The 141,091-nt window shown below is 44.1% G+C and overlaps 20 protein-coding genes across 20 annotated transcripts in view; 9 read left to right on the top strand and 11 right to left on the bottom strand.

The window, feature by feature from the left end:
• Window positions 1-44,190: 44,190 nt before the first annotated feature.
• On the bottom strand, window positions 44,191-48,498 carry MYCFIDRAFT_179935 (uncharacterized protein; the record flags this gene model as incomplete). Its single annotated transcript, XM_007933928.1, has 22 exons — window positions 44,191-44,263; window positions 44,297-44,375; window positions 44,407-44,559; window positions 44,588-45,548; window positions 45,577-45,673; window positions 45,708-45,884; window positions 45,939-45,986; window positions 46,041-46,096; window positions 46,130-46,196; window positions 46,243-46,272; window positions 46,302-46,403; window positions 46,438-46,451; window positions 46,494-47,524; window positions 47,585-47,674; window positions 47,704-47,753; window positions 47,788-47,807; window positions 47,845-47,862; window positions 47,899-48,017; window positions 48,050-48,303; window positions 48,333-48,381; window positions 48,409-48,448; window positions 48,478-48,498. The coding sequence occupies 22 exons, from the start codon at window positions 48,496-48,498 to the stop codon at window positions 44,191-44,193; spliced, it is 3,549 nt and encodes a 1,182-aa protein (XP_007932119.1).
• A 54-nt stretch (window positions 48,499-48,552) lies between these two features.
• MYCFIDRAFT_217057 (uncharacterized protein) lies at window positions 48,553-52,290 on the top strand (the record flags this gene model as incomplete). Its single annotated transcript, XM_007933927.1, has 5 exons — window positions 48,553-49,249; window positions 49,307-49,462; window positions 49,514-49,576; window positions 50,160-52,059; window positions 52,116-52,290. The coding sequence occupies 5 exons, from the start codon at window positions 48,553-48,555 to the stop codon at window positions 52,288-52,290; spliced, it is 2,991 nt and encodes a 996-aa protein (XP_007932118.1).
• Window positions 52,291-53,572: 1,282 nt separating this feature from the next.
• Window positions 53,573-55,212, top strand: MYCFIDRAFT_42408 (uncharacterized protein; the record flags this gene model as incomplete). Its single annotated transcript, XM_007933793.1, has 5 exons — window positions 53,573-53,728; window positions 53,793-54,054; window positions 54,110-54,301; window positions 54,352-54,856; window positions 54,909-55,212. 5 exons carry the CDS (start codon window positions 53,573-53,575, stop codon window positions 55,210-55,212), a joined length of 1,419 nt encoding a protein of 472 aa, XP_007931984.1.
• Window positions 55,213-55,552: 340 nt separating this feature from the next.
• On the bottom strand, window positions 55,553-56,519 carry MYCFIDRAFT_88718 (uncharacterized protein; the record flags this gene model as incomplete). Its single annotated transcript, XM_007933926.1, has 3 exons — window positions 55,553-55,634; window positions 55,817-55,950; window positions 56,007-56,519. The coding sequence occupies 3 exons, from the start codon at window positions 56,517-56,519 to the stop codon at window positions 55,553-55,555; spliced, it is 729 nt and encodes a 242-aa protein (XP_007932117.1).
• Window positions 56,520-57,252: 733 nt separating this feature from the next.
• On the bottom strand, window positions 57,253-59,580 carry MYCFIDRAFT_191492 (uncharacterized protein; the record flags this gene model as incomplete). The annotated part of the gene is made up of 4 exons (XM_007933925.1): window positions 57,253-57,346; window positions 57,602-57,849; window positions 58,257-58,418; window positions 58,474-59,580. 4 exons carry the CDS (start codon window positions 59,578-59,580, stop codon window positions 57,253-57,255), a joined length of 1,611 nt encoding a protein of 536 aa, XP_007932116.1.
• Window positions 59,581-60,383: 803 nt separating this feature from the next.
• Window positions 60,384-61,652, bottom strand: MYCFIDRAFT_146451 (uncharacterized protein; the record flags this gene model as incomplete). Its single annotated transcript, XM_007933924.1, has 4 exons — window positions 60,384-60,881; window positions 60,955-61,326; window positions 61,379-61,527; window positions 61,592-61,652. Coding segments are annotated over 4 exons (1,080 nt in total), but the record flags the coding sequence as incomplete, so codon positions are not given.
• Window positions 61,653-63,236: 1,584 nt separating this feature from the next.
• Window positions 63,237-64,832, top strand: MYCFIDRAFT_146513 (uncharacterized protein; the record flags this gene model as incomplete). The annotated part of the gene is made up of 3 exons (XM_007933923.1): window positions 63,237-63,378; window positions 63,443-63,825; window positions 63,888-64,832. The coding sequence occupies 3 exons, from the start codon at window positions 63,237-63,239 to the stop codon at window positions 64,830-64,832; spliced, it is 1,470 nt and encodes a 489-aa protein (XP_007932114.1).
• A 10,146-nt stretch (window positions 64,833-74,978) lies between these two features.
• MYCFIDRAFT_60138 (uncharacterized protein) lies at window positions 74,979-77,736 on the top strand. The gene has a single exon (XM_007933816.1). The coding sequence runs from the start codon at window positions 75,592-75,594 to the stop codon at window positions 77,224-77,226; it is 1,635 nt and encodes a 544-aa protein (XP_007932007.1). The 5' UTR covers window positions 74,979-75,591; the 3' UTR covers window positions 77,227-77,736.
• A 985-nt stretch (window positions 77,737-78,721) lies between these two features.
• Window positions 78,722-79,380, top strand: MYCFIDRAFT_212690 (uncharacterized protein). Its single transcript, XM_007933922.1, has one exon. The coding sequence runs from the start codon at window positions 78,795-78,797 to the stop codon at window positions 79,305-79,307; it is 513 nt and encodes a 170-aa protein (XP_007932113.1). The 5' UTR covers window positions 78,722-78,794; the 3' UTR covers window positions 79,308-79,380.
• Window positions 79,381-79,426: 46 nt separating this feature from the next.
• MYCFIDRAFT_217053 (uncharacterized protein) lies at window positions 79,427-81,534 on the bottom strand (the record flags this gene model as incomplete). Its single annotated transcript, XM_007933921.1, has 3 exons — window positions 81,075-81,534; window positions 79,513-80,972; window positions 79,427-79,446 (listed from the first exon to the last, which is right to left on the bottom strand). Exons 1-3 carry the CDS (start codon window positions 81,224-81,226, stop codon window positions 79,427-79,429), a joined length of 1,632 nt encoding a protein of 543 aa, XP_007932112.1. The 5' UTR covers window positions 81,227-81,534.
• Window positions 81,234-81,776, top strand: MYCFIDRAFT_179925 (uncharacterized protein; the record flags this gene model as incomplete). The annotated part of the gene is made up of 2 exons (XM_007933920.1): window positions 81,234-81,730; window positions 81,767-81,776. The coding sequence occupies 2 exons, from the start codon at window positions 81,234-81,236 to the stop codon at window positions 81,774-81,776; spliced, it is 507 nt and encodes a 168-aa protein (XP_007932111.1).
• A 31-nt stretch (window positions 81,777-81,807) lies between these two features.
• On the top strand, window positions 81,808-82,134 carry MYCFIDRAFT_179924 (uncharacterized protein; the record flags this gene model as incomplete). The annotated part of the gene is made up of 4 exons (XM_007933919.1): window positions 81,808-81,862; window positions 81,886-81,989; window positions 82,019-82,089; window positions 82,113-82,134. The coding sequence occupies 4 exons, from the start codon at window positions 81,808-81,810 to the stop codon at window positions 82,132-82,134; spliced, it is 252 nt and encodes an 83-aa protein (XP_007932110.1).
• A 5,496-nt stretch (window positions 82,135-87,630) lies between these two features.
• On the top strand, window positions 87,631-89,926 carry MYCFIDRAFT_179923 (uncharacterized protein; the record flags this gene model as incomplete). The annotated part of the gene is made up of 21 exons (XM_007933918.1): window positions 87,631-87,637; window positions 87,700-87,708; window positions 87,743-87,801; window positions 87,837-87,905; window positions 87,940-88,017; window positions 88,057-88,162; window positions 88,191-88,210; window positions 88,239-88,356; window positions 88,397-88,889; window positions 88,915-88,935; window positions 88,967-89,036; window positions 89,067-89,126; window positions 89,161-89,187; window positions 89,212-89,275; window positions 89,312-89,352; window positions 89,379-89,399; window positions 89,431-89,529; window positions 89,561-89,639; window positions 89,664-89,686; window positions 89,714-89,808; window positions 89,839-89,926. 21 exons carry the CDS (start codon window positions 87,631-87,633, stop codon window positions 89,924-89,926), a joined length of 1,647 nt encoding a protein of 548 aa, XP_007932109.1.
• Window positions 89,925-90,644, bottom strand: MYCFIDRAFT_205471 (uncharacterized protein; the record flags this gene model as incomplete). Its single annotated transcript, XM_007933917.1, has 1 exon — window positions 89,925-90,644. A coding segment is annotated over exon 1 (516 nt), but the record flags the coding sequence as incomplete, so codon positions are not given.
• Window positions 90,645-91,781: 1,137 nt separating this feature from the next.
• On the bottom strand, window positions 91,782-93,015 carry MYCFIDRAFT_42207 (uncharacterized protein; the record flags this gene model as incomplete). Its single annotated transcript, XM_007933780.1, has 3 exons — window positions 91,782-92,239; window positions 92,322-92,558; window positions 92,700-93,015. 3 exons carry the CDS (start codon window positions 93,013-93,015, stop codon window positions 91,782-91,784), a joined length of 1,011 nt encoding a protein of 336 aa, XP_007931971.1.
• An 849-nt stretch (window positions 93,016-93,864) lies between these two features.
• On the bottom strand, window positions 93,865-95,382 carry MYCFIDRAFT_42490 (uncharacterized protein; the record flags this gene model as incomplete). The annotated part of the gene is given in 2 exon segments (XM_007933799.1): window positions 93,865-94,731; window positions 94,750-95,382. The coding sequence occupies 2 exon segments, from the start codon at window positions 95,380-95,382 to the stop codon at window positions 93,865-93,867; spliced, it is 1,500 nt and encodes a 499-aa protein (XP_007931990.1).
• Window positions 95,383-95,879: 497 nt separating this feature from the next.
• Window positions 95,880-97,172, bottom strand: MYCFIDRAFT_83283 (uncharacterized protein; the record flags this gene model as incomplete). Its single annotated transcript, XM_007933916.1, has 1 exon — window positions 95,880-97,172. The coding sequence occupies one exon, from the start codon at window positions 97,170-97,172 to the stop codon at window positions 95,880-95,882; it is 1,293 nt and encodes a 430-aa protein (XP_007932107.1).
• Window positions 97,173-104,367: 7,195 nt separating this feature from the next.
• MYCFIDRAFT_179920 (uncharacterized protein) lies at window positions 104,368-106,104 on the top strand (the record flags this gene model as incomplete). Its single annotated transcript, XM_007933915.1, has 9 exons — window positions 104,368-104,373; window positions 104,400-104,592; window positions 104,621-104,639; window positions 104,666-104,697; window positions 104,718-104,724; window positions 104,765-104,819; window positions 104,860-105,025; window positions 105,058-105,199; window positions 105,231-106,104. The coding sequence occupies 9 exons, from the start codon at window positions 104,368-104,370 to the stop codon at window positions 106,102-106,104; spliced, it is 1,494 nt and encodes a 497-aa protein (XP_007932106.1).
• Window positions 106,105-106,136: 32 nt separating this feature from the next.
• Window positions 106,137-110,817, bottom strand: MYCFIDRAFT_179919 (uncharacterized protein; the record flags this gene model as incomplete). Its single annotated transcript, XM_007933914.1, has 7 exons — window positions 106,137-106,275; window positions 106,317-106,345; window positions 106,377-106,454; window positions 106,481-106,531; window positions 106,569-106,997; window positions 107,030-107,050; window positions 110,782-110,817. The coding sequence occupies 7 exons, from the start codon at window positions 110,815-110,817 to the stop codon at window positions 106,137-106,139; spliced, it is 783 nt and encodes a 260-aa protein (XP_007932105.1).
• Window positions 110,818-131,514: 20,697 nt separating this feature from the next.
• MYCFIDRAFT_179917 (uncharacterized protein) overlaps window positions 131,515-141,091 on the bottom strand; it is a gene marked incomplete at both ends in the record, with an annotated part of 13,301 nt that continues 3,724 nt past the window's right edge. The window contains 19 exons of the mRNA XM_007933913.1: window positions 131,515-131,826; window positions 131,850-131,912; window positions 131,946-133,286; window positions 133,342-133,404; window positions 133,431-133,475; window positions 133,521-133,680; window positions 133,704-133,711; window positions 133,738-134,259; window positions 134,293-134,301; window positions 134,328-134,341; window positions 134,376-134,980; window positions 135,016-135,068; window positions 135,096-135,197; window positions 135,220-135,292; window positions 135,357-135,408; window positions 135,444-137,001; window positions 137,033-137,354; window positions 137,405-137,603; window positions 137,633-137,668. Coding sequence (XP_007932104.1) covers window positions 131,515-131,826; window positions 131,850-131,912; window positions 131,946-133,286; window positions 133,342-133,404; window positions 133,431-133,475; window positions 133,521-133,680; window positions 133,704-133,711; window positions 133,738-134,259; window positions 134,293-134,301; window positions 134,328-134,341; window positions 134,376-134,980; window positions 135,016-135,068; window positions 135,096-135,197; window positions 135,220-135,292; window positions 135,357-135,408; window positions 135,444-137,001; window positions 137,033-137,354; window positions 137,405-137,603; window positions 137,633-137,668 — 5,537 coding nt within the window. The remainder of the gene's footprint in view (window positions 131,827-131,849; window positions 131,913-131,945; window positions 133,287-133,341; window positions 133,405-133,430; window positions 133,476-133,520; window positions 133,681-133,703; window positions 133,712-133,737; window positions 134,260-134,292; window positions 134,302-134,327; window positions 134,342-134,375; window positions 134,981-135,015; window positions 135,069-135,095; window positions 135,198-135,219; window positions 135,293-135,356; window positions 135,409-135,443; window positions 137,002-137,032; window positions 137,355-137,404; window positions 137,604-137,632; window positions 137,669-141,091) is intronic.

Raw genomic sequence — 141,091 nt, 5'->3', positions numbered from 1 at the left:
AATAGGCAAAGCCGTTACCTCCTCGTCGTTATACTTACGACTAGAGGTTAGACTTTTCCCGCCTTAGTGTTCGCTAGAAGCTCTACGCTCGTTATAGCTACCGTAGCTGCCTTATTGCGACGAGCGGATTTGCGGTATTAATCGAGTAGGCACTCGCGAGCTATACGCTTATAACCCTTCTGCTTATAAGTATAGCAAATCTGCTAGTCTATTAGCAGATCCTATTCCGCTTACGTAACCTCCCGGAAACTATATCTATTAACGGGCTAGTTATAGTCTTCTTAGAGGATACGATTTATATCTTTACGAGTACGTGCTAGCTTAGGCTTCTACGCGTCGCCTAAGGCGGACGGGTTCTAATTGTTAGCGGCCTAGGTACGGTTGCTACGACCGCCTCTACCGCTGCTACTAGCTTAAGGTTAAACCGACTTGTTATACTTCTCGCTAGCTATATTGTTGTTAATAGTGCGGAGCGCATCCTTTATCGCGCTAAGCTTAGTAAATTTAGTAGAGAGGATAGCCTTCTTATACGGGTCGGATAACTTTATTTAGAGTTCGTCGACTAAGTCGTTATCTTCTTCCTTAAGGTATAGCTTATAATAAATAAACTTAGGCTAGAAGTAATCGAAAGTCTCGTTAGTACCCTAGCGTAGATCGCGAAACTCCTATCGCTTCTGCTTCTTTAGGTGTCGATTGCCCTAGCGGTCTTCTATATACTCGAGTACCCCTCCCTAAGTCTAGAAGGTTTCGACGATTAGGAAGAGATCGGAATACGCGTTCGCTATCGTATTGTTAATATATATTAGCATCTTGTCCTTATCGGGAGTGTAGCGGTCTATCTTTATATATATAGTTATCTTTTGCTTCTACTCCGCGAACGGCATATCGTTCTTCTCGAACTTAGCGGAGAATTCTAGTAGTAGTTTCGGGCCCTTAGTCTTAGCTTTGCGGCTAGCCTTCGTAATAGCTACCCTATCGTCCGACGATAAGTCTTCTTATAGTTACATAGGAATAATCTATCGGCGGCTGCGACTTATTAATCGATTTCTCGTACTAGTCCGTAAGAATAACGGAGTGTTGTTGCTTGTCTTCGTAGGGACTGTCCTAGTAGTTAAGTCGAACCGAGTACCCGGCTGTTGCCTAGTAGAGTAGTACTGTATAACTTCGAGATTATCTTCGGCGTCTTCGTTATTAGTACGCTAGTTGAGTAGCTACTAAAGCTTATTATAAAGGTCTTTCGGTACCGGCTTTGTTCGCTTCGGCATCCTAGGCGTGCGATTCGTAGCCGTATGCTAAGCAACATTCAAATCTGCTTCCAACTCCGCTATACGAACTTTAAGAGCGGTATTAGTCTTCTTAAGGTCGGCAATCTTTTTCTCAAGTTCGGCAACCTTCTACTTCTAGGTCTTGCGCTCTTGCTTGCCCTAGGCAATTCCTTGTAGAGCTTGCTATAGTAAAGCCTCGTACTTGCGTAACTAGGCCTGCACATCCTATAGTTTATAAGTAGTACCTAGCTCTGCCTAATACTGTGCTTCCTTTGCTTTATATAGCTAGGTGTCTAAATCTTCTACCTTTCCTTCGAGCTTATCTACCTTATCTATATAATATTAGGCGCGAAGAACTTCTTCTTAGAACTTCTACGTTGCGCAATCGAGGGTGTCTAGAAACTTGGCTAGTACAAGGTTGACTCGCCTACGTAGGTCTTCCTCGTCCGTAATGCCTATAAAATGCATCTTCTTATAACAGTAAACTAGTCGGCCGTTTACGCGTGTGTCCTACGGAATTGCCTACTCGAGTAATAGCTTATTTCCCTTACGAGCACTAGTACTAGCCTTCTAGTTATAGACGACTCGATCTGACCCGTTACCCCTAGCAATAACTCCTGTGTCCTCTATATTAAGAGCAGAACGTGCGGGGGAAGCTAGCTATAGTCGCTAAGTGTTACTAGTAGTTAGCGGTATCGGTATACGCTAACGGCCGCGCTCTAGATCTAGGTCTAGTAGTAGGAGCTTCGAGAAGAGGCTACCTAGGCTAGGTAATCCGAATGAGGGCTTCGTCGGCGCGCCGTTCGGAGCGGAGAGGAAGTTGCTGCCGTTCGGTATAGATAGCTTCCTAGTTGTAGGCGGTAGATCCTCTAGCTTAATAAAACCCGCGAAGTCTAACGACTCGCGCTCTCGCTACTCTCTATTGGCTTCGTTACTGTCCGTTTCTTTACTGTTATTATTACTAATTTCTGTAACCTTCTTCTTCGAGGCGGCCTTCGAGCTCGGCTCCGTGCTCTTACCTTCGGCCTGTTGCTATTAAAGCTCGGCTATGCGCTTTCGCATACGCTCGCGCTTCTAATCTTGTAACTCTTCGGCGAACGTCTAACTCTAAGACGCCGTCGCTTGAGTCTCTGGCTATTATAGGCGTAGAGACTCGGGCTCTAGCTGTACTAGGGGAATCTGTAACATTTCCGGGCGGTCTAATGCCATGTCGTCGGGGTCGGGGCGCCTACCTTCGCGATTACGCGCGCGCTAATCTACAAATGTATCGTCGAGTGCTAATAAGTCTATTTGCTTGTTTACCGGTGCTTTCCTAAAGCAGTGCTTTCTTAAAGCAACCTAAACCTCTATAGCAAGGGCAGGCGCTATACTTCTTATATAGCGCGACTGTCTGCGTTTCGCGGGACAGTCTAATTTCAGGTAGTAGACGTAATGACACGGGGACGGCGAGTGTGTAAGTAACTCTCGTATTAAGCACGTCTACGTAGGAGCGAAGAGAGAGGTACGCGAAGCCGAAGCTAAGAAGCCGCGTCGCGCCAAGCCTTAATGTCTTAGGCATTAATCACATACAAGTTAGAGTCTACCTGTAACAATTTGTTTAACTTCGTTCTAAATAACGTAACTTAACTAAAGAATTCTACTGACTAGGGTATCGGAAATGCAACTAAGGCCTTTAACTAAGATAGCCGTAGGGAAGGCGAATAGTACGAAGATATTCGAACCTAGAAGAGCAGTTAGATTATAGTACGCCTTAGTAACCTTAGAGACGGTTAGGTTATCGTAGCCTTTAATCTTAGTACCGTCGATAACGCGAGAGTAGCCTAGGTCGATTAATATACGGTCGCTCTTAGCCTTTAGATTACTATATAGAAGGTATAGTATCTAAATAGAGACTTCGTATTCCTTTAGAGAGTTAAGGATCTACTAGGCTGCCTCGCCTTCGTTAGGCTAACTATTAAATATATAATCGAGGTCGTCGTTAGTAAGGTGCTTGTTAGTAAGCTTACTAACCTTGCTTAGTAGAACTAGGTTACGGCCTATAAGTTTCTTAACCTAGTTATCGAAGACCTCTAGTTCGTATATACCCTCGATAATAGTTAAATAGGCGGTCTTATCTTTAGATATAAGAGAAACCTTAATACGTAGATAGCTAGTACTCTTACTAGCTGCGAGCTTAACTATATCTTGTCCGAGACGAGAAGTCTCCTTAGTAGGGCAGTTCTTATAACCGCCTTTACCTACCTTAAAGTACTTAGTAGGCTTAGGGACAGAGATAAGCTCGTATATATAATTAGGTCGAAGGGTAACGGCTAAGAGCTATAAGGCGGGATACTAACGGACGATTTAGTTGCTTACTCTATAGGTTTAAAGGGCATTGCGGCCTTCCTACTTAGACTTAGGCAGTTTACGTATATACTAAAAGAATATATAAAACTCCTCCTATATTAGGTCGACGATAAGAGGAAGGTACGCTCTACGAGGCGACTATATCTAACCGAAGACTCGAGGGAAGATAGCATTACTAGTCTAATAAAAGCGGTCGAAGGAGGTGCCTTAGCCGAGAATGCTAGTAATTAACTTATACCGACGCTTAGTTAGCGTAAGATCGCGAGTAATAGTACTAGTAGGGTTAAATACGTAGAGTCCTAGGGAGGTCGGGGCGGCAGTAGGACGTCTAGGAAACTAGTTAGTATAACTAGTCTTAAGGGCAGTAAAGGCATCCTAATTAGTAACCTCGCGACTAATCTTTAATAGGCGACTAATAAGGACACTCGCCTTAGCACTAGTATAGAGACTACAGACCTTAGTAGCCTTCTTAATATAGTTAGCATATATAGTAAACCGCTCTTTACCTAGCTTACTAAGGTCGTCGAGCTATTAATAGATAGATAGAGCGGTAGGAGCTTTGCCTATAGAGGCCTTAGGAACTATATCGATTTCGGTAATAAGATACGTAATAGAGTCGCCTTTATAGGAACTATAGATGTTCTTAGTTAATAGGATCGGCGAGAGGCCTCTATCTCTACGCTCGCTAAAGGAGCCTTCGGAGGAGATATCTTCTAGTAGTATATCTAGTATATTAATATCCGAGTTACTATAGTTAGTACTATAGTTAGTACTATAGTCGGTACTAGAAGGAGTGCTATACTTCTTAGTAGCCTTACGGAGGGCCTAGCGAGTATACAATGCCTTCTTACGCGCTACTTCGGCCTTAGCGCGCTCGTCTTAAACTTCTTAAGGGACCTTACGGTTATAAGTCGAGCGACGATCTTTAGCCTACATTTCTATAGCGAGCGTAAGACTAGTAGCCGTATCGGCCTCGGTTTCTAGGCAAAGAGCCTTACGTTTAAGGATATTAACGATAGGAGCCTCTTAACCTTTAATAATAAAGCCTATACTATTAATGCGATAGCCCTTCTCTTTTAGTAGATCTTTAGTTATCTATATACTAAGATCTACCTAGACGATTATATCGTAGTGCTTCTTCTAGTAGGCTATCGTAAAGTCGTTAAGTACAAAGGATAAGTTAAGTAACTGCTTGCCTACCTTCTTACTAGCGGTAGATACGCGATAGATTATAGTATAGGAAAGGTACTCGGCGCCTTAACGACGGACCTTGTACTTATTAACGAACGAAGAGACCTGCTTAGTACGCTCTTATCTACCGTAGGCGAAGTTAATAAGGCTCTTAGGAAGACTGCTTAGTCCTCCCTAATATTCGAAGGCCTAGTCGAGGGTCTTAAAGCGCAAACGAATCTAGGTACCGGCTATCTCGAGGCTATAGACGATAGGAAAGGCTTATTCGATATCTATATCGTTAAGAACCTCGCGCTTAAAGATACGCTTACCGATAGACTAACGCAAGTTGTTTATACCGTACGTAACTAAGATAGTAGCCTTCTTAATATTCCTATTAATAACGTATAGTAGGGTACGAGCGTTCTAAATCTTCTCTTAAGAGTCTTTAAGGGCGGTAACGATCTAGAAGCAGTGCTCGAGGCTAGTTATAGTAGCTAAGGCGCTATCGGATTCGGGGCGCTAGAAGACACAGCCGACCGAAGCGGGAGTAGGTTACAAACGAATTTGTAAGTATATTCGTTACTTAACAATAATAATTAAAGGGTTTAGATAGAAGGGGGGGGTAGTTAGGCGGCGGCGAGTTAGTTAGTAATCGAGTAGAAGAAGGAGCTTAGGAAGCTCGCTTTAAATATAGTACGAAGGTAACGTAGTCCGTATGTTCCGCGCTAGTAAAGCAAACGGATAACGGCTATATATAAAAGTAAAGCTATATACGAGACTTCTTTATTATTAGGGTAGGCTAAAGTTTAATAATCGATCTAGCTAATTGCTAGTAGCGACTACGCGCCTTTTATTAAACTTTAGCTATCGTAAACTCTCGCGTACTCGAAATGTAACTAGTTAGTTCGAGTCCCTAGCAGAAATCTATAGTAGTAAGGCTAGCGGGACTAATAATACCCCCGGGGTAGTATTAGCTTTTCTCTAGAGATGCTCGGTAACAAGGAGCAAGTCGCCTAGGCCTAGTATAGCTAATTCGTCGATATATTAGCCTATAGTACTACCGTTATAGGCGTAGCATTACCTTTTATATTAGTAAGTATATAAAGGTAGTCCGTACGTTTACCTTCTTTCTTCTTCTAAATACTAAGCTTAATAGCCTAAGGTCCCTATTCTTAGAGGCTATAGGCCTAGGTTGCTATATCTATCTAAGTAGTAGGAAGGGAGAGGGATAAGGGAACCTCCCTTTCTTAGTTGTCCTACGTAACTAGTACTAATTAGGGCAGGAACAGTCTCTAGCAGAGTATCTTATTATAGTTAATATCTAAGGGTAGTCGCTAGAGTCTAGGAAGCTAGAGGGAAGTAGTTCTAGAGGGTAGAGGGTTAGGTTCGGCTATCTTTCTAACACTACCCTCGGGGTATTATTAGGAAAACACGCCTCGTATAGTTCTATCTAAGGAAAAACAAGAGTAAAGGAATAAAGTTATAGCAACATTAATCGAAGGCAAAGGCAAAAGCTAAAAGGCAATAATAAGATAAGCTAAAAGTAACAAATAAGAGTATAAGCATCCGTAGGTATAGATAATAGGCAGTAAGGACTAAAGATATAGGGCAGCGCTATATCGATAGCGCGGAGAACGATTAATAAAAGTAAGGAAAAGCAACGTAGTAGAGCAGGGGCAAGGAAGAGCAAGCAATTATTTAGTCTCGGGGTCGTTTAACACCTATAATTCTAGGCGGTCTTCGTCGCTAGACTAGTCGAGTTCCTCCTCGGAGTTAGAGTTAGATAGCTAGAAGTCTAGCTTACTATTAGAATTAATATCGGAAATGCTCTACGCGTAGTTTATACGTATATAACCCTCCCTTTGTTTATAAGTTATTCCTAATAGCTTACTAAGACGTATCTAGGGATACGTATAGTTTTTAGGCAGAATAGGATCTATAATCGCGGTAGGATCCTCCTCTCGGTAGGCATCTAAGGTCGGTAGAGGGTCTATAGAGGCACTAACCTCCTCCTCGGTTAGAGGAGGACGGGTAGGCTCTCTTAATTTAACGATCTTCTTTAGGTTAGCCCGGGGGTACGAGTGCTTTAAGGTAGCACTATTAAGTTCCTAAAGACGGTACGTAGAACTATCGTAAAGGACCTCCTATACTCTATAAGGCCCTTTCTATTTAAAGGCTAACTTGTAGGAGTAACTATATTCTAGCTCCGACCGGTATAGGAGAACTATATCGCTAACCTTTAGAGGCTCCTAGTTAATAGCATTATAGTCGTCGAAATACTACTTAGCCTCCTTATAAAGGCGACGTTGTCGAGCAAGTCCCTCCTAAGAAGTAGTAGTTATATCCTTAAGAGCCTTAGCGCGTAGGGTAAGGAGATCTACTCTAGTACGAACAGACCCCTAGTCGTAAACGCTATACGTACGGTAGGACAACTTAATCGGAAGAACAGCGTCTCTTCTAATTATAAGCTCCGCTAGTATTAGGCTAGTAGTATCGATAACGGTCGTTCGGTCTGCCTAGAGAAGGGCTAGGACGTAGGTAGAGATCGCGACTAATCTATTACCTCTATTAGTTAGCTTAGACAAGGCATTAATTAAAGACCGATAGCCGCGCTTAACGATAGCATTAGATTAGGGATAGTATAGGGAGATGCGAACGTTCTTCGCCCTATATAAAGTAAGTAGCGCTTAAACTTCTTTAGCTATATTAGTCGTCGCGTTGTCTAAGATAATGTTATAGGGCGTACCCTATCGGCAGAATAGGTCCTTAAATAGGAAGGTAGCTATATTATAGGCGTTAATAGCACTATAGCCCTTACGGAAATAATAGGCTTTAGGCTATCGAGAAAGACCTTCCCGAATAATATAGAGGCTATTATTCCGGCTTAGATAAACCCTATTACCGTACTATCGCTTACTAACTAATTAGGTAGCGGGGATACGTAGCTCGCCTAGCCGACGGCAGCCATTCCTAAAATTGCACTTAGGACAGCTCTTATAGTAGCGAGAGATATTAGCCTATACGCTATCCTACTAGTACTACCGACGAAGGACATCGAAGGTACCCTCCGCTATCCGATAGCTAAGCTCGTCGTAAACTGCGTAAAGGATTTCTTATCTCGCTATAGGGTTATTAATAATACGCTAGAGGGGTATATTAACTATTGCCTATCGCTAAAGGATACGATCCTTAACTAGGAATCGTCGAGAATAGCGAATAACCCGACGGTACTAACTCTTTAATAGACTAGGTACTTTCTTTATATAGGTTAGGAAGTAGGCGATATAATAGGAGTCGTCGGAGTAGACCCTATTAAGGATATTATCCCTATCTAATTCATCCGCCTTAGCTTTAGCCTAGTTATTACCGTTAGTAGTAGGGTTTTTAGGCTGCTCGTTAGTTTTATTAGGTTAGTTACTAGGCTAGTTATCGGGCTAGTTATCGGGCTAGTCGTCGGTAGTAGACCTAGTAATCGCTAGTATAGCGTTAATATAGAAGGCAGTAAAGAAGGTGCGGTTAATAACTGCGTCGATATCTTCTTCTTCTATTATTTCGGCAATATCCTCTTCTATAGTAGGCCTCCTAGAAAGGCTATCCGGTCTAGTATGCTTCTTCCTAGGAACGTAGAAGACGTCGAAGTTAAACAAATAGATCTAGGCAACCTACCGAGCTATCGCAGAGTTTAGCAGGTCGGACGCTATATAGTTAAGCTAATAGACTAGCGTCTAAGCATCGATTTCTAGACGAAAGAATATACTAAAGAGCTATAGCCGGAACTTCTTTAGAGCCTTATAGACTCTAAGGCATTCTCGCTTGCTAGTATCGTATCGGGCCTCGATCGGTTTCTATAGTCTAGAGTCGTACCTAATAGGATAACGTAAGGATAGCTCCTTACGGTTATACTATATTAGTATCTCGCTATAGCCTTCCCCGCTCGAGTCGATAGTAACAATTATCAAACCCGTACCCTCTAAGTAGTTAATAGACGTAAGTATAGGTACGCTAACGAGTACCTTAGTTACCTTGTCCTTAGCCGCTTAGTATACGAGGGTCTATTCGAACTTAGTATCCTTCTTAAGCAAGGCGTATAAAGGCTTATATACTAATACAAAGTTCTCGACCTAGATATAGAAGTAGGAGACTACTCTAAGCTAGGTTCGGACATCCTTTTAATAGGTAGGATCCGGCTAGGACACTATCTTTAGGACCCGTATATTATTAGGATAGCGGCCGTTTTTATCGGTTACAAACCCGATAATATTTATTCGTTTATATAGGAGCTAGGGCTTCTCCCTATATACCGTTAGATTAGCTCGCTCTAGGTCGTAGAGGACGCTATCGAGGTTCTAGATATATTCGAGAAAGAACCTATAGATGCTAGGCTCTACTTCTTTATTGTCGTACCTGGTTTTAGGGCCTTTAATACCGATATCGTCGAGGAAAGGCATCGCTATATAGGAGATATAGGCCGCGAGGACTTAGTTTATAATACGAACGAACTAGGCTACGGAGTTAGTTGCCCCTTAGGGAAGGGTAGTTTGTCTATATAGCCTAAGAGGTATCTCGAAACTAGTAAGGTCGCGGCTATTAGGATAGAGAGGGATCTAGTCGTAGCCCGAGAAAACATTAACTAGTAAGGCTATAATACAGTTAGCAAAAGCTTCCGAGAACCTATTAGTCTCCGGAGGGAGGTTAGCATCTCTAATCGACGTAATCGTAACTACGTTAAACTTTTATATAGCGTTAATTAGACAGTACTTCTTTAGTTCCCTAGGAGCTGTTTTCTTTTAAACTAGGAAGTATAGATTACGATACGAGGTATAGGAAGGCTTAAGTATGCCGGCCTTTACGCGCTGCCGTATTATATCCTCGACTATACCTCGTAGGCTTAGGTTTAGTTTAAAACCTAGGTAGGCCTAAGGCTTATATTCGATCGTTCGGATCTTCTACGGAGGGGCAACCTCTAGGTTAATTCTACCTAGGTAAGTAAAGTTATATACTAATATAGCTTCGCGATTGTATAGAAGCTTATATAGTAGGTTAAGTTCAAGATCCGAAAGCTCTATACTAGGTTTAATCTTCGTAAGCCTTTCCGGTATTAGCCTTAAACCCCTAGGAATAGTAGAGAACTTTTTAGTAATATATCTTCAGTCGTACGGACTATCCCTAGGTAGTAACGTTGCTTCCTAATTAAGACACTTTTGTCGCTAGTTAGGATTCCCGCTAGGATTAGACCTATCGGTTATATATACGCTACCTTTTACGGGCTTAATCTTATTAGCTACCCTCTTATATAGGGTGTATACGCTAATCGATTATAGAACCCGAGCTCTCTCTCTTTGTCGCTAGGCCTAGAGATTAGCGCAACAAAACAGCGCGTAAACCTCTTTAGAAGTTTCCTTAAGTCGATAGGTATATAACTAGTAGTCCTAATTTATAACGCCGGCGAAAACGTTAGATTCGTAATAATACCCCCGGGGTAGTATTAGACTCGCGCTCTAATTAGTTAGTTTAGGTAGACCCGCCTCCGGTAATAATGCCTCTAGCGAGGTATAAGATAGTATTATTATCTTAACTCGTATAGTAGGTAGTCGTTGTATTATACTCGCTATCGCTTCGAGTATTCGTCTTCTTAGTATAGAACCTAGAAACTTACCTTAACGTACGGAGCGGCGCACTTCTAGATATAACCTATTTAAGCTATACTAACTTATAGCGTAGATTGCCGGTCTTATAACCGCGCCGTAGCGTTTCCCGAAGATCGTTTAGAAGCAGTAAGGATATCCTCGTAGGACTTGTAGCTAGTGTTTCCGATATAACTAGTAAATACGACTCGGTTACCCTTCTAGTTAGCGATAGTTCCCTCCTAGGAGCTATCGTTACAGTTGCGCTAGATACTACGGGTTATACGAGACTATAGTCGACCTAGAATAATTAGCGTATTTAGGTCGGCGGCAATCTAGAAGGTAAAGGAAAAGTATATGCCGAAAGCGTCTACTATAATATTATAGTAGGTACCTACTAGCGCAACCTCCCTATTTACTCCCTATATACTAAGGGAAATATCTCTGTTTATTAGCAGTCTAAGCTGTTTGGCCTAGCGCTTACTTATAATAAGTAACTCCGAGCTATTATTAAGCATTACTAGCATCTACTAACTATAGCTCCCGATAGTAACTTAAATATAGATAGCGGGAACGATAGCGAAGGAACGGGTAACTACGGAAAGGTCTATATTATTAAGGATAGAGTAAAGTTCCTTAGGTCGAGGAGGTCCTACTCGACCGATTTATTAGCTAGTAAACCGGATAGCCTTAATAGAAACTAAAACCGAAACAGGGTCGGCATTATTACTATCCCCTCGGCCTATCTCCTTAACCCCCTCTTCGTTAGCATTATCGATAGTCTCCTAGCTCTCGTAGGTTACTAATTCGCCTTCTGCTAACTCTTAGGCACCTAAAGAAAATTTAGGAAGGAACTATAGGGAAGAGACGTCGATATAGTCTTCTCGCCCCTACTTTCTTCGAAGGGTAGCGAGGTCTTTTATAAAGGTAGCATCGTTAGGGATTCGGCTCTAGAACAGGTTAGTAGGTAAACCGTACGCTAGCAGCTCTCCTATAGACATATTAGACTTAAGGTCTAGGAACTATAAAGCCTAGAAGAGAGCGTTTGCCTTTGTATCCGACGAGTTAGCTAGGCTAGCACTATACTTGTTTATGTATTTATTAAAGCGAAAGCTCTTTAAATCGGATAACTTTCGCTTATAGGCAGGTAGGTTAGCCGGCCCTAGGGTACTACTAATATCGGTAGCAACATCTTCTATAGCAACCTCTAGAGTCTCTAGGACGACTAGGCTCTCTAGGACGACTAGGCTTTCTATAGGTATAGTACTAGCTCGGGCAGCGCGGTCTGCAGCTATCTAGAGAGTCTTAGTCTTAGCGGTTAACTCCCGCTATTACTTAGCCTTGTCGGCCGCCTTATTCTTTAGTACTCTAGTAGGGGCTGCCGTACTAGGGCGAGTAGGATTCTACGGGCTCTTACCCTTGTTTTAGAACTAGGTTTAGGACCTTGTAGTAGCGTAGACATCTATACTGTTCTTAGTAACCGCGTAAACATTAGTAACTACGTCCGGGTCCTAAGAAACAAAGTTAACCTTAACAGGCTTAGTAGTACTATTACTACTCCGCTCCTTAACCTGTTTTGCCCTAACCTTCTAAGTTTCTCGTTTAGTAATAGCGGCGAGGGTACTATTCCTAGTATCTTTAAACTCGATCTTGTTACTATACTTCTTCTCTAGAAGACTCCTAAGTTAAGGCAGCTTCGGGGCTCTACGGTCCTACTCGAAGTCAATCTTGTCGCCTATATCGGTATAGTAGAACCGACTATTAACTTATATAATAAGCTTTCTTTTAAGAAGCTCTTACTAGATAGGGCAGTCCGATTAGACATATTTGAAACCGCCGTATATCTAGCACTTGCTATCTAAGTTAGAATAGATCTTCCGTATAGCGTAGACGTTAACTAAAGGGGCCTTAGGGTAGTTAGGATCGGAAACCTAGTAGACTAGTAGCACATCCTTTAGTATACTAGTATTAATAACCTCCCTAACTCGCTATAATACTTTCGCGTTTAGGTTAAGCTAGGCTAGGGATTTAGCTAAGTCCGCGACGTCCTAAGAGTGTTTAGTAATAGTAGGAGTTACGGTACTAGGACCGCTTTACGATTTAGGAAGGAACCTAGGTCCTCTAGTTCCCGAGGCTTTATTCCTAACTAGAGCTAGGTTATTCCGGTCTTCGCTATAGATAAACTTCTTCGTATCGGTAGAGCTATTAATATCTTCCTTAATAGCCTCTAGGACCTCTTTATACTTCCTAAAGGTCTTAGGATTGGCTTCGCTAAGCTTATAGCGATAGAAGATACGCTTAGCCGTAGACTACGGCAACCCTTTAAGGAGTAGCCTCGTTCTTTAAGAATTCTCGAGGTCCTACTAGTCGATGCCGTCCGCTAACTTAACAAATTCGCGGACGTACCCCTTTAGGTCGTTATCCTCGGTACGCCTCTCTATATAGAGGTTCCTAAGCTACGCACGACCGCCTCTAACGCGACGGCTATCGCGCTCCCGATATTCCCTTAAAAAGGCCTGCTTAAAGGTCTCCTAGTTAGTATTAGACTTATCGTCCTTTTCTAGGTAGCTAACTAGGGTTCTAAGGGTTCGGTAAAGCTTAGTAATAGTAGTCCTCGTAAGGGACCGGACCTTGTACTAGTCTAACTCCTTCTCGAGCTCGTACTCGGCTAAGTAGTCCTTAAAGCGTTCTATATACCCTATAGCGTTCTACCCTTCGAATAAAGGGTTCCTACCGCTTCCTAGCTCTAGTAGGCGACGCCTATTCTAACAGAGAAGGTTAGTTTGCCCTTAAATTATCTTTATAACGACATTATAGAGAGCCTCGGGCGTAGAAGGCCTAATAGCCCCTAGGTTAACGGCACTTATAATAACTAGTCGTCGCCTAATTTCCTCGTTAATAGGGTCTAGTGCGTTTTCAGATTCCGAAGATTCTGCTAATTCGTAATACTCGCTTCCGTTAGAGCCTATTCGATTGTTATAAAATAGTTAAAATAAAATGCTATAGGAAAGTGTTTTTAGTATATTTTCGTAGGTTTGTTTATTTCGATGTTGCTATATAAGAGAGAGGTGTGCTAGGCTGTTTTTTTTTTCTTCTAATATTACCCCTAGGGTAGTATTAGGATTTAGCCCCCTAGGGGTCGCCTAGATACTACTAGGAGCTTTAATTTAGTAAACTTAGGTAAAAGCCGCTCGGAGGGAGAGACTACAATCTCTGTTTATACCTAGATCCTAGAAACTAGCTCTCGTATCTCCTTTAGCTAGGCGGGGGGCAGTAGCCTTCTTTTTCTAGTAGAAGGCTAAGTATTGTCTAAGCGAGGCTACGAATCTAGGAAAGCCCTACCCGATTAATAGGGGACTCCCCGGCTATCCGACCTACAATCTAGAAATTGCTATCTATCGATAGTCTTAGTAAACTAAGTAAGGCCGATAGGTAATTAATCTATCTCCTCCTTAGGCGAGCGGTAGCTTATCTCGAGCAAGCGGTACTAAATAGGTCTTCGACCTAGAGCCGAGTCCTTAGAAGCTAGCTATAGTTATAGACTAGGCCCTAAGCTATAACAGTCCTAAGGGTTTGTAGCTTTTCGGGGTTAAAGCGATGCCCTTATTAAGAGGTTTCTCTGCTTGTCGTAATAGCCCTATAAGATACTTCGGTATCGTCCGTATCGTAGGCTCTTATCGTGCCCTCGCTTCGGTTATAGCTATTCGTACCTAGAGACTACCTTTAATATACCCGAACCTGTTAGATATAAAGAGATAGCCCTACCTTCGGCTCTAATAAAGGACGGAAACTAACACTACTACTACTACTAGTAGCAATAGTATAGGCAACCGAGGGTAATATAACCTATAGCAATATAGGTAGCTATATTTAGCATAATAGTATAACGAGACTGTCGCTTAGACTAGTAACTAGAGCCCTACAATATAGGCATTATAGAAGTGTGATATAAACAATGTACTATACGAGGTTAATAATCTGTCTACTATGCCGAAGGAGGCCTCTTATATAGGCTCTAAACTAGCCTATAGGTATAGGGCCGGTTACTAGCTAATACTATTAAGCGGCTATAGAAGAGAGAGTTTACTTAAATCGGTTCGAAAGTAAAGTACCGAGCTCTCTACGAATAGCCGCTTCGTGTATAGCGAACTATACTAGATTCTTAAGAATAGAAATTAGTAGTATAGCCTAAATAATATTACGGAAGGAAGGCGCTCTTCGAGTAAAGGGATCGAGCTCTTAATTAATAGTCGCTTCCTATACTAGTACTAGATTCTTAAGACTAGAAATAAGTAGTATAGGCTAAAGGATATAGCGGAATAAAGGCCCTCTTTGAGTAAAGGGACCGAACTCTCTACGAATAGCCGCTTCGTATAATATAAGGACTATTAAAATCGGTGAGAATCAAAGTTAGTAGTGTAACCTAAAGTATAGAGCGTATTAGGGCTAAAGAGGCTATACGTAATCAGTATATAACTAGGCCGAGTGAAGCTAGGGTCTCGATGCCTTAGGTAGGGCTTAGCGCTTAGTATTAGGCTAACTCTCCTACCTTCCTCCCTCTTCTCCTAGATCCTTATCGAATACTACTTATACCTACTACTACCCTATCTACCTACTAATATAACCCCTTCTTATATAGTATTCGATCTACCCTTTAAGGGTAGTAGCTAGATAGTCCTTGTTTTAAGCTTTTAGCGGTATAGCTGCGAAAACTATCGATTTAACTATATTACGCCCGAAGAACGGGACCTATACGTACTATTCTACTAAAACAACCGTACCAATTATTAAGCAAGGCCTTCTATACGGCCTATTATACTAAGTCAATCGTACTAGGCCGATACCTGCTAATTCCGCTATATCCGTACTATAAGGGGCTATAATATATTATCGGTGCTACCCCTTATTATAATAGCCGGCTTATTACGAAATAACAACAACCGCGGCGCCGCTAGCAGCGCTAGCAATAACAATACTAGTAGTATAGTGCCTACCGAAGTGCCTACTAAAGAGCCTACTAGAGGGCCTACTAAAGAGCCTACTAGAGGGCCTACTAAAGAACCTATAGTTCTAGGTAATAATCTAGAATTGCCTATTAACGATATTCTTAATAACATTGTTAATCGACGATATAGCTAACTAGCCTTTAGCCCCTAACTAGTAGGGAGACTTTAAGAAGCTACTTAAAATAGGCTTACTGCCCTACGTTAAGAATAGTAGCTAAAGGATAACCTCCTCGAGCTCCGCCGCCTTTAGGAAGCCCCGATAGCTACTACTAAACTAATAGCAGGACCTTCCTTACTATTAGTCTAGAAGAAGGATGCTAAGCTTAAGGATTGCACCGTATTTAATAGCTCTAGTCGCAAGCAGTATAATAATTATATACGCGATTATAAGCTTAACTAACGAAATGCACCGAAGGCTCTTCTAGACGACTATTTATTAGTTGTCTACGCTATATAGTATATTAATAGCGACCTAAAACGCACCTAGGATAACTATTTTAATTCCCTCGATAATTAGACCGCTATTTAGTAGCAAACCTATAAAACTATTATGCTAAACACCCTTAGAAACCCTATACTAAGGCAATAATATACTTAGGACTAGTATCTTCGAGCTAAATAAAAGACTAATTAATCGGCTCGCTTATTCGAGGCCTATTTAAAGACCCTTAAAGACGACCTTCCGGCTAAGACTAATTCTATATAGATCTCCGAGATACGCCTAAAACTTAGGTAGGAGCTTATCCTCGAATTAGACCGTCGCCGTATGTTTAAATAGGCTAACCTAATACGTATTTAATTTATAGTCGAGGTAGAAACTGTTAGGGCCAAAGAGGCTATACGTGATTGGTATGTAATTAGGCCGAGTGAAGCTAGGGTCTTAGTGCCTTAGGTAGGGCTTGGCGCTTAGCGTTAGGCTAACTAGCCTACCTTCCTCCCTCTCCTTTTAGATCTCTATCGAATACTATACTAATTCACTACTACCCTATCTACCTACTAATATAACCCTTCTTATATAGTATTCGATCTACCCTTTAAGGGCAGCAGCTAGATAGTCCTTATTTTAAGCTTTTAGCGGTATAGCTACGAAAACTATCGATTTGACTATATTGCGCCCGAAGGACGGGACCTACACGCACTATTCTATTAAAACAACCGTACCAATTATTAAGTAAGGCCTTCTATACGGCCTATTATACTAAGTCAAGTATATTAGACCGATACTCGCTAATTCCGCTATATCCGCATCTTAGGGGCTAACAATACATTATTAGTGTCGCCCCTTATAATAGCCGGTTTATTACGAAACAATAACCGTGCTGCCGCTAGTAGCGCTAGCAACGACAATGCTAGTAGCACAGTGCCTACTAAAGTGCCTACTAAAGTACCTACTAGAGCACCTGCTAAAGTGCCTCCTACTAAAGGGCCTGCTACTAAGCCTGCTAAAGAAGAACCTATAATTCTAGGTAACGATCTAGAATTGCCTATTAACGACATTCTTAACAACATTGTCAATCGACGATATAGCTAGCTAGCCTTTAGCCCCTAGCTAGTAGCGAGACTTTAAGAAGCCACTTAAAACAGGCTTACTGCCCTACGTTAAGAACAATAGCTAAAGGATAATCTCCTCGAGATTCGCCGCCTATAGGAAGCCCTAATAACCAATGCTAAGCTAACGATAACAAGTCCTTCTCTACCCGTCCCTACTTAAAAGAAGGATACTAAACTCAAGGACTGTACCGTGTTTAACGGCTCTAGTCGAAAGCAATACAACGATTATATACGTAATTGTAAGCTTAACTAGCGAAACGCACTAAGGGCCCTTCTAGATGACTACTTATTAGTCGTCTATACTATGCAATACATTAATAGAGACCCAAAACGCACCTAGGATAACTATTTCGACTCCCTTACTAATCAGACCGCTGTTTAGTAGCAAACCTATAAGACTATTATACTAGACACCCTTAGAAACCCTATACTAAGGCAACAATATACTTAGGACTAGTACCTTCGAGCTAAACAAAAGACTAATCAATCGGCTCGTTTATTTAAGGCCTATTTAAAGACCCTCGAGGACGATCTCCCGGCTAAGACTAATTCTATATAGATCTCTAAGATACGCCTAAAACTTAGGTAGGAGCTTATCCTTAAACTAGACCGCCGTCGTGTGTTCGAATAGGCTAATCTAACGCGCATTCAATTTATAGTCGAAGTAGAAATAGCCGAACGGGCTATTTAGCTCTAATAGCGACTAGAATCGAGGATCCGACTAGCTAGTACTAATCGCGGCAACCGTAGTGCCCGCGGAGGCAATAGCTAAGGGTCCTACTAAAACAATAGTGCTAATAATAGGAATAGTAACGACCGCGGAAGAGGTCGTAGCCGACGGCTATATAGAGGAGGCCGTAATAGGGGCCGTAGAAGGGGCTCGTATCCCTATAATGCTAACCGCTCGACTAACAATAGCAGTAACAACAGCTACGGCAGTCTACTAACCGGGTTGAAGTGCTTCAACTGTAATAGTACTAGCTATCTACTAGGCTAATGCGACAAACCTAAGGATTAGGCCCGAATCGACCGTACTACCGCTAAGCACCGTAAGCACCTTTTAGCCGCTAATACTACCCCTGTCGGTCCTTCGAAAAAAGAGTAAGCGCCGCACTAACTGTTAGCCTTATGCGGCGTAAGACTATCGACATTATACTAGCTATTATACGTACCTGTCTTATATCTAGGCCCGATACTAACTATAAGGTAAAGGTTATGCTAGACTCCGGAAATTTAGTTAGCGCCCTTATTAGCTATCGCCTAGCTAAGCAACTAGACCTTCGACAATTGCCTAGGACTAACCTGCCAACCCTTGCTTGGTTTAATAACGCTCGGCACTTGACCTACGGAGCCTACTATATCTATATAGCTCTAAAGGACGACCTCGGAAATGAACGCCTACTAAACTTTACTACCTACGCGGTAGATATAGACAGCCTCCTATCCGACATTGTTATTAGCAACCCTATTCTTAAGTACTATGCTATAGTTATAGACTTGGGCAGTTAACAATAGCGATTTAGAATCGCTAGGAAAGAAGATATTAAACATATCGACATTAGCGAGTGTCCTAATAATATTAGGGTCCTGTTTATTAGCAACCTGACTCCCGCCTTAGCTAATCCAACTACCGACCTGCTCGGTAGTAATAACGATAAACTAGTGCCCCCTAATAGCATAGATCCTAAATAGCTTGAGCGCATACTAGAACCTATTCGAGAGACCTATATTAATATATTCAAACACTACTTAGCATCGACATTGCCTATGTTTAAAGAGACGGATTATAAGATTGATATTATAGAGGGCAAAGAGGTCCCTTTTGGACCCCTCTACAACCTTAGTAAACGAGAGCTTGCTATATTGCGTAAGTACCTAGAGGAAAACCTAGCTAATAGCCGGATACGGTATAGTAACAGCCCTGCTAGTGCCCCTATCTTGTTCGTACTAAAGAAGGATAGTAGCCTACGCCTCTATGTCGATTATCGTAGGCTTAATGCTATTACTATCAAAGATCGTTGTCTACTTCCTCTTATTAATAAGACCCTTAATCGCCTTTCTAGTGCCTACTACTATACTACATTAGACATTAAGGACGCCTATTACCGCATCCGTATTCGCAAGGGCGATAAATAGAAGACAGCCTTTCGCACTCGCTATAGCTATTTCGAGTACTTAGTTATACTATTTAGGCTAGCTAATACCCCTACTACATTCTAGTCCTACATTAATCGGGCCCTATTAGGCCTATTAGATTACCTCTGTATAGTTTACCTAGATAACATCCTGGTTTATATATACTCTCCTAACATTGCGGAATACTAGGCTGCAGTCCGTAAGGTACTCGATCGCCTAAGGGCCTATAGCTTGTATTGTAAGCCTTCTAAATGTACCTTTGCTACTAAAGAGGTGTTATTCCTCGGCTTCCTCGTATTAACTGAGGGTATTAAGGCTAATCCTAATCGAATCAAGACTATTACTAAATAGCTAACACCTACTAGTATTAAAGAGCTTCAATTATTCCTAGGTTTTACTAACTTCTACCGTCGATTTATCGAAGGTTACTCGCGGCACGTAATGCTACTAACTAAGCTCACTAAAACTAAGGCCAACCCGACTAGAGAGTTCAAATAGACTAATAGAGCACAAGCCGCTTTTAACGGTCTAAAGCGACGCTTTACTAAAGTCCCCTTATTACACTATTTCGTGCTAAATAAGCAGATCCGAATTGAGACTAACGCTTTACAGTTCGCTATATCGGCTATTATATCCTAGCAATTAGATAATGACTATTACTAGCACCCGATTGCCTTCTTCTCGAGGAAGATAATCGATACTAAGCGTCGCTATAAGACCTACGAGCAAGAGCTCTTAGCTATTGTCGAGGCCTTTAAGCATTAGAGGCATTACCTCGATAGGGCCTAATATACGATATAGGTCTATACAGACTATAACAACCTCCGTAGCATTACTAAGGTTACTAGAGTTATAGGTCGACAGGCTAGATAGGCCGTCTACCTCGCTAGGTTTGATTTTGATATATTATATCGGCTAGGCGTAAGCAACCCTGCTAATAGCCTATCGAGGCGACCTAATTACGATAGCGGGACTTAGCAATCTATTAATTCATTGTTTCCAACCCTGCAGTATAAGATTGCTATAGCCTGTATTGTTAATAAGTACGCGTAGGATAAGCGGCTTACCGGACTCCGCGACGGCTTAAAGCATATTAATACTCTTGCTATATTAATAGTGCGTATTAAGGCAAGAGCTAAGGATACAGATAGGAGAAGTTATAATAACTCCCTAGTCGATATCGCTATATATAGTAACAGCGATTAAAGCACTAATGTAGTTGATCCGGCTACTAGTACTATTAGATATATACAATACGTACCTCGTTTAATAGCGAGAGTGCTATTAAATGACCTTGTAAATAGGGATAGTCAATCGTTTATAGATAAGCTGTTACGGGCTTAGTAGAGGGACGCCTTTGCTGCTAAACGTATAGATAAGCTTGTAAGTAGGCGAAAGACTCGATCTAGTAAGAGTAATTAGTCGATCGACGACAAAGGTTATTTGAAGTTTAAGGGCAGATGCTGTATCCCCGCTAGACATTCGATCCGACAAGAGCTTCTTAAGCGACACTGTAGTAGTAAGCTTGCCGGTTACTGTAGTATAGAGAGGTCGTACGAGCTACTATCGCGTATATGCTACTAGCTAAATAGTAAGCGGGACATAAAGGACTACGTAAATACGTATGCCGTATATCAACGAGTTAGGGCACTAGAGCACTTACTATTTAGCGAGTTGTCTTTACTCCCTATTCTAAAGAAGCTATTTGTAGAGCTTATAATAGACTTTATTATAGGCCTTCTACCTGCTAAACGCAGGGGGAGTAAGGACATCTTCGATGCTATCCTTATTATAGTAGATCGGTTTACTAAAGGCGCTCGATACATCCCGGCACGGAAGGATTAGACTGCTATTAACATAGTAGAGGCTCTATAGAGCAACATCTTCTATACCTATTAGGGGACCCCTAAGGGGATAGTCTCTAACCGGGGCACGACATTTACATCCTATTATTAGAGCGAAATATGCCTATAGCTGAGACTAAAGCATCGGCTATTAATAGCCTTCTATCTATAGACTAACGGTTAAACAGAGAGGCAGAATGCCACCCTGCAGTAGTACCTGCGCAGCTACATCAATAAGAACCCTAATAACTAGGTTAATCTCCTACAACTAGCCGAATTTGTATACAACAATAGTGTCTACTTATCTACTAAGGTGTTACCTTATTTCGCTATAATAGGAAGCAACCCTACGCTGCTATAAGACCTATTTACCTCGCTCGAGGCCGAGCGTAAGGAAAGGGAAGCGTATTAAGTACTAACACCTAAGACACTAGCGGCTATTAAGAGAGTTCAAAAGATGCGAGAGATTCACGCTAAGATAGCTAACAAACTAGCAAAAGCCTAGGCCTACTAGAAGGCCTATTACGATAAACACTATACACCGATAACCTTTAAGTAAGGCGACATAGTTATACTAAGCACTAAGAACCTCCGTATCCGCAAGCACCTATTACCTAACGGTAAAACAAGGCCTAAGCTCGCACTAAGATATATTAGTCTATTCCGCATTCGAGAAGTTAAGGGCTCCTCCGTATAGGCCTATTAGTTGTAGCTTCCTCCTTATTACACTATCTATAACACCTTCTATGTATCCCTCCTTAAGCTATATTACCTACGCGAGGGGGATGAAGCCCCTGCTAAACACGAAGACATACTAGCGGATAGTAAAGAGCTGTAGTCTATAGAACGTATCCTAAACCATCGGACTAGGTAAGGCAAGAAGGAGTACCTACTAAGATAGCAAGGCTATTTACTAGAATAGGACTTATAGGAAGCTAAAGACTCCTTTAAGGATATAACCGAGCTGTTAGATAAGTATTGGACTAGCGTAAAGAATAAGAAGAAGGCTAAAAGCTTATAATGTTACTATTAAGGCCTAGGATTAATGCTACCCCCGGGGTGCTATTAGCTAACTAATTAGAAGCAAGCAATTGTTAGCAACAAAGGACAATAAGACTACACTACTATAGTAAACGCGTACCGAGTGTTAACAAGCGCGCTACGACGCATTAACTAATTGCCTGCTCTTTTAAGGGCTCTACCTCTTTACTAACGCGCCCTATAGGTCCCCCTCTTATTCCCTTATTCTATCGAGGCCTCGAGGCCTAAGCGATCGGCGAAGGCGCGCGCGTAGCAGATAGTGCCGGCGGTGTATTAGAAGAAACGGCACACGCCTATATTAGTAACGGTATTGCGGAGTGTGTTGCTATTTGAGAAAGGAAGGATACAGCTATGTTAGTAACGGTATTACCGAGTTGTTATAGGTTAGAGAAGGAAATTAGAAGAAGGTAAAGTTAGCGCTAAGACGACTAGCGCCGCTATTATTAACATTACCTAGTCGCTACTATTATCAACCTTACCTGCATTAAAACTTTAAGGCCGAGTTAAAACTTTAAGCCGCTTAAAAGATTGAGTAGCTTAATAGACTAACTAACTAAGGGCAAAACTATAGAGCTAAGCTAGCCGGGGTCGATCTTGCGGACAATAGGTTACTCCTCGATCTATCTAACCCTTTAAGCGAGGCGAACCTCTACTACTATACTTATAATAGCCTTTACCTATAGAAACTAGACGAGCTATGTTTTTTGAAAAGATATAATTAGTTGACACTTAAAGGCTGCCAAACCTAACTAATTAGGGCTAGTAAAACTACGATAGTAAATAATAGCCCTCGTAACAATAAGAACAATCCCTCGGAACGGACAACCCTCGGAAGCGGACATTTCTAGGTCTTTTAGAGTAGACGTAAAGAACTCGGAACGACATTACTTAGAGCGGAGGTAGGGCTGCAATACCTCGTACGTCTACCTATTATAGTAGGGAAGACGCGCTCGTATTGTAATTAGTCGAAGGCCCTCAATTCTTGTAGCTTTATATCCCTTTACTTTATTATATACAAGGATAGCGTAGTCGGAGTTGAACATTGTATTATATTAGAAGTGAGGTTTAATATAGTTATATAATTAGGTAGTTAAGTATTCAATTTAGCGCGGACTAAGCGGCTTATTAGACCTGCTAAGTTAGTAGCAATAGAGGTCGAGATTGGAATATAGACAGGCTACGAGGGCGCGGCCTTTAGAAGGGAAGCGTATATTAGGGCCAAAGAGGCTACACGTAATTGGCATGTAATTAGGCCGAGTGAAGCTAGGGTCTCAGTGCCTTAGGCAGGGCTTAGCGCTTAGCGTTAGGCTAACTAGCCTGCCTTCCTCCCTCTCCTTTTAGATCTCTATCGAATACTACACTAATTCACTACCACCCTATCTACCTGCTAACATAACCCTTCTTACAGAAACAGCTAAACGAGCTGTCTAGCTCTAGTAACGACTAGAATCGAGGATCCGACTAGCTAGTACTAACCGTAGCAAGTTACTAGTAACCGTAGCCGCGGAGGAAATTAAGGTTCCTATTAGAATAATAATGCTAATAATAGGAACAGTAATAACGACCGTAGAAGAGGCCGTAGCCGGCGGCTATATAGAGGAGGCCGCGATAGGGGCCGTAGAAGGGGCTCGTATCCCTATAATACTAACCGCTCGACTAATAATAGTAGTAATAGCTATAGCAACCCCCTAACTAGATTAAAGTGCTTTAACTATAACAGCACTAGCTATCTACTAGGCTAATGCGATAAACCTAAGGATTAGGCCCGAATTAACCGTACTTCCGCTAAGTATAGGAAACACCTTTTAGCCGCTAATACTACCCCTATCGGCTCTTTTAATTAGTCGAAAAAAGAATAAGCGCCGTACTAACTATTAGCCTTATACGGCGTAAGACTATCGACATTATACTAGCTATTATACGCACCTGTCTCGTATAGGACACGTATAGCACTAATTATAAAACTAAGGTTATACTAGATCTAGGAAATTCAGTTAGCGCCCTTATTAGCTATCGCCTAGCTAAGCAATTAGACCTCCGATAATTAAATAGGGCTAACCTGCTAACCCTTGCTTAGTTTAATAACGCTCGGCACTTAACCTATAGAGCCTACTATATTCCTATAGTTCTAAAAGACGACCTCGGCAATAAGCGTTTGTTAGACTTTACTGCCTATATAGTAGATATAGATAGCCTTCTATCCGATATTGTTATTAGCAACCCTATTCTTAAGTACTACGCTATAGCTATAGACTTAGGACTCTAATAATAGCGATTTAGGATCGCTAGGAAAGAGGACATTAAATATATTAATATTAGCGAGTGCCCTAACGATATTAGGGTCCTATTTATTAGCAACCTAATACTAGCCTCCGCCCTAGCTAACCCGACTACCGATCTGCTTAGTAGTAATAACGATAAACCTATGCCCCCTAATAGTATAGACCCTAATTAGCTTGCTCGTATACTATAGCCTATTCGAGAAACCTATATTAATATATTTAAACACTACCTAGCATCGACATTGCCTATATTTAAAGAGACAGATTATAAGATTAATATTATAGAGGGCAAAGAGGTCCCCTTTAGGCCCCTCTATAACCTTAGTAAACGAGAGCTCGCTATATTACGTAAATATCTAGATAAGAACCTAGCTAATAGTCGAATTTAGTATAGTAACAGCCCTACTAGTATACTAATCCTATTTGTCCCTAAGAAGGATAGTAGCCTACGTTTATATATTAATTACTAAGGGCTTAATACTGTTACTATTAAGGACCGCTATCTACTTCCGCTTATTAATAAAACCCTCGATCGCCTATCTAGCGCCTATTTCTATACTATATTAGACATTAAGGATGCGTACTATCGTATCTATATTCGTAAGGGCGATAAATAGAAAACAGCCTTCTATTAGGGCTAAAGAGGCTATACGTAATTGGCATGTAACTAGGCTAAGTAAAGCTAGGGTCTTAGTACCTTAGGCAGGGCTTAGCGCTTAGTAATAGGCTAACTCTCATACCTTCCTCCCTCTCCTCCTAGATCCTTATCGAATACTACCTATACCTACTACTACCCTATCTACCTGCTAATATAACCCTTCTTATATAGTATTCGATCTACCCTTTAAGGGCAGTAGCTAGATAGTCCTTATTTCAAGCCTTTAGCGGTATAGCTACTAAAACTATCGATTTAACTATATTACGCCCGAAGAACGGGACCTATACGTACTATTCTATTAAAACAACCGTACTAATTATTAAGCAAGGCCTTCTATACGGCCTATTATACTAAGTTAACCGTACTAAGCCGATACCTACTAATTCCGCTACGTCCGTACTATAGGGGCCTATAATATATTATTAGTGTTACCCCTTATTATAATAACCGGCTTATTACGAAGCAATAATAACAACCGCGGCGCCGCTAGCAGCGCTAGCAACGACAACATTAGTAGCATAGTACCTGTTAAAGAGCCTACTAGAGGGCCTACTAAAGAACCTATAGTCGAAGAGGATAACCCCTCGTTGCCTATCGACGACATTCTTAACAATATTGTTAACCGTCGATATAGCTAACTAGCCTTTAGCCCTTAACTAGTAGGGAGACTTTAAGAAGCTACTTAGAATAGGCTTACTACCTTACGTTAAGAACAATAGCTAAAGGATAATCTCCTCGAAATTCGCCGCCTATAGGAAGCCCTAACAACTAATACTAAGCCGATAGTAGGGCCTTCCTTACTATCCGTCCTAGTTTAGAAGAAGGATGCTAAGCTTAAGGACTGTACTATATTTAATAGCTCTAGTCGAAAGCAATATAACGACTATATTCGTAACTATAAGCTTAACTAGCGCAATATACTAAGGGCTCTTCTAGATAACTACTTATTAGTCGTCTATACTATATAATATATTAATAGCGACCCGAAGCGTACCTAGGATAACTATTTTGACTCCCTTAATAACTAAACTACTATTTAGTAGCAAACCTATAAGACAATTATACTAGACACCCTCGGAAACCCGATACTAAGACAATAGCATACTTAGGACTAGTACCTTCGAGCTAAGCAAAAGACTAATTAAACGGCCCGCTTATTCGAGGCCTACTTAAAGACCCTCGAAGATAATCTTCTAGCTAAGACCGATTCTATATAGATCTCGGAAATACGCCCTAAATTAAGATAGGAATTAGTCCTTAAATTAGACCGCTGCCGTATATTCGAACAGGCTAATCTAATACGCATTTAATTTATAGTCGAAGTAGAAACAGCTAAACGAGCTGTTTAGCTTTAGTAACGGCTCGAGTCGAGGATCCGACTAACTAGTACTAACCGTAGCAACCGTAGTACCTACGGAGGAAACTAGGGTTCCTACTAAAACAACAATGCTAACAATTATAGGAATAGTAATAATAACCGTAGAAGAGGCCGTAGCCGGCGACTATATAGAGGAGGCCGCGATAGGGGCCGTAGAAGGGGCTCGTATCCTTATAACGCTAACCGCTTAACTAATAATAGTAGTAGCTATAGCAACCTCCCGACCGGATTAAAATGCTTCAATTATAATAGTACTAGCTATCTACTAGGCTAATGCGACAAACCTAAAGACTAGGCCCGAATCGACCGTACTACCGCTAAACACCGAAAGTACCTCTTAGCGGCTAACGCTACCTCTATAGGACAATCTTCGAAAAAAGAGTAAGCGCCGTACTAACTATTAGCCTCGTACGGCGTAAGACTATCGACATTGTGCTAGCTATTATACGCGCCTACCTTATATAGGACACGTATAGCACTAACTATAAAACTAAGGTTATACTAGATCTAGGAAATTCGGTTGGTGCCCTTGTTAGCTATCGCCTAGCTAAGTAACTAGACCTTCGACAATTAAATAGGGCTAACCTACTAACCCTTACTTAGTTTAATAACGCTCGGCACTTAACCTATAGAGCCTACTATATTCCTATAGTTCTAAAAGACGACCTTAGCAATAAGCGCCTGTTAGATTTTACTACCTATATAGTAGATATAGACAACCTTCTATCCGATATTGTCCTCGGAAACCCTATTCTTAAGCACTACGCCGTAGCTATAGACCTAGGCAGCTAATAGTAGCGATTTAGAATCGCTAGAAAGGAGGACATTAAACATATTAATACTAGCGAGTGCCCTAACGATATTAGGGTCCTATTTATTAGCAACCTAACTCTAGCTAATCCGACTACCGACCTACTCGGTAGTAATAACGACAAACCTGTGCCCCCTAATAGTATAGACCCTAATTAGCTTGCTCGTATACTATAGCCTATTCGAGAGACCTATATTAATATATTTAAACACCGCTTAGTATCGACGTTGCCTATATTTAAAGAGACGGACTATAAGATCGATATTATATAGGGCAAGGAGGTCCCTTTTAGCCTACTCTATAACCTTAGTAAAAGAGAGCTTGCTATATTACGTAAGTACCTAGATAAGAACCTAGCTAATAGTCGAATTTAGTATAGCAACAGCCCTGCTAGTACACTAATCCTGTTTGTCCCTAAGAAGGATAGTAGCCTACGTTTATATATTAATTACCGTAGACTTAATGCTATTACTATTAAAGACCGCTGTCTACTTCCGCTTATTAATAAGACCCTCGATTGCCTTTCTAGTGCCTACTACTATACTATATTAGACATTAAAGACGCCTATTACCGCATCTGTATTCGCAAGGGCGATAAATAGAAGACAGCCTTTCGTACTCGTTATAGCTATTTCGAATACTTAGTTATACTATTCGGCTTAGCTAATGCCCCTACTATATTCTAGTCCTATATTAATCGGGCTTTGTCCGGCCTATTAGACTACCTCTATATAGTTTACCTAGATAATATCCTAGTTTATACCTATTCGCCTAATATTGCGGAGCACTAGGCTATAGTCCGTAAGGTACTCGACCGCCTACGGGCCTATAGACTGTATTATAAGCCTTCTAAATATACCTTTGCTACTAAGGAGGTAGCCTTCCTTAGCTTCCTCGTATTAACTAAGGGTATTAAGGCTAATCCTAATCGGGTTAAGACTGTTGCTGGGTGGCTAATATCTACTAGTATTAAAGAGCTTTAATTATTCCTAGGTTTTACTAACTTCTACCGTCGATTTATCGAGGGTTATTCGCGGCATATAATGCTACTAACTAAGCTTACTAAAACTAAGGCTAACCTATTTAGAGAGTTTAAATAGACTAACAGAGCACAAGCCGCTTTTAACGGTTTGAAGCAACGCTTTACTAAAGTCCCCTTATTGCACTATTTCGTACTAAGCAAACAGATCCGGATTGAGACTAACGCTTTACAGTTCGCTATATTAGCTATTATATTATAATAGGCTAATAATACCTGCTAGTACCTAATTGCCTTCTTCTTACGAAAGATAATCGATACGGAACGTCGTTACGAGACCTGCGAGCAAGAGCTCTTAGTAATTATAGAAGCCTTTAAGCATTAGAGGCGCTACCTCGATAGGGCTTAATATACAATACAGGCCTATATAGACTATAACAACCTCCGTAGCATTACTAAGGTTACTAGGGTTATAGGTCGATAGGCTAGATAGGCCGTCTACCTCGCTAGGTTTGATTTTAATATATTATATCGGCTAGGCGTAAGTAACCCTACTAATAGCCTATCGAGGCGACCTAATTACGACAGCGAGACCTAACACATTAATTCTTTGTTTCTAACCCTATAGCATAAGATTGCTATAGCCCGTATTGTTAATAAGCAAGCGTAGGATAAGCGGCTTACCGGACTCCGCGACGGCTTAAAGTGTGTTAATGCTCTTACTATATTAACAGTACGTATTAAGGATACAGATAGGAGAAGTTATAATAACTCCCTAGTCGATATCGCTATATATAGTAATAGCGATTAAAGCACTACTATAGTTAATCCGGCTGCTAGTGCTATTAGATACACATAATACGTACCTCGTTTAATAGCGAGGGTACTACTAAATAACCTTGCAAATAGGGATAGTTAATCGTTTATAGATAAGCTATTACGTGCTTAGCAGAGGGACGCCTTTGCTGTCGAGCGTATTAATAGGCTTATAAGTAGACGGGCGACTCGATCTAGCAAGAGTAATAACAATTAGTCGATCGACGATAAAGGTTACTTAAAGTTCAAGGGCAGATACTGTATCCCCGCTAAACAATCGATTAGACAAGAGCTTTTAAAGAGGCACTATAATAGTAAGCTCGCTAGTTACTATAGAATAGAGAGGTCGTACGAGCTACTATCGCGTATATACTACTAGCCGAATAGTAAACGGTATATAAAAGAATACGTATAGACCTACGTAGTATACTAGCGTATTAAAGCACTAAAGCACTTGCTATTCGGCGAGTTGTCTTTACTTCCTATTCTAAAGAAGCTATTTATAGAGCTAATAATAGACTTTATTATAGGCCTGCCGCCTACTAAGCGTAGGGGCAGTAAGGACATCTTCGACGCTATCCTAGTCGTTATAGATCGATTTACTAAGGGCGCTCGATACATCCCGGCGCGGAAGGATTAGACTGCTATTAATATAGCTAAGGCGCTATAGAGCAATATCTTCTATAGCTATTAGGGAACCCCTAAGGGGATTGTTTCCGACCGGGGCTCGACATTTATATCTTACTATTAGAGTAAGATATGCCTATAGCTAAGACTTAAGCATCGGCTGTCTATAGCCTTCTATCTACAAATAGATAGCTAGACCGAGAGGCAGAATGCTACGCTATAGTAGTACCTACGCAGCTATATTAATAAGAACTCTAACGACTAGGTTAACCTCCTATAACTAGCCGAATTCGTATATAACAACAGTGTCTACTTATCTACTAAGGTGTTACCTTATTTCGCTATAATAGGCAGTAACTATGTATTGCTATAAGACCCCCTATCGCTCGAGGCCGAGCGTAAGGAAAGGGAAGCGGGTTAACCTAAGATACTAGCGGCTATTAAGAGGGTTTAAAAGATACGAGAAATTTACGCTAAGATAGCTAACAAACTAGCAAAGGCCTAGGCCTATTAGAAGGCCTATTATAACAAACACTATACGCTAATAACCTTCAAGCAAGGCGATATAGTTATACTTAGTACGAAGAACCTCCGTATCTATAAACACCTATCCCCTAATAGCAAAACAAGGCCTAAGCTCGCACTAAGATATATTAGCCTATTCCGCATTCGAGAGGCTAAGGGTATATAGGCCTACTAGTTGTAGCTTCCTCCTTATTATACTATCTATAATACCTTCTACGTATCCCTTTTTAAACTATATTACTAGCGCGAAGGCGATAAAGCGCCTACTAAGTTAGAAGAAGTCTTAGCCGATAGTAAAGAGCTGTAGTCTATAGAACGTATTCTAAAGTATCGAATTAGGCAAGGCAAGAAGGAGTACCTCCTAAGATAGTAAGGCTATTTACCTAAATAGGACTCGTAGGAGGCTAAAGACTCCTTTAAGGATATAGCTAAGTTGTTAGACGAGTATTAGACTAGTATAAAGAACAAGAAGAAGGCTAAGGGCCTATAATATTACTAGAAAGGCCTAGGATTAATGCTACCCCCGGGGTGCTATTAGCTAACTAATTAGAGGCCGGCAAACTAGGACAATAAGACTATACCGCTATAGGGAACGCCGAGTACTAACAAACGCGCTATAACGCGTTAACTAATCGCCTACCCCTTCGAGGAATCTATATCTTTACTAGCGTACCCTATAAGACCCTTCTCTTAGCGCCCCTTTTATTCCTTTATTCTATCGAGGCCTCGAGGCCTAGGCGGTCGGCGGGGATAGCGCGCGCGTACGAATAACGGTAATAAAGGTAATAGTGTCGCGCTACGAGCTAGTAGTATACCGGCGGCCGGCGCGGCTATATTAGTAACAGTGTTACAAGGTATATTGCTAGTTAAGAAAGGAAACGAGGAAGGAATAAGGTAAAGTTAGTACTAAGACGACTAGCGCCGCTATTATTAACATTACCTGCTATTATCGCTGCGCCTATAGATACAACCTTACCTATACTACGAGCCGGAGCGCGCTATACCGGTTAAGTTAAAAGAATAGCTATATTAAAGGGCTGATTAAAACTTTAAGGCTAAGTTAAAACACTAAGAGCCGCTTAAAAGATTAAGCGACTAATAGACTAACTAAGGGCAAAAACTATAGAGCTAAGCTAGCCGGGGTCGATCTTATAGATAATAGGTTACTCCTCGATCTTTCCGACCCTTTAAGCGAAGCGAACCTTAACTATTGTACTTATAATAGCCTTTATCTATAGAAACTGGACGAACTGTGTTTTTTAAAAAGATAAGATAAGATTGATAATTAAAGGCTACTAAACCTAACTAATTAGGGCTAGCGAAACTACGATAGTAAATAATAGCCCTCGTAATAATAAGAACAACCCTCGGAAGCGGACATTTCTAGGTCTTTTAAGAGTAGACGTAAAGAACTCGGTACGACATTACTTAGAACGGAGGCAGTGCTATAATACCTCGTACGCCTACCTATTATAGTAGGGAAGACGCGCTCGTATTATAATTAGTTAATAGTCCTCAATTCTCGTAGATATATATTACTTTATTATATATAAGGATAGCGCAGTTAGAGTTAGATATAGTATTAGAAGGTAAGGTTTAACAATAGTTACATAATTAGGTAGTTAAGTGTTTAATTTAGCCCGGCTAAGTAGCTTATTAGACTTACTAAGTTAGTAGTAATAGAGGTCGAGGTTAGAATATAGATAGGCTACGAGGGCGCGGCCTTTAGAAGGGAAGCGTATATTAGGGCTAAAGAGGCTATACGTAATTGGCATATAACTAGGCTAAGTAAAGCTAGGGTCTTAGTGCCTTAGGCAGGGCTTAGCGCTTAGCAATAGGCTAACTCTCCTACCTTCCTCCCTCTCCTCCTAGATCCTTATCGAATACTACCTATACCTACTACTACCCTATCTACCTGCTAATATAACCCTTCTTACACCTTCCGCACTCGCTATAGCTATTTCGAGTACTTAGTTATACTATTTAGGCTAGCTAATGCCCCTACTATATTCTAGTCCTATATTAATCGGGCCCTATTAGGCCTATTAGACTACCTCTATATAGTTTACCTAGACGATATCCTAGTTTCTATATACTTACCTAACATTACGGAGCACTAGGCTATAGTCTATAAGGTACTTAACCGCCTACGGGCCTATAGCTTATATTACAAGCCTTCTAAATATACCTTTGCTACTAAGGAGGTATCCTTCCTCGGCTTCCTCGTATCGACTAATACTATTAAGGCCGACCCTAATCAGGTTAAAACTATTACTAAATAGCTAACCCCTACTAGCGTTAAGGAACTCTAATTATTCCTAGGTTTTACTAACTTTTACCGTCGATTTATTAAGGGCTATTCGAGGTATGTAATGCTATTAACTAAGCTTACTAAGACTAAGGCCAACCCTTCTAGAGAGTTCAAATAGACTAACAAAACACAAGCCGCTTTTAACGGTCTAAAGTAACGCTTTACTAACGTTCCTCTATTATACTATTTCGTACTAAGTAAATAGATCCGAATTGAAACTAACGCTTTATAGTTCGCTATATTAGCTATTATGTTATAGCAGGCTAATAATACCTACTAGTACCCGATTGCCTTCTTCTTACGAAAGATAATCGATATAGAGCGTCGTTACGAGACCTATAAGTAAGAGCTCTTAGCAATCGTAGAAGCCTTTAAGTACTAGCGCTACTATCTCGATAGTGCTTAGTACCCTATTTAGGTCTATACAGACTATAACAACCTGCGTAGCATTACTAAGGTTATAAGGGTTATAGGTCGATAGGCTAGATAGGCTATCTACCTCGCTAGGTTCGATTTTGATATATTGTACCGGCTAGGCGTAAGTAACCCTACCGATAGCCTATCGAGGCGACCTAATTACAATAGCGAGACTTAGTATATTAATTCATTGTTTCTAACCCTATAGTATAAGATTGCTATAGCCCTTATTATTAATAAGCAAGCGTAGGACAAGCGGACTTCCGGACCCCGCGGTAGTAATAAGTACTATAGCGGAGTTATCGTTCTTCTAGTATACGTTAGAAAGGACGTAGATCGCTCGAGCTATAACGACTCGATTAAAGATATTGCTATCTATAGCGATAGCACTATAGAAGAGGCTACAGCAGTTCCGGCTGCTAGCACTATTAGATATATACAATGCGTACCTCGTTTAATAGCGAGGGTACTATTAAATAACCTTGCAAATAGGGATAGTTAATCGTTTATAGATAAGCTATTACGGGCTTAGTAGAGGGACGCCTTTGCTATTAAACGTATTAATAGGCTTATAAGTAGGCGAACGACTCGATCTAGTAAGAGTAACTAGTCGGTCGACGATAAGGGTTACTTAAGGTTTAAGGGCAGATACTATATCTCTGCTAAACAATCGATTAGATAAGAGCTTTTAAAGCGACACTATAATAGTAAGCTTGCTAGTTACTATAGTATAGAGAGGTCGCACAAGCTACTATCGCGTATATACTACTAGCTAAATAGTAAGCAGTATATAAAAGAATATATATAGACCTATATAGTATACTAGCGTATTAAAGCACTAAAGCACTTGCTATTTAGCGAGTTGTCTTTACTTCCTGTTCCTAGGAAGCTATTCGTAGAACTTACAATAGATTTTATTATAGGCCTTCCTCCTACTAAGCGTAGGGGTAGTAAGGATATATATAATACTATCCTTGTTATAGTAGATCGATTTACTAAAGGCGCTCGATATATCCCGGCGCGGAAGGATTAGACTACTATTAATATAGTAGAAGCGCTATAGAATAATATCTTCTATACCTATTAGGGAACCCTAGAGGGGATAGTATCTAATCGTAGATCGATACTAATATCGCACTATTAGAGCGAGATATACCTATAGCTAAGACTAAAGCATCGACTATTAATAGCCTTCTATCTATAGACTAACGGTTAAATAGAGAGGCAGAATACTACCCTATAGCAGTACCTACGTAGCTATATTAATAAGAACCCTAAAGACTAGGTTAACCTCCTATAGCCTATAGAATTCGTATACAATAATAGTATATACTTATTAATAAAGGTTTTACTATACATAGCTATAATAGGCTAAAACGCTGCCTTACTATAAGATCTATTTACCTCGCTCGAGGCCGAGCGTAAGGAAAGGGAAGCGCGTTAAGTACTAGAAAATTAGTAGAAATACTAGCGGCAATAGAACGTGTCTAGAAGATACGAGAAATCTACGCTAAGATAGCTAAGAAGCTAATAAAGGCTTAAGAGTACTAAAAGACCTACTACGATAAGCGCTATATACTAATAACCTTTAAACAAGGCGATATAGTTATACTTAGTACGAAGAACCTCCGTATCTGCAAACACCTATTACCTAATAGCAAAACAAGGCCTAAGCTCGCACTAAGATATATTAGCCTATTCCGCATTCGAGAGGCTAAGGGTATATAGGCCTACTAGTTGTAGCTTCCTCCTTATTATACTATCTATAATACCTTCTACGTATCCCTTTTTAAACTATATTACTAGCGCGAAGGCGATAAAGCGCCTACTAAGTTAGAAGAAGTCTTAGCCGATAGTAAAGAGCTGTAGTCTATAGAACGTATTCTAAAGTATCGAATTAGGCAAGGCAAGAAGGAGTACCTCCTAAGATAGTAAGGCTATTTACCTAAATAGGACTCGTAGGAGGCTAAAGACTCCTTTAAGGATATAGCTAAGTTGTTAGACGAGTATTAGACTAGTATAAAGAACAAGAAGAAGGCTAAGGGCCTATAATATTACTAGAAAGGCCTAGGATTAATGCTACCCCCGGGGTGCTATTAGCTAACTAATTAGAGGCGAGCAATTGTTAGTAAAGATAAGACTATACTACTGTAGTAAGCGCGCACCGAGTATTAATAAGCGCGCTATAACTATCAACTAATCGCCTACTCTTTTAAGGAATCTATCTCTTTACTAGCGTATCCTATAAGACCCTTCTCTTAGCGCCCCCTCGTATTCCTACGTTCTATCGAGGCCCTAAGGCCTAGGCGGGAGGCGGAGGCGGCGCGCGCATAGGCGAATAGTACTAGCAATAATAATAATAGCGCCGTAGCACGAGCTAGCGGTATATTAGAAGACGGCGCGCGGCTATATTAGTAACAGTATTACTAAGTATATTACTAGCTAAAGGAGGAAAGGAAGAATAAGGTAAAGTTAGAGCTAAGGCGGCTAGCGCCGCTATTATTAACATTACCTACTCGCTACTATTATTAACTTTACTTGTTATCGTTACTATACCTATAAGAACAACCTTACCTATACTATAGCCTAAGGCTAAAACGCACTATACTAACTAGGTTAAAAAGTTCGAAGGGCTTAGGGACTAAAAAGGTTAAGCGATTAATAGACTAACTAAGGGCAAAAATATAGAGCTAAGCTAGCCGATGTTAGGGCCAAAGAGGCTATACGTAATTAGCATGTAACTAGGCTAAGTGAAGCTAGGGTCTTAGTGCCTTAGGCAGGGCTTAGCGCTTAGTAATAGGCCAACTTGCCTACCTTCCTCCCTCTCCTCCTAGCTCCTTATCGAATACTACTCGTACCTACTACTACCCTATCTACCTGCTAATATACCCTTCTTGTGCAGTATTCGATCTACCCTTTAAGGGTAGTAGCTAGATAGTCCTTATTTCAAGCTTTTAGCGGTATAGCTACAGAAACTATCGATTTAACTATATTACGCCTAAAGGACGGGACCTACACGTACTATTCTACTAAGAACAACTATACCAATTATTAAGCAAGGCCTTCTATACGGCCTATTGTGCTAAGTCAATCGCACTAAGCCGATATCTACTAATTCCGCTACATCCGTATCTTAGGGGCCTATAATACATTATTAGTATTACCCCCTATTACAATAGCCGGCTTATTACGAAGCAACAACAACCGTGCTACCGCTAGTAGCGCTAGCAACGATAACGCTAGTAGCACAGTACCTACTAAAGTGCCTACTAAGGTACCTGCTAAAGTACCTACTAAAGAGCCTGCTACTAGGCCTGCCGAAGAACCTGTAATTCTAGGTAACGACCTAGAGTTGCCTATTAACGACATTCTTAATAACATTGTCAATCGACGATATAGCTAACTAGCCTTTGGCCCCTAGCTAGTAGCAAGACTTTAAGAAGCTACCTAAAACAGGCTCGCTACTCTACGTTAAGAATAATAGCTAAAGGATAACCTCCTCGAAATTCGCCGCCTTTAGGAGGCCCTAACAACTAACACTAAGCCGATAGTAGGGCCTTCCTTACTATTAGTCCTAGTCTAGAAGAAGGATACTAAACTTAAGGACTGTACCGTGTTTAACGGCTCTAGTCGAAAGCAATATAACGACTACATCCGCGACTGTAAGCTTAACTAACGAAACGCACTAAGGGCTCTACTAAATAACTATTTACTAGTCGTCTATACTATATAGTACATTAATAGCGACCTAAAACGTACCTAGGATAACTATTTTGATTCCCTCGATAATTAGACCGCTGTTTAGTAGCAAACCTACAAAACTATTATACTAGACACCCTTAGAAACCCTATACTAAGGCAACAACATACTTAGGACCTATATCTTCGAGCTAAACAAAAGACTAATTAATCGGCTCGTTTATTCGAGGCCTATTTAAAGACCCTCGAGAATAACCTTCCGGCTAAGACTAATTCTATATAGATCTCGGAAATACGCCTAAAACTTAGATAGGAACTTATCCTCGAATTGGACCGTCGCCGTATATTCGAACAAGCTAACCTAATACGCATTTAATTTATAGTCGAAGTAGAAACAGCCGAACGAGCTGTCTAGCTCTAATAACGACTAGAATCGAGGATCCGGCTAGCTAGTACTAACCGCGGCAATCGTAGTAGCCGCGGAGGAAACTAAGGTTCCTACTATAATAACAATGCTAATAATAGGAATAGTAACAATAACCGTAGAAGAGGCCGTAGCCGCCGGCTATATAGAGGAGGCCGCGATAGGGGCCGTAGAAGGGGCTCGTATCCCTATAATACTAACCGCTCGGCTAATAATAGCAATAATAGCTATAGCAACCTACTAACCGGATTGAAGTGCTTTAATTGTAATAGCACTAGCTATCTACTAGGCTAATGCGACAAACCTAAGGACTAGGCCCGAATTAACCGTACTTCCGCTAAATACCGAAAGCACCTCTTAGCGGCTAACGCTACCCCTATAGGCCAACCTTCGAAAAAAGAATAAGCGCCGTACTAACTGTTAGCCTTGTACGGCGTAAGACTATCGACATTGTGCTAGCTATTATACGTACCTGTCTTATATCTAGGCGCGATACTAACTATAAGGCAAAGGTTATACTAGATCCCGGAAATTCAGTTAGCGCCCTTATTAGCTATCGCCTAGCTAAGCAATTAGACCTTCGGCAATTGCCTAGGACTAACCTGCCAACCCTTGCTTAGTTTAATAACGCTCGGTACTTAACCTATAGGGCCTACTATATTCCTATAGTTCTAAAAGACGACCTCGGAAATGAACGCCTACTAAACTTTACTACCTACGCGGTAGACATAGACAGCCTCCTATCCGACATTGTTATTAGCAACCCTATTCTTAAGTACTATGCTATAGTTATAGACTTAGGCAGTTAATAATAGCGATTTAGAATCGCTAGGAAAGAGGACATTAAACACATTAATATTAGCGAGTGCCCTAACGATATTAGGGTCCTGTTTATTAGCAACCTAATACCTGCCTTAGCTAATCCGACTGCCGACCTACTCGGTAGTAATAACGACGAACCTGTGCCCCCTAATAATCCTAATTAGCTTGCTCGCATACTAGAGCCTATCCGAGAGACCTATATTAATGTATTTAAACACTACCTAGCATCGACATTGCCTATATTTAAGGAGACGGATTATAAGATTAATATTATAGAGGGTAAGGAGGTTCCTTTTAGCCCCCTCTACAACCTTAGTAAGCGAGAGCTTGCTGTATTGCGTAAGTACCTAGAGGAAAACCTAGCTAATAGTCGTATTCGGTATAGTAACAGCCCTGCCGGTATACCTATCCTATTCGTACTAAAGAAGGATAGTAGCCTGCGCCTATATATCGACTATCGTAGGCTTAACGCTGTTACTATCAAAGACCGCTATCTACTTCCGCTTATTAATAAGACCCTCGATCGCCTTTCTAGTGCTTACTACTATACTATATTAGACATTAAGGACGCCTATTACCGCATCCGTATTCGTAAGGGCGATAAATAGAAGACAGCCTTCCGTACCCGCTATAGCTATTTCGAGTATTTAGTTATGCTATTTAGGCTAGTAAACGCCCCTATAACATTCTAGTCCTATATTAATCGGGCGCTTTCGGGTCTATTAGACTATCTCTATATAGTTTACCTAGATAACATCCTAGTCTATATCTATTTACCTAACATTGCAGAGCACTAGGCTATAGTACGTAAGGTGCTCGACCGCCTACGGGCCTATAGCCTGTATTATAAGCCTTCTAAATGCACCTTTGCTACTAAGGAGGTGTCCTTCCTTAGCTTCCTCGTATCGACTAAGGGTGTTAAGGCTAACCCTAACCGGATCAAAACAATTACTAAATAGCCTGTTCCTACGTCTATTAAGGAGCTTTAATTATTCCTAGGTTTTGCTAACTTCTACCGTCGGTTTATTAAGGGTTATTCGAGGCATGTAATGCTACTAACTAAGCTTACTAAAACCAAGGCCAACCCCTCTAGAGAGTTTAAATAGACTAATAGGGCACAAGCCGCTTTTAACGGTCTAAAGCAACGCTTTACTAAAGTCCCCTTGTTATACTATTTCGTACTAAGCAAACAGATCCGAATTGAGACTAACGCTTTATAGTTCGCTATATTAGCTATTATATTATAGTAGGCTAATAACACCTACTAGTACCCGATTGCCTTCTTCTCGAGGAAGATAATTAATACTAAACGTCGCTACGAGACCTACGAGTAAGAGCTCCTAGCTATTGTCGAGGCCTTTAAGTACTAGAGGCACTACCTCGATAGGGCTTAATATACAATACAGGTCTATACGGACTATAACAACCTCCGTAGCATTACTAAGGTTACTAGGGTTATAGGTCGATAGGTAAGATAGGCCGTCTACCTCGCCGGGTTTGATTTTAATATATTATACCGGCTAGGCGTAAGTAACCCTACCGATAGCCTATCGAGGCGACCTAATTACGATAGCGAAACCTAATACATCAATTCTTTGTTTCTAACCCTATAGTATAAGATTGCTATAGCCCGTGTTATTAATAAGTAAGCGTAGGATAAGCGGACTTCCGGACCCCGCGGCGGTAATAAACACTATAGCGGAGTTGTCGTTCTTCTAGTGCGCGTTAGAAAGGACGTAGATCGCTCGAGCTATAATAACTCGATTGAAGACATTGCTATCTATAGTAATAGCCTATATAGCGACAGCACTATAGAAGAGGTTATAGTAGTTCCGGCTGCTAGTGCTATTAGATATATACAATACGTACCTCGTTCGATAGCGAGGGTACTATTAAATAACCTTGCAAATAGGGATAGTTAATCGTTTATAGATAAGCTGTTACGTGCTTAGTAGAGGGACGCCTTTACTATCGAGCGCATTAATAAGCTTGTAAGTAGGCGGGCGACTCGAGCTAGCAAGAGTAATAGTTAGTCGATCGACGATAAAGGTTACTTAAAGTTTAAGGGTAGATATTATGTCCCCGCTAAACAATCGATTAGACAAGAGCTTTTAAAGAGGCACTATAATAGTAAGCTCGCTAGTTACTATAGTATAGAGAGGTCGCACGAGTTACTATCGCGCATATACTACTAGCTAAATAGTAAGCGGTATATAAAGGAGTATATACAGACCTATATAGTATACTAGCGAGTTAAAGCACTAAAGCACTTACTATTTAGCGAGTTGTCTTTACTCCCTATTCTAAAGAAGCCTTTTGCAGAGCTTATAATGGACTTTATTATAGGTCTTCCCCCTACTAAGCGAAGAGGAAGCAAAGACGTCTTTAACGCTATACTAGTTATTATAGACCGATTTACTAAGGGTGCTCGCTACATTCCTACTCGAAAGGATTAGACGGCTATTAATATAGCGGAAGCACTATAGAACAACATCTTCTATAGCTATTAGGGGACCCCTAAGGGGATAGTCTCCGATAGGGGCTCGACATTTATATCGCACTATTAGAGCGAATTATGCCTACAACTGAGACTAAAGCATCGACTGTTAACAGCCTTCTATCTACAGACTAACGGTCAAACAGAGAGGCAGAATACTACGCTATAGCAGTACCTACGTAGCTACATTAATAAGGACCCTAACAGATAGGTTAACCTCTTACAACTAGCTAAATTCGTGTACAATAATAGTGTCTACTTATTAACTAAGGTCTTACTATATATAGCTATAATAGGTTAGAACGCTGCTATACTACAAGACTCCCTATCGCTCGAGGCCGGGCGTAAGGAAAGGGAAGCGCGTTAAGTACCCGAAACACTAGCGGCTATTAAGAGGGTTTAGAAGATGCGAGAAATCTATACTAAGATAGCCGAGAAGTTGACAAAGGCTTAAGAGTACTAAAAGACCTACTACGACAAGCACTATACGCTAATAACCTTTAAACAAGGCGACATAGTTGTACTAAGCACTAGGAACCTCCGCATCCGTAAGTACCTATTACCTAACGGCAAAACAAGGCCTAAGCTCGTACTAAGATATATTAGTCTATTCCGCATTCGAGAAGTTAAGGGCTCCTCCGTATAGGCCTATTAGTTATAGCTTCCTCCTTATTACACTATCTATAACACCTTCTATATATCCCTCCTTAAGCTATATTACCTACGCGAGGGGGATAAAGCCCCTACTAAACACGAAGATATACTAGCGGATAGTAAAGAGCTATAGTCTATAGAACGTATTCTAAAGCACCGGACTAGGCAAGGCAAGAAGGAGTACCTATTAAGATAGCAAGGCTATTCGCCTAAATAGGACTTGTAGGAAGCTAGAGGTTCCTTTAGGGATATAACTAAGTTATTAGATAAGTATTAGACTAGTATAAAGAACAAGAAGAAGGCTAAGGGCCTATAATGTCGCCTAGGAATAATACTCTCCCCGGGGTGCTATTAGCTAACTAATTAGAGACAAGTAGTTGTTAGTAACAAAGGACAATAAGACTACACTAGGCGCGCTACGACGCGTTAGCTAATTGCCTGCTCTTTTAAGGACTCTACCTCTTTACTAATGCGCCCTATAAGGCCCTTCTCCTAGTATTTAGGTCCCCCTCTTAATCCTTTATTCTATTAAGGCCTCGAGGCCTAGGCAATCGGCGCGGCCGGCGCGGCTATATTAGTAACAGTGTTACGGGGTATATTGCTAGTTAAGGAAGGAAGGACATAGCTATATTAGTAACGGTGTTACCGAGTTGTTGTTAGTTAGAGAAGGAAATTAGAAGAAGGTAAAGTTAGCGCTAAGACGACTAGCGCCGCTATTGTTAAACATTACCTGCTATTGCTACTACACTTGTAAAGACAACCTTACCTACACTACGAGCCTAAGGCACCTTTAATTAAAACTTTAATCAAAACTTTAAGGCTAAGTTAAAACTTGAAGCCGCCTAAAAGATTAAGCGACTAATAGACTAACTAAGGGCAAAACTATAGAGCTAAGCTAGCTAGGGTCGATCTTGTAGACAATAGGTTACTCCTCGATCTTTCCGACCCTTTAAGCGAGGCGAACCTCTACTACTGCACTTATAATAGCCTTTACTTATAGAAACTAGACGAGCTGTGTTTTTTGAAAAGATAAGATAAGATTAATACTTGAAGGCTACTAAACCTAGCTAATTAGGGCTAGCGAAACTACGAACAATAAGAATAATAACCCTCGGAAGCGAACAAACCCTCGGAAGCGGACATTGCTAGGTCTTTTAAGAGTAGACGCAAAGAACTCGGTACGACATTACTTAGAGCAGAGGTAGGGCTGCAATACCTCGTACGTCTACCTATTATAGTAGGGAAGACGCGCTCGTATTATAATTAGTCGAAGGCCCTTAATTCTTATAGATATATATCACTTTATAGCTTATTGTATATAGGGATAGCGTAGTTAGAGTTAGATATTATACTGTATTAGAGGTAAGGTTTGATATCGTTATATAATTAGATAGTTAAGTATTCAATTTAGCGCGGGCTAAGTAGCTTGTTAGACTTGCTAAGTTAGCGGCAATAGAGGTCGTAGAATATAGATAGGCTACGAGGGCGCGGCCTTTAGAAGGGAAGCGTATATTAGGGCTAAAGAGGCTATACGTAATTAGCATGTAACTAGGCTAAGTGAAGCTAGGGTCTTAGTGCCTTAGGCAGGGCTTAGCGCTTAGTAATAGGCCAACTTGCCTGCCTTCCTCCCTCTCCTCCTAGCTCTTTATCGAATACTACTCGTACCTACTACTACCCTATCTACCTACTAATATACCCTTCTTACAGCCGAGGTCGATCTTATAGATAATAGGTTACTCCTTAATCTTTCCGACCCTTTAAGCAAAGCGAACCTTAACTATTACACTTATAATAGCCTTTACTTATAGAAACTAGACGAACTGCGTTTTTGAAAAGATAAGATTAATTAACAATTAAAGGCTACTAAACCTAACTAATTAGGGCTAGCGAAACTACGATAGTAAATAATAGCCCTCGTAATAATAAGAATAAATCCTCGGAAGCGGACATTTCTAGGTCTTTTAAGAGTAGACGTAAAGAACTCGGTACGACATTACTTAGAACGGAGGCAGTACTATAATACCTCGTACGCCTACCTATTATAGTAGGGAAGACGCGCTCGTATTGTAATTAGTCGATAGCCCTTAATTCTTATAGATATATATTACTTTATTATATACAAAGATAGCGTAGTTAGAGTTAGATATAGTATTAGAAGGTAAGGTTTAATATAGTTATATAATTAGGTAGTTAAGTATTTAATTTAGCGCGGCTAAGCAGCTTATTAGATTTGCTAAGTTAGTAGTAATAGAGGTCGAGATTAGAATATAGAAAGGCTACGAGGGCGCGGCCTTTATAAGGGAAGTATATGTTAGGGCTAAAGAGGCTATACGTAATTAGTATATAACTAGGCCGAGTAAAGCTAGGGTCTCGATACCTTAGGCAGGGCTTAGCGCTTAGCATTAGGCTAACTCTCCTACCTTCCTCCCTCTCCTCCTAGATCCTTATCGAATACTACTTATACCTACTACTACCCTATCTACCTGCTAATATAACCCCTTCTTATAGAGCGGAAGGAAAGCCCTCTTTAAGCAAAGTATTTAGTCCTTTATAAATAGCCGCTTCTAATATTAGTATTACGAGAAGTATAAAATCGGTAAGAATAGAGGCTAGTAGTATAGCTTAAAGAACAGGTTAGGGTAGGGGCCCTCGTTAAGTAAAGAACCGAGCTTTTTATAAATAATCGCTTCGTATAAATCGAGAAGTATTAAATCGGCGAAAACTTAAAGAGATATTAGTATTATAGCCTAAAAGATATAGCGGATAGAAAGCCCTCTTTAAGTAAAGAACCGAGCTCTTTATAAATAACCGCTTTATATAAACTAAGAAGTATTAAATTAGCGAAAAGAGATATTAGTATTATAGCCTAAAAGATATAGTAGAAGGAAAGCCCCGGAATCCTCGAGAGAGAAACTCGAGAGTATAGTCTTAAGGAGATATAGGAGAGGTCGCTTAGATTCGGTAGAAAGTGCTTCTTTAGGTAAAGTACCGACCTCTTTACGAATAGCTGCTTCTCCTACTACGAGCTATACAAGATTCTCGAGAAATGAACTTAGGAGCATAGTCGTAAGGGGATATAGGAGCGGTCGCTTAGATTTAGTAGAAAGTGCCTCTTAAAAGTAGAGCACCGAGCTCTTTACCCTTAGCCGCTTCTCCTACTACGAGCTATATAAGATTCTCGAGAAATGAACTTAGGAGTATAGTCTTAAGGGGATGTGGGAGCGGTCGCTTAGATTTGGTAGAAAGTGCCTCTTAAAAGTGGAGCACCGAGCTCTTCACCTATAACCGCTTCCTCTACTGCGACCTATATGAAGTCCTCGAGAATAGAAGTTAGCAGCATAGCCCAAGAGACACGACGGAAGGCATATGGCAATTTACTGTCCCAATCCATTACTTTTCCCTATCTGTACCATTCCTTTGTGAGCGGAGTATTCCCTTTCATTACCATCCCAACCCCAAAACCTGCATATGGGTATCTATACTCAAAACCTTTTCAAAACCCAGCAATTCCTCTAACAACAAAGAAAAAACTCCTTCGGAATTTCCCAACCGCGCAACCCCAGAATGGGAAAGGCTTGATATCTTCCCTCCAAATCATTCCGAATCTGAAATGGCGAATTCTTTGTCGATGCCAGCGGCTTCAGATGGCTCTTCTTCAGGGGCTGGGATGGCTCTCTCGCGCATCAGACCGAGTCGACGACGCTGTGCGGGAGGTTCAGGCATGGACTCGGGACGGCGAGTTGATGGCTCTTCTTCAGGGGCGGCTGAGATGTTTCTCTCACGCATCAGGCCAAGTTGACGCCGTGGACGAGGAGCGACGGGGCGAGCGCGACGATCTTGTTCTTCGATCTTCAGCCGTAAGATGTTCTCCGTGTCGCGGAGTTGGCGCTGCGTCTCGTGGAACTCGTCGATCAGATCTTCGGGCATGTCGTCGTCGTAGCGCGAGATCTCCATCCACAAGTCGTTCTTCAGTTGATGGAAGTGATTGCGTTGCTCCGTCAGTCCTTCGATGGTCAGGGGAGCGCGACTGTCGAAGCTGGGTGCGGTGGTCATTGATGTGGTGACGGTACGACGGCGGGATGGTGAGTGCTGTTGAGTTGCTGATGAAGTGGCGACTCGAGCGCTCTGCTGGGCGTGCGAAATGGGTCTTCTCTGCCGTGACGGGGTGCTGGGCTTTTTTGGAGGTGGCACTTGAGAGCGAGGGTAGCCGATGTTGCAGTTCTGACTCACGAGGAAGTAACGAAGGGTGTAATTCTGCTGCAGCAGATTCCAGCGCAACACGTTGTCTCCATCTTCGGTGTGTAGGAATGCGTCTGACAGGGGAGGAAGACCACGCGCTCGACGTGCCTCCTGAACCTCCAGCTCCACCGCTACGCGGCTGGTCGTTCCATTCTCGCTGTTCTCGTCGAACCACAGAGTCGTTTGGTGGAAGCGATTGTACAGATCCTGTTTTCTGAGAGCACGATACTGAGCTCGATCTTGCGCGGTGCCTTTGATGTTGGCAAGCATCTTGTCGGGGTTGTGTCTCTTGAGCAGCTCGATGAGCACATCGTAGCCGATGTGCACCAGCGGCAGTCCGAAGAGATGATCATCAGATGCAGTGCTAGGGTCGAAGGTGTCGCGACGCGCCTTGTAAGCTCCGAGGATCTCTCCTGGCTTGAACTCGAACGTCTTCTCTTCTTTGTTAGACGTCTTCGCCTTGGCCGGCGGACTGCCAGGGGCAGAGGAGGCCATTGACGACTTGGAAAGGGGTCAATCTAATCGTGCGGCTGCGTGCATGTGAGTATCTCTGATGGAGGAATCAAATGGTCTAGGGGAGACGAACCTGCGATGTGGAATCTCGGGCTTCTGTGCAGCTGGGAGGAGTTGAGCCGGTGAGGAGGAGTCTTGGTGTTCGCGAGCTCACGAAGCTTGGAGAGCATCGCGTTGACAGACAACAACTTCACCCGTTTCCCAGGCAATGGGCCATGATCCAAACATCGCCGATTCTTCCGTCCACTTTCGCACAGGTAGGAGGCTCGAGGAAGATAGCATGTATTCAATCACATGAACATCAGGGGCTGAGAGGTATTATATACCAATCTCTTGTCATCATAGGGTCTGGCGCGTGATCAGTTGAAGAAGTGGCAAAGCAGCTCTCGAGTGATGCCGCACGACTTACATCCAGTGACAGATATGCTTGACTCCGTGCTGTCGCCTGGAGCTTGGAGCTTGTGTGATTATTAGTTGATGGTCTTCCTCACCTCGCTCAGATGCTGACCTGGATTGTACAGATAGCAAATCAGCCACAATGCCACGTCAACGACTGCCCTAGCCTTCACGAAACGGCCTTTTAAGCCTACGCAGCATGCTTCACACGTGGAAGACAGCTTCAAAGATGGAGGAACTTGGAACTTTACAACAATGTGATTCTACGATGAAAGCTGGAGCCTATTATTAGTGTCAGATGGAGAACGATCAAGAGCAGGGTTGAAGATTATGCTATGCAACTTACACATACCGCCAGCGCCGAAGAGCCTGAGATGTCGATATTCCATCACAATTGCCTCACTTCACAGCGTGAGACTAGTAGCCATCAATATCCATCAGATCATCATCGCCTCTGACAAGCTTCAATTCAAATCTCGCTTTATTGAGCTTGACTTGTGCTTGAGCTTGCGATGCTTCGTCTAGGGCAGTTTCGAACTCGACATGAGCTGCCAAGACAGCTACCTCTAGTTCGTCGATTGCTTCCCTACGAGCTTGTTCTCGCTGAGTGATCTCTTGAGGGCTTAGTTTCGCTGCCCAATCTGCCGGTAAAGAGCGCAAGGGTGGGACGTATTCGTCCAGCTTTGCAGCCCATTCGCGCAAACTACGAGGTCCTGAGCGTGCGATTCTGGCATCTGCTTGTGCAGCCGCCAGTTTCTGTCTCTCTTGGTACTCCTCTTGGGTTAACTCTGGGACATCATCGTCAGGCTTGACGCTCTTGGAATTGTTCGATTTCCTTGAGCGGCGTGAGCTTGTGCTTGAGCTAGAGCGTAAGCTTGGGAGATCTCTAGGAGTAAGTGAGCTTTGGATGACCTTGCGTCTGGGCTTGGACTTGGGTTTGTTGAACTTACCGTCCTTTTTGTGCTGATCAATGATTGGTATCGACTTCTGGTCAGTGTAGACGCCGTGCTGCTCGAGCCATGACTTCAAGTCCGGATGGCGTCTTGGTAGGTGTAGACCACGGGTCTCTGCGTCATACTTAGTATTGAGCATGAACGAGTTTGGGAGTGGCGATAGACCTTTGAGCATTCGAGCTTCCTGAACGTCCAGTTCCAACCGAACGTGCGAGGAATTGTGCTCACGTGGCCCGTGCCAGATGGCGTCCTTGAAGCGCCCTATCAACGCCGCGCGTGTGAACATGTCTTGGTCGTTAGCCGTCTTATAGAGGATATCTGACACCTCAAGGTGCTTGAAGAGCTTGATCAGATACTGATAGCCAATGTTGTCCTTAGGTAGAGAGCATATCTCGTCGATGCTCATGTCTTCGGGGGACTTGTGCTGACGGCGACAAGCAGCTTGGACCTCGCCACTGCGAGTGTTGTAGGTTGTCTCTGACTTCATAATGATGATGGCGTTGAAGCGTTGTGGTGTCTTTCGGAAGATCGCAAATACTTAGGTTGATGTGATTGCTCGAGTGAAATGCCGTTGTATTCGAACTAGAAGATCTCGACCTGCGAGATCGTGTTGAATTCCTTTGACTGCTCGAGTGATAGGTTGTGATTTCGATAGAATGCATGTTCCCTCCTGCATTTTATCATCTGCTCACACGAAGAGGTCTTTGTGCTTGCACGGGCTTTGTCAGTTATTGAACTTTGACAGAAGGGCCCGAAGTTCTTTGTGCTGGTACAATGCTATTCGTACAATGCTATTGTACCGTCCTTCGGGATGCTGTTGCTCCCAGGGACACTCAATGCTATTATGGAGGACTCACAAAGAGGTTCTTTGTTCTCTGACAAGCATTGTGAGTTCAGAAGGGTAACTGAACGTCCATGTGGAGTGAGTTACCGGGCCCAGATCCTGACGCAGCGCAGCCAAAGACAAACCATGTCGTGAGAGGCTCATGCCGTGCTCCCAAACCACGTCGTCCGCCGCGCAAGCTCATATCTCACGGTACTAAAACATTGCTTATCCAACACAAGCTTTTGTCCGACCCTCAACGTCAATTCGTGCTGAAGAGTTTGCAGCGCCACTAACCCTTCGATGAAGAATGTATACAGTAGTCGCCCTATCACGCTCTAAAGCATCCCCACAGCCCGAGGAAATTACCGAATTCGGAAGCTGCGACAAGTTGAATCTGATTCGGTCCCTCTTAGCGTGTCTTTGAAGATCACAAATTCTCCTAAACTTACCCGCGATCCCCTGAGTTGTTCCTGGACGGCTTATCATTAGTCTTTCCATCCCGAGTCATAGTGTGAAGACGGGAATGCTACTACTGAGTTTGTAGGCGTCGGTAGTGTGGCAATATTTGCTCAATAGAGCGAATTATTTTTGTGACGCGGGTCGTGAACCCCTTTCACTCGTTTCACTGAAACGCGCTCAGTAAATTCTGTTGTGCTTCTTGCACAAAATACGACAGTCTCGCCATTGGAAATCGGTAATCTTAGTCTTCCCTTTCTTCACATTCCTTACGGTCCTGACCATGATGGCCTTGAGGTCCCTGACCTTCGGTGTCGCCGCATTGCTGCTCGCACACAATCTTTGCACGGCGGCCACAGTGTCTTCAATAGGCAACTCGAAACCCCTTGATCCACGGAGCCCAGCAAGCACTTTAACGGCGTCACAGTCATCCTGCCCACTAGTCTGGAGCGTAGTGGCAGAGGATCTCAAACGGTCTTTCTCAGGCTGTAATGACCTCGCCCGATCCGCCATTCGATTCGCCTTTCACGATGCAGCTGGTTATTCGGTCAAAAACCCCGTCATCGCTCCAGCTTCTGGAGGTGCAGACGGCTCTCTCCTCCTGAATGACGGAGAGATATCCAGAGGCGATAACGCTCCCATGAAGCAGAATTATCGCGATCCGTTCCTGCTGCCGAAATACCTTACATACAAGAGCCAGGGCGTGAGCGCAGCAGATCTCGTCCAATTTGCAGGGAGTGTGGGAATCAAAAGCTGCCGAGGAGGTCCAACAGTAAAGACCGTGGTAGGGAGGAAGGAATCCAGCGCAGCTTCTCCAGGAGGACTTCTGCCGCAAGCATTTGGGAAGGGATCCGATTACAATACTTTGATCAAGCTCTGGAAAGATAAAACCTTCAGTCCGAGGGAACTTGCGGCTTTGATGGGTGCTCACACAGTGAGCGTTTCGCTCACGGAGCAGGCGAACGGCATTCCATTCGGAGGTGAGTGAACAAGTGTCTGCCGTTCCGGAAGTATCGGACAATTAACTTCATATGCAGGTGCGCAAGACTCCGACCCGACTGTTTGGGATAACCATTACTACAGCCAGACCCAATCTCGTACTCGTGGCGTGTACAGCTTCGCTTCGGACGTCAACCTTTCCAATGCTACCACGGAGTGTGGCAAAGCGTTCACGGCGTTTGCGAACGATCAAGGTAGGTGATGATCGAGGGAACAGTAGGTCATATTTGCTGATATTGGTGCAGCAACCTGGACGTCCGAGTTCGCTGCAGCCATGTACAAGCTTAGCGTGCTTGGTATCCCTCAAAGTGTGGTGGACAACTTTGTGGACTGCACCTCACTCATCTCTTGAGTGGCCATTGCACTGTACAGGTCGCAGACTTATTCTCTCCAGTTTTCTGCGCTCCCACATTCGAAGATAAATGGGGAGGGATGGTAGGCCTCATCCCTTCGGACTACTGTAGAATGTTACGATAGTGACTTGGAGATAGACGAGGGTGTAAGAACGAGGTATTCGAAAGCGGGTTATCCGATATGCGTGCTGGCACTGGCTTCCATTCTTGTGTCTATTGAGGAGGGTTACTGACAAGAGCCTTGCCCAATGATGTTCTTTGGCACATTGATGGTACATATATGCAGCGTCGAGAGTGAATGTATCCCTGTTCCTATTTCCACGTAATCATCACTGACGTATGCGGCTCTGCGACCCATGCCAGCGAAGAAACAACGCGAACTCTCCCGCTGCAAGTCAACATTCAACCTTCCCTTGGATCATCGACGACGACGACAGCGACAGGCTTCACAGTGGCCATTAAACAGACCATAATGATCCAAAGTGGACTCCGGTGACATTAAACGCTCGCCACAGAATGCGAGCCACCATCTCCTTAGGCCGGACATGCCTCAGAGCCATACACAATACGACGCCTGCCCGACCTCGGGTCATTCGACATATCAACTACAGCATACGAAGTGGGCGTAGTACAAAGTCATTCTCCAATCTTTTCCATAATGCGCGGAGAACCTTCAGACCTCCTCCCGCGCCGGTCAAGGGAGGAACACTCCTTCTCGCAGCTCTCAGCCCCGCCGCATTCGTTTCGATCGCAGAGGACGATGAGGACAACAATGACGGAAAGACGCACGAGGAACATATGCTCGAAATCTCTCGGCGGGAAATTGAGGAGTACGTGCCGGAAACATTACGCAATAGCAAGAAAGTCCGTGTTGGATTGTGGAAATTCCTGGATACTTGGATCTATGAACCTATCGCAACGACATTTCGATTCTTTCATCTGGTTATTATATTTGTCCCCGTAATTGCTACGGTTCCCGTAATGTGGTTTGGAGCGCGGCAAAAAGATAAAGATGGTGAACGAAGCGGGACATTGTGGTGGTATGGCTTTCTGGTGTCAAGCATGGAAAGAGCTGGCGCAGCTTTCATTAAGTTGGGTCAGTGGGCTGCGAGTCGAACGGATATATTTCCTACACAAATGTGTCGGATCATGAGTGCTTTGCATTCAAACGCTCCCGCGCATAGCCTGCAAGTCACGCAAGAGACGATTGAGAGAGCCTTTGGGAGACGGTTTGAGGATATCTTTGACGAGTTCGACGAGCAGCCGCTCGGCGTTGGGGCCATTGCACAGGTCTACAAAGCGAAGCTCAAACCAGATCTGGTCGGCGAAGGTCAACAGGAGATCGAGGTAGCGCCGAAGAACATTCGGGAACGAGCTCTAAGGACCGTAGATCCGCTATTAAAGAGCACGCCGAATCGTGTCCCGAGCACGTATGTTGCAATCAAAGTATTGCACCCTAAGATCGAGCGGATTGTGAGGAGAGATTTGTGTATCATGGGTGCATTCGCGAATATCATCAACGCCATTCCCACGATGGAATGGTTCTCCTTTCCAGATGAGGTCAAGCAATTCGGCGAGATGATGAGACTGCAACTGGACCTCCGAATCGAAGCCGCCAATTTGACACTCTTCCGCAAGAACTTTCGCACCCGATCAACGGCATGGTTTCCCTACCCATACACCCAGTATACCACTCGCCAAGTCTTGGTAGAAGAATTCGCTACTGGTATACCACTCGAGCACTTCCTCCACAATGGCGGCGGAGTCTTCCAGAAGGAGATCGCTGACGAAGGCCTCGATGCATTCCTCCACATGCTCCTAATTGACAACTTCATCCATGCCGATCTCCATCCAGGAAACGTCATGGTACGCTTCTATCGACCGGCAACGGTTCGCGACCGGACACCCTTTCCTAGCTGGACCGGTAAAGGCAAGCCTGATGTGGAAGGCTCGGAGGACGTCACCGAGCAAGTCATTTCCCGTCTCAAACCGCATCGTGACAACAAAGAATCCTGGCTTGCGACGCTGAAGCAAATCGACAAAGAAAACTATCGACCGCAACTCATCTTTATCGATGCTGGACTGGTGACCGAATTGAATGAGACGAATCGTAAGAACTTCTTGGACCTCTTCAAATCTGTCGCCGAATTTGATGGATACAAGAGTGGCAAGCTGATGGTCGAGAGATGTCGACAACCTGATGCTGTCATCGATGAAGAAGTTTTTGCATTGCGAATGCAGCACTTAGTCCTCGGTGTCAAGAGCCGGACATTTGCGCTCGGCAACATCAAGATCGGTGACATTTTGAATGAGGTCTTGGATATGGTTCGATCACATCACGTCAGGCTCGAAGGTGATTTCGTCAATGTCGTACTATCTATCCTCTTACTGGAAGGTATTGGAAGGACTTTGGATCCGGATCTGGACTTGTTCTCTGGGTGAGCAGGATCTCCTTACGTTCTCACCGCAACTGTCGACTAATTAGTTTCTGCAGGGCACTACCAATCCTTCGCCAACTCGGCGCCCAATCCGGCAAATCTATGCTCACTTCAGGTGACCTGTCGATGGTCAAGGTATGGGCTGGTCTAGAGGCCAGGAAATTCCTGCAGGCGAGCATCGAGAGCGTGGAAAAGTGTGTCAAGTATGATCAGTTGAGTCCGAATATCTAGACGCGAAGCGCGAAGCGAAGCGAAGCATTAATTTTACAGATGCATATTCTTGGAGTTTGATGAAGGGGATGATTATACACGGAGATGATACAGCGGGGCCAGCGAATTCATTCCAATAAGTCGGACCACTCTAGATTCTCAACAGCAGAGACGAACAGGGGACAAAGCATACCCTCCTACTTCAGAAAACCAGTTCATATTCACGGAAACATGATTCTTTTGCCGCTCGCAACAGTGTATCACGGTCGACACATACAGTCACGAGGATGATGTTGGTTCGCGGCCTCGAAATACCGCTGTCGCCACGGATCGGAATAAGAGGTTTTTAGTCCCTCAAAACTCATCAGCCAAGTACCGCAATCACCTGAGCCCTCTTGGCTTCGTCACGCTTGTGCTTGTGCTTATGCGTGATCCGGATGCATCTTCTCTCATCTACAGTATGATGTTGTTGGCCGAAGTGAGATGTCTATTTCCAAGTCTGTTCACGGCATTATAATTATTTATCTTGTGGGATGCAATTTTGAGGCTTGCAAGTCCGAATGGCTGTGGCAAATGCAATGGCCTCCCTCTACGCTTTTCTCGAGAAAAGAGGCTGGCTAGAACTATTCTAGCCAATGTCATCACAGACTGCCATGGAAAGACCGACGCGCCTGCTATGCCCCGATTGTTTCATGCGAGAGAAGCAAAACGCTAGTAGAATTCGAAGACTTCCAGAAGGCCACTAGACTAGACTCACTCCTAGGGCAGAGAGACAAGATACTGTAAGTAAATCCCTCAAGATCCACCATCCACCACGCCAAGCACTCTTCCCATTTCAAAAGAGAAAAAAAAAAAATCTCGCAGCTGAGGTCACAGAGACAAGACAAGCAACAGAAAAGAGTACTGTAGTGCGTATCCTATCCGCATTCTGGAGAAAAGCCGGCCGGCATGACCATGGAATGCATCGTGCGTAGACAGGGGTTCAGAAGTAACAATCCAATTGATTGAGCACTTGACGGTGCTTTCTTAGCCGCCTTTGCTCTCAATCCTCGAGACAGTAGTGCTGAAGTGGATACATCCACACCGTTAGTACCCGAACAGACTTGCATTACCCCGTGGGTATCAAGTAATAGCTGGGCAAGGACCTCCTCAATCCTCATGGAGTAAGTATTCCAACGCACGCGATCAGAAGTTTGTTTTCGTATATTATTACCTACCTACCTACCTCTTGCTTGGTGGTCCAGTTTATTATTCCCGACCCTCACACATTTTCGGTTGTGGTTGTGTTGTAACGTCGCCATTCATGCCACCACCTTACGACGACGCAAAAAAGCTAGGCGAGGAGCTTGCTCCCATACCGACAGCAGACTTCGGAGATGTCCAGGACTATCCGAAAGATGCGAATGTCGTCGATGCAGTGTTCGGAGCGATCAATCATGATGGACCGAACTATAAAAACGTAAGAGGTTGCAGAACGACGAGGACGACGAGGAGGTCGGGTCAAAACTGACCAAGATGCACAGGTTGGTTGGATGGGGACTGTGGTGCTCATGATGAAAACGCAGGTCGGACTCGGTGTGCTCGGGATCCCATCTGCTCTGCACACATTGGGGATGATTCCGGGAGTCGTAATCTTGCTGGTAGTCGGCAGCATGACTACCTGGGCGGGCTGGATGGTTGGACGGTTCAAGCTTCTCCATCCTGACGTGTACGGCATTGACGATGCTGGCAAGTTGATGTATGGTCGAATGGGCAGGGAGATTCTATACTGGGGCTTCAACATCTGTGAGTGGCGTGGAACTTTATTGATAAGCCATTTGCGCCAAGCTGACGTGCATAGATTTTATCTTCTTGTCTGGCTCGGCAATGCTTGGTATCAGTATCGGATTCAACTCTTTGTCGCTTCACGGCGCATGCACTGCCATTTTTGTCGCTGTTGCGGCTATCATTGGGTGGACGTTTGGAAGCATTCAGACTCTTGGGAGAGTGTCTTGGATTGCCTGGGTCGGTGTGGCGGGCATCTTGACAGCTGGTAAGCTTGATCATGATTGATGCTAGTTTCGTGCGCTGATGAGTCTGGAGTCTTCTCTCTCACTATTGCCGTTGGAGTGCAAGATCGTCCTGCTGCAGCGCCTCAGACTGGCGTTTACAAGTCCGACTACCTGCTTTTCAACAGCGAAGCCACTTTCGCAGAAGCCATCTCCGCAGTTTCGACAATCGTTTTTGCCTTCGCGGGTACTCCAGCATTCTTCTCCATCATCTCGGAAATGCGCAACCCTAAGGACTACACCAAGAGTCTCGTCATCGCCCAGTCCGGTGTGGCTTTGATCTACTTGGTCATCGGGATCGTTGTGTACTACTACTGTGGTTCATACGTCGCTTCTCCTGCCCTTGGATCCGCTGGTGTGACCATGAAGAGAGTCTGCTATGGCCTTGCCCTGCCAGGTCTTGTCGCAAGTTGCATGCTTTTCGTCCACTTGCCAGCCAAGAGCATCTTCATGCGCTTTATGAGAGGCACCGAGCACTTGACCAGGAACACCCCAATTCACTGGATGGCATGGTTCGGCTCTACCTCGACAGTCGTCATGTGAGTGCGGTCGAGTACAAAGACCTAAACGCAGTGAGCTAAGTCTTCGCAGCATCGCCTACCTCATCGCAAGTGGTATCCCAGTGTTCGATGGTCTCATCTCACTCATTGGTGCCTCGTTCGCAACAGCAATGTCCTTCCAGCCAATGGGTCTGATGTACCTTTACGACAACAAGCACAGGAGCAAGTTTGAGCGAACCACTGGATGGTGGATTCATATCTCCTGGGCAATCATCGTCATCACTCTCGGCACCTTCATCATGATCGGAGGTACCTATGGCTCCATCGTCGGTATTGTCAACAGCAAGGACCGCACATCTCCGTGGTCATGTGCAGATAACTCAAACTCGTCATAGGAAATTTTGGCATGAACATGGGTGTTCTCGGCATTGGAGGATGGTAGCATTAGGTGGCGTTGCATATTCTCCGGGGCGGTCTTCCAAAAGCATCTGAGTTCGAAGACACAGCTTGTACAGAGGTCACCAGTAGACCTAGAAACCCAATCGCGGTGACACCGTTCAGTCACTTCCTTCCAATCGATACGCTTCACTCTGACCGTGTCGACAGCCTTTTCCGAGACTTTGTTGGTATCATGATCGTCCTCCTCATATGCATTACCAACCGAATTCTTCCTCCGCTGAATTGCCGAGTAGCTCAGTAAGGAATTGCTATGGAACAGCAGGATTTCCGTGATCACTATCCTCGCTCTGTGTTGCATGTTGGTCTCCAGGTCGTGGCCGAAGTGGGAGAGCCGAAGGCTGCACTCTCTTGATACTTCCTGCATACCCAGACAGTGCGTCGTGTCCTCCAGGGAGAAGGACCTTTGAAGCGTCCACGCTATCACCTGATGTGGCCTGTTGATCTTGCCCCTTGCTCTCGATGTTGCTCTTCTTGAATGGGCCAGGTGGGCGGAACGGCGTGTGAGCCATCCCGAAACCCGCGGCTTTGGATGCTGCTGACATTGCTCGACTTGCGGGAGAAGGCCCAAGCGGTTGTTGAATGGCTGAAGCTGGCTCAGAGTTCTCAGAATTCGTAGGAATTGCAGGCGAAGCAAGAAGTAGTTTCTGTCCGAAATCGGCGAACTCTGCATTTCTCTATGGCCAAGTTAGTTTGCTGCTGTGAGGGCAAGCAAATTTACGAGAATGCTCACCCGGGCCGCTTTACAAGCCGTCTTCTCGCGTGCTTCCCCGACTGAATAGCCCAGCGCCACATCATCTGCTTCTTCCTCGGCCTTGGTCCATCTTTCGGCTGCTTGTGCTTGTGCCTCGATCTCGGCAAGCTTGGAATGGACCTTATCTTCTGGCTTTTCATCTCCGTCCAGTTCACCAGTAAGCATCTGTTTCAATTCTGAAATGCTGTCCCAGAGCTCCTGTATAGTCTTGTCGATGTCCGCGTCCTCCCCCTCGAGATGGAAGCGGCGGACGAGGTGGAACAGGACCTGGGCATCCTCGAGGAATCTCCAAGCTTCCTTCCGAGCGGGCACAGCGTTTACCAGAATGAGCAAGGTTCGAATATTATGGTAGCGTGGGATAGCGGGCTCAGCGATGAGGTCTCGAGCGCGAGAAATGCACTCGTTGATTTTGCCTTCGGCATAGAGCTTCTGGATTGCGTTGAATTCGTCGGTAAATGGTTTGGTAATCGCGTCTGTTGGTAGCTTCGCCATGATGGTTCACGAAGCGGCGACCTCTGGCACCTCCCGGAGCGTAGCGAAGGTCAGGTGACCAGGGGGAGCACGCTCGTGGGTTATGCTACGTGTGTCGATTTCTTGGCGCTCTGTGATTGGTCATTTTCAAAAGTTACAGACACCTAAGGCATCTGCACGTGACTTTCCAAGCACTCAGCACGTAACGAAGGTCGCTATAGTCCAGAATAGAGCGACAGCGATGAGAAAGGACTGCGACCTTCGGCACACGCGCTCATAAACCACGAGCGAGCTTCGTGACACATTGGATGCTGCTGGGCGGCAGCGTCCAACAGCACATGTTTGGAATGAGCAATGGTAAGAGGAGGCAGCAGCTGTCGCGCTTGTCTTGTCGCAGGCAGGCTTTGACTCCAATTGATCCAATTGACCCCCTTTTGGCTCAAGTGCGCTTCAAAGCCTTCGGGAGGGCTATGTGATTTTTTGACAACCCCAGAACTCAAAATTCTTATGAAGGTGTGGTTGCTACGAGGCGTCGTGGTTGCTATATGATAAAAGTGGGCCTAGAAGGGTGCGTCAGCCTTGAAGGCGCGAAGAAGCTCCTGTCTGGACTCATATACCCACCGAATCCAACAAGTCATAAGAGTATCGCATGCACCGCGCCACCGAAAGAGTCCGGAATTGTTTTACCCATTTGATGAAAACTCCGACCCACCTCAAAATCAGACAGGTAATGGTAAATATTGGCGATAAAGGACTATTTGAGGCCAACGGCAGCTACCCACGGAGGAAGCGCGAAGATGAAGGCAATACTGAACCTGTTTCGCACAATCGTCAGCATCACCGATGATCTGAGGTGATGTTAGTATTTTCTATAACAGCGACGCCGGAATCGAGGGGGAAGCAGAGGAGGAAGCAGTACTCACATCTTCATAGGAGTCTGCAGTGGGTGATGGCGATGCTGGCGATGACTACTTGGCTTGCTCTATACCGTAGATGCCTAGACCAAGAGCTATTACAGGCACATGTGAGAGGTGGGATTTTCTCGAAATTCATCACCACTCCTCCCCCTCCCCATCCTCCTCCTCCTCCTCTCCCTCACAAACCCCTCCCTCTCCAAAAACCCCACCTGTTCAATCCTCGACTTCTCCACATCAACAAAGAACCACAACCAAACCGCACTAGCGACACTCAAAGCGAAAAGGAAGGAAAAAGGCGAAGAGTCATTCCCTCCAGTGTCGTCGATAATCGCCGAGGAGATGAACGGGCCGATGAAACTTGAAGTTTTGCCGATGATGCTGAAAAGTGAGAAGAAGAGGAATTCTTTGCCGCGCGGGGTGATTTCGGAGATCATCTGTAGAGATGAGGTTAGTGATGGACGGGAAGTTGGGACGTCCATAGTGTTGGGGATGATGCGTGGATAGGGGTGGAGGAGGATGAGTGGATGCGGTGGTGGTGGAAACGGAAACGGAAACCTGCGTGTTGACTTGGCTTGGCTTGCTGCAGCTTTCCGCTCTGGACGGATACCGGACATGACAGCGGGCCAGCGGCGACGTGCAGGCACGAGAAGACACTCTCCACTACTACCCTGCGCGGGATATGCTCGTCGGAGCGGAAACGCGCAGGCGGAGATTGACGGGCAGCCACTTTGACAGCGGCAACCCACATGATTCAATCTCTGACACCACCGCCAAACAGGTGGGGTGGGTCGAACAATCCTCCCTCTTCTCGTTGTCGTCGGAAATGAAGCTGAGTACATACCGTCTGAGAATAACTGTACCAAGGACAGACAAACAAGCCATAGAAAGCCTGATACACCCAAACTTCCCAAGTATTATGAAACCCGAACTGATCCGTCCAGATCCCGATCATTCCCCATCCGTCCAGCAAGATAATCGCCACAGCCACGGCATTAAACATGGTCTTTGTCGGAAAGCTGGTATCGTTTCTGAATATTCCAAAAGGCGAAAATTCCAACGGCTTGCGCCGCGATTCCGACCAGGAGGAGATATGTGAGTTGAAGGGTATTATACGCCACAATCTCATTCAGGAGGGTTGCGATGACGGTGACAGTGGTGTTGAGGGAGTCGCCTAGTAAGAAGTATCCGATCAGATAGAAGAGACTTTGCCGTAGCTGCCAGATTTGCGTGAGTGCGTGCCATAATTGCCAGAATCCTGCGAGGACGATGTTCATACCAGGATCTTGACCTGGACGCCGTTTCTCCCATATGAACCAAGGAATTGCGACTAGCATCCAGACTCCCGAGGCGAAGGATATGAGGACAGAGAGACCCCAGTTGTTGTTGGCCGTCGAGGCGTTGACATGAAGTGCGAACATGATTCCGACGATGATGGCGAGGAGGATGATTTCTGCGACGGATTGGACGTAGAAAGCTACGTTGCTGAGTTCGTTACGCTTCATGCTGTCAGCGTGGTCGTACTGTTCGCGTGTGATTTGGCCATTTTCGTATTCTTGGGCTTTGTTCCGAAGTTCTCGCGTGTTCCTTGCCAGACCTGGGAATGCGGCTGTCCAGTACGTGAGGCAGAGTTGGTAGGCGATTAAACCGACGATGTACAGACCCAAACCGATCTGCCAGTCGTCGGCTGTGTGTACTCCCAACCAACCGAAGCCAATGCCCCAGGCGATCAAGGAAAGAACAATGAGGATGTTTGGACGAAAAGTCCCGAAGTCGGCGTAAGATCCTAGAATGAGGAAGACTACGATTTGTATCGCGAAGCTGATGCCATTGCAGAGAAGGACGACGCTGTTGATCGTCCTGTTTGCGCCAGCGAAGTAGACAATGGTGTTATCCTTGCCTCCAATGGCTTCGGCATGCTGATACACCAAATTCCTGGCTGCTGTCGGTGCAAAGTTGAATAGCGTAAGCCCGTTATTTCCGATATAGTATGCATAATAGGCCCAGATCTCTTTCTTGGTCGTCTCCCACTTCGGGTCGAATTGATCAGGTGCAACAGGCCTGTCCTCTTCGACCAACGACCCATTCGTCTCTTTCTCCATCGCTCCTTTCAGAGGATCCTCGGCCGGCGCAGTGTTCAATCCGAGTCCAGGGTCAACGGCCGCCATGACTGGCTACAGGTGGTTGTGGTATAGCATATATTGCAATTGCTAGCTCTTTACGGTTCCATGCGGTCGTCGGTCGTGCGATCGGTCGCGAGCAATGTCCAGAAAGTAGAGAGGTAGAAGTAGAACCACGCAAGCACCTACCCCAAAGAAACGAATCTTTGCAGCACGTCATGCCAAATAGAGGTCTCGACTGTGTAGTCCAGCGCAGGAGCGGGACGGACAGGAGCGAGAGGCGGCAGATGATGGAGCTGTACAATACCTTAGATCTATGCTTCGTCTAGAATAGTCTAGTGCTGCCGAACATGCGCTCGTCGTGTGTGCGGCACGGCGGAGACATTCTCTCGGAGTCTGCTGACAGAATTCCAGTTGTTGGGAATGAATGATTGGTATTGTTCATTCTCGCAATGCATGATCTACAACCATACAGTACAGCATTTCAAACAATCATGCGGTGACTGATACTGTATGATGACAAAAACTTTCACAACTTCCACTGCATATATAACTTCATTCGCATCGTGTGCCACAACACCCAGAATTCCAGTACCATGCATGGGAGTTTCATCATGGAAACGAAACACGTGCAGGAAAATGAAATGTAACCATATCGTAGTTCAGGCGCTCTGATACGCATTTCGAAGACCAGCATTTTCGCTCGTGTATCCTAGGACACAATCTTTCCTGTTTCACGAAGAAGGAAGGGGTAAGAATTTCTAGATCTCAATACAGTAGTTCTATAGTCCCACCTCTTAAGTTAGTTACGCCGAATTCGTCGCACAAGCCGCACACTCCATCGCCTCCCTCTACGCAGACGCAGAATCCACACGCTCATGCATAGCACTCATAGGAAACTCCTTCGTTTCCAACCCATCCAATCCCACCACACTAGACTGCTGCGCCGGGATACGTTCATGCATAGAATCCGGAACAAAATCTGGCGTGAGCGGTCTCCTCATCCCCATCAAAATCTCCGGGTGCGGAGCTAAAAAGGACTTATTCGTCGGACTTTTTATAGGAGAGTCGAGTTTTTCCAGCACGCTGTCGCGTTTTTTCAAAACCATTTCTTCCGAGGAAAGGGCTTGGCCAAAACCCTGTGATGCGGCGACTTGTTCGATAGACTTGAAGTATTTCACGGTTTTGACTTGCAGTTCGAGGGTGGCGTCTTCGTCGACGACGATCATGGCGTGTGGGTGCAGTTGGAGGGAGGAGAGGGTCCACATGTGGTTTACGCCGCCTTCGATGCATTTTTGGAGGGCGAGGGCTTTGTGCGGGCCGGTGATGATTATGACTACTTCGCGGGCCTGGAAAACAATAGTGACCATGTTAGCTTTTACTTGGGAAGATTTTATGTGCTGCTGGATCGTCGATACTTACGTCTAGAACGGTTTGGATTCCGACTGTCAAGGCCATCTTCGGCACCTCGTTCACGTCGTTGCCGAAGAATCTTGAATTTGCTAGAATGGTGTCGTAGGCGAGGGTCTTGACTCTGGTTCGAGATTTCAGACTTGAGCCAGGCTCGTTGAAAGCGATATGTCCGTCTGGACCAATGCCGCCGAGGAAGAGCTCAATGCCTCCAGAGCGTTTGATCTTTTCTTCATACGCGATGCATTCCTCCTCGAGATCCTCAGCATTTCCATTCAGGATGTTGATGTTGGCTGGGTCGATGTCGACGTGGCTGAAGAAATGCTTGTACATGAAGCTGTGATACGACTCCGGGTGTTCGCGGGGGATGGCTACGTATTCGTCCTGCTAGACGATGAGCTTTCCGAACGTCTCACGTGTGTGGCTGATGACGCACCATGTTGAAGGTAATGACATGCTTGAAGGATATGTCGCCATTCTTGTGCGCCTTGACCAGATTCTTGTAGATGCCTTCAGGGGAAGATCCAGTTGGCAGGCCCAGCACGAATGGCTTTTCAGGCGTAGGTGCAAAGGATTTGATGCGGTCTGGGTGAAAGGAAAGAATGAGTGTCGGAGTTTCTGAAACGAAGTTCGATCAACGATGACATACGAATGATGTAGTCGGAAATGTACTTGGAGGCGGTGGCCTTGTCGTCTCGAATGATGAGTCTCCTTGGTGCAGCTTAGCTCTTGATGCGATGGTGTTTGGGAGCTGCCAGGGCTTACATGATGGCACACTTGCGCGGGCTGCAGATAGGCGCAAGGTGGGACGAGATGGAGCTGCACAGGCGATTGCTGATACTGGTGGTATTTCTGCGATGATAAGGAAAGTGAAGCAAGGAGAAGAATATCTCACCATGCTCGGCGGATATGGCAGTGTGTCGACAGGACCGAAGCTACGAAGATTTGCACGTCACGTCAGAGTGCAGCTTTGCCTCCTGCTCCGGATGAGGCTTGCTGCCAGTGGTGCGCGCTGGGAGTTTGGATAAAGAAGGAGCACCTTTGGGGATGGAGCATGTCACCTCGTGGCTGCTCGTGAGCTCCCGCTGGCCGTGATTCGCAGGGCAGCTCCAGAAGCGCTCATGGTTACGTCGGGACCATGGGCACCCAGGCGTGCCTGACCTCGCGGGCCGAGCAGTGCGATCGTGGCAGGAGTGATGGAGCCACGTTCTGGTGGTGAGGGAGGGAGGGACGCATGTAGTTGGAGACGGTGATGGAACCCTCTCCGCAGTGGTATCGAGAGCCTGGAGGCATCTCGGTCGCGTGGGACGGGCGACGGCGGGAGGAAGTGAAGCTCGGGCAGAGGAGCTGTGGCAGTGGCACCCTTGCACGCACGACAACGCTTGGCCGCGGCTGGGGATTAGTTCGGGATGCAGATAGCAGTGTTGCATGCGGCTAAGCGCGTGCCTAATCGATAAGTTATGCCTCGCCTCGCTCCGTCGGGCAGATGTAACACGGCGTATCAGCGCGACCACCTTGCAGGCCAGGATGTTTCAACTTTCGCCATGGAGGAGTGGTGGAGGTGTGGAGTATGCGGTGCAGAAGCACTGGACAGGTGTCGTGCGACCATACACGACACGCCTCCAACATCATCATCACTGCAGCGCATTATCGTACAGTCGCAGTCGCAGTCGCAGTCGCAATATCGATTGTCGAAATGCGTCGCGTGTCTGTGTTTGCCTCGCCACACCTCGCCCTCCTTCCCGCCTCCCGCCCCGCCTTCCCGCACTTCTTCGCCGGCACACGGCCAGGGTGCGGAGCTAGAAACGGACCCTGAGCCAATGAGCGGCCGCAGCGCACGCGTTGGCATGGTTCAGACAACTCTAAACCCTGCTGCCGCTGCCGTTCTCGATGTGGAGAGGGCGAGAGACAACTCAGGTCCCAGTGTAGTAGTAGTAGTGTGCTGCGGTGCGGTGTACAGTACTTAATCCTGCGCACACCTATCGCCAGCATGCCCAGTGCTGTCGCTGTCGCTGTTGCTGCTGCCGCTGCTGTACTCTGCTCGTCTATGCCGATGACCTGATCTCAGAGCCTGAGCCAGCGGTGAACCTCACCTTAAAGCGTCGAGTAGCCTCCGTCACTTTCGCACCGCACCGCACCGCACCGTCTTCACCTCCGCCCCGCCGCCGAAAACAACTCCCCCCCGGCAATCGACGACAGAAGCACCAACGACCCCATTCACCATCATGTCGAGCGTCGATGAAAAAGCCACTCCTTCGCCGGAGATTGGCATTGACTCCTCACCAAAACACTCCATGGACCGCGAGCACGAGCACCATGAGGCGCCTGAGGGCTGGCAGTATCGTTCGCGCAACATCGGACCTCTCGCCCTCCCATACTATGCCTCACCAAAGGCACAGCTCATTCTGGTAGCATTCGTATGCTTCCTTTGTCCAGGTAAGCAGCCTCCAAGCCTCGCTTGCACCATTGCCCAACCACTAACGCCATCTTCTCTTCTCAGGCATGTTCAACGCCCTCAACGGACTCGGCGGTGGTGGCCAGCTGAACGCAAAGGCGGGCAGCGATTCCAATACCGCCCTCTACTCCACCTTCGCCGTTGTCGGCTTCTTCGCCGGCACCATCGTCAACACCATCGGTATTCGATGGTCGCTAGCCTTCGGTGGCATTGGCTACTCTGTCTACGTGTCCGCCTACCTATGCTACAACCACACCCAGAACCTCGGATATATGACCTTCTCGGGTGCCTTGCTGGGTGTCTGCGCTGGCATCTTGTGGACCGCACAAGGCTCGATCATGATGTCCTATCCATTGGAGGAAGAGAAGGGCCGCTTCATCTCCTGGTTCTGGATGATCTTTAACATGGGCGGCGTCATCGGGAGCTTGGTGAGTGGCACGCACTGCAGAATTCAAGTGGCCAAGCGCTTGCTAACTGAATATTCAAACAGGTGCCACTTGGTCAGAACATCCACTCCGCCAACGACAGCACAGTCTCTGACGGCACCTACATTGGCTTTCTGATTCTCACACTCTTGGGAGGAGCCCTTTCCTGGACTTTGATCGACGCCAAGAAGGTCGTTCGCTACGACGGCTCCCGAGTGATCCTCATCAAGCACCCCTCCTGGAAGTCAGAGCTGATCGGCTTGTACGAGACACTCATGCTCGACCCAATGGTCATCCTGCTGTTCCCCATGTTCTTCGCCTCCAACTGGTTCTACACCTATCAATTCAATGGCGTCAACTTGGCTCAATTCACCACCCGCACTCGCGCTCTCAACAACGTTCTCTACTGGACCATGCAGATCGTGGGTGCCTTCGTTTTCGGCAATGTCCTCGACATGGGCAACTTCCGCCGAACAACCAGAGCCAAGCTTTGCTGGATCTTGCTCTTCGTTCTAACCTTTGCCGTCTGGGGCGGAGGCTATGCCTTCCAGGACCAGTACACGCGCGCCAAAGTTGCGGCTGACGGCTACGAGAAGAAAGACTGGACTAGTAGCGGATACATTGGCCCCATGTTCCTCTACATGTTCTACGGCTTCTACGATGCTGCCTGGCAAACCTCCGTTTACTGGTTCATGGGTGCCATGACGAACAACAGCCGTAGGCTCGCCAATTACGCCGGCTTCTACAAGGGCATTCAGTCTGCCGGCGCTGCCATCATGTGGCGCATCGATGGCCTGGGCATAGCATACATGGCTGAATTCGCATCTTGCTGGGCTCTCCTGGCTGGCAGCTTGGTCATTGCGCTTCCCGTCATGCTTATGCACATCCGCGACAGCGTCCCACTCGAAGAGGATCTCAAATTCTCTGACGAAACGATGGCCGACGTCCAGGGCGCCAAACCCCTCGGCTCGATTTCCCACGATGTCGAAGAGCAAAAGCAAAAGGTATGATGATGAGGTGTCACCAACGCATCATCATCATCGTCGTCGTCGTCTTCATCTTCTCTTCTCATCTCAGTGCTACTGTTACACCGATGCAATCTCCTCAGGCAGGGATCGGGTGCAACGAAGGAAGAAACCTTTTTTAACTCAAATCATGTTGCATTTGGCGCGCGCACGCCTTATACCACTCGTCATCAGATTTGATGAGATTGCGTGTGTGTGTTGTACGAAGGATGATGAGCTTGTGTAGGAGATTGATGAAAAACACACAGACCGCTTTTCGGGTCTTGTGTTTTCTCTTGTCCATCCATTGCGAATTCTTTCGATTTTTCTTTCTCATGCTGCTGTGTTTTGTATAGCGATGTTTGGAGCGAGAGCGTGAATTGAATGAATGAATGAATGACTCGGGATACGAGAAGGAAAGGCGCGATGAATGAGGTTTATACGGTATCATTGGGAAGCGCTTTTTTTCACGGAGATTTACAACGACCCTTCCATCTTTAGGTAAAGATTCCCCCGTCGTGTAATAAAGTCGCCCCTTGTTCAATGCGCAACGCAACCTTTATCCCAAAATGGGGGGGGGGGGGGGGGGGTTCTCAAATCTTGTAACTAATAACACGTCTGGTCTCGGTGTTACGCGAGTATTCATTTCCATGTCTTCTATGATGATGCATAGAATACCACCCTGCTCTGCCTACCCATGCCGAGTTGTTGTGGTTTTCTCAAATCTTGTAACAACATGTCAATGCGTGGTGGGTGGTACAAAATCCGTCACGAGATGAGACGAGGAGAGGGAGATCACATCTCTTCATGTTCATGTCTATGGTCATTTAGACGTAGATGTATATATACCTACGCTACTTTATGCCGAGATGGGTAGTTTTTACAATCTTGTAATATGGTCAGTCAATGCTGTTTGGTTTTGGTGGCGCTTATTAAATGCTGTTTGGTCTTGGTAGCACTCATCAGATGAGACGAGACGAGGGGAGTGATCTTCTACTACGTATTTTCAATGTCCATGTCGATGATAAGATGTATATGCATATGATCACGAGTTTCTACGCCAATTCCAATTCAGCCCCACGTAGGTACGCGTACGAGATGCGAGTCTGATAGGGCACGTTTCTTTTCAGAGACACCTTTTTTTTATCATACTATGCGCAGGGGGAATCAGGCGTCGCTTCATGATTCTGTCACGGTAACATTCTATAGTTTTCTTTTTTTGTGAATGTAGATGGGGGTACGAAATGCATGGTGGTGGTTGGAAGGCTTTGGAGGTTATGTGAAGTATGTAGTATGGCGTCTGTCAAGGTTTCGGCGGTATCACTATATTATACCCTGTGGAGGAAGAGCCTCCGAGCCCTGCGAATGCTGTTTTGTCTAATAGGAGAAGCAGATTATTGCGAGCGAAGCTCGCCTTACATAGCAAGGACTGTACTCTAGTGCAGGAATCGTCGTTCGTGCATCCACGTGACGCCAAGGCAACCCCGGATTTTGGAATCCCCGCAACCTGATTGGCTGAATCCTACAAGGTGGAGACTTTCGGAGCTAGCGCTAGTATCTCCGAACAAGCGCCGACTTCCCGAACAAGCGCCGACTTCCCGAACAACCGCCGACTTCCCGAACAACCGCCGACTTCCCGAACAACCGCTAGTAAAGCCTTTTGCCTTCCTTCTAATACTTCAAATATATAGTAAAATATATAGTAAAATATACAAACAATTAATAAGAAAATTAATAAGAAAATTAACTAAAACATTAATAAAAGAATTTATAAAACAACTTTTAATAAAAGAACCTATAGGAAAATTAATTTTAATTATAGAAAACATACGATTTGAATTTATAAAATTACCGAAAAATATTAAAGGAACGAGAGCGAGAATAAGAGCGAGGAACCCTAAAATTCGCGGCTCCGCTATACTAGATATATATAAAATTTAAAAACTCGCGGGCGCTACCGCTATTACTACGTAAGTAGAAGGAGCAGAAGTACTTACGTACGGGTACTATCCTAGTTAGTAAAACAATTAACAAAACAACAAACAAAACAACCAATAAAACAACTAATAAAACAACTAATAAAACAACTAATAAAACAATTAATAGAACAATTAACAAAACAATTAATAAAACAATTAACAAAACAATTAACAAAACAATTAACAAAACAATTAATAAAACAATGAATAAAACAATAGTAGAACAATTAGTAAGGCAATTAATTAAATAATTAATTAAACAATTAGTAAAGCAATTAGTTAAACAATTAGTTAAACAATTAATAAAATAAATTATATTCTAGTAAATAAATAACTTATAATAAAGTTAAAAAGAAGGTAAATAATAAACTAGAGAAGAAACTAAATAATAAAGCAAATAATAGATTAAATAAAAAACTAGAGAACAAAGTAAATAATAAACTAAATAATAAGCTAATTAATAGACTAAATAATAAGCTAGTACTAAACTAAGTAGTAAGATAGAAAACAAGTAATAAATAAGGATATAAATAAGAGGACTTAGACGTATTAGAAAAAAGAAAACATATAATAAAAATAAATAAGAAAATATAAAATAGGTAAGCAAAACAAGTAAGATACTAAATAGAAAAACTGTAAAACATTAAAGAAAAAAATTAAAAATAGTTTTTTTAATAATATAAAAAGTAGTAATAGATATAAAAAATTAGAGAAAACTAGAATAAAAGTAAGTAATATATATAAAGTTAAAAATAATAAAGTAGTATCTAAAATACTAGAAAAGAAAAATAGTAATACAAAAATATAAAAATACTTATTCCTAATAAACTATTCTAATAGAACTAAATCGTATAATAATAGTAATAGCTTTAAGGTCTAGCTTCGAGGTCTAAAGAACCGAATTAGCTTAGTATATATAAGGCGAAAGCTTCGCTCGCACTCCTCTAGGCACGCGCTAGCCGCCTAGGAGCACATTTTGCCTGTATTACTACTCAAGCGGCGGACGCTACTATTCGGGTCTTAATAACAGCGTAGGTACGGTATTATTGCTAGCGTAAGACGCTTTTAAGAGGATAAAAAGCTTATTCTTGCGGGAATAGTAGTTAATACTATACACCCTCTTTCAAGGTTTCGGGGAACAGGTAACCCTTAGGGTTAATAAGGCCGACTGTCTTAACATAGTTAGCTAAGCCTTAGCAGCTAACCTTAGCTAGTAACTATTATAGTTAGTAAGGCGGCTATTTTATAGCCTGTATTGCAGCCTGTTAGTGCTAAAGACATAAAAGGAGTAGATTGAGGCGTATAGAAGCTATATAGATTGCAGTATAGAAGACTAGTAAGTAGACTGTCGAAGTAGACTATAAACAAGACTCCGAGCGCCTAACTAACGCCTATAGGCTAATAACTAACAACTAACAAATAAGACAATAAAGCCATAACTATCTACTAACGAGTAGTGCCGCCCTTCGCTACAATTATAGCCTAAACCCGCTATAGCATTGTCCTTACTAAGCCTCTAATCACATTAATAGTTATCTGTATCTACGCTTCTTTAACTTTAGCCTATAGCTTAGTATCTGTTCTTAGACAACCACCCTTATAGACGTACGTCTTTATAAGCTTCTATACGTTCTTAATAGGATTGAGGTCTAGACTAGAAGGTAGCTAAGTTATTAGATTGATGCCGTAGCGTTACAGTTCTTAAATAGTTGCCGCTGCAACGTAGCAAGGAGCGTTGTCTTACTAGAATAGTAGCTCTTACTAATAGATTGCTATTGTTGTATCGACTAGATAAGGTACTAGCTCGAAGAATAGACTGTCGAGTGCTTTAGTAACTAGGACCTCATTTATATAGTTGATATAGTCGTTAATATATAGAAGAACGTGCTCTAAATAGCTCGAAGACCGTATAGTACCCTAATCCTTCCTATTCTACCGTAGAAGGGTTAAACGGCCGCAACGACCGGCAATAGCACCCTAGTACCTACTCGTTGCTTAGTTAGCGATTAATCTGCTCCTTCTAAGAGCCTTATTATATACATTTAATAAGGGATTGTCGATAGTAAGGTAGTATAGCAATCTAGGTTGAAGCGCTCGTTAGGCCTACGAGTAACGTAGGTACGTAAGTAGCTACCTCGGTAGATTGCAAACTCGTTACTAAAGGATACGTTAAACTAGTCTTTAATAGACTAAGCAGCGTGCTTAAGAGCCTACTAAAGGCGGCATACTAGCGGTCAGAAGTTAGCTAATTATAGCTATTATAAAGCGATAGGTTAACTCGCCTTTAGTACGCTTACTAAGCTATAGCTTCTGCTTTGCAACGTAGCGACGATAGCTAGTCGCTCTATATAGGCGTCTTATTATCGCTGCTAAGCAGTTAAGGCCTAATCGCTCTATAAGTTGTCCGAAGGTTAGCTTCCTGCCTTCTACGTTACTAGTTAAGAAGTTAACTACTATCTTCTTTAGGTCCTTAGGAAATTGCTGTACGCTATTAAGACTAGATAGTCTATAATAGGCTAGACGAGCACGGTAAGGGGTGAATTCTTCTATAATAATGCGGTAGATAGTAGAAGGTGCGAGGTTAATAAGACGACTAATCTTCCGAATAGGCTAACTATAGACAAGCTTCAGTTGCTTAATAAGGCAACGCTTGCGATAGGGGACGACTAAGTCGTTGTTATTATAGCTAGTAAGGAAGTCTTAGTTGTCTTTAAAGCGCTCAAATAGAGGGTTCTCGGCGTCTTTATCTTTAACAGTTAATATAGAGCTATAGCTATAGAAGAAGGTATTTAAGGACTATAAAGAAGAAGAAGAAGACTTAGCTTATAGCAACGTAGGTAGCAATTAGAAGCTTATTCTACGCCTCGAAGGTCTATAAGGAGACCGCTTATCCTTAATAAAGGGGTCGCCTTTATCGCTTGAACTAGGCTCGCTATAATCGTCTAAATAGGACTTTAGCGACATCCTATAAGGTGCTAGTAGTAGTGTAACACCTATACAAGCTTCTAAAGCCTCTGCCTCTAACGAGGCTTTTAATGCCGCTAGTAAGGGTATAGGGCTTCTAAATAGGTTAGCTAAAGCAGCCGAGATTAGTATAGGCTAAAATAATAGCTAAGTATCTATCGGAGTATATAGTATAAGGAATAGTAATAGCTTTAGTAGTAGTAATAGCGTGTAGCTATAGGGGACTTAAGTTAACTAAAATAGGATTGCTATTAGTCGAGGAGGTAGTAATAGCATTGTATTAAGGATTTTAAAGAAGGCCTCCGGATTAGGTATCGGAGACAAAGAAGGGGAAGTTAAAATAGCTTAAATAGAAGGCATTTTTTAGTATATATAGAAGTAGTTAGATTGATATGTAGTATAGTTGTATTACTATATATTATATATAGTGTCCTTCCTTTAAAATAGCCTTCTCTTGTTAGCTTATATGCCTCTTTGCCTTGTTCCTTAAATTCGCGCTTCTTCTACCTCCTTCCGTACCTCCGCTCTTATAATAGACCGAATAAGGTATTTATAGTCCTAATCGAGGTATAAATAGAGGCGCAGGCGGTCTCGTAATACAGTCGCTTAGTCAACATTGCTAGTAGTGTTAGTAATAGTTAGTAATAGAATCGGAAGACTCGAAGCGGAAGGCTAATAAGAATCGGAAGACTCGAGGCGGAAGGCTAATATATAACGTAACCGTACGAGAGGCTAACAGGCCATTATCCAGTCGGATAGCAAGCCTTTAAATGCCTTATTATATAGATAGATACCATGTAAACAACCTGGCTCGAAGGAAGTTAGTATCCTTGTGTCCACTCGGTTCTTGAAAGAGGGTGTATGCTAGACTGTGGGATGGCGCATGTAGCCTTGAGGGTATGGCGAACTATGTATGTATTACTCGGATGAATCCTTAAAGTTTGTTCCGGCGCATGGTCAGGCCATGCATGCTGAGTTCAGTTAATGTAGCAGAAAATCCCACGATCTTGGGGGGGAGGGGGGCTTTAGCGATTCGAAGGAGGTTGCCTGCTGGATGGATGCTCATGTAGCACTGTAATGTGCCAACCAATCGCGCTCGGGGGGCGGTGACATGGTGAAGGTGAGGCTCGTCGAAGTGTGGTTGGTCTGACAAAGTGTCCTCCCACGACAAAGGTTACTGTACAAAGGATGGACAGGACAGGCATTCCACGACCATTGTCCAGGGGGAATTCAGCCTGTGTGGACCGTACCGCCGTCTGATCTACATAGCCGTGTAGCAGACCTCGTGGCCATCGGGACCCGGGGTGTGGCTGCCATGCGGCGAGCACACATACGAGGCTGCACCTGGCGTTTCTGAACAGGTTCTGGCTGGTGCTCGTGCGGAGGCCGAGTGTGGCAAATGCAACGAGGTGCTTGAAAAGTGAAACGCAGGAGTGTGCAGGTACAGAGTGGTCGTCGTGTCAGAGGGCGGTCGCCGGTACAGAGGACGTCGGGAGTTGTGCCAGGGAGTCCAGGCTGGGCCGTGCAGATGCGGACCAGCTATTTTGCCAGGGCGACAAGGCGACATACAATATCCGGGGTTTGCGTCAGCCACTTCACCCCTCGCCCCGGGCTCGGGGATTCCGGCCATACGTAAAATCGCTTTTTCTTAGTAGGCTATACGTAAAACTCGACACTATAGTATATTATAGAGTATATAGACTAGGAAATTAAATAGGGACATAGTTAGGGTTAAGAAGTAGTAGATTTCTATTATATTAGCGACTAAATTATAACCGTAGATAGTTAGAATAGACAAATAATCGGCCTCCGCGTAAACCTCTTATTAACTAAGTAGTTAATTACCTTATAGGTCGGTCTATAAGTCTATTATATAATTACTATTTCTTATTATTATTAACTAAATAGTTAACTGCTATCTTAAGACTCTTCTAGCTTAATAGGGTTGTTTTTACTACTAGCGACCTCGCCTTAATAGCGACTAGTTTTCTTTAGAGGCTCGTAGAAATAGCGCTTTCGCTATACTAACTTCTAGCGCTAGCGAGGATCTACTAAGTAAGGCTAAAATATAGTATATATAGTATCTCTATTAAGTAGCGCCTTGTCTTATTATAGCTAGTCGAGTCGAGTATTAGGCTCTTACGCGAATAGGGTATCTAATCGCTACTTAGTCTTAATATCGGTCTATGTTAGTAGGTCGCCTTTATCGTAGTTATAGGTACGGATTAGTAGAGATAATATCCTTATTAGACTCTAGGTATAGGTAATATTACCGCTCTTACTCGTATCGGTAGCTCGCCTATAATAGCTAATATTATTAGTATATAGATTAATAGTCTTCTTTAAAGTAGAGTCGGAGGTTAGAAGGCGCTTATCGAAGACTTGTTATAGTAGCTTATTAATAGACTATAGCTTAATATCTATCTACTTAGTCTTACTACTATTATTATTAAAGATAATATAGAAGGCCTTACTATACTTTAATCGATAAGTACGTACCTTATTATAAGCACTCTCTACCTTATAGAGAATCTTCTAGTATCTATTAGTAGCTATATCCTTATTTTACTAAGTAAGTTATAAGCGTAATTTGTTAGCCTCGATAGTACCTACTCGAATAAGCCGATTAGGCTATTTCTTCTAACGTTTCTTTACTCGCTCGATAGGGCTCGTAGACTAGTATTTACGCTTATATTCCTTACCTTTATAGATAGCCGCGTTAACTAATATATTATATGCCTCTTCTACTACTTTTATAGGTACTAAGGAAAATAGGAATAATAGGTTAAATAATAGTAATAATAGTAATAATAGTAATAATAGTAATAATAGTAATAATAGTAATAATAGTAATAATAGTAATAATAGTAATAATAGTAATAATAGTAATAATAGTAATAATAGTAATAATAGTAATAATAGTAATAATAGTAATAATAGTAATAATAGTAATAATAGTAATAATAGTAATAATAGTAATAATAGTAATAATAGTAATAATAGTAATAATAGTAATAATAGTAATAATAGTAATATACCCTATAGGGCTAGTTTTCGATAAGAGCGTCGGAACTCGGTAGTCCTTATAAGCTTATATAGTAATACGAGACGCCTTAATCGTACAAGTGCTAGTAGCCTAGTAGTAGTATCTAGGAGCTATTATAGCAATTCGGGAGCTAGTATTTGCTAAGGTAGTAATAATAATATACCCTAAGTAATTACTAATTAGGTAACTTTAGGTTCTCGAGTTCCTCGAGATAGTAGTAACCGGTAGCGTAAGACTAGCCTTCTAGATCAATATTAGTAGGCTCTATAGAACGGTATTACTTAACTAACGCGATATAATCCTACTAAGCGGTAGCCGCTAAGCCGCTATTACTAGCAATTCCTCGTATTAGGCCTCTTTCTATACTAATTTACCTTCAATTACTTACTAGTTCTAGTTACGGTTAGTAGCTCTATACAAATCTCGAATATACTTATAAGGGACCTCCCTATTAATTAGGAATATACCTATCTTTCGAAATACTAACCTAATATTATAAGAGGTAAATGCCTTAGCCTAAATAGCTAAGAGCGCCTCTATAAACTTAGATATTCTAAACTCGCTAATACTATAGTATATAGCCTATAATACCGCTTGCCTATACCTTAACTTATATACCTAGAATAGGATTATATCTAAAGTCTACATAAAGTATAAAGTATACGGTTATAGGCCCTATAATTAAATCTTATACCGCTTTATAAAGGCTATAACCTTACTAAAGCAATAGGAGACGTAATTGTCGTATAATAATACCCTCTAGTAGGGCCTCTACTCGTTTAGATCTCTAGGCCTTATCTTTCGCTTAAACTAGCGGATATAATATATTATAGTATTGTCGGTTATATATCTAGACTCGTTAATAGTAATTAAGAAGTTGTTCTTACCTAAGAACGAGAGTATAGTTAGTAGGTATTGTTACCTTAGAAGCGGACTCGGACTCGGAAGTAGTAATAGTAGTAGTAGTAGTAATAGACTTATCTTTCTTCGGTACCTACTATTCTTACTTCTTAGACTATTATACCTTTAACGATTAACTAATAATCTACTACCTTACTAAACGCGTTTACAATCTCGACGATAGTTATATATATATAGTTACTATTATACTCGGTCTAGGCGCGCCGCTTTATATCTATTATAATAATATACTTAGTTTTATTAAAATTCTATATATTCTGCGGCTTTATATTTAGTCGCTTTATTATCGCCTTAAAACGGTTAAACTAGCTTTTTATTATAGAAGGCTCGTAAGCTTTCTTCCGCTATACCTTAATCGGCTTCGAGTTAACCTTACTAAGCCTATAGCGCTTTAGAAAGCGGTCCGCCTAATCTATACTAAATAGCGGTATTATATTCTTCGATATATCTTCTAGTAGTAGACTTACTAGTATATCTATTACTATAACGGTAATTAGCGGTACTAGTAAGAATATATCTATTTTGTCTCCCTCTTAATAATAATCTACTAGCGCTATCTCTTAAGACTCGTCTAATTTAGTATTAGTTAATAGACGACTAAATAGCGACCTATAGCCTTTTAACTACTAGTAGATATAAGAATATAGGCGAGTTACTTTCTTACTTTTATAAAGCGCTCGAATACTAACCTTCTTATTATCCGATTTAGCTACTAATTCGTAGTACTTTAAAACAACGCGATCTACTACCCTCTCTATCCTCTCTACCTCGGTTAACTACTTAGCTTATATCCTTTTTTACTTTTTTACTCTTTTTATACCTTATACTAAGTTTTATATATAATCCGTATAGTAGAATATAAGAAATAGGAGGAATATACGCTTTAGAATAAGGTAGACGCGCCTACTAAGGACTATATAAGAAATAGCGATAGTAAGGTCCTATAGCTACTATATACTTAGATAAACTAGCTAATATAATACTTAGACTCGCCGCTTAATACTATATATACCTAGATATCTATATAGGAGTGGAGCCCATTACTATATCGAGTTTTACGTGTGGCCTACCAAGAAAAAGCGATTTTACGTATGGCCGGAACCCGGAGGAGTGTGACGGAACCCCGGATACTGCATTGATGTCATGCAGCCCGCGCGGCGGCATCACCCGCCGACTTCAGATGCTACGTTACGTTACATTGAACAGCTCAGTTTCTGCTTGCGGTGGATCTGGCTGGCGATGTGCCATTGCCCAGCCCGTATCGATACAGCTGCTCCTCGCCGCCGGCAGCACTGTTTTCCCGCTGCGCTGAGGCTCAAGCGGTGATCGGCCGCCCAGCCTGTCACCAGCGATTGCTATGCAATGATGAAACCTTCCTGGAACCCACTCTCCGGACTACCCTCACACTACCGTATACCGCTGCCTGCATCTGAGACGGACATACACGACATTCCTCCGGCCTCCAATCACCGCGGCTGCTTCGCCTGCTCCTGCTGCTGCTCCTGCTGCTCCTGTTGCGACGTCTCGCGGCCTTCCATCCCATCCTAGCACCCGCCTACAAGGGCTCCCGCCAGCCTACTACCACCATGCGCACGCGTCTTCCACTCTCTGGCCCCTCCATACCAATCCAATCCATCCTAGCCCTCTGGTGCCACGCTCGCTGACACTTCACTTGCCGACCCATCCTCACATGCGTAGACCGAATTTCCGACTATAGAAGCCGATCGACCACCCACAGCTGCATCTTGCATTGACTACTACCACTGCTGCTTGCACTGCACACCATACTGCCTCTCGTTGTCAGCTGATTCCCTCCAACATCCACCCTCATTACTATTCACCACACCGCCGGCGTATGCAACTTCCTTCGCTTTGCCCATATATGACATCAGCAGGTCGCTACTGCATTGCGATTCTGCTTGACCTGTGGGTTGCCAGCAAGCTGGGTAAGGCAATGAGCGTCATGATTCAGTCGGTGGTTCGGCTGGTGCATCCTAAGTCTTCGTATTCGTCCTCCAAAGGACCACGAGTCACTGGGCACCATGGAGTGGAGAAGGAGATTGAAGCGAAGAAGAGCATGGATAACTTCCTCGCCGAGGTGCGCACTCTATTCGAGGCTCCCACACAGACTGAGCGTCTGCTGGAGATATCTGCAAAGCTGCAGGCAGAGTGCAGAGAACGCTTGGCAGAATCGGACATTTCTATGCTGCCGTCATATCTGCACACACTGCCTACTGGCCATGAGCAAGGCGACTTCCTTGCGTTGGATGTAGGAGGCTCAACTTTCCGCATCGCGCTGATCAGGCTCACCGGAAAGACAAAGCCTGGCAGTGATGGTCTTCAGATCAGGAGAATACGAAGCTTCACGATCGATGAGCAGACCCGTGGCCTTGAAGGACAAGCATTCTTTGACTGGATGGCGGACAGGATAGGCGATATGCTTGGGGAGTACAACCACGTCAACGGCACATCAAACGCCACCTTGCCAATGGGACTTGCATGGTCCTTTCCTGTGGAGATGACCTCTCCAAGGACAGGCAAGCTGCGCCAAATGGGAAAAGGATTTCAAGCGACCACGGGCTTGGAGGGCGAAGATCTGAGCGAATTGATCATGAGGTCGTGCGAACGAAGAGGGCTCAACGTGCAGATGCGTGCCATCGTCAATGACGGTGCTGGCACTCTCATATCTCAAGCTTACCGTGACCCGTCAACGCGTCTGTCACTCATTCTTGGAACTGGAACGAATGCCGGCGTCTTTCTTCCTACATCAGCATTGGCATCGCACAAATTTGGCTCGCGACCGGATGCCTGGTTCCAAGATGCAAAACACGTCCTCGTGAACACTGAATTAAGCATGGTCGGCAAAGAGTCTTTGCCTGTCACGAGGTGGGACAACGAGTTGAACGCGAACCACACACTGCCCGACTTTCAACCTCTCGAATACCTTATCACAGGCCGCTACTTGGGCGAGATCGCGCGCCTGATCCTTGTTGAGGCCATCCAAAAGATCGACCTCTTCGGTGGCCGAGTACCGGATCGACTGGACGTCCCATACGCGCTCGATTCCCGCATCATTGCGGCATTTGAAAGCGACACCACTCCAACCTTGGAGAAGGCGAAGGCAGCATTTGTCCAAGCACATCCATCCGTGACAAAGCCTCGATTGAGCGAACTCGAATTCATTCGACAAGTAGCACGGTTGGTGTCAAGACGCGCCGCTGCTTACCTTGCCACAGCTCTTCACGCACTCTGGGTCGTGAAGACGGAATCCGAAGGACTTCAACCGGAAGAGGCGGAACATATCACCGTCGCCTGCAATGGCACTATCGTCGAGAAGTACCCAGGATATCGCGAGCTTTGCCAGCTACATCTTGACGACTTGTGTGAACAATCTGGTGCTGCTCGTGGTGCTGTCACGTTAAGCATGGCTCATGAAAGCTCTATCTTTGGTGCTGCTGTAGCAGTGGCTTGCATGGAAGAAGACGCGTAAGCTCGCAGACAGCAATCTTTACATGATGGCCACCTACCACTCTTGGAGGAAAGAGCATACACGTATAGTCACCATATACCACTACTCAGCATTAAATGGAAGCAGCGTTAAGCGACATGGCGTTTGGCGCAAGGAAGGATGATACCCGCTTGGCCACGACCAGCGAAGGAAGGATATGACTTGACCGGTTTTGGAAAGGCATGCAGTTGGCCTCATCAAACGAGGCTGGGACCAGCGGCTACAGCATAGAGATGTGTCTGAAAAAGGGGAGGAGCATGGATTGAATCGAGCGATGCGATGTAGCATCAATTTCTTCACCACCGTCGAAAATATGCAGCTCATTCAACCACGTTGCCGTTACTCCCGTGGTGGTGCAAGAAACGGAAATTTGGAAGGGCTTCTTGGAATCCTACGGTAGCATCGCGCGCAGCGCATGTAGTACTGAGCTTCTCTTCTTGGCTTTTATTTTAGCTTCTTATGGAAACAATGGAATTGTGATGTGATCAAGCGAGATTGAAGTTTTTTTTACGGACTTGTATTGTTGCCGTGACCGTATATGTTGTTTTTACTTACGTGAGGGATTCACTTTTGGCATAACGGCTTGTGGGTGTATGTACCGGCATTAGATTATAATGAAATTCTTTTTGAGAGCCTACCCTTTTATCGAGGTAAGTAGGTATGTCTTTGCTTCCTCTAAACTTCCACGGCATCATTATTATTCGCACGAAACGAAACGAAACGAAACTCCATTCCCTACTACTTTATTTTATACTAGCTTGCTTGCTCCTTATATACAACCCCCCCCCTCTAGGGTTATCGAAATGCCTTATTAAACACCCCTTATTAAATGCGGGCATTAATTCAATCGCAACTTAGTCTAGGGACTAGGACGACGACGACGGCATTACAGCTGTCTAAACGTAGAGAGAGAGAGAGAAAAAAAAAAGAAGATATATAACTACTACTATTATAACCTCCCTACCTCCTCCTCCTCCTAGCCGGAACAACCTCCCTCTTATTATCCTAAACCACCTCGAACGCGGAGCGGTCCTTATCAATCGAGAATGGAGTATAGGGCGGCGCCGAAATTCTCCGTATACAAACTTTACCTTACTGCCACACACTTCTGTGCGCGTTTGAATAATGAAGCTTTTGTAGACTCTTCGTTCAAAGCTGAGGGAAATCGGACGTTGAGGTAGTTTGATGGGAGGTGGGGGCGGCGAGGGTTAGTAGGAGGAAGATGAGGGAGGGGGTTGAGGTTGAGGTGAGTGAGTTAGATTTGTGGGTAGGATTGGTACTGATGTTTGTGTGATGGTGAGAAAAAGTAGGGGAAGAGATTAGTCTCTATTATTATAAGACAAGCTTGATGATGAGGATAATAGCGTAACGGCGATTTTCGAAGATGGGAAGTGAAGCTACCGGAACGATTTTCATCGGCTGTGACGGAGGGAGATCGACAGTACGGAGATTACTACTTGTAGGTGAAGAGAAGGCTCAATCGAAAGATTTGGGGATTTCGGTTATGAACTTCACGCTGCGTTTCAAGGCCGACATGGCGAGGAAGATACATGCACAACATCCGATCGCTTTCAACACGTATCATCCGAAAAAATTGGATGTTTTGGGGTTCGACGGTCGATGTACCACAACCCGAGGATCCGGAACGTTGGCTCATCCAGCTTATGTTTTTCTGGAAGCCGGGGAATGAGAATCTGAGTGATCAAGCGTCTCGTACCGCATTTCTCAGATTTAAAGCGGAAGAGTATGTCGAGCCGTGGCGAAGTATTTTGAATGCTATCCCGGATGATGCATGTTTTGGCATCGATCATATTCATGAGTGGGAGCCATTCGATTGGTCTTCATCGCCGCTCGCGGACCGAGTCACGTTGGCGGGTGGTGCAGCTCATAATATGGCGCCTCACCGAGGTCAGGGCTTGAACGTCGGTCTCCAAGATGCTGCCGTATTGGGCGAGTTGCTTTCGACTGCAAAGCCCACACCCGAAAAGTCTGCGTGCAGTTTTGAGAGCGTACGAGGCAGGAATGGTTCCGCGAAGGAGCCGCGAAGTGCAAATCTCTGCTAAAGCGGCATCGCTGGCGCACAATTTCGAAATGTTGAAAGATGCGCTGTTGGCCAGATTTGGGGTGCGAAAGGTCGCGGAATGAGGTCTTCCCATTTTCGCTGGGGCTTGCTAGAATTTCTTCAAGCGTATAGCAAATGTTCTGTAAAGCTGTTAGCATAGTTCTCCCTGTCCTTGTGAGTAGTATGCCACGAGCAAATAGACTGACTTCGTGATTTCGCGCTTGCAGTCGGATCTCTTGGGTCTGTGGGCAGTTTCGTATGATGCACAACGTGCGGTCGGTAGACTGCATCGACCGGCGGCATCCAGTCATCTAGAGAAAGCGGAAAGTATTCATATAGCAGATCTGCACTCTCGTCCGGACTGTTGATGGTGTTCAGCGAAAATGACGGAGGCCTTGGTGGTATTGTTATCCGTTTCGCTGACCGCTGTTCTGGTGGTGTGGCACTACTTCCCGGCTTTGGTGAATCGTCTTCTACGAGAGACAGATTGATTGGGGCAGGAGGTGGGCCCATGAGCTTTGGCTCTGTAGACTTGTTGTTTCGGCCTGGTGAAGATATCGGGTATATCTCACCTGGGAGAGGCGGACTCTTCAATGGTGGTTCAACAGCAGCCGAGGCGTCTTGAGCTCCCGCATCTGCTTGGCCCCAGCTGTTGTTGTACGTCTCCTTTGGTGCAATACCTTCATTCTCGTTGAAAGAGTACGTAGATATTGGCGGTGCTGGACCTTCGGTCTTCACGGGCGGTGCTGATGTCGGCCCATCATTCTTGGGCTTTTCGCCTCCATGGACGGTAGTAGCGGAACGGGTCATGTTCGAAGCTTTCCGGACATGGCCGCCTCCGTTCAAAGGAAGATCTTTGCGCGACTGGAAATTGCGCGGGCTTCTACCCCGAACGATGATTGCACCCGATGCGACCTCGCAGATGGGTATCTTTCCTCCAGTAGCTAGAGTTGCGAGAACTTTCAAGCGTACTACGAAGTGCTGCTGCAGCTCTTTCCTTCTTCCATTATTGGCAGTCGCTATTCGGAACTGCAGTCGCTTCCACTGGAATGGGAAGCTGGCAAAGTCGCTGCTCAGCTCTTGAACATTCATGAGATCCAGAGGTATTGACGAAGGCTCTCGCTCCACTTTGTCTTCTTGCACCGGCACATTTGGACTCACTGGAGTCTTCCACGGTACGGATATGATCTTGACAGAATTGCCCTCTGTAGACTCTGTTGCATTGATGACTAGCTCTTGCCCAATGATTGGTATCTGCTCTCCTTGCTCTGTCATGATATAGCGTAATGTTCTCGGCAGGGTAATTTCTCCGGTGATCTGGAACAGATTGCGTCTGTAGCATGTGAGTTCTGAAGGAGGTGGGTTCGCATCGCCCGCAGATGCCCATGGCGATTCTGCCAAGAAGAACATGCCATGGAGCTGCGCTGCCAGCGATATTGTTGTCCTTCGATATGTGTAGTCGAGCAAGGCATAGTCGAGTACTGGCGGCGAGAAGCTGAGTAGCTTGTTATCTCGATCGATGGACGGCGACTCCGGCTCGTGTTGGTCCTGGTGTAGCGGAGCATCAAATGCGCTCACCACATCGGAGAAGGGATCCTCATAGGCACTCGCGAAGCGTTTGAGCGGCGGTGGGCCTGGCAAGCCGTGAAGATGGAGCTCCTCGCTACTGTTTGCGGAGCCCAGTCAGCAAGACCTAATAATATGACACAGCTGCTCGTCCACGAGTGAATGTTCCGACAAGTCTCAACCAAGAAAAGGCGCCACATACCCAGCGTATCCTCCATAGGCAGAGTGGTGCTCACTAAAGTCAGTTGGTAGGAGCATCTCCTGGAACGGATCCTGGCCACTCCCCGTGTTTGGGTGCTGCATCTGGGTGGCCAGGTAGGTCATGGTCGACGGATCGAAGCCTGAGAGATCCATATTTGCGATGTCGCATCAACACGCACCTGGAGGGAGGAAGGATGTAACGCTAGAAGTTCGCATGAGACAGTCGAGTGTCGAGCTTCAGACCTGCTCTACTACGCAGCTACAGTCGTTGCGCGGCGGCTGCGGATGGGCAAAGACGATATATAGAGATGAGGCTCAGGAAGCTGAGCGGATGGTAACGTTCGTTATTGGTATGGTCGTTGCCCGAGCGTCCGGAAATGAACGCTGTGCAGCTCTTGTGCTACTGCCGTGGCCGCCCGGTTTCAGTGAAGATGGTGGATGCTCTGCGAACACATGGAGACGATCGGCCTCTACGCGGAACCATGCGACTCTGCGCTGTTATCACTGCACTGCCCTCCTCCACAGACGACTTCTGAGGATCTATGCACAAGTGCCGTCGCTGGCCGTCGATGGTCTAGCCCCGTCAAGCATGGTGGAGGTGCCCCCGCCCATGGCCTATCAAGCTCGACCACTTGGGTGGAGCCGGGATGGTATGGCGTGGTCTCTGCATGTAGAATGTTCTAAATAATGTAGGATGGGATGACGTCTATGCATATGAATGAATGAATGAATGAATGAATGTCTTGTCTTGCTCCGTGAACATCGTGCATCATGGACACATGTCCGATCGTTTGTGTCGTTGCGATCGATAGAGCTCTCACCACGACTGCTCAGCAACGACCAGGGCGGTATTATTATTCTAGAAAGAGATTCACTTCTGCCATGGGAGTGGCATGGATTCAATGTTGCTCTTGGTGTCCGTGCCTCCATGGATCTGGATTCTAGAAATTCCCCAAGAGCAAGGGCAAGGGCAAGGACAAGAGCAGCGGCGGCGGCGGCGGAAGTCTGATCGAAACGTGAGTATCCGGGGTTGCGTCAGCCCACTTCACCCCTCGCCCTAGCTCGGGGAATTAAACTATACGTAAAATCGCACTTTCCTAGTAAGCTATACGTAAAAGTCGATAACGGCGATGTTATAGAGCACATATAATAGGAAACTGAATATAAGTACGATAAGGGTTAAGAGACAGTAGATTTCCGGTATATTAGCGACTAAATTGCGACCGTAGGACCTCAATCCGGCCTCTTAGTAAACCTCGAGTCTACTATATAATCAACCACTTTACTAGTCGGCCTATATATCTATTATGTAACTACTATCTCTTCTTACTAAGTAAATAGCCTATTACTATTATATCTACTATCTATACTGTCTACCTTTTCTAGCTTAATTAGGTTGTTCTTGCTACTAGCAATAGCGCTATTATAACGGCTAGATTTCTTCGGAGGCTCGTAGAAGTAGCGCTTGCTTTATATGGACTCGTAGCGGCGGCGAGGAGGTACTAAATAAGGCTAGATTACAGTGTATATAGTATCTTTATTAAGTAGCGCTTCGTCTTATTATAGCTAGTCTAACCGAGTATTAGGTTCTTGCGCGAATAGGCTATTTAGTCGTCGCTTCGACTTAACGGTCTATACTGCAATATCGTCTTTATAGTCGTAGGTACGAGTCGGTAGTAATAACGTACTTATTAGTAACTAAGTGTAAGTAATATCGCCGCTCTCGGTAGTATTAGTATACCGCCTATAGAAGTAGATAACGTTAGCGTACGGATCGCTAGTTTTCTTTAATATAAGGTTGTTATCGGTAGCGAGAAGTCGTAGGTTAAAGACTCGTCGTAGCGGCTTATCGATAGACTAGAGCTTAACGTCTATCTACTTAGTCTTACTATTGTTATTAAATACTACTCGGAAGGCTTTACTATACTTAAGTCGATAGGTACGTGCTTTATTATAAGTATTCTCTGCCTCCTAGAGCATCTTCCGGCGGTCGTTATTAGCTAGGTCCTTATCCTATTAAGTAAGTTACAAGCGCAATTTATCGGCCTCGATAGTACCTACTCTTATAAGCCGATTAGGCTGCTCCTTCTATCGCTTCTTTGTGCGTTTAACGATGCTTATAGACTAATATTTACGCTTGTATTCTTCGCCTTTATAAATAGCTATATTAACTAACAACTCGTATACCCTCTCTATATCCTTTATAGGTAAAGAGGAAAATAGGTTAAATATATAGTCGATACCGAGTAGGGTTGGCTTTAGATGCGAGCGTCGAAAGTCCTTGCGAGCTTATATAGTACTACGAGACGCCTTAATCGTATAAGGGCTAGTCGTAGTATTTAGAAGCTATTGCGGTAATTCGGGGGTAGGGGTCCGGATTCGCTAAGGAGGTAACGACGGCATACCTTAAGCAATTATGTTCTCGAGATCCTCTAGGTAGTAACGATTATTAGCGCGAAATAGGCTATCTAGATCGATAATAGTAGGCTCGGCGGAACAGCCTTACTCGACCGAGGCGATGTGTTTCTACTAAGCAATCTCTGCTATCGCTAGCGATTCTATATACTAGGTTTCCTCCTATACTAATTCGCCCTTAATTACCTGCTAGTTCTAATTCTAGTCTATAGCACTATACTAATCTCGAATGTGCTTATAAGGCACCTCCCTATTCGTTAGGAATATACCTGTCTTACGGAATGCCGACCGTACGTTATAGTTAGTAAATGTCTTCGCTCGAATAGATGCTAGTGCCTCTATAAACTTAGATATACCAAACTCGCTAACGCTACAGTATGTAGCTTCTAAAACCGCCTATCTATGCCTTAACTTATATACTTAGAATAATATAACGTCTAGAGGCTATATAAAGTGCGAAGTATATAGTTATAGGCCCTATAATTGAATCCTATATCGCTTCGCAAAGGCCGCGAATTCCTTAAAGCAGTAAGAGCCGTAATTATCGTATAGAAGCACCCTCTATTCGTTTAGATCCTTAGGCCTTGTCTTGCGCTTAAACTAGCGGATATAATATATAGTAGTATTATCTGTTATATAGCTAGACTCGTTAACAGTAATTAAGAAGTTGTCTTTGCCTATTATTATTAGTAGGTAACGTTGCTAGTAGTAACGTTGTTCTTGCCTAAGGTAATCTACGAGACTAACCTTGCAAAGGAATCTACCTCTCTTAAACTATTACCGCTTTAATAATCAACTAATAGTCTATTACTATACTATAGGCATTAATAGTCTCGACGACGGTTATATACGTCCGGTTGCTATTACACTCGGTCTAGGCGCGGCGCTTAGTGTCTATTATAACGATATACTCGTTGCTACTAATTCTAACTCGGAAACTAGTCTTATCGAAATTCTATAGGTTCTACGGCTTTACCTTTAGTCGTAACAATATCGCCTTAAACCGGTTAAACTAGCCTCTTATTATAGAAGGGTCGTAAGCCTCCTTACGCTAAACCTTAATCGGTTTAGACTTAACTTTGCTAAGTCTATAGCGCTTAAGAAACCTATCCGCCTAGTCTACTCTAAACGGCGCGATTGTGTCTCTTAATACATAATCTGGTAGCAGACTCGCTAGCATATCTATCGCTACTATAACGATTAGCGCTACTAGCAAGAATATACCTATTGCGTCTCTTTCTCGACAATAATCCGCTAGCGCTAGCTCCTACGACTAGTCTAGTTTAGTATTAGTTACCGGTCGATCTAGTAGTAATCTACGACCCCTAATCCGCTAGTATATACGTAAATATAGGTTAGTTGCCTTCTTACTCTTATAAAGCGCTCGAAGGCTAATTTTAACTAATAAGATAGCCTCTAACTCGCGGTATTTCGCAATAACGCGGTCTACTACCCTCTCCGCCCTCTCTGTCTTAGTTAACCGCTCGGCGCGCACCCTCCTTTTTACATTTCCGACCTTCTTACGCCCTATACCGAATTTTCTATACGATACGTATAGTAGAATAGAAGGAATAAGAGAAATAGGGGGAGTACGAGGAATACGCGTTTTAGAATAAGGTAGACGCGCCTGCTAAGCGATTATATAAGGAAATAGCGGTAGCGAGGTCTATAACTACTACCTACTCGGACACGGTTATATATATAATATTTGGACTCGCGGTTTTATACTGCATATAACTAGACATCCGAATAGGACCGGAAACTACTATTTATCGAGTTTTACGTATAGTCTACTAATAAAGTGCGATTTTACGTATAGCTAGAAACCCCGCGATTAGCGGGCGTAAAGTGTGTAACGGAACCCTAGATATGTCGTTAATTACGATAATTGACTACGATAATTCTATATGCTGCCTCGCGAGGAAGTAGGAACAAGCACATTATAGACTTAATACCTTGCTACGGTACCTTTCTCCGGCTATTAGCAGATTTCATGCTCTCGCTCAAATCTAATACAAGCACCTCGAATATCTAGAACCTGCTCTAGACGCGAACACCTTCCCGAACCTTGCCTTCTAATACACTAATATATGCGAGCTTTCTAAACATCCTGTCGGCTGTTAGCCGTACGCTTTTCTAAAGCGGATTAGATCTATACGGCGACAAGGGATCGACATATAGCATTTACCTCTATTCAGGCTCGTAGGCATAAAGAATTGAGTTGCGTAAATGTAATAAATAGGGATTATATTGCGACCGAGTGCACGTAATAGATTAGCAACTACATTAGGGCTAGCTTCCGAACCTACCGACAACCAATTACGAGCACTCTACCTAATTCTTCGCCTACGAGCCTAATATAAACCCGTACGAAACTAGCCTACTAAATACTAATATAATACTATAACGTATATAAGACATTCTAAATAGTAGAGGTTATACCCCTACTAATTACGCTTTATTCTACCTATTAAATAAGTCTATACAACGTTAGTACGTTAAGTTTTCGCTATTCTACTAAGCCGACTCGACTATAGATTCTAGATTACTAGGCGGCTAGCTATACTACTAGAAACACCTTAATATATAATATATACTATTAGTAGGCGATAGCGAGGTACGATAAGGCAAATACTCTATAAGTGTTTAAAGTACTCTCTAGACCCTTCGTTAGGCCTAGGCGAGTCTAAGAACGTACTAGATAACAGAATTACTACGTATAAAGGTATATATATACTAGTAATAGCGTATAGCCCTTAGTAGTAAGATAAAAGCAAAGGGTTAAGAATATAGATATTCTAAAAGTCGCCGGTCGGAGATACGAGCGGCGGTTAATCTAAGGGTCCGCTCGTAATTTACTTAGCGTTTTATATACTGTTTATATATAACTTATTATCGTATAATAGCACCCTCTACTTATTTAGATATTTAGGCCTCGTCTTTCGCTTAAACTAGCGAATATAATATATTATAGTATCGTCGGTTATACACTAAGACTCGTTAATAGTAATTAAGAAGTTATCCTTGCCTAAGAACAAGAGTATAGTTAATAGGTATCGTTACTTCGGAAGCGGACTCGGACTCGGAAGTAGTAATAGTAGTAGTAGTAGTAGTAATAGACTTACCTTCCTTCGGTACCTACTATTCTTAGCCTATTATACCTTTAACAATTAACTAATAGTCTACTACCTTACTAAACGCGTTTACGGTCTCGACGATAGTTATATACGTACGGTTACTATAATACTCGGTCTAGGCGCGCCGCTTTCAAGTTGTATCTATTATAACGATATACTCGTTACTACTAATTCTAATCCGGAAGCTAGTTTTATTAAAACTCTATATATTCGGCGGCTTTATATCTAGTCGCTTTATTATCGCCTTAAACCGGTTAAACTAGCTCCTTATCGTAGAAGGGTCGTAAGCTTCCTTCCGCTATATTTTAATCGGTTTAGACTTAGCCTTACTAAGTCTATAGCGCTTTAGAAAGCGGTCCGCCTAGTCTACGCTAAATAGCGGTATTATATCCTTCGATATACCTTCTACTATCTAGTAGTAGGCTTACTAGTATATCTATCGCTATAACGGTAATTAGCGGCACTAGTAAGAATATATCTATTTCGTCCCTCTTTTAATAATAATCCGCTAGCGCTATCTCTTAAGACTCGTCTAATTTAGTATTAGTTAATAGACGACTAAATAGCGACCTACGGCCTCTTAACCGCTAGTAGATACGAGAATATAGGCGAGTTGCTTTCTTACTCTTATAGAGCGCTCGAATACTAATTTTCTTATTTTTCGATTTAGCTACTAATTCGTAGTACCTCGAAATAACGCGATCTACTACCCTCTCTACCCCCTCTGCCTCGGTCAACCGCTCGGCTAGTACCCTCTTTATATTTTTATCCTTATTACGCCCTATACTAAGTTCTAAATACGATCCGTATAGTAGAATATAAGAAATAGGAGGAATATACGCTTTAGAATAAGGTAGACGCGCCTACTAAGGATTATATAAGAAATAGCGATAGTAAGGTCTTATAGCTACTATATACTCGGATAAACTAGCTAATATAATACCTAGACTCGCGGTTTAATACTATATAGACCTAGATATCTATATAGGACTAGAACCTACTACTATGTCGAGTTTTACGTATAGCCTACTAAGAAAAAGCGATTTTACGTATAGCCGGAACCCCCGCGAATAGCGGGGAGGAGTGTGTAACGGAACCCCGGATACAATGTTCTGAGGGGAACTGATAATCCACTTCAAAAAGCAGCACTTACATGCGCATGTGCCCTCGATACACGTGTTGGTCGAAACCGGCTGACTCTGTACAGCTAGCTACTTCACATGCTATATACACGGCTATCTTCGGGATTCGGATACATTGAGAGCACATGCAGGCTGCATGTGCTCGGCTCTTCGACTATGCCGAATGCGCAAGACAAAAACATCATCTTCTAACCAGGTTGCTCTTCTTCTTCTCAACATCCACCACCGACTCTTCCCACATTGTGGGTCTGTTGCCTCTCATCTATCCTAAGTTGATGACTTGGTCTAGGAGAGGGGTAGCAACATAGACTTGCAAGTTATGCATTTCTATTCCAACATGGGTTCGAAAGTGGGTGGAACACGAGCTCGAGCAAATACAGCATCGAGGGGCAACCGTCACAAGGCATTTGATGTCTGCGCGAGGCAAGTGCTCTTCTTTTAGCGTGCAATGCTGACTGGAACTCTCCTTAGCAGCTTGGGGGCGCAGGCAAATCACCAGAAAGCTTTGAGGCAAGTTCATTATGCGACTACCATGGCATCGAACAGGATCAAGAGCATCATCGACAGAGAGATAGAAAGTCCTTCCCAGGTATGAGCTGGCAACAACTCTGCATCTCGGATTTTGGCAGCAAACACACTTCAAATACATCCAAAGCCAAATTCTCATACAGTAAGAATGAACCCAACATCCCACCCCAAAACTTCCGGATGGATTCTGATCGACGCACCAGAAATCACCACCCTCCATCTATCTATCTATCTATCTCCTCCTCCACCGAACCCTCCTCACCATCCCCAACCTATCCATCTCCGCCCCAATCCCCCAAACATACACTCTCTTCCCACAACTCCCACAGATCGCTCGGGTAACATCCATCAAACCCAGGAACCTCTCTCCCCTCTCCGTGATTCCGCCGTGGGCCAGAGCCGAGTTATTAAAATGTACTCCATAAGTCGGGCAGCTGGAAGATCCGGTAGAAGTTCCAGGGCAAGGAGTTTTGATGCCGCCGCAGGCTCTGCAGTGGGGACAAATGATTCGGGTGAGGATGCACATTGTTGGGGGGGGGGGGGGGGGGATCCGATATGTATGGGGCGGGAGGGTGGGAGTACTAGAGTTGATCGGTGTTCTTATGCGATCTCAGATGAGGACTGAGCGCTTCGGATCGACGTTTTTTTTTCCTCTGCTGAGGACAATGAAGCTTTCTTTCGATCGATTTTGGGAGCTGGGCCGTCGCGTTGAGGGTTCACCAGCTCTATATTGACTCACGGGTTGCCTCCTCCATCATGGAAGCATGTCAGTTGAGACAAGTAATTGTATTGAAGAGTGGTAGTGGCGGACGCATGTCATTTGCTCTTCGGGTTTGCTTGCTCCGTGTCTTGATGTCCATGGGAGCGTGATCGGCAAGACAAGTTCGCAGCTGTTGCGTGCACTTTGTGACGCCAGATGGGGAGAGCTTCCTCATGGGGTCCAGGTAGGATTATACAGTCATGGGATAGAATGCCAGATTGTATGTAGATTGAAAAAGCCTGTGCATGATTTTCAGCTTATTGTGGTCTTGCTTCCGCCACTCTCTTGAAGCAGATAGTGGAAAGAAAGATTGATATATCGAGAGCTCTAAAGGTGTCAGGAAGGTCGATAATATCCAGGAGCAAACATCATAAGGTAGTCATCTCCACAGAATTGCTCGGTAATCGTTTTGCCAATGACATTCTTTCCAGTGACAATGATCATACACGAGACGGTCCCGCCACTGATAAGGGAGTGAATTCGGCGGCATAGAGTACGAATCCAGGTTTTCCATGCGAGACCCCTAAACTGTCGAGTTGAGAATCCGAATCCAAGTGCGGCCATATTGCTGACAGTTCAGCCTAGTAGGGCATCGATAGACCGGTGAGTGAAAGGTGGAATGCTGAAAACTGTTTAGCTGAATGCGCCCATGATGTAGACTCAGCCGCGGCGCTTAGGCAAAGGCTCGAGGCAGAGCTTGCTATTTGGGTACACCGTGGCTGAGCGCAGTTCTCATGCTCGCTATATGATCTTGTGTTGGCAGCAGGTAGTGCTTCACTAAAGGCTTGTGGGCCAACATACATTGAAATTTGCTGCCGAAGAACGAACGCTCTTACCGAATGTGATAAGCAAAAAGAGGGACTGGACATGAAAGGCATTAATATCGTGAATCTTGCGCTATAAATCTCAACATCAATGACGCCGTGCCGGCGAGGAGGGCCGACTATTGATAGGCGATACAGCAGAAACCGGCGAGACAGGTGAGACGGGCGAGCCGCCGCCAGCAGGTGAGAGGTCGCGAGAATGAGGCGTAGATACACCGCCCGCAGCTGAAGGGATCGCGAGCGCCAGAGGTGCATTTGTGAAACTTCGGTTAAGGTGTGCCTCAGGTTGCAGAGGTGTAATTGGGCTTTGACCTTGACCCACTGGTGTCTGGAAGACGTTGTGAGGCGGCTCAAACTCCTCGCTGGCACGATCATCGACTTCTTCCACGGCTTCTCGATCATCTTCGACAGGCTGGTGGTCGCGCTCGCGCTCGTACTGTGAATATCGGGGTGGTTCGTAGTTAGGCGGCTCCTGGTATTCCTTCGATGTTTCTCGTACAGCAGCAACTCCTGTAGTAGTTGGATAGGGCGCCTCAACCATCGAAAGATCGGATTGGGCATGCGCGTATTTGCCTCCCATAGCTGCCCGTCTTTGCCTCCGTCTTCGAGCTAGGCAGAATAGGACGATAGCTGCGATGAGTACTGCCAAGCCGACTCCCAAGCCAACACCGAGGCCAATCTTGCTTCCTTGACTTATACTACCATTGTTGTTGGACTCCTTCACACTGGTCGGCGTTGCGCCAGCTAGGCCATCCGCTGAAGAGGAACCTGATGTGCTCTGGTTTCCTGTCGTCGTTGCCAAAGTGGCTGTAGCACCTCCGTCGGACGCAATGGTTGCTGGGGCACCATCTACAGACAGGGAGGCTTGAGATGAAGCGAGAACGTCTGCACACGAAATCAGCTGGAATTAATCAACGACAATAATATTGTGATACCTGATGCTGGCCCAGCTGTTGCTGTTGCTGTAGCAGTCGCATCTGCTGGGCTAGGCGTAGTGCTATCGCTCGTAGACGTAGCCGTAGCTGTAGCCGCTTGGTCCGCGCTGCTCTGGATGCTGCTCGACACACTTGCTCGACAGGATGTGTCTGGTCCGCAGCGCATGATTGCGGCGATCTGCTCTGGACTGGCTGCAGCGGTTTGTCTTGGACGAAGGCCTTTTGCATCTCTTCTGAGCAATTCGTGTATGCTCTCTTGACACAGACAAGAGTGCTCTTTCAACATGTATTCCAGCCCACTTCCTTGTGTAGCACAGTACGCCCTACACTCTTCCACCCTGCTATACCCATCGATCTGCTTGACATGTGCTCTTGCCTCGCTCGCCAAACCGTCCATCCTGTCACGTAGAGCCTGCCAGAGATCCGCCATGCCGGATAACTTTTGCTCAAGAGCACGGATCGAGAAAGAAGAAGACGACCAGACGCATCGGTGACTGCAGAGCGCCCGACTAAAGCGCTCGGTAAACGCTCCGGGGCTGAGCTCATTGCGTCGTGAATCCTAGTCGTGTCAGCCGCAATCATCATATGCAGTACGAAGGAATAAAGATAGCATTTTTGCAGATCAACGGTTAGAATAGCCAAGGCCGATGGTGCTAACGCTCGCACTGCATCTGAGGCAGCGGAGCCTACTCATGGTTTGCGCCCGCATACAGCAACAATGCGTTGATTTCGGCGCGAAGGTGTGATGAGGCCTGATTTGAGCACGCAGTATGCAAGTCGGCTTATTCACTTACTGTAGTTCTACCAGCAAGGGTTCGGGGTCGGGCTTGGCGGCGGACGCTGAAGTAAGGTTCTATTCTGGGATGCTGCGTGAATCTTCACCTCCGCTTTCCGAGTTACAGGAATACTTCGTCTGTTATTTTACAAACAAAGAACAACGCAACCTACGAGGCCTTGGAGAGCCGAACTATGTTTTGCTCGTCTTGTGCTCATACTCCTTCATCCGCTCGGCAACCGTCGTGCCATTCCACTCGGACTTCGAAGTCCGACGGCCGCTAGAATGATGCTTGGTGGGAAGGCCGATTTGTTCGACGGCGAAAGACGCAGCCACGCTCGCTTTGGCAGTAGCTTCGACGGCATCACCGCCATTCTGCTGGAACTCGACAGCAAATGCACCCAGGAATGCACTGCCGGCCCCGGTTGCGTCCTTGATGCGATGCTGATCGTCACCAGAGTAGTAGGGAACCACCCAGGTCATGTCAACCGTATCCTGCAACTCGTCGCCAGACGTCGTTCTTCGCGCGACCAAGCTACCATGCTCGGCTGCCCTGATGATCACCAACTGGTGTGGTCCAAAGGCGTGGAAGTGTTCTTCCATGAACGCTGCGGCGCAACCTGTTATTGTCATACAATCCGGCCGGTCAGCTCATGTTTCGGACTGGACGTGCCGGTGCAGCTGACTGACCTTCGACGTGCTCTCTGCCGACATCAGCGGGTGGCAGCGGACCTTGCTGTTTGAGCCGACCACACAAAGCATCAAGCTCTTGATGATTCGGCGAAAAGACATCGACAAGCTTGCTGGCTTCGACATGAGCAGCCAGACTGTTTGGGCGACAATGCATGGGCGCCGGCTCCCACGCGAGAAAAGGCCGCGTGGTGATTCCCGCCTCCTTGCGTGCTTCCAATAAGTCCTTGACCTGCAGCGTCAACTGGTCGGGGCTGGCAACAAAATGAAACGCCGAAGCTCGCAAAAAGCGCAAAGGTAAGTCCTTCGCGGTTGGCTGAAGGGGAGGAGTCAAGAACCCAAACGTCTTGCCTGTGTTCTGGAATTGAGCTTCAAATTCTATGAATGCCGAAATTTTGCACGGCTTCTGTTCGTACTTACTTGCAAAACCTTGATCGTGGTATTGCAATTTGCCTCGCGTGGAAACTCGTCCCTCGGAATTCTGGATCTCGAGATCAACTCCCCAGCTTTCTATTTCCTTCGTTGCTTCTTGGGGAAAGTCATGGCCGGCCAGCAAGAAGCAGCATATACGATGTACGTCTGCTTCGTCCACGGCGAGACAGGCCCCGACGGTGCTGTATGGCATGGATCCTCCAACCACATTTGGCAATACTTGGCCATCTGGAAGATGTACTTCATCCAATACTACCATTCCCATCGAAACAAACAGCGGTACATCATGATCGTGAGCCGCCATTAGGCATTACTTTCCTAACGAGTTCATGCAACGATGAAGACACAAGAGAGAGAATGAAAGATTACAAAAAGGAAACCCTTTTCCAACACTTCCAACTTCCGCTCCATCAAACACCACGACAATCCATCGACGGTCTCCAAAAGATCTTCGCCTCGCATCCAGTACACAAACTACCCGGGCATATGGAGATCGCAGCACAGAGTCTTGGCGAGCCCTGCAGGAGCTGAAACGCCGGAACAGGCAACTCTAACGGACGATACACGTCTCAGCCTGGTGGCTTGGCGAATTGATCTGCTCTTCTCCCGAGGTCTGGACCTGAGAAGATGCCACATACCCGGATGTCGGTCACGACTGGAACGGAGATCTTTCTGAGTGGATCGAACTGGTGGATGGGCATCCAGTCGGCGTTGATGGGGGAGGATTTGCCGTTTGTGCAGATGCTGGCGCTGAAGTTGATGGTAGTAGTATGTACTGTACAGTATTGTGGGACGTGGTGCGATTGGCAAGGCTACGAATTGTGATGTCGCTGTTGCTTTGGGGAAATGGCAAGCTCCAGAGGCTGAGAAGATTGCTGTGGAGATCCGCTGGCTCGCGGCAATAGTTGTGCGGCTCAGCTTGTTGCGACTGCTGGGGTCTAGGAGACATGCACGAGACTACTTATTATATTTGTGCTTTTGCAGGATAAGAATGATATGTACCATGTTGTGTAAAAGACTTGGGGGGGGGGGACTTAGTTCGGGACAACAAAATTTCGCTATGGACATGGAGAGCAGATGTGCTTCAACGCCGTGACGAGCTGAACACCATCCGAAGTGGAGCACGATCTCAACAGGTTGACCCAAACCAGCTTTACTGTCCAATGTAGCAACATGCCAAGCCCCCTCCAGGGCTCACTTCTTGCTCAAGACGGCTGTGCGTCGGACAAGAAGTTGGGAGCACACCGCCTACTGAAGCATAAGTGCTATACCTGACTCTCTTTTCGCCCAGCGCTTTGTACCTCAAACGAACCATTCCAGTCTGTGCTTTTGCATCGTCCATGCAACTGCACCAATATGGTGGTGCCTTGCCTAGATTCCCAGCAGAAGGTGGCGCTGCAGCTTGGCACACCTTCCATAGCTGGTTGACATACTCCTTGTCGTTGCCTCCGCCCAAATCATGATAGGAGCTGTCTCGCACCTCGTTCCTCTGAACTCGGTCTTTCCATTTTTTCTTCTCTTGATCGATGAGAGATTTCATGAAAGGTACACTGGGGATGAGAAGACGGCCTTTGAATGCCCGAGCTATCAACGCACTTTGTGCCTCGGCAATGATGAAAGATAGACCTCCCTTTGGCAAGCCCAGAAACGCGAGGGTTGGATCGGGACGGTAGATAGTGTGTTGGTATACCTCAGCAACCATGAAGCCCTCATCGAGGAGCGGAGCGCCATTGGGTGTCTTGATGAAATCGAAATTGTACTTGTATCCGGTGCAGAAAAGGATCTTATCGACTCCCGTAAACACACCTCCAGGTTTGTTACTATCAGACTTGTCGCCGCTCTTAAAGATGGCAGTGCGGCTGGGGGCATCCAGGTGAGCAATTTCGGGCAGCCCAAGATGTACGCCTGGCGCCAATGCTTGGTCCGGACGGCTTGTGGAGAGGACGAGTGACTTGGCGACTTTGGCGATCTTTGAAGAGATGTCGAAACCCGAAGGGCCGTATCCGATCATGAGTACATTCTACGAACACGTTAAAACCAGTCTCAAAGAAAAAAGATCTAGTTGATTTGCCTTTTTGCGAAAGTCGTTAGGATTTTCATAGAAGAGTGCATGCGACACAGAATCCGGGTGAGTGTCTCGCCACTCGTTGAGTCCTGGGTAGAATGGAAAGAATGGGGTCTGGTAATTTCCCACGGCAACCACGACGAAGTCAGAGTGAAGGTTCTCATACTGTGGGACCTCTGATTGAAGACTTTCAATGGTGGTCTTCCATTTCTCGTTGTAGTCCTGCTGACACTTCTTCACCTCCACAACAGCGGCATTGTATTGGATGTACAGCAGTCTCTTGTGCTCGTACTTCTGCTGAAGTTGATAGCAATACTGTTCCAGGTATTGTTTGACTTGCTTGTTGTGAGGCATCAGTGGAGTACCAGTAGGCCATGATTGGTCGGAGAGTGTCATGGTTTGGCGTGGTATATTCGTTTCAAGAGCAGAGTAGACTGGCTTTTCCCATCGACCATGCTTCTTTGGTACTGAATTCCACACGCCTCCTGGTCCGGGCTTTTGCTCGATGATGGTAACTTTGAGGCCTTCAGCGCAGAGATAGCTAGCAGCTACAAGCCCGCTAAGTCCTGCGCCGATAATGACCACGTCGGGGAAAAGTGGACGCATCGTGATCTTTTTGAGAAAATCAATTCGAACTTCAAATCTTGCGAGAAATTTGTCCTGGATGCAGTTTTGTGCTGGGTGATGTAATTGTGTATTGGTTGTTGTTGATGTGCTCGAAAATCTGTCTTTCGACGAGCAGGATACTTCTTTTGTATCGCATGGTATTCAGCGGGTGTGGCTATAGAGGCTTGTCGCACTTCTCTGCAATGTCTAAGACGATAGCTCGGTCACCTCGCAACTCCACTAGAGTCAAACTGGTCCAGTTGATGGCTCTTTGCAAGACAAAATTCAAATGCCTGTCAATGCGACTCGCCGATGAAACTGCGCATCTATAGTGCAGGACTGTACGCCCTAGTAATGGCGATAATGTCTCTGAACTTGCAGACATACCTAAACACATTGCACCATGGCCCGGGTTCCACATTGCCAGACACCGGACACAGTGGCAGATGACTGATGTCGCGCCGCTCAGGTCCGCCGCTTGTAATTGGTCAAGGTGGTCATTTCGGCTCCAGAAAGTCTTCGGGCCTGTTCATGTACATCTCAAATGGACGTCCGCGAAGCTCCGTCGAGCCGACACCTTCAGGCGCGTGAACTTCCGGCGTGAAGGCCACTTCAGAATACGCTCGTATCAGTCTTCTCAAGTAACAAGAAGTCGCCGCTCGCGTCAAGTACTTGTCTCTGAAGGTGGCCATATTGTTCGCGATAATGTTTTGGGCTGCGTTAGGATGGTCTTTATAGTAGAGAACCTTCTCCTCCAAGTCAGACCAATTGCGAGCCACGGCGACGTAGTTCTGATTCGGTCCCTCCTTCTCCAGCAGATGATAGTATTGCGCCGTATAGTTCAACTCGTGGACGAAAGGAAGAGAGTTACAGTTGAAGAGAAACTTGAGTCGGCCAGAATACGTCCAGCCTTCCGTATGCACTGTCATGGTGTAATTGCACATATCTCTGATGGGGATCGCATTCTCGCCAGTAGTGCCGTTGTAGTAAAGGATGTCTGCCCATTCCTTTCCTCTTGTCGTGTTGAACAGGCCACTTCTAAGCTTCTCATTGTTCAGTCGACTCCCTCTCCAGACGGCTTTGGGGATCTTCTCCACGTTGTCGCGCGCAAATGCTTCCAGACGTGCGTCTCGATAGGAGCCCAGACCTTTCGCTGCCCAGAAGTCGAAGTTTGGGATCAGCCAAACGCGATCAAATGTGCTGTTGCCGAGCTCGCGAGTCCAGGTCCAGAAAGTCTCGGTGCCATGCTCCGTTGGCGGCAAGGATAAGTCCTGAAGAACGATTGCTGCTTCGATGGTGGGAAGTCGTTCTCCGCCAGCAGTTGCGGCTTCCAACGCGCGATGCAACAAATTCAGGATGCCCAGCGAACGTTCCTGATAGCCTATCAAGCGCAAGGCGTTGATGCTTTCGAGGACGCGCAGTCGATTGTCATGTATCAGCACTCGTATGGCCCCGCCACTTAACCAGTCGGTAGGATGCCAAGAAATGTCCACGTCCTTTTTGGAGATGGTGTGCTTCTTTGCCTTCCAGTAGCTTGCTGCTCGGTCAACCTCGTAGTAGAGGTGTGGAAATTCAGCGTCGCATTGAGCTACAGAAAGCGTATCTGGGAGCTCGTGTGGAAGCAGCTGATCCAACCCTTGGACTTGGTGCTGTATTCCCGATGTGCCTGTGCCTCGGAAGCCTGGCGGCGCAGTGTTCAGACCATACAAGACCAGGATCGATTGGGCCACCAGCAGGAAGGCAAGCAGGTAGGAGGAGTGCCTCCATGTCAATCGCCTGTCGAGCTCCATGTCAGCTCTGCTCTGCCCTGCTCTGCTCTCACAGAGTCGACATGATGGCGGAGCGGGCAGTCCAAAAGGAGGAGGAGATGTGATGGCTGCAACGGGATGTGTTATTGCGGCGGAGCGGAAATCGGCAAAGCTATCAATAGTTCTAGAACTAGCCGCCAGCTAGTGGAAAGGGGTGAAAGTAGGCGAGCAAGGTGGGACGGCTGATATCATCACAAATCGAGAGTGAAGCAGCTTTCCATGGACTATACTGTGCTTTGCCGGAAGGTTGAGACTGCCAAGAACTGGAGGAGCCCTACCAACTTTTTACTAGTAAATCGTGCATTTCGTCCTCTAGTCGGCTTATTGCAATACTACGCGCGAAAATAGTGTTTATGTTGATAGTATAGCCGTTAAATATACAGTCCGAGGTATTATTGTTAGTATTCTAGCTATTCTAGCTCTTCTACGCCGTACGAGCCCTTCCTACGCCCTTACCTACCGAAATAGCGCGACTCGCTAAGCATTATTTTGACGCCGGTTATAAAGTAATAGATATTATATTAAAGACAGATACGAGCCGGTCGACTATGTTTCGATAGAAGTTTTATTATAGCCTCTTCGGAGAGGTATTCTTAACGTCGGAGAGGTTTAAATCGAGTCGTAAGAGGAAGATTACGAAGGAGATAGAAATCTACCTCCTTAAGTACTTGTCGACACGGCCGGAGGCATATCTCGAGGAAATGTATACTACGCTATACGATCGCTTCGAAATTAAGGTAGATCCGGCTACGGTATAGAAGTGCCTATATAGGCTCGGTTAGACTCGCAAAGTAGCGTATAAGGTCGCGAAGGAACGTAGTGCGTTAGCAAGAGCCGCCTAGTATACGAAGAGCTAGAAATAGCGTATAGATAAGTTAGTATTTATCGACGAAACAGCCTCTAATAAGAAGTCTAGATACCGCAAGTTTAGATAGTCGCCGAAGGGCATAGATTGCTATAACTATTAGTATACGTAACGGTAAGAGCGAATGTTAGTACTTCTAGCACTTACAATCTATAGATATCTGCCCTATACCCTCTATATCTAAGGCGCGGTTAATTAAGTTATATTTAACGACTAGCTAGAGAATAAAGTGCTGCCTCTTCTTAGTAAGAATATAATTATTATAATAGACAACGCTTCTATCTACTATAGTAAGAAGGTTGAGTCTATAATCTTGTTAGCTAGACACACCCTCGAGTATTTGCCGCTATACTCTCCTAACTTGAATCCTATAGAACAGACCTTCGTACTGCTTAAGAAATAGCTTAAGAAGAATAAAGATCTTATAGCAGACTTCGAATGCTTTAAAGACTTCCTTATATAGGCTCTTAATTATATTAGAAAGATAGATATAACAGGGTTGTTCAAACATGCTAGATATAACGTATAAGGCTTTAAATCTAAAGCTAAAGCCGAGATTAAGTCGGAGGAAAGCTAGCTTACTAGCAATTTCTAGTCGCTTTAGATCTAACTACTATAACATTAATAATATACTCTAGTATTTGCAGGTTAGCAAGATAACATATATCCGAAGCTCCGCTACGAATTTTATATATATAACTAGCGTAGTGTTAGTATAACAAAATTAATAAGGTGTTAGTACGTACTGCTAAGCTTTATATATCTCCTCCGCTTTTACCTCCGAGAGACTCCGAGAATGCCCCTAGAAAGTACTCTCGAAGCAACGACGATAATAGAGATATACGCAACGGAGCGAATAGTAAGCCCTTAAATTCTCAATCTGTATATAAACGCCTAACTAATCTAAACTAACGAGATCGGCCGTTGCTCCGTTATAAATATCGTTGTTATATTAATCTCTCTAAGCTAGCTTTTCCTTCTAAAAGCGCTTCAAACAGTTACGCAACGTGCCTAAGTTACCCTTATAGAAGCTAAGCTCCTTCTACTCTCGTATAGGAAGTTGATATAACTAATTACAGTTATAGCGTTTAGTTATAAAGTGCGCTTCTATCTTTAAGAGCTATTCCTTATCCTTAGCATCCTTCTATTCGTGCTATATCGCTGCCTATTAAAAGAACTGTCTTAGTAGACTTCTCGGTAGTATATTAAGTGCCTTAGCAATATGCCTTAGAATAGGAGACTCTTGTTATATAGGCTAAGCTTCTTAGACCTAAGCTGCAGTTGCAACGCCTAGCTTCTAATTAACTAGATTAAACATAGTCTAGATTAGATTAGCATAGTCTATAGCTAGCGGCGGCGGTAGATAAACTGCTAGCATAGAGCGTGCCCTTACTAGAGTCTGTAACTAGAAGGGCTCCTTTATAGCGGCAAGTAGACTGTTTAGTTTACGAGATTGCATCTTCTCTTTATACTGCTATATCTTAGCGAAGATACTATACGGCGGTTGCTTAAGAGTAGCTCCTTCTTGCTTTGTAGTAAGTACGTAAGACTATAGCTTTATTGCCTCGCTATAGAACTAGTAATAATTGCGAGGGATGTCTAGAAGGCCTTTAGGTCTATAGCAGTAAGCGCTATAGTTCTCGCAGCTAGGGAGGGTATATATATAGTTAGCAAGTAGCTTAGTCGTATAATTGCCCTCCTTCCGCTCCTTAGCAATAAAGGTAATACTAGCGACATTCTACTAATCGTTTAGCTTCAGTTTGCTAACTTTAAGAATAGCTAAAGATCTAGCGTCCTTAGTAGTAGTCTTAAACTTAATGTCAATCTTAATCTTGTCTCTAGTATCGTTTATCAACTCTACGGCGTAGTCGAGAGCCTTATTATAATCTTCCGCTATAGAAGAAATTAGTATACTCGTAACTCGAGCTAAGCGGATATAGCCGCTAGGTAGGTGCGAGCGATAGTAAGAATATCGTTACCTTACCTTTCTTCTAACTCTGCTTAAACTAGTTACTCTTTAGCACTTTGAACGCGGATACGATTAATATATAGTTACCGATATAGAGCTGCTTCTTCTACGCTTCTTCGTTAGCCTAATAGTACGCATCTTCGGTATACTAAGTACTAGCGCTAGTACGGTTATAGTTCTCGAAAGCTAACTCATTATTGCTAGTAAGAAGGCGCTAGGTTTGCTTATATTCTAAGTCCTTACGAGGGTTATAAGACAGCGTAGATATATCTTCCTTATTTACCTACTAACCCTTTACTAGGCGCCGCGCTTAGATACCTCTCGTAGGCGAGACATTAGCTAAACGCGTTAACTCGCCGACCTTAACTTCGCTAGCAATATTAACTTCTATAGCAGTCGCGGTATCGTTAACCTAATAATCCTTCTACGCCGCGGCCTTAAACGCCGGTATATTATCAAACTTCTGCTACTACGCCGTCTTCTTCTGCTTTCCGCTAGCCGCCTTCTTCTTGCCCTTCGTAGGCGACTTCGCCTCGCGCCGCCGCTCGGCTTCCTTATACGCTAGCAGGTCCTTCGAAGTTGCCGTACGCGATCGAGACACGCGTGCCTCCGCTATAGCGTAGTGTTCGAGATATAGGCGCTATAGATTAGTCGCTATTAACGCAGCGACGAGAATAGCGAGCTCCGGCGGTAGCAACGTATAATAAGACATTGTAAGAGGCTAGATTTAATAGCGGTAAGACCTTATATAGGCATTATCGTGCTTAAAGGCATAAAGAAGTCTAATCTCGGATCTACGAGGGTTACAAACCCGGGTTCTTAGCAGTCTTAACCTTCTAGTAAAGCATAGTACTATTATTTGCGTTTAGGTTAAGAATGCTAAGAACCTTGTAATCTAGATGCCTGTCTATACTGTCTCTTAGCGGTTAGGTCGATAGAGTGTAGTTATATCCTTATACCGCTTTTAAAATGTCCTTAATAGGCAGTATACCTCTAGAGATAGCATATATCGTCGCTATAGTCTACGTTGCTAGTAATCTCCTACTAGTTTATTATCTCTTAATAGCGCTAAAACTACCGAAGAGCGCTCTATAGGCGCCTGCCGTACGTACGAGTCGATCGCGTAGACTAGTCGAGAAGGACCTACCGGCTTATAAAGATACTATTATAAGGCGCGAGTCGCCTAAGAAGAAGGTCGCGAAGACGAAGAAATTAGCGGCGGCGGCACTAAAAAGGTTTAGTAAGGCTCGCGTATTCGACGTAGAAGCGTAGAAGAAGTATTTAGAATAGATAGACGACGCTTCGACGGCGGCTAGTAATAATAATATTAATATAGAAGGACAAGTTAAGCCTAGCGAGTTAACGGCTATAGGTAAGGCGCCTAGCGCGCCTGCCTCTAAGTTAGCATAGCGTCTTATAAAGTAGCAGTTAGTAGATAAGGAAGATATCGAGATAGCCTCGTACGATAGTCGAGACGACCTATGCTATAAGTAGTACTAGCGCCTGCTTACTAGCAATTAGGTTCTCGCGATTAAGAACAAGGAATAGTATAGTGCCGCTACTTAACCTACTAAAGATGCTTTCTACTAGGCCGTCGATAAAGCGAAGAAACAAGGTCTCTTCGTAGGAAGTTGTATACTAGTTGTGTCCGCTGCGCGTATAAAGAAGTTAGATTGGTTCTATTAAAGTTAGAAGCAGAATAGTAAGCTTAACGGCTATTCTAAGAGCGTTCTTATAGCTCGTTCTTATACTAATCTCTCGTAGCTAAGGACTATAGTAAAGCACTCGATGCCGCTCTTAAATTTGTATACGAGGCTCGAGATAAGATCCGTATTAATATCGAGTTTAAAACAGCGCTAAAGGACGCTCTCGCTAGCGCTGTTCTCAAAGTTAGTAAACTAAAGCCAAACGACTAACAAACTATCGACGGTCTTACTTATATTGCTAAAGAGCGAAGATCTAGCAATTATAAGACCGAGATCTAGGCTAACTATATATACTCTCTAGCAACTTGTAAGAACTATAGCGGCTATTACTATTATCCTAAGAATACGCCGAATTCGGACATCTATTATTACTAGTTCTATTAAGAGGCTTTAAACCTATAGTCTTACGCTCTTACTATAAAGCAAGAAGGCGTTACTCTTAAGAAGCCGCCGGAGTTAGCTTTTATAAAGATAAAGGAATACAAAGACAAGATATTAAGTAGCAAGCTAAAGCCTTCTGCTAGTATACTTGCTAATTCAAAGATAGCAGAGATCCCTTAAATACTAGCTCCTTAACGAGGCCGTTCTATAGTAGATGCTAGCGCTATTGTCCGAGAGACTATATCGAGTCTGCTTCTAGTTCTTCGTAGCGGACAACAAGCTAAGCCTGCTATCGTTCTAACACTTCCGGCTATAGTAGAAGAATCTCCTGTTCTAGTATATATTGTAGTACAACTTAGAACACCTATCTTAAGCCTTACTCGATAGTTCTTTAAGTATACTATATAGCAATACGAATAGTCTAATCTAGAAGAAGTTAGAGACTTTAAGAAGATAGAGTTATACTTCCTTGCTAAGAAATAGGACTGTAATTAGATAATGCGTGTCTCTAAGAAGTACTAGAAGGATTCTGAAGGAAGAACTTAGCTTCTTTAAAGGATATAGACGCCGGTTGCTTGATATATTAAAGCGCTTTTAGAAGATTAAGTTGTCCGAGAGGGCAGAGAAGTAATAGGTTTAGAACGATAATTACGATATTAACGATAGAGCGACGGCTATTCTCGTTAGTTTAAATTAGTAAGGGGTTTATATAGTAATAGCGAACAAAGTGGCTTATTAATTGCTCCGTTGTATATATCTTAATTATCGTTACCGCCCTTCGAGATCTCCGCTAAGATCTCCGCTAGAGTAAGGAGCTTAAAAGCGCTACGCTTAGCGCGGGTCTTAGCGTTCCGTACTATAACTTCGAAATTAGATAGCATCCGCTATACTGCTCGGATTATAATAAAATTAATAGCGGAGCTTCGTCTTAATGTTGTCGTAATATTACGCATCTTAAATAGTATAATTTAGTTATATAGTAGTATTGTTTTGCTACTTAGAGGTACAGGTTGTTAAACTCTAAGCCTAGCTCCGTCGCTTCCGCGTTAAAGTCGTATACTCCGTCGATATTGTATCTACTATGCCTAAACAATCCGGTTATATTAAGGCTAGCTATATGCTTAAGAGCCTATCTAAGGAAGTTAGCAAAGCAATTAAAGTCCTTCTGCATCTACTTGTTCTTTTTAAGCTATTTTTTAAGTATGTTAAAGGTCTGTTCTATTAGATTAAGGTCTAGCGAATATAGCGGTAAATACTCTAATCTATAGCTAGCTAACGTTATTATCTCTTCGACCCTATCGCTATAGTAGATCGAGGCATTGTCTATTATAAAGATTATCTCCTAACCGTTAATTAAAGGCATTACTTTATTCTCTAGCTAGTTATCGAAAGTAACTTAATCTACGGCGCCTTCTACGTATAGTATATAGTTAAGATATCTATTGATCGTTAGAGCCGGCAATACTAAGGTGCGTCGTTGCCTCTACGTATACTAGAAATCGTAGCAATCTACGCCCTTTAGAGACTAACTATACTTCCGGTAAGTAGTCTTCTTATTAGAAGCCGTCTCGTTAAGGAATATCAACTTGTCTATAGGCTATTTCTAGCTCCTTATATGCTATACGGCTCTTGCTATCGGATTACGCTCCTTTGCGATCTACTTAGCTTATTTGCGAGTCTATTCTATCCGATTAGTAAGCGTACGCCAAACGCTCGAAGGACACAGTTCTACGCTAAATTAGTTATATAATGCTATATACATCTCTTCTAAATACGAGTCTAGCCGGTTAGACAAGTACTTAATTAACTAGTCGTCTATTTCCTTCGTTATCTTCCTTATACGGCGCTTAACTTTCTTCTTCTTCTTCTTGCCCGGTTTAGGCGACGCTAGCGGGTCCGGATCCGGTATATATACCTTACTAAACAGATTATAACACTTCCGCTATCGATATATCGTCGTAGTGCTAGTACTAGTCTTCGAGATAATAGTTAGAATATCGAGACTATCGTCGAAATATAGTACCGCGAGCCTAGCAGTCTTAGAGGGTAGGCGACCTAGCATAGCGCCGCAAAACGCGAGGAAGGCGCAGAATAACTAGAACAATACCTTAGATTGTATATTTAACGGCTATACTATCGACATGCTTAGCAATTTAGTATTAGGATAAGAATACGTAGAAAGAGGACGAAATGGCTGAATTACTAGTAAAATCTTAGTAGGGCTTCTCCGGCTTGGCATTCTCAACCCAAACGCAAATGATAGTATTGAAGCGTTGAGGAGTGTCTAGGCGAGTGGAGAGATGGTCCATTTAATTCAAGGTTTGGCGGATACAGCCGCCGTCTGGGTGAAGTCGATCAAATCCTCACTGAGCCTTTTCAACCATCTCTCCTTCATCGTGGACACCTTCACTGGGCAGCTGCTGCTATTGCGCGAGGTCTATCCTGTGATTGTACCATCGGCCACTTGTAGACATGGACCAAGTGATTACAAAGACAATGCACTATACAGTACTGGCCTCTACCAAGATGTGCAGCTCTTTGCACCTCACGACAGTCTCTACGGAAACTTTTCAGGACTCAGCGATCGTGAAGATGCCATGCCGCAGAAATGATGTTCTTTAGAGCATCCATGACACCTACCTCTTGATGCAAGGCTCCCGGGACTTGCTTCGAAATACTCACGGACTCTTTCCCTGAGGTCGGCATGTGTGCACTACGGCCGCAAAGACTTCAGTCCGTCGTGAATAGCTTGGGGCCTTCAAACACCTTGTGGATGGCACCATGGCATCAGGTAGGAAGCAGGAAGTCCGGACTGCGGTTTTGGGAAGCCTGCCGGAGACTGTCTCGGTATCCATCGCTCATGCTTCTTGTACAAGCGACTGCACTTCAATCGCTCTTGACTTATCTCGCTACTGTAGGAGCGTGCGCCTGTCGCATACTACACAGCCATGCTTCTCTTCTCCTCGCAGAGAGCTTACAACACAACCTTACCCCCAGCGAGCGAACATTCAGGCAGTATAGCGAACCTTCGCATATCCATACCCTTCGTATACCAGCAATCAACATCACTCTCATTGCAGCAGCAACGGTCTATCGTCTACAATGGGCTGTCATCTCAGTACCCCCTCGAACCTCGGCGGTGACGACAGCAACCAAGGATCAATCCCGCTCTTCACAAGTTTTCAGGCCCGTGAGCGTCAAGAGGCCTCATCCGCGAGCAGCCCAACGAGCAGCAGTCCGCCAGGGCCTCCTCGCACCACCACTGTGAACAGTACCGCCATAACGCTCGTGAACAACGAATTCGAGGACGATGATGCATTTACAATCGTGTCTTCCACAACGGCACCTAGGCCCCGGAGACCACAACTTCCGACTTTGGGCGAAGAGCTTCATGAAATCTATGAACTAATGCCGAGGCTATCATCCTTAGGTCCCTCCTGGCTTCAAGATCCATGCCACAATGCTATGATACGCGTGAGCCAAAAGCTCCGATCAGACTCCTTTCCCGCGTGGATCGCTCGCCTGCAATTCCGCTATGTGATCGAACAGCTGAGCTACCACACCGACAACACACTCGAATTCGACCATAGCGCATTCCGCGGCTGGCTCCATTCGTTCGGTAGGAACTTAGCCCATATGGAAAACTTGGACATCACTGTCCCAGAGGCCCCGATAGCGAACGCCTGCGCTCAATCGATCAATCCAACCTGCCACAACTCGAACCCCCATTGCAGAAAATTCCACTACGTGTACCTTTTGCGAATCACGGTGCTCAAGGGACGCTACCGCATCCATTACTGCTCGCGAGGATCGGACGACGGAGCGTGCCCTACGTGTTCGAAGAAATTCCGCGACAGGGCGTGCTGGTGGAAAGCGGCGGAGATCTTGAGGGTTCTTGTTTCGGCTTTTGGGCGTGTGGGAGTTACACTTCTGCCTAACGACCCACGTCATGTCGATGTGCACACTGCTGTGCTGCAGAGATATCTGCCGTAAAGGGGTTGGAGGTAGGATTTTCCTCAAGGGATTTAGACTTGAATCTGACGCATTAAACAATAGACGAGTGGAATTGCAGATGCTAGGATTGCAGAGTAGAAATGAAGCGGTGATGGAGTGTGATACACCCTCATGACGCCGTTTGGGCCGCTCATTGCAAGACCAAACCAGCTCGACAGATCATTGAGGCAGTCGCTTCTTTCTAGAGACACGAATGGGCATGAGCAGTGAATCCATATGTCTCTCGTTTGATTTGCTCAGCACTATGTCACGGCGACGGACTTTAATGAGTCCTGATTGCTAGACCGCTCCCTGCTGACCATGCCACGCTGATAGTTCTGATCCATACTCTGGAAACATTTTCCTGCTGCTGCACGTCTGCATTCTTGTGCTCCTGACTCCGCGTCATTTTCCAGTGCCATCCAGCCTAGTCTCATTTGGGCTTCTCAATCCCATACATTCACATGCCCAGCTTCGTCCTCCTCGATCGTTGGAAAAAACACATCTTCGATATCGATCACCACTCTGAGGTCGCTCTCTTTGCCCTTGAGGCGTCGGATGCCACTCAACAGATCACCGATCTTGATCCCGCCCGTGTTGCAGACCACCACAGACCCCTGAACAACTGGGCTCCTAAGTGTGAGCTGATAGCACGGCGGCTGCGTCAGGAGCATTTGGCGTGCACTCTTGGGGCTCTTGACTCGCCTCCCGCAAAGAGAAAACGCGAAACCTCGGTTTGAAAGCCGTGTTACGTATGTAGCGTATAGACAGAAGACGTCTGGCGCGCGATGGGTGCGAGGGCAGCGAAGCAATGGATTGAGCTCGACGCTAGTACTATGTGCTGCCCATAACTTGTCAGTAATTGCGGGGAGAGCCCTGCACCTCCGCAGGGGCTTGGCAAGCACACATACACCTATTTTTCCACTAAAAGCTGCTCTTCAGACCTCTGTCGGAAGCCTAGATTCTCTAGTATATCGTAGATATCGTGTTGTCGACAATTTAGTGGTATAGGCCCTTCCGAGGTATTGTTACAATAGTAAAGAAGGCTCGTATTAATCGCGACTAGCAAGGCTAACTAATTAACCTCTTTTCTAAAAGGCTATCTACTAAGGAGATACACGCCTTTACAAAGCTTCTAATATCAGTCCGTTTAGTATATCGTTATTAAGAGAAATAGCGCTTGTTTAGAGCCTTATATACCGAGAATATAGGTACTCGGCGTAGCTATTCGAATAGCCTACTTCTAGTAGCCGAAGACGAGTTTCTTCTTAGGTATCTCGACGACCGACCGGACGCTTACTTTATAGAGATAATCTAAGCTCTTTAAGACGAGTTTGTAAGGCTACGCCCTATAAATAAAGGTAGTAGTAGTGCGGTTAAGCTTCGTCCTTCTCTAATCGGCAAAGTGTTAAAGAAACACGCCTATACTCGAACAAAGGTTAAGCGGTCGGCGAAGGAACGTAACCTATTCTTAAAGGCTTTATAGACGATTAGGTACGCTAAATAGCCGGCAGATCGACTAGTCTTTATCGACGAGACTACTAGCAATTAGAAGACAGGTTAGCGGAAGTATAGATAGAGTCTAAGAGGTATTATATACGTAGATATCTAATATGCGAAGCGAGAAGTAAGGTAGAGTGTATTGCCGGCTTTTACGGTCTATAGCTATTTGCTATATACCTATATATACTAAGGATTAATTAATAGTAACCGCTTCTATACCTAGATTACTAAGCAGGTGCTTCTATGCCTCGAAGAAGGACCGCCGATAATCTTTGTTATAGATAATACTAGTATTTACTATAGATTAAGGATTAAGTAGGCGATTCTCGATACTAGATACCGACTCGAGTACTTACCGCCGTATTCGCCTAATTTAAATCCTATTAAAGGCAGCTTTAATCTACTAAAGAAGACTATTAAAAGACATAGAGATTAGATTCCGAAGTTCTTTAGCTTTTAGGATTACTTGCTATATTGTTTATACCGCTATCGAGGCCGTCGAGCGCGTAAGCTATTCGCTAATACTAGATATAATATCGATAGGGTAGATTTGCTGTACGACGCTTCCTAATTCGAGTCGACGGCTAGTAACGCTTAAAATATGCTAGCACTCGATCTAGAAGAGTCCCGATAGATATAGTAGACTTAGAACAACGAGCCGCCGGTGCTTAACGACGTAGAAGCGCTATATACGTTATATAAAGAAGATAATATAGAAGACGAGGAAGAAGAGGTCGATTTTAACGATTTCGAGTAATGTAACTAGGCGTTATTAGCGTGCGGCAAGCGCCGTATAGTAGAGGTATAAAGAATGTATACGAACGCTAGCCTTGCCTATTGCTTATATTATACTACAACTAACGCATAATATTAATTAATTATATATAGGCTAAATAAGTGCTTCTACCGCAAGAATCTCTCGCTTATTACAAGTTTATATATGTTATAGTTATGCAAAGATTAGTATAGGAAGGAAGCTAAAGTTCTTAGAAGTTCTCTCCTTCTTTAGTAGCGGCAGCTTCCGCCGCTATAACCTTATCCTGTTTCTTTCTTATAAACTCGACGATAGCCTTCTTTAGTTTTAATCGTATTCTATCTACCTAGCTAAGTGCCGCTAGCTAGTCGTCCTTTATTAGATTGTAGATAGTCTCTAGCGTCTAGCCTACGCCGACGAAATAGGCAATACAAGGCCGTAGATAGTTATAATCCTAGAAATCGCGGTAAAGGGCAACCTAGTCGAAGAATTCTACCGTTAGCTTCTCGCACTAAACGATATTGCGTAGCAGTCTAGTATTACGCTAACTAGCCTTAACTAGAGCTCGAGCAGGTATCCGACTTAGTGTGCTAGCAATAAGGCTACTGCCGCGTAGTTTGCTGTCTAGAATGCGACTAAGGTCCTTACTAAAGTTGTTATAGATAATCGGCTGAATTCTACTACTTCTAACGGCTAGTTTACGAGGCGAGTCGTCTTCGTTACTGCTATAGCGGCGACCTCTTATCTTCCGGATAGTAGTCTTCTATATCTCATTCTCGACCTTCCTCTTTATTAGCTTAATTTCTAACCTTACTAGCAACCTATCCTCGAGAGCGCCGGTTTGCTTATTAACCTTCTATTTACTAGAAGCGATCGCTTTATAGCCCTCAATTATAGCCGCCTCGAAGAATAGAAAGTAGTTCTTACTATAGTCCTTTAGCTTCCGGTTACGCTAGTACGTATGCTTACCCGCCTTTATATAATTGCTATAGTCCTTCGTACTATATAGAAAGTTACGGATAATCTAATAGTCGTATCGCTTCTAAGTCTCGAGTTTAGCTATTACAACGCCGGCGTTAGTAAGCTAAATTAAGGTTGGATTAGAAGCCGGTAGCTTCTTGCTACTACCTAAAGGTCTAGCCGCTACTGTTGCTTTAGGTTTAGTTATAAAGTCTATATTAATAAATACATTCTTCTACGAGGCAAGGATAAGGCCTTTCGCGACCTCGAGAGCGTTAGTATAGACCTTATCGCTATCAATCTTATTATCTCTAGCTTGGTGCTAATCGCTAGTAAAAGCGCTCTTCTAACCGTCCGCTCTAGTACGAATAACGACTCGGTTAATAGCCGCTATTCTATACAACTTCGCTATCTTCGCCGCCTACGTATAGCTATTCTAACCCTCCTTATCGCTCGCCGATAAGAACTTTACCGGTTTATACGCTATTGTCCGCGCCGCGCCCTTCTTCGTCGTATTAAAGAGCGTCTACTGTCCTTTATAATAGAAGGTCTCGTCTAAGAAAGAGCTAGGTTAAGTTATTAGAGCGTTACTAGTAGCGAGTATAGCGACGCTGCTAGTAGCGGCTTCTACCTCCTACGTAGCGTTAAAAGAGGAGGATATAGAAGCTATAGTAGAGGAAGTATTACCTATATTAGGTAGCAGCTCCTCTGCTAGTACTATAGCGGTCTCTTTACTTTATATAGCCGAGGGACTAGCGATTAGGTTAGGCTCTTCGACGGCAGTCGCTTTGCTATTCTTGCCGGCAGTTAACCTACTCTTAGTACCACCTTTTGCCTGCCGAGTCGTACTAGCACCTCGTCCAATTGGCGGCGGACTAATAGGCTTCTCGAGACTCTAGTCTACCTTCTTCTTCTTGTTGCTAGCTTGTTAGTCTAATCGTACTAGTAGCTTGCTAGTAGTCGTACGTATCGGTCTTAGCGCTATTATTATAGTTATAGCGGTTAGAAGGGTTAAAAGCAGTTAGAATACGCGTACGAGGCTTAAATAGTCGATTGTTCTCTGTCTATAGTAGCAATTTAGGAAGAAACAGGCGATTCTATATATAAAACACCCCTATCTAGCCCCTAGCTAGCTATCCGGAAGAGGATAAGGCTCTGCGGACCGTACTAACAAGTTATAGGCAGCACATAGTATAGCGTTTTCCGTCTAGCCCTATATCGGATTCGAAGCCCGGCGCATTTTTCGTTAATCTCTTAACTACGTACGGGTTATCGTTCTTAGGCCGGCGAAACTTCTAATATCGGTTAGATAGGTAAGAGATGTAGCGTGCGTTTTAGGACGCTACTAGAGGCGATAACTGCTTTCTAGTGTTTGGTACTATAGTGTCTTTTGCTAAGAAGAGATCCTATATTAGAAGGTAGTCGAGGATGTTTTCGAGTAGCTCGGGAACAGCGAACACTCGAGCAGCGGCGGCATAGCCGGCAGCTTTACGCATACTGTGCTACCGGAGTAACCGTGCCTACCCCGCGAATTTTATAGAATTCGCGAAACTACTATAGATTGTTAGCAATTCGAACTATATTAAACTAACTAACGCGTTTCTAATACCGCAAACTATGTCGTCGTATTTCTAGCAGTATAGACGGTCCTAGGTATTGTTTTAGCGTTCTAATAGCACTATTATCGGGTTAGAAATATACGTAGCCAACCCGCTAGCAAATACCTCCTAATTAGATTACTTTTATACGGGATCTATAGGCAGAAGGCTATTCTAATCGCAGTGTTTCTAGGAAGACGTATATTAGTCGCCGCGCTATTAACTCTTTAAGAATTAATATTATATTGTTTAGCGAGCCGTATCTATAATAGGCGAAGAAAGGACCTTCTTAGAAGCTAACTAAGGCGCAAGAACTACGTATTCTCGAATACCTACGCGATCGACCGACTTCGTACTATTCTAAGACTATATAGTTTATTTACGACGAGTTTAATATTATCGTATCCGAGACGACCGTAAGCGATATCCTTAAACGCTATAACTTCTCGAAGAAGAAGGCTTAGCGTAAGGCGCTCGAATAGAGCTACGAGTTACGCGAGAACTAGCGTACGCTATAGAAAGGGATACTAATAGGTCGTATCTACTATATCGACGAGTCTAGTTTAAACGAGCGTACTAGATAGCGGAAATATAGCTATTCTAAAGTTAACACTCCTTATAAAGATATCGGCGGCTCGAAGAGGTTAAAGAGATAGTCTATACTACCTACTATAATAAGTAAGGATTATCTAGACGATTACCTTATCTACTAAGGCTCTATTAAAGCCGTAGACTTCGAAGACTAGCTAGAGTTGTTTATACTGCCTCGACTAGAAAGGGGTATATTTCTCGCAATAGACAATGCTAGACCCCGTAGTAGTTCGGTTTCCGAACTACTAAACGTATATAGTTTGGTTTCTTAGCGGCGAACCAGCTCCCTAGTTCCGGTTTAGTTTTTTCGAACTATATAGATTCCTGGTTTAAACTAGAGACTGTATTAGTTTTACTATAAGGACACTCTTATTCGACTGCCGGCTACGATTGCCGGCTATAATAGTAACTCTATTACATTTACTACGCTCTTTTGCCGTTGCTAGGGCGTAGTTGCCGTTGCTAGGGCGTAGTTTTGCTATAAGGATACTCTTATTCGACTACCGGCTACGATTGCCGGCTATAATAGTTACTAGGTTGTATTTACTACGCTTTATTACCGTTGCTAGGGCGTAGTTGCCGTTGCTAGGGCGTAGTTGCCGTTACTAGGGCGTAGTTGCTATTGCCGGGGCGTAGTTACTATAGTTGCGAAAGCTTACCTATATAACGTTACGTAGGCGGCAACAATTAGGGCTTCGCGATATTCTTATACTTTTAACTTCTTCCTCTATACCTATACCGATAATAACTACTATACGCTGCGCCCCCGCCCCTTTCCCTTATAATAGCAAGAGAGAAGCGCGCCGCGCGCTAAATAGAAGATAGAACTAAAGACCGCGAGTTTATTTTGCCTAAGCGTCTAACTAAAAAGCGCAAGACTAAAGAGGAGTACTCTACGAAGAAGAATTCCGTACGAGACCGCGAGAGAAAGGATAAGATAGATAAGGATAAAAGAGCTAAGAATAAGAGAAGAAAGGCGCGGAATAAGGCATTCTATCGATAGCTAGCGCCTATAGAAAAAAGTGAAGGTTAGAATAAGAAGACAACCTAAGAGAAGGCTAAGAGGAGGAAAGAATTGCGGCTAGTTTTCGAGCGTAAAGTTCTAGTAGCGTAAGTTAATCTAGCTAGCGGCCGTAGCTAGCAGCTATAGCCGGCAGCCGTAGCCGGCAGCTGTAGCCGGTATATTTTTCTTTAACACGTTAACTAATAGTATTTAGACCTGTAGTCGCTACCTCTATCGATACGACTAATAGTAACGGAGATGTTTAGATAGCCGAGAATAACAATGCTAGAGTTTAGGATGCCGCGACAGAGCTTAATACTACGAATAAAGGAACTAAAAAAAGCGAGGAGATACTATACGTCGATCTAGTAACAGGTATAGTCTTAGGGCCTAACGCTATAGACGATAAGCGCTAGGAGTAGATCGAGTACAGTTAAAGAGACGAGATACTAGTAAAGGGCTAAGGTATAAGTCCTATTAATCTAGAAAATTATAGTTAAAGCTACTACGAAAAGCTAGCAAGGATTAGAATCGAGACTAGTCGTCTTTATATCCTCGATATAGAGTAGAAGTTTCTTTATTAGTATTAGAGCGAAGCCTTTACGTCTATAAAGGTAAAGTAGCTTGCGATTAATGCGATCGGGGCTAGGTATCTAGGGACGGTAGAAGTGTTACTATAGGAGGAAGGGGTACAGGTAATTATTCTATACTCGGCATATATAGCCGGCGTTCGTAGCCGGCAGATACTAACAGTTAAACAGAAAGCGTTTCTCGAAGGCAGAGTGCTACTACTATATAAAATCTTTACTAAGGCAGAGAGGGCTTATATCCGGAATCTAAGCTGCTAGTAGGATAGGTTAGCGTTAGAATTCTCTAAATCTCTATATAAGCCTCCGAAGGATTACCTATTTCAGCGATACGGCTTTATCTCGACTACTCCGTAGGCACCCGAAGAAGCTCGAGCGCTCTTTAAGGTCTTTACTAAGAAGCGGAAGGAGTTCGAGGATTAGGATTAGTTAATAGAGCTGTTAGTTAGTCTTAGGTTTCGTAGTTAGACTCGGCCTAAGTATTTGCTTATCGAGTGTCTTATACCGAAAGAGGATAGATTGAGACTAAAAACGAGCTTAGATTCGTTAGGTATAGTAGCTCGGTTCCGTTAGTAGGAGAGAGCCGCCGTATAGAAGGCAAAATTTAGGTAGTTAGGGTAGCTAGGAAAGAAATTCTAGTAGTTAGGCTAGCTAGGGTAGCTAGGAAAAAAAATCTAGTAGTTAGGTAGCTAGGAAACAAAAAAAAAGGTAGCTAGCTATTTACTACCTAGCTGTTCCTAACGATACGATGCTATAAAAGAAAGGGTGTTTCTCTATAGCTACTAGTATATATCTACTACTCCTAAGTCCTTACCTTACTATACGAAACCTCAAAATATGCCGACCGACATTGTATATATACTAGGCGCTATACTAGGAAGGGTAATAACGAGACGACAGTCGAAACAGTCTAGTATACGAGCGAGATTGCGACAACGTCGAGAGGAGGTCGTATACTTACCTTCGAGCCTATCGAGTCCTAGACGACGATTAGGGCTAGATTCATCCTCTCCGAATCCTAGTAGTAGGAATTTATTATAGGGTACTACTACCTAGTCCTTACCTTTATAGAGTCTAAGTAGAAGGTTGTTCGGAGATATAAGAACATCGAGTATTAACCCGGAAATCTTCGAAAAGGCTAGCTAGGCGTATCTTTAGAAACCCGAGTATATAGAGCAGTTTAATTAATAGGTCTATAAGATATAGTTCCCTTTATACTTACGTTCGAAGGAGTATAAACTCCGGAAGTACTCGATGCGATAGGGGAGTAAGGAGCGAACGGATACATTCTAGAAGTTCTTTATAGAAGGGGCATTGTACCGTTATACGACTTCTCGACTTAAAAGTTAACTAGTAATTATCTATAACTTCTACGGTTTAATCTTAAAACACCCGAAACTAGGGGATAGGAACTTATCGCCTACGAACTATCTCTATTCTAAACGGTATCGGGAATCTTAAGGAGAGAGGAGAGTTAATATAGATATAGCGTTCTAGAAAGAGGTATGTCTTCTAAAATGCCGGCTATAGCTGCCGGCTATAGCTACCGGCTACAGATTCCGGCTACCTAAATCAACCGTAGAGATCTAGCTAATTATTATAGGCTACGCTTAAGGAAGCTCTAGGATTAAAGGCTACCGATTTCTCCCTCGAAGACTTTAAGCACCTAGTAAACGAAATGCTAGCTATAAACGGTCTTCCGGAAGACTTCTACGAAAGGGAGTCTATATAGAAGACATACCTATGTCTTATAAACTACCCTCCCCTATTTCTCGGCGCGACAACCTAGCGTATTATATTCGAAAAGAACAAAGAGGCTGCGTTAGACGATATTCGGGAGATCCTCCGTAATACTCGCCGAGTAGCTATTACTATCGATAGCTAGTTAAGCCGGACTATAAGAGCCTCCTTCCTCTCGATTATACTATACTTTATCAATTCGGATTAGAAACTCTAGGAACTTATAATCGGATTCCTTGAAATTCTAGGTTCCTATACTAGTAAGGATATAGCGAAGCTTGTCTATATAGCAATAGATAGGGTTAGCGTAATAACGAAACTAATCTCGATTACTGCGGACAACGCTAGTAATAATCGAACATTGTATAAGGCGTTGTATATACAATTTACTCGTATATATCTTTAAAATTACTAATTGTATCGATAGGGTCGAGTACGTAGAGGAGATTACAAGGTCTATAATCTAGCTTAATCTTCCGAATATTAAGCTCGCTACGATTCCGGATACGTACGATAATACGTACGATAATAACGATAAAGAGGAGCCTATTAATAGCCCTAGCCCTATTAAATCGGAGCCGACGTCGTTGCTAGTTACATCCCTATAGAAGTTTCCCTACCTCGCTTATATAGTTTAAATCGCGATCCGAGCCCTCTTTAAGACGCTTAAAATTGCACTATTAAACGACGACTAATAGAAGATCCTAGATAAGGATAAAGCAAAGTCGAAAGTCGAGAAACTTATTATAGCAATAAGACGGGATAAGGCAGAGAGCCTCGCTCTCGTTTTATATAAGGTATAACTTTTGTCCGTAGCCGGCACCTATAGCCGGCAACCTAGTATAGTTCTAACTCTTTTTCTCTAGCTTCGTCGTCTAGCAATATATACGAACTCGAGCTTATAGAGATATAACCGATTCGAGGCTATTTAAAAGAACCTAATCGAGCGCCCTAAAACCGATGCCTAGAATATCGCATAGAATAAGCGATAGCAAAAGCGGCCTCCTTAGCGCCTACTCCGTTTTACCTAAGACGTTAAGACCCGGTTCGATTCGACTTTCTATATAGTTACGAGGGGATATACTTTACGTACCGCTCTCGAGATCTATTAGAGTTCCGAGGATATTAAGTAGCTCGGCCTTACCGCCGCCGAATAGCGCTAAGTAGAGTATCTCGTCGATATTAGTAAGCATTACGCGAAGGTTACTACTACGATTAGAAGAACCCGAGGACCGACGATCTACCTTGTCTTTACGTACTATAACTAGCTCTTTAACGAGCTCGAGGAAACCGTAGCTAAGCTAGCTAAGAAGAGCGTTCCCTAGAAAGTAGCTATAACGAAAGCTGTAGACACCTCCTATACTAAGTTGCATAAATATTATAGTGCTACCTTTAACTCGTTCGGGGATATCTATAGCGTTGCGTACTTGCTTAACCCGGTAGAAAAGGATATATACTAGTAGAGGCCGGAATAGAAGGCGGACGAGGTATAGCCGAAGTATTACTAGACTATTCTAGAAAAGATGTTCTACGAGCGTCGGAAAGAAACTAGTCCAAATATAGCTCCTATAAAGAAAAAGAAGGTTTAGAAGGCTCCGATATTATACCTGTTTCGTAGGTAGGAAGTAGAGGTAGAAGAGGAAGCAACTGCTAAAGTAGGTAGGGAAGAGTTCGATCTCTATCGGCGCGCGAGTAAGTATAAACCCGTAGGCTCGGAAAGAGGGCTAATAATCTCTAGATCTTACCGGTCTTCTAGACGAATTCGGAGACGATATTCTCGCTATATAGTAGCGGTTAGAGCCTAAGTTTCTAACGATAGCGTCGGTCGCTCGGGACGTCCTCGCTATTCCGAGCGTAGGTATAGGCTATAAGAGGTCTTTTAGTATCGCTCGTTACTAGGGCCGCTTTAATCGAATATACTCGCCTACTACCTTCGAATCTATTATAGTATTCCGATACTATCTCCTCTACTAGAATCGCTAAGGTAGGTTACTAAAGATTATACTAAAGGAGTTAATCGAGGAATTAGAAAACCTTAAGATCGAAGAAACCTAGGAGCGCGAAGAGAATGCGAAATTTAGTCTAAGCGAAACCCTAATTAGCGATAACGAAGAGGAGGAGGGCGGAGGTAGAAGGCGATACCGGGTCGAGAAGCGGAAACGTATATAGGCTTAGAGCAGCTTTAAGGAGACGAAGCGTTTACGTATAAGGTAATATAGCCGGCGTATATAGCCGGCATATATCCGAAATGTGTTTCGAATTCCTAGGACCTAAACAGACTAGTTGCTATAGCAACCGACCCCGCTTACCTACGGACTATTTCTAATTCTCTATTCGCTCTTCCTCTCCTTCTTCCCTTTCCCTATATTCTTAAAGACAAATATACCTTAAGGATTCGGCTCTTCGGGCCTTCCTAAGCCGGCTGCCTCCCCTTCCTTAAGCTACTATCCTTTATTCGAATCTAACGATAACCTAATAAGGCGGTTTAATAGAAGACTATTTGTTCTAGAAGGTAAGAAGCATTAATATCTCCTTACGATTATATACTTATTAATTTTCTAGGTCCTACCGATATGCCCTCGTCGCCTAAACGCGCAGATAAATATCTTTAGAGGCTAAAGGGCAAGGGTAAAGTAAGCCAAGTATAGGGAGACCGTAGCGAGAACGAGATATCGGAAGAGCAAGGCTCTCCGTAGTATATACGAAGGAAGGGGGTTCCTCGGAAAATAGTACCGAAAAATAAGAAGGCTATAGGTAGATAGGAGAAGGCTAAAAAGAGTAGGCGGACGAAGACTATCGCGAAGAAAAGTTATCTTTCTATTAAAAGAAAGGGAATAAGGCAGGACTCGACGACAAAGAAGCGGCGCTTTAAACTAGGTACTATTACCCTTCGCTAGATCCGGCTTTTCTAAAATAAAAGAGGGACCGAGCTTTTAATCCCTAAGACTCCCTTCTAGCGACTCGTCCGAGAAATTACATTAGATTTTCGGTCTAGTATGCGATTTACGGCTAAGGCGATTAGTACTCTTTAGGAAGCTACGGAGGCATTTCTCGTAACCGAGCTTGAGCTTTTAAACCTCCTTACTATCTATACGAAGCGGATTACTCTTTAAAATAAAGATATATAGCTTCTAGCTAAAATTCGGCGTCGGTTTATAGCGGATTAGTTGGAAATTGTATTTAGTCGTTAGATTAACCTAGGAGGAGGCCTATTTTCGCATCCTTTTACCGGCTATAGGTACCGGCTATATTTCTAATTTTATCTCCGCGCCGTCCCTAAATCTAAGGTACGAAGTAGAAACCTAGCGCTCTATATTTACCCGGCTCTTACAGAGACGAGCTATATTCAGATTAGTTTCTTCGCATATCGCGACCTAGCGGGTAGTAAGCGAAAGGGCGATAGAACGTTTATAATACGTCTCTATTTAGACCTAAAACACAAAGGTCCTAAGGAGCCCTAGTATCCTAACTATAAGGAGATTCTTTAGCATTAGCACTTTAATCCTCTATACTACGAGGCAGATAGCAAGCCTGCGAGAGAGAAACTTTAACGAGAAATTCTCTATAATGCGTAGCGCTATTGCATAGCTATAGATGCGTACTAAGTCCGGCAACTCGAAGAAGAATTAAGATAGCGTATTAGCGACCGAGGAGGAGATCGATAGTATACTAGTAGAGTCGAGGTCTTATAAGCGAAGCATAAGATAATATAGGCTCTTAGTCGTATAGAGTAACGTACTATATAAATAACTAGGCGTGCTACTCTTATTCACTTACGACCTATATCCTATAATACTCTTATCGTACTTTTTATACTCTTTTCTAATACCTTACCTATAATCGCTCCGCGACAACCGAGTGAATATAAGCTATAGGATTTCCGCTCGGTACCTTAGCCTTCGAGATACGGCGGAGTTGATTCTCTATAATACGTAGCGCTATTGCATAGCTACAGATGCGCACTAAGTCCGGCAACTCGAAGAAGATTTGAGACAGCGACCGAGTAGGAGAATAACAGTATATTAGTAGAGTCGAGGTCTTATAAGCGAAGTACGAGATAATATAGGCTCTTAGTCGTATAGAGTAACGTACTATATAAATAACTAGGCGTGCTACTCTTATTCACTTACGACCTATATCCTAGGATACTCTTCTCGTACTTTTTATACTCTTTTCTAATACCTTACCTGTAAGCGCTCCGCGATAACCGAGTGAATATAAGCTATAGGGTTTCCGCTCGGTACCTTAGCCTCCGAGATAGGGCGGAGTTGAATTTAGAGCGATAGCCGGCACTCGTAGCCGGCACTCGTAGCCGGCATATAGAGACGGTAGTAGGCCTTTTCCTGCTAAATAACTAGCTTGTTTAGTATAGCCTACCTGATATTTCTTATATTTACTAGCAATAGGCCTAGGTTACTTATAAGATTACTATAGCTAGTAAAGGCATTACTAAAGAATATCTATACTATAGTAGGATACTATTATTACGCCGGCTATTTATTAAAAGGAGGCTTTCGCTTATTACTATGCCGGCTATATATACCGGCTATATTTCAAAGTCTGCCGTACCTGCCTTTTTTAGCCGTACCTGCCTTTTTTAGCCGTGCCTACCTTCTTTCTTTGCTCTAACGTTACTATAATGTAGGCTTGCGCGAAGCTTACTCTATTGCCTAGCGACACCGCGATACTACCGCTATATTTAACCTTCGCATCGATACCTATACCTCTACGCTCTATATCTACTACCTCCGCAATACCCTCGCTCCGCGCGCGCCTTCGTATACCTTCGTAACGCACTTTTTTCCTTAATTCGACGACTTTTATAATAGCGAGTCTACTTAACCAAGTTACGACGCCTCGTAAGAAGGGACCTACTGCTTCTACGGGTCGCAACAAGATCGGAAATAGTAGAACGAGTATAGTATATTAACGTAAGATAGCTACTGCTACTACCGCTAGCTCTAGTGCTAGAAAGGGCGTCGCGAGTAAGGCTCCGCGTAAGACAACGGCGGGCAAGGCTCCGCGTAAGACAACGGCGGGCAAGGCTCTACGTAAGACGATAACTAGCGCTTCTACTACTAGTAGCAATCGTGCGAAGCGTCGATAGCGCTTAGGAAGTAAGTCCTATTTATAGCCGGCAGCGTAGCCGGCAGCGTAGCCGGTAGCGTAGCCGGCATTCTTACTGTCTTTTTACTAATCCTTCTTTAGCCGTAGCCCTCCGTTAGATTCGGTAGTATTAGAAGAGTTCTAAGCTCCTAATCCGTAAAGCTCCTTTCTAACGACTTGTTCGCGAAATTGCTTAGGATTATAGAACGGACCTCCGCTTCTAAGCCTCCGCGATAGGCGCCCTTTAAGAGGCTATAGAAGCCTACCTAGTTCGTATCTTCGAATATATATTTCTCTTCTACCTCTTTTCGGACTATACTAATACTATTTTAGCGGTTAACCTTATAGCTATCTACGCGAAGCGTATAACGATTATAGATAAGGATTTTAAAGCACTCGATTAGATTCTAAAAGGCTGGAATGTCTACATTCGAGACGGTGCTAGGTAGGATAGATATTCTAGTAGAAAGGATGTTCGTAGTGTTATCTATAAGCTTTTCTATATACGAAATGAGCCGCTATTATACGGCGCTATATACCGCGCTCTAAATACTCTCTAAGCATATGTATATAGTATAGTATGCTTTATTAGCCGTACGGAATAGAAGTCTCCTAAAATCCCGTTAGTACTAAGGAGTAAAAAGGCCGGCTACGCTGCCGGCTACGCTGCCGGCTACGCTGCTAGCTACGCTGCTAGGTTTTTCAAAGAACTAAAAGAAGATAGACATTCCGGTTAATTTGTATTAGTTTAGATTTTTATAAAAAGAAAACAGGGAAAAATAAGGAAGGTTGAAGAGCCTAATAGTTATAGTTATAGGCACTATCCCTGTTTTCTAGAGCATATTATACACCTGCCTTCGCAACTCTACCTAATACTCCCTCTAAATATCCTTATACTCTACCTACTAGAAATTCAACTAAGTACCTAGACCTATAGCTGCCTCTATATCTTTCACTATCTTCTATAGGTTGAAGGCCTCTTCTATAGCAGCCTCTACCTCCTTATGCAATACGAAGTTACTACCTGCCCTACCCTTTATATCTCCTAAATAACTAAGAGTTCTAAGGAACGAACTAGCATTCGGCCTTAGTATAGCGAGTAACTAGTAGAACGTTCTATAGAGCTGCCTTATAGCTCTTTTATATACTATACCGATACTAAGGGAGGAGCTATCCTAGTACTTAATATTGTCGAATAGTTCGGTAGGAAAGTATATAAACTTCTTAAGGAGGAGGACTTCTAGGGAAATCGATGAGTTCTGCCTAGATCTAGATAAAGACATTCTACTAAGCAGTTAGGGAATTGAACCGTAAACGAAAGGATGAAATTTATACCTAAGGAGTACAGTTTCCGAACTGAACTACAATGCCCCGTAGATACATACACACATGCTTTTAATTGGTTAGTGCCCTTGGCTAATTGTCTATAGATTTGAGGTTATATAAGTACCTTTATACAACTACGTAGCCTAAGTAGGATTCGAAAATTCTATAAGTACTAAGGACTAAAAATGCCGGCTACGCTGCCGGCCACACTACTAAGTCTTACAAAGGGCTTGCTTGAAGCTACGTATACATTCGTACACTTCTTAAAAACCGATAAATTATATAGTTCGAACTAGCTACTTATATAGTTGCTTAGCAAACCAACCCAAACTAAACTAGAGTTTCGGCTTAGCAAACCAAACTAAACCAACCCGAACTACTACGGGGTCTAGACAATGCCTTAATATACTATACTCTACGCGTTTAAGACCTATGTAATAGCTTTAGCATTTACCTACATTACTTGCCGCTATACTTACTAGACTTCAATTCTATCGAGATATCCTTTAACTCGCTTAAAGTATAGATTAGGCGTAATATAGACCTCGTAAAGGTATACGAGATATTCGGTCTATTCCTTTAATATACTATAGAATAGGTTGATATAGTATCGTATACGAAAGCGTAGTTTTAGGCCTCTAGGTACCGATATTAATCGAATCTCCGATCAAAATATATCCGGTATTCGTAGGTCTGCCTTATATACTCGGCGGTTCGCTAGACAAGCAAACGCTTACTAATTTGTTAGACAAAGTCGTACTAAGATAAACCCTCTATTATCGCACACTAATTTCGACTACCGCCGGCGTAGTATTAAGGAGATCTCGTCGCCTTAAACTCGATCGGCTTCCGCTCGGCTTCGCTCGGCTTCGCTCGGAGTTAGTAAAACCGTATCCTCTTTAGCATTTCTAGCTTGTATATAACTATTAGAACATAACAACAATATATAATATTTATTATACAATAATTATTTCTCGATAGTATACGTATATAATAAGGCTATCTCTTTTTTTAGTATTTTTCTACGGTATAGTATTATATAGAAACTCTATAAATCTCAAAGCCGTCTATCCTTTATATACTTCCGCCCCGCTTAGCGGAAATACTCCTATTACCCTTCTTTAAAGCCTAGTTTATACTACTTTCCTTCTATTATCCCGATATATCTTAATAACCTAAGCTCCCGGTCCTTAAATACTCGCTCTATATGCTCTAGGTCTTCTAATCGATAGCTCTAATATATCCTTTAATATAGCTAGGTAAAGAACTCGTAGATTTAATCTACTAGGTCTACCTATTCTGCCTCCGGTTATAAGCTACGTAGTAGACTCGAAGGCAACTATTCCTTTGCTATCGTAGAGCTAGGTATATAGTTATTTACCGTTACGCCGCCGCTATTAAATCTACTATTAGTCTTTACGCTCTTCGCACTTTAAGCGAATAGATTGCGAGCCGAGTTGCTTATATAGCGCTACTTATAGCGCTATATCTTATTAATAAGTAAAGAGCCTAGATCTATAATAGTTAGGTCGCCTCTCGCTATTCTAGCCGCCTACGCTATAGCTATCTCTTTATAGATTAAGTAGTAAGAAGTATCTAGGTTAGAGCCGTTATAATAGCAATACTAACTATACTAGTTATAGGTTGTCTTCTTGTACGCCTATACGCGCTTTATTATCTCTCGATAGTCGCTATTATCTTCCTTACGAAGCTCCTTAATTGTTAGCGTTTATTATAGATTACTAGCTTCTTCTTCTAACTCGAGACAACGCTACCGACGCACTTCGTCTAATTGCCGCTAAGTCGCAGTTACTCTCTAAGAGCCGCCTAGAGTTAGTCGCTATTACTACTATCTCGCTCGCTACTATATAGGCGTCTATAGCGGCTTTAGATCAATTACTATTATATCTAGAAGTATAGTAAGGCCTTGCTTATTAGTACTATACTAATCGTCGAGTTAATTAAGAATAGCGAGCTAGGCCGAGTCTTATTCTCGTTTATCGCTACCGATACTTATCGAGAAGATATCTCGCTATCGAAGACTATTATACGAGTACTTAACGATAATCTCTCGATAGTCGTACTTATCTTCCTTACTACTATACTACTTATCGTATACTTCGAGGAAGTTGCGCTAGGGCTCGAAGCTAGACACTCGCCGTACGCGTAGTTAATAATCTCTACGTAGGCGTTCTTTACCGTAGGATATATATACTAGCGCGCGGAAGTTATACTTAATCTCGGCTTCTTACTACGCTTTAGCGTCCTTATTATCTTTATTAACCCTCTCTTTATTATCGGCTTTAGTAGGCGCGACTTCTTCTATTTCGTCGTCTTCTATAGGCGCTTCTTCTTTACTCTCCGGATAACCGCTAGCTTCTAGCAATTAGTCGTCTATTTGCGACTACTAATCGATAGTAGGCTCCTTACTATTCCGCCGCTTCTTTAAGGTACTCGCTACGGCGCGTTTACGCTTCTTCGGGTTAGTAGTAGACTACGCTTCTACTATTATAGCGGCGGACTCTATAAGAAGGGTATATTAGTAGGTAGATAGGGTAGTAGTAGGTACGAGTAGTATTCGATAAGGAGCTAAGAGGAGAGGGAGGAAGGCAGGCAAGTTAGCCTATTACTAAGCGCTAAGCCCTGCCTAAGGTATTAAGACCCTAGCTTTACTCGAGCCCGGTTATATACTAATCACATATAACCTCTTTAGTCCTAACACACGCTCCTCTTCTAAAGGCCGCGCCCTCGTAGCCGGTCTTTGTTCTAGTCTCAACCTCTATTACTACTAACTTAGTAGGTTTAATAGGCTGTTTAGTCCGCGTTAAATTGAACGTACAACTACCGATTATGTAACTATGTTAAACCTTACCTCTAACACAACACAATGTCTAACTCTAACTGCGCTATCCTTGTATATAATAAAGTAATATATAACTACAAGAATTAAAGACTATCGACTAATTATAATACGAGCGCGCCTTCCCTACTATAATAGGTAGGTATATAGGGTATTATAGCACTGCCCCCGTTCTAAGTAATGTCGTACCGAGTTCTCTACGTCTACTCTTAAAAGACCTAGAAATGTCCGCTTCCGAGGGTTGTTCTTATTGTTACGAGGGATTGTTCTTGTTATTACGAGGGCTATTATTTACTATCGTAGTTTTACTAGCCCTAATTAGTTAGGTTTAGCAGCCTTTAAGTGTCAACTAATTATATCTTTTCAAAAAACTTAGTTCTTCTAGTTTCTATAGGTAAAGGCTATTATAAGTGTAGTAGTAGAGGTTCGCCTCGCTTAAAGGGTTAGAAAGATCGAGGAGTAACCTATTGTCCGCAAGATCGACCCCGGCTAGCTTAGCTCTATAGTTTTGCCCTTAGTTAGTCTATTAGTCGCTTAATCTTTTAGGCGGCTTAAAGTTTTGACTTGGCCTTAAAGTTTTGATTAAACCTTTAATAGGCTTAAAGCTTTTGATTAAAGCTTTAATTAAAGGTGCCTTAGGCTCGTAGTGTAGGTAAGGTTGTATCTATAGGCGTAGCGACAATAGTAAGTAATATTAATAATAGCAGCGCTAGTCGTCTTAGCGCTAACTTCACCTTCTTCTAATTTCCTTCTTTAACTAACAATAACTCGGCAACACCGTTACTAACATAGCGGTGTTCTTCCTTTCTCGAATAGCAATATACTCCGCAATACTGTTACTAATATGTCCGCGCCGGCCGCGCCGTCCTCGCCGATTGCCTAGGCCTTAGGGCCTCGATAGAATAAGGGAACAAGAGGGGGACCTATAGGGCGCGTTAGTAAAGAGGTAGAGTCCTTAGAAGAGTATGCGATTAATTGATCGACGCGTCGTAGCGCGCTTGTTAATACTCGGTGCGCGTTCGCTATAGTAGTATAGTCTTATTGTCTCTTATTACTAACAATTGCTTACAGCTAATTAGTTAGCTAATAGCACCCCGGGGTAGCATTAATCCTAGGCCTTAATAGTAATATTATAAGCTTTTAGCCTTCTTCTTATTCTTTACGCTAGTCTAATACTTATCTAATAACTCGGTTATGTCCTTAAAGGAACCTTTAGCTTCCTATAAGTCCTATTCTAGTAAATAGCCCTACTATCTTAGTAGGTACTCCTTCTTGCCCTTCCTAGTCCGATGCTTTAGTATACGCTCTATAGACTACAGCTCTTCGCTATTAGCTAGTATATCTTCGGATTTAGCAGGTGCTTTATCCCCTTCGCGTAGGTAGTACGGCTTAAGGAGGGATATATAGAAGGTATTATAGACAGTGCAATAAGGTAGAAGCTACAACTAGTAAGCCTGTGTGCCCTTAGCTTCTCGAATGCGGAATAGGCTAATATATCTTAGTGCGAGCTTAGGCCTTGTTTTACTATTAGGCGATAGGTGTTTGCGGATACGGAGGTTCTTAGTGCTTAGTATAACTAGGTCGCCTTGTAGCCCTTGCTTGAAGGTTATTAGCGTATAGTGTTTGTTATAATAGGCCTTCTAATAGGCCTAGGCCTTTGCTAGTTTGTTAGCTATCTTAGCGTGAATTTCTCGCATCTTTTAAACCCTCTTAATAGCTGCTAGTGTCTCTAGTACTTAACGCGCTTCCCTTTCCTTACGCTCGGCCTCGAGCGATAGTAGGTCTTGTAGCATAGCAGCATTCTAGCCTATTATAGCTATATATAGTAACACCTTAGTCGATAAGTAGACACTATTATTATATACGAATTTAGCTAGTTATAGGAGGTTGACCTAGTCGTTAGGGTTCTCGTTAATGTAACTGCGTAGGTACTGCTATAGGGTAGCATTCTGCCTCTCTATTTGACCGTTAGTCTATAGATAGAAGGCTATTAATAGCCGATGTTTCAGTCTTAGCTATAAGCAAATCTCGCTCTAATAGTGCGATATAAATATCGAGCCCCTATCGGAGACTATCCCCTTAGGGGTTCCCTAATAGATATAGATAATAGAAGATATTGTTCTATAGCGCCTCTACTATATTAATAGCAGTCTAATCTTTCCGCGCCGGGATGTATCGAGCACCCTTAGTAAATCGGTCTATAATAACTAGTATAGCGTTAAAGACGTCTTTGCTTCCCCTTCGCTTAGTAGGGGGAAGACCTATAATAAAGTCTATTATAAGCTCTGCAAAAGGCTTCTTTAGAATAGGGAGTAAAGACAACTCGCTAAATAGTAAGTGCTTTAGTGCTTTAACTCGCTAGCATACTGCATAGGTCTGTATATACTCCTTTATATGCCGCTTACTATTTAGCTAGTAGTATATGCGCGATAGTAACTCGTACGACCTCTCTATACTATAGTAACTAGCGAGCTTACTATTATAGTGCCTCTTTAAAAGCTCTTATCTAATCGATTGCTTAGCGGGGATATAGTATCTGCCCTTGAACTTTAAGTAACCTTTGTCGTCGATCGACTAACTATTACTCTTACTAGATCGAGTCGCCCGTCTACTTACAAGCCTATTAATACGCTCGACAGCAAAGGCGTCCCTCTGCTAAGCACGCAATAGCTTATCTATAAACGATTAACTATCCCTATTTGTAAGGTTATTTAACAGCACCCTCGCTATTAAACGAGGTACGCATTATATGCATCTAATAGTACTAGTAGCTAGAACTACTACAACCTCTTCTATAGTGCTATCGCTATATAGGCTATTACTATAGATAGCAATGTCTTTAATCGAGTTATTATAGCTCGAGCGATCTACGTCCTTTCTAACGCGTACTAGAAGAACGACAACTCCGCTATAGTATTTGTTGCCGCCGCGGGGTCCGGAAGTCCGCTTATCCTACGCTTACTTATTAACAATACGGGCTATAGCAATCTTATGCTGCAGGGTTAGAAATAAAGAATTAATGTGTTAGGTCTCGCTATCGTAATTAGGTCGCCTCGATAGGCTATTAGTAGGGTTGCTTACGCCTAGCCGATATAATATATTAAAATCAAACCTAGCGAGGTAGACGGCCTATCTAGCCTATCGACCTATAACCCTAGTAACCTTAGTAATGCTACGGAGGTTGTTATAGTCTATATAGACCTAAATAGTGTGCTATGTACTATCGAGATAGTGCCTCTAATGCTTAAAGGCCTCGATAATAGCTAGGAGCTCTTACTCGTAGGTCTCGTAGCGACGCTCTATATCGATTATCTTTCGTAAAAAGAAGGCAATCGGGTACTAATAGGTGTTATTAGCCTGTTATAATATAATAGCTAATATAGCGAACTGTAAAGCGTTAGTCTCAATTCGGATCTGCTTGCTTAGTACGAAATAGTGCAATAAGGGGACATTAGTAAAGCGTTACTTTAGGCCGTTAAAAGCGGCTTGTGCTCTATTAGTCTATTTGAACTCTCTGGTTGGGTTAGCCTTGGTTTTAGTAAGCTTAGTTAGGGGCATTACATGCCGTAAATAGCTCTTAATAAACCGACGGTAGAAGTTAGCGAAGCCGAGGAACGACTATAGCTCCTTAATTAACGTAGGAACAGGCCATTTAGTAATAGTTTTAATCCGATTAGGATTAGCCTTAACACCCTTAGTTAATACGAGGAAGCTAAGGAAGGACACCTCCTTAGTAGCAAAGGTGTATTTAGAAGGCTTGTAATACAGGCTATAGGCCCGTAGGCGGTCGAGGACCTTTCGTACTATAGCCTAGTGTTCTGTAATGTTAGGTAAGTGTATATAAACTAGGATGTTATCTAGGTAAACTATATAGAGGTAATCTAATAGGCCTAATAGGGCCCGATTAATATAGGACTAGAATATAGTAGGGGCATTAGCTAGCCCAAATAGTATAACTAAGTACTCGAAATAGCTATAGCGAGTGCGAAAGGCTGTCTTCTATTTATCGCCCTTACGAATACAAATGCGGTAATAGGCGTCCTTAATGTCTAATATAGTATAGTAGTAGGTACTAGAAAGGCGATCGAGGGTCTTATTAATAAGAGGAAGTAGACAGCGATCTTTAATAGTAACAGCATTAAGCCTACGATAATCGATATAGAGACGCAGGCTACTATCCTTCTTTAGTACGAACAGGATAGGGGCACTAGCAGGGCTGTTACTATACCGTATCCGGCTATTAGCTAGGTTTTCCTCTAGGTACTTACGCAATATAGCAAGCTCTCGTTTACTAAGGTTGTAGAGGGGTCTAAAAGGAACCTCTTTGCTCTCTATAATATTAATCTTATAATCCGTCTCTTTAAACATAGGCAATGTCGATGCTAGGTAGTGTTTAAATACATTAATATAGGTCTCTCGAATAGGCTCTAGTATACAAGCAAGCTAATTAGGGTCTATGCTATTAGGGGGCACAGGTTTATCGTTATCTCCGCCGAGAAGGTTAGCTATCGGATCCGCTAAGGCAGGTGTTAGGTTGCTAATAAATAGGACCCTAATATCGTTAGGGCACTCGCTAATATTAATGTATTTAATGTCCTCTTTCCTAGCGATTCTAAATCGCTATTGTTAACTACCTAAGTCTATAACTATAGCATAGTACTTAAGAATAGGGTTGCTAATAATAATGTCGGATAGAAGGCTGTCTATGTCTACCGCGTAGGTAGTAAAGTTTAGTAGGCGTTTATTTCCGAGGTCGTCTTTTAGAACTATAGGAACATAGTAGGCCCTATAGGTTAAGTGCCGAGCGTTATTAAACTAAGCAAGGACTAGCATATTAGTCCTAGGCGATTGTCGGAGGTCTAATTGCTTAGCTAAGCGATAGTTAATAAGGGCGCTAACTGAATTTCCTAGATCTAGCATAACCTTAGTTTAGTAGTTAGTACCCTTCGTATCCTATATAAGGTAGGAGCGTGTTATAGCTAGCACAATATCGATAGTCTTACGCCGTATAAGGCTAACAGTTAGTACGGCGCTTACTCTTTTTTCGACTAATTAAAAGAGCCGACTAGGGTAGTATTAGCGGCTAAAAGATGTTTCCTATACTCGGCGGAAGTACGGTTAATTCGGGCCTAGTCCTTAGGTTTGTCGCATTAGCCTAGTAGATAGCTAGTGCTGTCACAATTGAAGCACTTTAATCTAGTTAGTAGACTGCCGTAGCTATTGTTGTTAGTTAAGCGGTTAGCGTTATAAGGATACGAGCCCCTTCTACGGCCCCTATCGCGGCCTCCTCTATATAGCCGTCGGCTACGGCCTCTTCTACGGTCGTTACTATTCCTATTGTTAGCATTGTTATTATAGTAGGAACCTTAGTTTCCTCCGCGGCTACTACGGTTGCTACGGTTAGTACTAGCTAGTCGGATCCTTAATTCTAGTCGTTATTAGAGCTAAACAGCCCGTTCGGCTGTTTCTACCTCGACTATGAATTAAATACGTATTAGATTAGCTTGTTCGAATACACGGCGACGGTCCAATTCGAGGATAAGCTCCTATCTAAGTTTTAGGCGTATCTCGGAGATCTATATAGAATTAGTCTTAGCCGGGAGGTTATCCTCGAGGGTCTTTAAATAGGCCTCGAATAAGCGAGCCGATTAATTAGTCTTCTACTTAGCTCGAAGATATAGGTCCTAAGCATATTGTTGCCTTAGTATAGGGTTTCTAAGGGTGTCTAGTATAATGGTTTTGTAGGTCTGCTACTAAACAGCGGTCTAGTCGTCGAGGGAGTCGAAACAGTTATCCTACATGCGCTTTAGGTCGCTATTAATATACTGCATAGCGTATACGACTAAGGAATAGTCGTCTAGTAGCGCTCTTAGTACATTGCGCTAGTTGAGTTTATAGTTACGAATGTAGTCGTTATACTACTTTCGACTAGAGCTATTAAACATAGTGTAGTCCTTGAGTTTGGCGTCCTTCTTTTAGATAGGTAGTAAAGAAGGTCCCGCTATTAGTTTAGTTGTCGGGGCTTCCTAAAGGCGACGGAGCTCGAGGAGATTATCCTTTAGCTATTGTTCTTAACGTAGGGTAGTAAGCCTGTTTTAAGTAGCTTCTTAAAGTCTCCCTAATAGTTGAGGGCTAAAGGCTAGTTAGCTATATCGTCGATTAGTAATGTTGTTAAGAATGTCGTTAATAGGCAACTCTAGGTCGTTACCTAGAATTACAGGTTCTTCGGTAGGCCTAGTAGTAGGCTCTTTAGTAGGAGGCACTTTAGTAGGTGCTTTAGTAGGCACTTTAGGCACTGTGCTACTAGCGTTATCGTTGCTAGCGCTACTAGCGGCAGTACGGTTATTGTTTCGTAATAAACTAGCTATTATAAGGGGCGACACTAATAATATATTATTAGCCCCTAAGATGCGGATATAGCGGAATTAGTAGATATCGGCTTAGTATACTTAACTTAGTATAATAGGCCGTATAGAAGGCCTTGCTTAATAATTAGTACGGTTGTTTCGATAGAGTAGTACGTATAGGTCCCGTTCTTCGGGCGTAATATAGTTAGATTAGTCTTGTTCGTAGCTATACCGCTAAAAGCTTGAAATAAGAACTATCTAGCTACTACCCTTAAAGGGTAGATCGAATACTCTATAAGAAGGGTATATTAGTAGGTAGATAGGGTAGTAGTAGGTACGAGTAGTATTCGATAAGGAGCTAAGAGGGGAGGGAGGAAGGTAGGCAAGTTAGCCTATTGCTAAGCGCTAAGCCCTGCCTAAGGCATTAAGACCCTAGCTTCACTCGAGCCCGGTTATATACTAATCACGTATAACCTCTTTAGTCCTAATAGACTCTACGGCCTCTTTAGCTTTACGAGACGCGTTAGGTTTATAGCGGGGAGGCATTGTTTAGTTACTATATTAGTATTAAATCGACGGCAGGCTCGAGAAATGCCTCCTTCTTAACCCTAAGCGTTACTACTAGAGCGAGAAGTACGAGAAGTATAGCTAGAATAGCATTTAATTCGGCTTTACTAACAAATTACTAGGAGACGCGAATCGCGCGATATACGTAGGGTAGGTATAGTTACTCCGGCACGGTAATATAAGGCGCGCGCTAGTACAATCGTTAGTTGCTTGTATATAGATATAATCGCATTAGAGGTTACTTATAGTATACTAGAGAAGCTAGGTAGGCAAGGACCTTAACGAGTAGGGATATCCGATAGGGCATAGCATATTGTAGATATAAAGCTAAGCTTGACCTTGCGCGAGTCTAATTAATGCTTGTGAATTATTACACGATAATAGGCTCACTAAAGGAGCTGTATAGAGGGATACTAAACTCGGAAGGAACGCGAGAATTCGATAACCGCGGTCGGTTCATTCTCTTGCTTAATGTCTGAAATCACATACCCGAGCGTCAAGGTATGCTTGTGTCGAAGTCTGAGTCTTAGCATGGATGAAATCAATGCTGGCATTTTGCCCTTTGCGCTCCGCTTGCGTAGCAAAGATCGATCCATCCTTCGTGCGCGCTTCCGACCGATCCGCTGGACCAAAGGAAAGGATCGCCGTCGAATCGTGTATGCTACTGTATCGCTCATTCATGATTCCTTCCGTGGGGTTTGATATCCGTACTTGCAGCCTCTGCTGTCTCCCACTTCTCCATCGCCATTCTAGTCTCCAAGCGCCATTTTCTAGCCATTTCTTGCGTTGTTGCGCATCACCACCTCGCCGAAGTCCCACACGTCCTTCTTGAGAGGCACGTTCAGATCCTTCGCTAGCTGTGGGAGCTTCCGGCAGTTGAGACAGTCCTCGTAGTTCACATGCTGAGCACTTGGATCGTGCCTAGAGAGCTTCATCTCGAACCTTGTAATGACTTTGAGCCAATTGGTGTCCAACAGGAAGTCGCGCAGGTTGTTGTAGGCGTGATTTTCCGTCAAAGCAGAGCCCTTCTGCGGGCGGTCCACCAGCAGTATGCTCTCGAGTTCGATTTCTTTGATGACGTGACGGTGTAGGAAGAGGAATTGCTCAAATAGCTTCACGTCAACTCCACTAGTCCATTGACTTCCTTCGATTCGAAGCTTCTTGAGCTGAGTGTAGTCTCCGTGGCTAAGGAAACCATCCACAGCTCGTACACCATCGCCGACATTAAGCCAGTCATTATAATAATCATCATCAGAGTCGTCGGCGTAGACGGTGAGCTCTTGCAATTTCTTGGAGTGTGCTGCGATGGCGTACCACCGTTCAGCTGTGACCTTTCGGTCGCGGTTGTAGCCGTGCGCGCAACTGATTGTCAAGCGAGTGACTTGGGCTAGAGACTGCTCCAAAAGGCCGATCTCGAAGGCATCCTGGAATTTGGGGTCACGAATAAGCTGGCCTTTCATGCTATCACCAATTGCTAAATTCGACAGTGGCTTGATCGTATGTAAGACATCCAGAATGATGAAGACAAATGCCATGTACCACCGCTCGCCAAACGAGGTGAAAGCTGCCGACATCAGATTATGCGAGGTCTGGCGATCTGGCGGATCCTCGCGCAGCCAAAGGCTCAATTCTTTGACCAACTTCCCGTTGATTCCTTGAGCCTGAGCACATGTTGAGATCGATACGGAGCTCAGATTTGGTAGTCTTTTCATAGCCTTTGTGAGTTGCTTTCGAAGCGATGTCTCTTTTTCAGCGGTTTGTAGTTGTTTCAGGCTGTCGAAGTCATTGTCTTCATATTCGTGCACAAGATCTTGGTAGATTTCGAAGCTTCTTTGCGACTCCGACCGACTAAGAGCAGGGTGTCTCTTGCGAAAGTCCTCAAGGCTGCGTATCTGGTTGTCCCGCCTACCTTTGTATCCCTTTGCGCAGAAGACCATGGGCAGATATGTTATATTCTCGATGCGCGTCCGAAAGAAGCGGGTCATGGTGATTTTGTCGAAGTTCGCTAGGGAGAGGCTGTTCGGTGACACGTGTACCGTCTTCAGCGCATCGCCGATTAGGTCAACGACAATTTCTTCCTGCGCCTTTGGGAAGACTGTTCGCAACTTCAGTCGGTTCCAGAGGTCAAGATAGCCTGCAATATTCCGCAGCATTTCCAAAGGAAGTGCAGTGAATCTGTCGACTGATTGGTTGTTGGACGCCATATCGGGGCGGGCAGCGATGCAAGAAGCAATAAGAGACTATAAAACTCGGTCGGATATTCGATAGAAGTGAAGGGCGCCAAGTAGTGGCGACGGTTTTTCGCCCCGAGTATTCCAAAGTGCAAATGGTGCTGCAACCTACAGAGTCGAGGCGGATCTGAAGTTGGTAATTTGCAGTCTAACAGCGGCGCCGCGGTGGAACTGGATTTCGAGGAAGGCGGCAGGCAGCTATGGCGCGCAGCGGAACCTTTGCGTTAAGTGATGGGCCTTGACGTTGAACAAGTCTGACATCCGGACGTGTGTTTGAAAATCTTCAAGTAAGTCGAGTGTGGAGCCTTGAAAGCGAAGGACATGCGGGTCGTATGCTTCACTTCGAGACCCTGCAGGTGACAAGCCCGCTAGCGCAGCAGCGTTTGCGGTTCGCGGATCAGAACTCCACAACAATGGAAATAACACAAGTGCCACTATCCTGCCGCAATCGTTGCTTGACCTCACGACCTAGAAATCGTCGATAGGACTCCGCAGACGACTGCTTCGAGGGCCTCAGATACAGCTTGGAAGCCTCAGCCTCATCGCTTGCAGAGATCCAGAGCGCACGAATGGCCTCCTTGGAGTCCACTAAGCCGTGGTAAGGTCCGTCAACAATCTCATTTAGCAAGCCAGAGAGAGTTTCGCAGTCCTCGAACGGCATTCTGACGTTGTTCGATTCGTCGCTACGCATCGACAAGGCGAGTGTGAGTCTGCTCTGCTCGGCTGGCGTTAGCTCGACAACGTCGTTCATTGTCGACATTGCCGGCGCGGCATTGGGATGCACAACCGCATGTGGCGCTCGTTGTGCTACTTCGGAATCTGGAGCCAGATCTGTGTTCGAAGCCTTGCGGTCTGACTGTCGAGCAGATTGCGCGGGCTCCACACGAGAGACTATGCTGGTCAGCTTCTGTTTCTGATTAAGTGTGAAGACGAGCATCTCACCTTGTATCTTTCGCAATGAGCACTGATGTAGATGGCCGACCTGGACACAATTCGAACAAGAACCCCGATCTACATCTTTGTGCTGCACACAAGAGGCATACAGACCACGGCCTTCTCGACATCTTGCACAAGCCTCGTCCTCCGGCAACTTCTCACCGGTCATATGTATCAATGCCGCTGCAACCCCCAGAAGCCAACGACCCTTGAAGACGTGGCCCTGGGGAATGTGGAGCGCCCTCATCTTGAGCGAGTCTCTCTGGGCGTAAATTTGTTGAAGGCTGTCGACAAGTGGGCCATGTTGCAGAGTGCTTTCACCTGGCCTCAAAATGATTTGTTTCTCGAATAGTCCTTCAACCATATTGAGCACACTCGGTCCGTAATCGAAATGGCTATCCGTGGACGTGAAGACCAAGTCGCTCTTTTCCGATTTGTCTGCTCTCACGGGCCGTGAGTTTAGGGTCTGCGATTCTTCGTACTCAAGAACGAGGCGCTTATTTCGAAGGCCTTCTCGACGAATGGGGCTCGCCCTTCTCTTCCTACCCGGAAGCTGCTGTGAGAAGCCCGGCATGCATCTGTGCAGCCTCAGTGTGTCGCGGCCACAGTATTTCTTGTCACAAACTCTGCAAAGTTCGGGGGTAACTCCTGCTTCACGAAGCTTCTGCGCCAACTCTTGATGTCTGGTGGCAAACTCGATGTCGTTGATGCTGAAGTCGCAGTACTGGCACCCGTATCGCCCTTCATATGCCTTTTCTGCAATATCGCTAGTGCATTGCTCATCGCCGCCTTCGACCTCCACTACTCTTGATGTGTTTTCGTCGCTTCCAGGTCTGCAGCGGTGATAACGCGCTGCTGTCTCAGTGCAGTACATGTTGCCACAATCATGACATTCTCCACGACGCTGGCCAGCCCTACGAGCCCTCTTTGCAGCCTCCATGTGACGCTGTACCTTATGACGTTGGAGTCCAACATAGTCACAATCTGGACAACAATGCTGTTCCACCAAATCTTGATCGCTCGAACCGTCCTCAATCAAATCTGTCATATCCGGCTCGGCATCGGAACCTAATCCAGGTCTACCTTCGCAATGGTGTCGAGCCAGCGTTATTTGAGTGCAAAACGATTTGCTACAGTCGCCACAGTGTGAGAGTGGTTGGGGACCACATGCCTTCGCCGTCCATTCCAGATGTCGCTGAACATTGCTAGACCATCGTCCTTTATAGTCACACTTCGGACAGCAATGGTACCCATCGGCGTCCCGCGCAAAAGCGATGTCGGCATTACTCATCAAGGCCATGTCCAGCGGCTCTGCTCTCGTTGAAGGATTTGCCTCATGTCGGAATTCACATTTGTGTTGAGAGAGGGTAGTTGCCGTACAGTAGAAGCTGTCACAGCTGTTACAGCGTACACCTTGGTGACCAGCACGAAACGCCTTTCGAGCCAATTCCATATGGCGCCGAACGATGCTCGGCCGGGGCGCCTTGTAGTCACAATCAGTGCAACAGTAAGCTCCAGCAGCATCTTGCCTAATGATGGCATTATCATCGTCCTCCTTAGTCAGCTCTGGCCAAGTAGCGTCAGCGGCCATCTCTGCCTCAATCATACGATCTTCGAATGCTTGAGTTCCCGGCTCGTCCGCCAATTCTTTCCCATCTTGTCTTTCACAGCGGTGATGTATAAGGGCGCCATCAGTGCAGTACGACTTCCTGCAACTAATGCAGCTCCTTGTTGACTGACCAGATCGGCGGGTTTTCTCGCCTCGCTCCATGTGCCGCGCGACATTGGCCCTCTCTTTGCTGATGTACTCACAATTCCGACAATGATAATACCCATCGGTGCCCCGGTCGATATGTACGTCCTGAGCCTCCGACTCGTTGTCAGCTTGGTCGGCGCACACGGCGCTACTGCTAACAATGACGCCTTCGACATCGCAGAGGTGGAAAGCAAAATCGCGCCCACTGCAGTAAGTTTTTCCGCAGATCTCGCAGCGCTCGGGTAGGCGACCAGTTCTTCGAAGATCTGCGGAAGCGCTTTTATGCTTCTCCAAGTCGGAAGATTGTGTCGCTTGATAGCTACAGTATTGACACCTCAGTCGTTGATCAGCTGTGTTCGGCATGCAAAGATGCTTGGCCAATGCTGTTGGTGTGCAGAATGACATTTCGCATGCGTCACAGAATTGTGGCATCTTCCCAAGCGCTCGTAGCTTCTCTGCAGCCTCGACATGTCGCGCCATATCGGTTGCAAGGTGCGCCGGAGAAGCTTTTCTTCGGCCATAGTCGCAATATGGGCAGCGCGGTCCTCGCCGGATTGAGACCAGCCTAGACTCCTGGTCAATTTCACTCGAAGTCAGACGGCTGTTCTCAGGCTGCGGATCAGGAATGGTCAAATCGGTATGCTCAAACGTTGCCACTGACGAGAGTGGAGAGCTGGCAGAACTCGAGGGTGCATCGTCTCCTTCGTCGTCACTCGAGCTGTCGCCAAGGTCAATCACAATGCTCTTGCGTTGAGCGTGCGCAACGGGAGCGACAGATGGTGCCATTTGAGACTCATTGCGCACCGATTTCGACGGAGGGATGCTGGCAGCCTTTGGAGCGACCGACGGGCTTGCCGGAAAGTGCCGAGCTGTCAAGTGTGGATGGGCTACTCTGAGGATCCTCTCTCGTGCGAGACCAAGGCCAGGCACATAGCCAGAAGGGCCCCAGAATTCGAGCTTCTCGCCGGAGCCGACCGTTCTGAGAATAGTGACGACGTCTTCGTCGCCGAGGCGGAATTTGCAGGTCCAGATCTTGACTCGTCAGCCCAAGCCTGTATGCTACTTTCTCCGCCATACTTACGCCGCGATCAATACGGTCTCCACGGTACGGTACTCGCTGGAGTTGCACTCGGAGCGGAGATGCAAGGCCAGCCTGATTGCCGTTGTAATGGTCGCTACCAGCACAGTAGACGTCTCGAGGTGGGTTCGCCCAGCTGGCGAGGACCTGGATGCTGCCTTGGATGCCGATGTGCTGGTTCAGTAGCTCGCTCCAGGGCAGGTGTCCATCATAGCTGCGGTGTGCTTGCAGGAGGCTGCCTCGCCAGATTCGATGGTCGAGCCATGTCAAGTCGTGGTGAGTGTGGTCTGAGACGAAGGTGTATCTGCTGAAGCATTCGCATGTGCGCACCTCCATTATTGCTTCCGACGACACCACGCACACCACCGTTCAGAGGAACGGTGGAAGTGTGAGAAAGACGCGTGCGCGAACGCGTCCGACCGGCGACGATACCGACCGGTAAACCTTGTCCTGCATCTGCAATCTGTGCTTTTCTCTCCAGCAATTTGAAAAATGTGCAGCATCATGCCAGCATGCAGCTGACACTCCATCCTAGCCGACACGTTGTGATCTATCACTTTCATGAGCTTTGCTACAAACGGACACCGCCGCGATTGCCCCAGTGAAATAATCCATGCATAGCTAGGGGTAAGAAAAGCAGGAAATAGGCACCTTGCGCAGTAGGTTTCTAGCCGCTTAGTATATGCAAGAAGCCGCGAATAGCGCCGTTTTAGCGGCGGAAAGTAAATAACTAGACTAACGGTTAATAAGAGGTTGCGTAGGCAATTTAGTAGCGTTTCTCGATCGACTGCTTAGTAAGCAACGGAGGTACTAAGACGCGCCCGGGGTCTTAGACCTTACTATAATTAGCAGGCAGATAGGATTGCTATTACTATAGTATACTATAGTGGAATACGACTCGGACGGCCTCTTAACTAATAGTAAACTTAATAAAGATATAATCGCTATTTATAGTAGAATAATAGTAATAACTATAGCTATTTTAGCTTCTAAGGTCGACAATCTACTAGATCTAGCTATTCGCTAAGAGGGTAAGACTAAGCGTAAATACTAGTATAGATAGGCTCGTAGTAATAGGCTATATAAGGAGCTACGCGAGTATCTAAGAGATAAGTAATAGTTACTAGAAACGTACCCTAATACTAACTTCGAGGGCAACTTCCGCTTTAGTAAGTAATAAGTAATAGAATTAGCCGAGTTGCTAGATATTAAGTCGATTAAGTTGCTATACCGTATACGTTATAATCTAGTAATAGTATTATATATTATATATAGAAGGCTTAGTAATCTAGGTTATTAACGCAACTTAAGCTAGATCTTTAGTCGTAGTAATAGCTAGATTAGTCGTATATTTAATACCGGCTATACTTAAATAGTAAGGCGTTAGAAGGACAGGTTAGTATAGGACTTTAATAGGTTAAGTAAAGCCTATCTATAGCGAATAGCCGTTACTATTACTAGATTAATCGATATAAAGTACGTCTTCGGTTATATCGATAGTATACTACGGAAGTGCTATAAACCGACTTATAACTAGCGGCTGTTCTATAATAGCTATAAGCACTTCTATAGACTTAAATATTAAGGCATTATCCTACCGGATAGTATAATATTAATCTACGGTCTAGCGCCTAGATCTTATAGCGATACGGCTTTAGTACTCGAGTCCGGCTTTAACGATATCTAGAAGTCCTATTTCGAGCCGCTAGGGTAGCTATAACGATCCTTCGAAGAGCGGGTATTCTTATATAGTAATTAGGCCTATAATATCTTTAATAGTATTATAGGAAGCTAGAAGACGACGAACGGCGAGTTTCGTAATACTAGTAAGGCTATAGCGGCAAAGGAGATAAGTACTATACGCTAGTTAGTCGAATAGGGGTTTACTAAGGTTATTAATAACTTCGAGTTAATAAAGTACTTCTATAGGCTCCGAGTCGAGTTAATACCGATTAGAGCGATATATCTTATAGCTATACTACTTACTAATTGCCTTACTTGTTATTATAGTAATAAGATTAGTCGGTTATATAAGGTAAACCTACCGAGTATACGCGAATATCTCGCTAACCTACTAAAGGACGGAAACTAATACTACTACTACTACTAGTAGCAATAGTATAGGCAACCGAGGGTAATATAACCTATAGTAATATAGGCAGCTATATTTAGTATAATAGGATAACAAGACAGTCGCTTAGGCTAATAATTAGAGCCCTACAATATAGGCATTATAGAAGTGTAACGTAAATAATATACTATACGAGGTTAATGCCCTATCTATAATATAGAAGGAGGCCTCTTATATAGGCTTAAAACTTAGCCTAGGTATATAGGGCCGGTTACTAGCTAATATCCCTCCCTTTCTTCGTATCTAACTAGATACGCTTTACATCGCGCGCTAAAAAACAATTAAACAGTTATATAGCCTTAGGCATCTTAGCTAAGGCTATTTTCTAGAGACTCCGCAATAATACCCTCGGGGTAGTATTATTCCTAGATTCTATTAATATATAGAAACAACTTCCTAAGCAACTAATTTACTATACCAACTTACTATTGCTTTAATACGCTATAATCCTTACTAGTAATAACCTTATTAGCTAGGCGGTTCTCCTAAACTCCTCCGTAGGTATTAAAGCTATTAGTACTAAAGTACTCGGCCTCGAAGTAAGCTTAATTAACGAGGAGGTTAGCAGCCTTATCCTATATAGCCTCTCCCTATACGCGTAGATACTCCTTAAGCTCCTCCTTACTAAACTAGAGGATCTATTTAACTTCGTTCTAAACAACGTAACTTAACTAAGGAATTCTGCCGACTAGGGTATCGGAAATGCAACTAAGGCCTTTAACTAAGATAGCCGTAGGGAAGGCGAATAGCACGAAGGTATTAGAACCTAGAAAGGTAGTTAGATTGCGGTACGCCTTAGCAACCTTAGAGACGGTTAAGTTATCGTAGCCCTTAATCTTAGTACCGTCGATAACGTAAGAGTAGCCTAGGTCGATTAATATACGGTCGCTCTTAGCCTTTAGATTACTATATAGAAGGTATAGCATCTAAATAGAGACTTCGCATTCCTTTAGAGGGTTAAGGATCTACTAAGCTGCCTCGCCTTCGTTAGGCTAGCTATCGAATATATAGTCGAGGTCGTCGGTAGTAAGGTGCTTTTTAGTAAGCTTACTAATCCTACTTAGTAGAACTAGGTTACGGCCTATAAGTTTCTTAACCTAGTTGTCGAAGACCTCTAGTTCGTATATACCCTCGATAACTATTAAATAGGCGGTCTTATCTTTAGATATAAGAGAAACCTTAATACGTAGATAGCTAGCACCCTTACTAGCTACGAGCTTAATTATATCTTACCTAAGACGAGAAGTCTTCTTAGTAGGATAGTTCTTATAACCGCCTTTACCTACCTTAAAGTACTTAGTAGGCTTAGGAACGGAGATAAGCTTATATACGTAATTAGGTCGAAGGGTAACGGCTAAGAGCTATAAGGCAGGATACTAACGGACGATTTAGTTACTTACTCTATAGGTTTAAAGGGCATTACGGCCTTCCTCCTTAGACTAAGGCAGCTTCCGTATATACTAAAAGTATATACGAAACTCCTCCTATATTAGGTTAATAATAAGAGGAAGGTACGCTCTACGAGGCGATTATATCTAACCGAAGACTCGAAGGAAGATAGCATTACTAGTCTAACGGAAGCAGTCGAAGGAGGTGCCTTAGCCGAGAATACTAGCGACTATCTTATACTAGCGATTAGTTAGCGTAAGATCGCGAGTAATAGTACTAGTAGAGTTAAATACGTAGAGTCCTAAGGAGGTCGGGGCGGCAGTAGGACGTCTAGGAAACTAGTTAGTATAATTAGTCTTAAGGGCAGTAAAGGCATCCTAATTAGCAATCTCGCGTCTAATTTTTAATAGGCGGCCGACGAGAACACTCGACTTAGTACTAGCGTAGAGACTATAGACCTTAGCGGCCTTCTTAATATAGTTAGTATATATAGTAAACCGCTCTTTACCTAGCTTACTAAGGTC

Source organism: Pseudocercospora fijiensis (assembly GCF_000340215.1).
Source record: "Pseudocercospora fijiensis CIRAD86 unplaced genomic scaffold MYCFIscaffold_12, whole genome shotgun sequence".
Classification (NCBI taxonomy): Eukaryota; Fungi; Ascomycota; class Dothideomycetes; order Mycosphaerellales; family Mycosphaerellaceae; genus Pseudocercospora; species Pseudocercospora fijiensis.
Note: the sequence above shows the minus strand (reverse complement) of the source record. Positions and strands in the feature narration are given on the sequence as shown.

Excerpts from the sequence above, each read along its gene's own strand:
- MYCFIDRAFT_60138 (XM_007933816.1), top strand. The coding sequence starts at position 75,592 with ATGCAACTTCCTTCGCTTTGCCCATATATGACATCAGCAGGTCGCTAC.
- MYCFIDRAFT_212690 (XM_007933922.1), top strand. The coding sequence starts at position 78,795 with ATGCACAACATCCGATCGCTTTCAACACGTATCATCCGAAAAAATTGG.